General features: G+C 49.7%; 1 protein-coding gene and 1 long non-coding RNA gene across 3 annotated transcripts; one reads left to right on the top strand and one right to left on the bottom strand.

Moving 5' to 3' along the window:
• Positions 1 to 14,321: 14,321 nt before the first annotated feature.
• On the bottom strand, positions 14,322 to 116,024 carry SRL (sarcalumenin). 2 transcript variants are annotated; one of them, XM_039491793.1, is made up of 9 exons: positions 115,529 to 116,024; positions 114,652 to 114,762; positions 55,552 to 57,465; positions 51,743 to 51,841; positions 49,856 to 49,951; positions 43,737 to 43,772; positions 21,636 to 21,752; positions 20,086 to 20,319; positions 14,322 to 18,818 (listed from the first exon to the last, which is right to left on the bottom strand). In XM_039491793.1, the coding sequence occupies exons 2-9, from the start codon at positions 114,710 to 114,712 to the stop codon at positions 18,007 to 18,009; spliced, it is 3,369 nt and encodes a 1,122-aa protein (XP_039347727.1). In that variant the 5' UTR covers positions 114,713 to 114,762; positions 115,529 to 116,024; the 3' UTR covers positions 14,322 to 18,006. The 2 variants fall into 2 exon arrangements, with proteins under 2 accessions (XP_039347727.1, XP_039347728.1); XM_039491794.1 differs by lacking the exons at positions 43,737 to 43,772; positions 114,652 to 114,762; positions 115,529 to 116,024 and having other exon boundaries at positions 18,007 to 18,818; positions 55,552 to 55,932.
• On the top strand, positions 90,341 to 111,291 carry LOC120373397. The gene is made up of 3 exons (XR_005585524.1): positions 90,341 to 90,435; positions 92,834 to 92,897; positions 111,092 to 111,291. It is a non-coding gene; the product is annotated as an uncharacterized LOC120373397 (long non-coding RNA).
• Positions 116,025 to 135,758: the final 19,734 nt, after the last annotated feature.

Here is a 135,758-nt window from a genome sequence, read left to right as displayed (position 1 = left end):
AGATTTCCTGCAGCTTTCACCAGGGGGATGGATGCTGACTCTGCTGAGATCAAGGTGGAGGTTGTGAAATTCTAGGTGTGTTGTAGCAGGTGTGTGTGCGCAGAGCTGCCTGCTGAGGCAGGAGAGGAGCTGGAGTAAGGAAGAGCATGCTCAGAGAGCTGTCAGCAGTCTGTGCCTTCAGGCCCCTGCTGCAAAAGGGCTGGCCTCAGCTGCATGTGCACGGAATGTTCCAAATTGCTTATAATTAGAAGAGAATCTGAACAGCAGCTTGCTGTTAAATCCCAGGATCTATCTGTGGTAAACTTAACTTCCTGTCTACGGAGTCTTGTAAGCACATTTATGGCACATCATTGATCACATCCCCTTATGCACATTAATGGTCCTATTGAACTCAGTGAGATTACTCAGTGTGGATAACTGTTTGCAGGATTGGGGCCTAAACATGCAGATAAAACAGACAGGGCTGACTATGCAAAAATGTTTGCAATGTGTCCTAATAGCTACAAAAGAAAATAAGCAAAATGAGGCGAATAATTGATTATTTCATCTAATTTTCTCATTGTATCTTATCCTCAGGTTGGAATTTTCTCAAAGACACTTATCTAAACTATTAGCTCACTAAATTCTGCAGATCACTCTTACTCCCAAGTGTGTTCCTGAGCTGTTTGAGGAATTAATATTTTGCTTGGACCCATCGGTTACATGCATGGTTCTGTCCCAGTCAGAAGAGTGTACCTCTTCGGAGTCAGGTTCACAATTTTCATAATCTAAAAATTCACTTTCTGAGAATATTTGGCAATATTTGCCACTACTGCTGAGAACATTCCTGCTACTAAACTGGTGGCCAGCTCAGTCGCTGGTATATTCCTGGAAAGTGAACAGTCAAAGCAAAGGTGTTTAGAAACCTCTAATATTTGTGGGAATGTTTTAATTCATATGCCCACTAATAAATAACCAAATCTGAAGGACGCCCTAGGGTAAAACAAAGCCATAAAGGAGTTTGTGTGGTGTGGGTTTTCTGACAGCTCCTCTGATTCAAGTCAATAGACAGTTGTAATTTTCATGTAACTTCAGCGGGCTCTGAAGAAGACAGCCCGAGTTCTTGCTGCTTTTGAACATTCTCCCTTACTCTGGCATTGTCTACACTAAGGAAACTAATATCTGAGATCACCCCAGTGCAGGCCCTACAGGATGGCAGCAATGGTGAAAGTGCTGGTATAGACAGAGCTCCACAGAAGTCAATGACCAGGGCAAAACCCCACGGGGCCGGGATGTCACTTCAAGAATTTAACCCTGTCATTGGGGCTTGATGGCTTAGTTGAAAAAATATTAAGGCTGCCCATGTTGGAGCAGCCCCGAGAGATTATGAATTGTGGCCTAGAACTGTCAGAACCAGTGTGTTTCATTCCTGCAATTTCCTTCTGTCCTTGATGTCAAGGCAACAGCTTGTTGTGGGGGGGTGCATGGAGGTGGATTTTGCTGGGTGTTTCAAGGAATCGTTTACAGCCATCCTTCCTCAGGCAGTCTCCCAGCAGCAGTCCCTTTCTGCTCCTGCCCCAGGGGAGGCCAGCTGGCAAGACAACTCAGAAAGGTGATTCCTCCCCCCCCCATCCCTGTGTATAACTTGTACTTTAATCTCTCCCCCCCCCCTCCTCGCTCCCAACAACAAACCTTTGTGATGAGTCTATTGCCCAGCCACCTGCTGCATTTGGGGTCTTCCTCTTCAGCTAGTTTGGGTGAACAAAAAGGAGTCGCAGGCCTCAGTCACCCCCTCTGCCCCTCACCAAAGCACTCAGCCTGCAGTGCTGTGTAATACTTGCCCTCTACTCTGGGGCCCTGCAGAGGCCAAAGACAGCAGAAGGACGTCCAACCTACAGTCCTAAGCTTTCTGCCTTCCGCGCCCACCTCCACAGGAGACTGGGGAGGTGCACACTGGTAGGTCCATTGGCTACATCAGGGATCAGCAACCTTTCAGAAGTGCTGTGACAAATCTTCATTTATTCACTCTAATTTAAGGTTTCGCGTGCCAATAATACATTTTAACATTTTTAGAAGGTCTCTTTCTATAAGTCTATAATATGTAACTAAACTATTGTTGTATGTAAAGTAAATAAGGTTTTTAAAATACTTAAGTCGCTTCATTTAAAATTAAATTAAAATGCAGAGCCCCCCGGACCGATGGCCAGGACCCAGGCCGTGTGAGTGCCACTGAAAATCAGCTCACGTGCCGCCTTCGGCACCCGTGCCATAGGTTGCCTACCCCTGGGCTACATCCTCACTCTACTCCCACCTGTCTTGCAGGCTCCCCAAATTCTGCCTGCCACCATATGCACTTATGCTGTGAGCAGTGCAGCTGTGCTGATCTGTCGAATATGAGACAATGGCTGTGAAAATCTATTGCCCCGGATTTAGAAAGTGATTCTGGATGAGAGGTGCTTCCTGTCCGCAGCTGGGGAACAGGAAGCACTGGCACTGAGGTCAAGTCTACACTACAAAATTAAGTTGACTTAAGTTACGTCACCATACAAGCCACATCCACATCCTTGTGTCAGCAGTGCACGTCCTCACCAGGAGTGCTTGCACCGATTTAACAGCCAGTGTGGAGCATTGTGGGATAGTGTCTGAAAAGCAACAATGGTTGAGATGAGCAGTGCAGTGTCTACACTGACAGTGTGTCGACCTAACTACATCGACCTAAGCACTAGGCCTCTCACAGAGGTGGAGTTATTAAGTTGGTGTAGTGGGTGAGTTACAGGGGTGGGAGCTACATTTTAGTGTGGACGCTTCCAGAGTTAGGTAAACATAAACTGCCTTATGTTGATCTAACTCTGTAGTGTAAACCAGGCCTGAGACAAAGAAGTCACATGGGTGGAACACACACAAATGCACTTTGACTTCTAATAAAAATTATGTGTGTGTCTGTGATTTGAAACCCAATAGCTGAGGGTATCATATGGTGAGTGTCAGCAACTCAGTGTGGAAGCCTGCATGGGTCTAACTCCCATACATTAGTCATGATGACCCTTGCAGTCTGTGGTCATTTTCACATCATTGGCTTTGCTCTTGGAGTGCAGGATCTACCGGTAACACTGCAGAGACTATTGGGACAGAGGTGTGCTTCCCCCATCAGAGAGGGTGGATTATCCCTGGCTGCATGGGGAGAGCTGCTATGATCCAGTAGCCAATGTCCATAGAGGGTATTATCCTGCAAGATGTTGAACACTTACTTCTGTGTGGTGCTGAGCACCTCAACTCCCTCTGACTTCAGTGGGAAGTAAGGGCACTTAGCAGGAGAGAGTTCACAGTTAAGAGCTGATGTAAAGAGCAGACAGAGGAAGTCATCTGCAGTGCACAGCATTGAGTCATCAGGAGCAGGGATTGAACCTCTGACCTCTTGATCCTAAAGCTTGAGTCTCTACAGTCTTGAGCAGAAAGACCCAGCACTGTTAGCCAAGGCTGTAACAGGCTCATTGAGCACTGTGTCTTAGCCACCCCTTAGAGGGGAACAGAGCACTAAATGGGTGCCGATTACATCAACATCTATTGGTCCTGAAAACCCCCAGGAACTCTGCTGCATGTTCTTGACTGCCCCTACTGGCACCTCGTCTATTAACTAACAAGGTACATAGATGCACAGAGCAAGCTAACATTCAGCACACTGCAGGATTGAACCTAGACTGCCTGGTAAGTGTACAGTGCCAGGTATCATTGTTAAGTGTTTTTATTTATTATCTACTGGGTTACTGAGTAGGACACTAACAAATAATAAACCAAATGACATTACAATCATAAACAGTGGGGCTATAATGTTTGTTATAAAAAAGCCTCCATCGGGGCAGCCCTGCCTGCCCCTGCCATTCCATGTTTCAGGCCTCCTCTGCCTTCCACTTCCTCTCCTCTGCTAGCTCCACTCTGCTCAAGGCTTTCCATCCTTCCCAACCAGGTTTCCCTCTGCCCCCATCCACCTCCATATTTAAGGAGTGCCACTCCATAACTGGGCATCATGATGCCTTCTCTCCCCTGGGATTAAACACCTACTGCACCAGCACATGCTCTGGGCCAGGCTGCCAACGAGTGACCAGCCAACAGTAGGAACCAACCTAACACTAGGAACCAAACCCAGGTTTTCCTGCTTGGCAGCAACGTGTGCTCCAATGAGGTCTCATGTAGGTTGATTGGGAGGTAATCAAAGAGTCACAGCAAGGGCTGCAGCTCACATGACACAATTCTGTCGCTTTCCCTTTTCAACTCACATTTGGGGTGTGTTGGGATTATGTGAAAACAACATGCCTTGGCGAGTGTTATGTAAGGGATAACGCACAACAGGGTGTGTGGTGGTTGTGAGATGTAACTACATGTCCCTGGTCTATAGTGATGGCGCATGGCCAAACCTCCAGTGCCTGAAACCTGCTGTTATCCTGTGGCAATTGCTCTACCTCCTGTGAGTTATTCCACAAAGGAACACAGCTTTATTGTTTTAAACTAGAGTAAAGTAATATGGGCAACTGAAAACGATTTTAAAATACCCGGTGGGCCAAATCAAGCCCTGGTGTAAGTGGGGTAACTCTGCAGCCCTCCCTGGAGTTACCCCAGGGCTGGATCTAGGCTTATATGTTTTGGATTTTTATTTTGTATACCCAGTTGTGTACAGAGCGAAAGTGAAAGGCCAATGGATTGCATTGCATTGCATTGCAGCATCGGCTCCATGCATGAAATAAAGGCAGCAGGACCTGATTGGTCCAGGATGGAATGAAGCACATGCATGGTATTAGCGTAGTTAGTTCTCCCTGGGGGTACTTAGTGTGTGTGGGGGAGTGTCTCATTCTGCCCTCTCTGGGACTTCCCTATGTCCCTCCCACTTTCTCCATATCTCTCCCTCTTACTTGCCCTGCAAAATAGTTCTAGGAAGTGCAGGAGACTCTAGGGTGTAACCTGGAAAATGAATGGCAAATTTATGTTTCAGGCTCATTTCTTTGCTAATCTGCTTCTCTACATTTCCCCTGTTTCAACTGGCTCTAGGATTCTCCCTCACTGCCTGTCCTGACTTGGGGCTTGCTGCTGTCAGTCATGTAAATGAGCCCTTTAACAAGCAGTCCTCATTAGCACAGTTCCACTGACTTCCCTAGGATCTATTGCCTGGGGAAGAGCTTGCAAGATCAGGTCTCTGTTGTTTAGTGTGACTATGCATTGACATTGGCTTCTGCGGCTGACCCCCCCAAAAAGCTGTGATTTTGCTGTGAATGAAGTGACTCTAGTGTTTAGTTTATTGTAGGCACTTTTGCAATGAAAAACACGAATACGTTATTCACCTGCTAATGAAACCACATGGTTTTTATACATCACTTGAGGTGGAGCATGTATCTTTCATCAGGAAGCATTGACCTGATGTTTCCAGTGAGAAAACAAAAATCAATAATCCACTCCCACATTTTCCCTCCTCGTCCTGCTCCCTGCAGCACCTTCCTTGGCAGCCCTTGGCAGATTTGGATTCTATCTACAGCTTCAAAACAAGCTGCTGGGATATTTGTGCCCTTAGAAATTAGAGACATTGACAAGACCAGTAAGGCTACATATGTGACCTATTTTAACAGCTGTAATAAAAAGTTTGTCTTTAACTGGGTGAAACCCTAACTCCTAATTATCCCAGTTTCACAAGAGAATCTAACCTCATTGCATATTGGAATCAGGGCTCAGCAGAGCTGTTCAACACAAGGCCCATAGCACAGGATGTATTCCATAAAGGGGCATTTCCTGCAATCCACAGACTTCTCCCCACTTAGGACTGCAGACTCTTTGGGGCAAGGACCCTGGCTGCTATTATGCTTGAAAGTGCCTGCTGCAGTGAAGGTGCTGCTGGAAACAACGTGCTACCCACCAGCCAGAACTGTCTGTTCCATGCCCAGTAGGATTACTAGCCTTTGTAACCCCTTTGCTCTGGGTGGAAGAAAGCTGAGATTTCCAGTGTTGAACAACATAAGGATAAAACCTAATGTGGAATTATTCCTCTGCAGCCATATAATACTTCAGGGTGAGATCTCACTCGATTTCAAGGTTGTAACCAGTTAGAACCTGGCCAAGACGCAAGCATTATTAACTTCCAATGAAAAGTGCCAGGGCATCTTTAATGACCACAAGGGGTCAGTCCGTCAGTGTCACGTCTCTTCTGAAATATGGCACTCTCAGCTGCACAACACCATTGTCACCAAGTGGGGGCACTCGTTCAGTAATGACTCAGAGGAACAAATGCCACCTCTTGAGTTACCAGCTTCATTGCTTGTACCACCCAGGTCTTCCCTGGCGATTTCCCATCTAAGGAATGACCAGGTCTGCTGCTGCTGAGCTTGGGGTATAATGCGCTCTCAGCATAGATTGCAGGGGAGGCTGTCAGGACTGTTATCACACACAGAGCTGAGCAGTCAACACTTCTGTCCTGAACAGTTCATGGTTTTCTTGAATTTATTTCATATTTTAAATCATTCACCCAGTGAGGTCAGTGCTAACTCTTGGCCTGTGGGTTGCTCACCAGAAGTTCTTGGCGAAGGCCCAAACTGTAGCTTTCCCGCTAGGTGTGCTCAGTTATATCCCCAGAGGCCCAGCCTTGCCTTGGAGGTGGTGTGGAGCTGCACAAACCTTCCAGAGCTTTCAGATGCTCAGGACAATGACACCTAGGGTGACCAGATGTCCTGATTTTATAGAGACAGTCCTGATTTTTGGGTCTTTTTCTTATATAGGCTCCTATTACCCACCACTCCACCCCCTGTCCCAATTTTTCACATTTGCTGTTTGGTCACCCTAATGGCACCTGTTGGCCTCTCCCTTAGGGTAATGCTGCACTAAGGTTGTCATCTTTCTAATGGCTGGTAACCAGACCCCTGAGGCCCCGCCCCCTGCCCTACCACTTCTCCCAAGTCCCTGCCCCATGCTCCGCCTCTTCCCCCAAGATTTCCTCTCTGTTCCACCTCTTCCTGCTCAGATTTAAAAAAAAAAAACAGACATCAGGGCTTGTCAAATGGCACCTGGGCACATAAGCCGCCCGAAACCTGGACTGTCAGGATGAAAACCAGCCAGGTGGCACCCTAGTGGTGCCACACATCCTCTCTCTATGCAAAGCCAATGCACAGGGGTGGGGCTGTTGGCCTACCCTGCACATGTCACCTCTGGTGTGTCTTGCACTCTCAGAGGCACTAATGTTCTTGTTTTTCAGAGGCACCCGTCTCCGTCAGGCTGTCAGAACTCACTGTCGCTGCACTTGGGAGACGTCGGAGACCATGCCCAGCTGCTACAAGAGGCATGCATGGGCTAGAATGCTCACATCCGCTGCCCTCTTGGGCACCAATGCAGGGCCAGGTACAATCTGGTTCGAAGCCACTTGCACGAGGTCACACAGCAGCGTGCATAGCATGGGGTAAACTGGCTGAATGGCCACTGAGGCCACCAGGTCTGATTAGGAGGTGGGAGAAACTGATTTAAAAGAGAGGGAAAGGGAAGGAGCAAATCTCTCAGCCCCACTGTGGGTAACCAAAGTGAAATCCCATTCTGCACACAGGCGAGCTGCTATTGATTGATCTAACCAGCCCCCCGACTCTCTGCAGGGACTCTGAGTCATGACAGGCTGTCGTGCTTCCTGCAGAAGAATCTGTGGGCCTCTGGCAATGACTCAGCTTGAGTGAGATCGTTTGGGGTTACCAACCACCCGTGCTTTTCCCTGGAGTCTACCACCAGACCCTCAGTGTAGGGATCTGAACCGTCCGTGGTAGGGCCCTGACTCATGCTGGAACCCCAGGGAGGCAGCGGGAGAGTCTTCATCTTTCTCTCTCCATAGTCAGCATCTGTGGGAAGTTCTGTCCAATGGGATAGAGAAGGGGACTCATCTCTGTATCCTACCTAATGCACCAGACGGGCTTAAAGTAAATAGTGAAAACAGCGACTCACTGCCCTAGAGACTTGGGTATGCCTGAGAGGGAATTTGCTGGGCAGCTCCTGGGGGATTTTTCTTCCCAAGCATTTTTTCCTAACAGTAAGTACTGTACATAGAAGTGCTGCCCTCTGTTGGGGGAAGGCCTGAACTGCATAACTCTGCAGAATAAATTCCCATTTTTAATTTTATTCTTGTTTTTATTTCATTGTGTTATGGTAGTGCCTTGGAGCCCTCGTTATGGGCCCAGACCTCATTGCTCCAGGTGCTGTACAAACACAGGCCAGAAAGGCAGGCCTTGCCCCAAAGAGCTAACACACCCTCTGGGTAGAGGTGAGGCTGCGGAAGGAAAGGAGCCCAGAGGCCACTTGATTAGAAATGAATCTGAGAAACCTTGCAGTCCTCATTTGCTCATAAAGGAAGCCCCCAGCTTTATTTCCTATGGCCTGTCTTTAGCATCTGGACAGGCTTTGTGATCAACAGCCCCAACTGAGGCTGTGACGCTCAGGGAACTAGCTAATATTGGTCACTATTACCACATATTGTGGTTCCGCTGGGCTTCTGGGGAATTACTGAGGCATGTATGTTCATACAGCTACCTGTGCTAAGTGGGCAGACGCTGTAGCAGTGAGAGAGTCTCAGTCTGCCTGGGCTATCCTATCCTGCTCCAGAAGGAGGGCTTTGGGCAGTCTGTACCACTCCTCTCTCCATGGGTAAGGGTGAGACTGCGCCCAGTCTGTATTGGATGGGAGAAAACCCAGCTGGTGAAGGAAATGGTGCTAGCATCTCTGTAGGTGCTGCTTTTCTGCTGAGTCATACTGAAGTAATGAAGGGGGGGGGCGGTCTTTCAGAAGAAATGTAAAACTGAGGTCCTGGTGGCTAGGGGCACTTTAGGTCTCAGGGTACTTTTAGCAGGAGTCAGAAGTTAACCCGTGTGTCCTGGCCAAACTCCAGCATTGGTAATTACATTCTGCCTCCTTAAAATTTCCCCTGTAGCTTCTATTGGTTTCTGTATCCTTCATTTCCTGTCCTAAATGGTTGTGTGCTGTTCCCATGCACTGTTGAAGAGTTATTGCCTTCCATCCCAGAGGTGGCTGCATTTCGGTGGGAGGGGCATGTGAAGTGGTCTGTTCCTGTCACAGTGTGCTGGCATGCTGCCGGATAACTGAATTCTGATGTGTGTGCATTGTTCCTAGTGTTACTGAACCAATGATGCCGTTGTTCAAAGGATCCAGGCACAACTGCAGGGCTCACCTGCTTCCACAAGGCCAGCAAAAAGCCCAAGGAAAATTTGCATGACATTTATATAAGCAAATTTCATACAAAATTTACAGTGAACTCCACACCATGCAACCATCATTTCTCCCCAGATCCATTAATTATTCCTACACAAACACATCAGTTCCCTCACCTCTACCCTCCCTCAATTCTCCCCCGCCTCTCCCCTCCCCTTCATTTTCCACCTCCCCTGCTGGTTGTCTCTTTGGCGGAGAGGGAAGGAATTGAGGGCAGAGAGGGAGCCTGATTGGCTAGCAGAGAAGGAGGTGGGGGTAATGTGAGCAACCTGCCTCGCTCCCTTTGGCAGCTGGCCAAATGTCAAAGTCTCTGCAAGGATGGCTGGGAAGCTAGAGAAGGGGCCTGGAAGCTGATGGCACCAGACAAAAGCCAGTCAGGGCTGCAGAAGTGTGGATGGCTGGCTGCTTTCCTCAGCCATCTACTGTATTGAATGACATAGACAGCACCCGGGCGTGTGTAGCGTTTCTGTCAAGAAAAATTGCTTCTGAGCTCGGAGAGAAAAGTTCCCTATGACGCTGGACTTAAGTGCTACCATAGGGACCTACATCAAAGTTGCCCTTTGGGCTGAAAGGTGCTATGGAAACCTACGTTCCCGTTGTGACTTCTGACAGCACTGGTTGGGGTGGCACTTGCAGAAGCCGTGCGCCACGGCAGCAGTGAGCCGGCCTTGCCATCTGCAGAATGGCTCTGCCATCCATGAACAGAATAGTGCAAATTCACTCACACGTGGAAATGGAGACGGTGAAGGAACAACGTCCACAAAGCCCTGGGCATTTGTCTTTGAGATTCCCCACCCTCATCATGATAGGGATTCCTGCTCTAACGGAGGGGGAAATACCCAGGAGCCTTGACAATCTGCCCCAGGGGGGAGGGGGAATCCTTCCTGCCTCCTAATCTGGTGACCAGTTTAATCCTGTGCATGTGACTAAAAGTCACAGCCGTGATGCATCTAATCCTGCATAGATCCAGAGATACTACTAGGCTCTCAGCAATTGCTCACCACCTTACGTCAGGTCTTCGGTTGCAACTCTGGGCCCCATGTCCCTGCACCCTCAGGTATCAGGGCTTTCAGTCACCTTTATCCCCTTCTCGGGGCCTCATGCCCTCTTCCCCCATGGCTGGTAAGGACCCCAGACCCTCCCCCTCCACCAGGCTCCAAGCCAGGGACTCTACAGCCAGCAGCCACGATCTGCTCTGTGAGATACCTTGCTGCTACCTGCCTGGACTGCTTCCTACCACAGCCTTTTTTTCAGGCCTTCCCCACACGTTTTTTCTATGTTCACCCTTCCTTCAGGGCCAGGACATGATGCCCCCCCGGTGTCCCCCAACACAATTCCAAATCGAAAGTACAAACTGTCCCCCTCTGCTGCCCTCCTTACACCTAAACTTCCATCCTCTGAGGTGGGCCTCGCTCGGTTCTGCAGTGGAGCCCCCTCCTCCCCAGGCTCTCTCTCATTGGAAGTCCAGATCCTGCCCTTTTATCAAGGCTCCTCACCACCTGAGCTTGCTCCAGCCCAGAAGCAGCTCCGTGTCTCTCCTGGCCTCCTCCCAGACTCCTCTACCCAAGTGAGGATCCCAGGGCCAACTCTGGCCTGGGCTTCCTCCCTCACACTTCACCCTCTAGTACCAAGAGCAGAGATCTTCCCTCTCCCTGCCACCTCCTTCTGCGCCAGACTCCTATAGCACCACCTCTCTCCTCCTCCACCAGGCCTGGGTGTAACCAGAGGAGTTAATTGGCCTCTGAACCCTTCCTTAATCTTTCCCCACCTGTGTGACCATCACAGCCCCTTTCTAGGATTACAGCCTGACATTTCTCACGAGGAGGACTGTAGTAACAAGACTCATGCTCCAGACAAAGGGCCATTCACCTACACATCAGCTGGACGTCAAATGGGGTGCGGTCCAGTCTCACCCTGTCAGGCAGAACTGGTGCCTCTGATAGACGCACCCTGTGTCACATTTCCTACGTCCATGCCAGTGCCACAGTCCTCGTGACAAAGGGGCTTGCTGGGTTGCCACGGCGTGCCTGCGATTACCTTAGTGTGCTCTTTTAGGACCAGATGGATGGGGGACCAGCCCTTCCTTTTTGCAAAGGCAGATTTCTGTGTCTGCAGCAGCCCATACTCTGCCTGTGATAAGCACCTGAACCTGTTCAGTATCATGGCAGTGGGTGGAGAACTGCAGTGTGGCCTGCTTTTTGTGTGCTAACCACAGCCCCAAGCATAGTCAGACCTCTTCCTCCCCTCCCCCCAACCCCCAAGAGAGCTCAGAGGCACTGGTGGGTCTGTTTTGAGGCACAGATGTATTCTCAGACTAGGTGCCTCTGCTTTTCATGCAGGGTGTGATCCTCTTCTTACACAATGGGTATGTCTGTGCTTGGAGATGGCGCGGGGGCGAGTCCCAGCTCATGAAGACATACTCACGCTAGTTCTCATGGAGCTAATGTGCTAAAAATGCTAGTGTAGCCATGGTAGCACAGGCAGCAGTGGTATGGGCTAGCAGCTGATTCAAGTACAAACCTATCTGAACCCTGTGGGTAGTGCAGGGTTCCTCAGGCTCAGGTTCAGATGGAGGCTAATCTGTGTGTGTTGAGGTGTCAGGAAACAGTCAATTAGCCATCTATCCCTCTGGCGGGCAGAGCAGGGAGCAGACTTTTAGCCTAAGCCTCCTGACTAAGGCAGCCCACAAACACACAGTCTGGGCCCACAGTCTCCTGGCTGGCACAAGCCACAAACAAAGCAAAGACCTTTTGGCTTAGGGGTGATAGGCCGCCACTCCAGGGGTGGGGTTGGTGGCAGGAGGTAGGGTCCCAGCCTAGATCCCTAACAGTGGCAGATGATTTCACCACTGGGTCAGTGGGGATCCCTCCAAAACATGCTGACTTGGGCTCTAGTAACAAAACCGGACTAAAGTCTGGCTTGCCTGGGCTACTTCCTACCACAGTCCAAGTTGAGGGTTCCGTAGTCCAAGAGTCCTCCATCTTCTTGGGGTACACTGCGGACAGCAGTCCCAGCAGCTCCTCTCCCAGGTTGCTCTCCTCTGGGGGCAGGGCACTGCAGAGTTCTGCAGCCGTGGAAACATCTGTCTCCTTCCCTGGCTCCCACTCAACTGAGTTGCAGGGCCCTCCCTTTATACTTCCTGCCCTGCCCCATATTCCCGGCATGGGGAGCAAGGCTGGCCCAGCGCCACACACCAGGAGAGTGTAATGGTCCCTCAAGCTCAGGCTCAGAGGGAGGCCACTCTGCCTCACTACAGTACATATGCGGACAGCTAGCCTGTATCGCCACTCACTACTGCCTATGCAACCGCAACTACTACTATTGTTAGCACTCCAGTTCAATGTGAGCTAGTGTGAGTATGTCTACACAAGCTGAGAATCACACCCCTTGCTCCCAGTGTAGATGTAGCCAGAGTAGATTAGGAAGAATCCACGTAAAATTGGGATAAGCGAGAGGACAACTAGGCCCTCAATTTGGCAGCTAAATCTTTAGAGCAATATAGGACCAGTCAGGCTGGATCAGACCAGAGGGTCATCCACACCAGGAGCCTCTCTCCTACCATGGCCAGCATTTAAGGTGCAAGAGCCCCACAGTAGCAGATTGATAATCTGTGACCCACCCCAGCTGTGTCTCAACCTGGTCTCTGCTAGTTAGCGATTGACTGTCCTAAACCCTGCAGTGTGAGGTTTAATACCCCTTCCAGAATTTGTCATAATTAATTACAATAACTAGATATTCATGGCCTGCATATCAATATCCAGTCCCATTTACAATCTTGTTAAATTCTTGGTCTGAGTGACTTCCTGCGGCAGCGAGTGCTACAGTGTAATCACATGTTGTGTGGGAAAAGTATGTCCTTTTCTGGAGTTTGAATTTCTCACCTTTTAATCTCCTGACTGTCCCCTTGCTCTTGTGTTAGAGGACAGGGAGAACAGAAGTTCCTCATCTCCCTTGTCTAGCTCATTCATTATTTCATAGATTTTTTATGATGATGTGTCCCTTTTCTAAGGTAACAATCCCAGCCTTTCCAATCTCTCTTCATGAGAGTTTTTCCAGGCCCCTGGTCATTCTCATCGCCCTGCTCTGAACCCCTTTAGTTCTGCCCTGTCGTGTGAGAGATGGGGTGACCAGAGCTGCACAAAGCCACATCACTGATTGAAGGCATTTTCCATGTTATTGTCCATCCCATTCCTTATGCATCCTGATACCGTTCGCTGCTTTGATCGCAACTGCACACTGAGCAGAAGGTTCATTGAACTGCCTCCAGTGATGCCCATGGCCCTTCCTCTGCAGAATCTACGGCTCCCAGCAGCGTCCAGAGCAAATCTCAACTGTAAAAGTGTGGATTGAATTTGTCCTTAAAGAATGCCTCTTATTCCTAAGTGATGGGCCTGTACTGGAGCGGTACCAGGTGAGCCATGTCCTGCATGAGCCATTTTTTCTGTGAGGCCCCAAAAGGGAGGCGAGGCCTGGCAGTGGGTTCTTGGGTGAGGGAGAGTGAGAAGATGACGGGGGAGCTCTCCCCTGGTGAGTGTAGGGCACTGTGCAGGCTGGATTGTGTTTAGGTGAGATGCCCTTTTTAGCACATCCTGAGACGGTTGCAGGAGAGGTGAGGCAGTAGAAGCTGAGTTTGGAGGAGTGCCTCACCCCTAATGCCAAGACGCTCCACTATGCCATGTGTGGGGAACTATGAAGAGAGCTCTCCCCTTCTCTATGGCTCGCTGGGAGGGGGTGGGTCCCCAAACGTCCTTCTTTTGTAACACGGGATCATGGTATGGGAAAGGCTGAAAGCTGGGCATTGTGATGCTTCCCTATTCCACCATCATCTCCCCGTCTAGCTTGGGCACTGCTCTGTGCTTTCTGCTAACAGCATGGACATCAACCAGAGCCACCTGCAATGTTTCACTTCCCTTTGGAACTCAGGGGCGCAATCTGGGATTTTCTCCTTCCCTCCCCGGGTTTTGTATAAGCACCGCTCTCCTGCATGGGGCCCAATCCTGCTCCCTTTGAAGCCAATTGCAAAACTCCCATTGACTTCAATAGAAGCAAGCCCATGGTTTCAGCATCTCTGTGGACAAGCAAACAAAGCAAATGTAGCTGTGGAATGTGTTTGAAAAATACTGATTTTATTAGACGGGTTGATGTACAGGACCAACAATTTTATCCAAATGCACATTATCATGAACATCTAATTTGGAATATATTACAGCATGTAATTCCTTATATGCTGTCTGTCCAGATTCCTGTTAAAAAAGAAGCACACAACAGTGGGTTTAGGGATGTTGGGTTTTTTAGCAAAATTAAAAGATCTTCAGGCTCCCTGTTTTCATTCCCGATGCATTTCCTGTAACTCAGAGACACATCGCTCATGTCACACTTTATATTTTGTTTCTAATCAAGTTCATTTTGTTTCATAAAACAGAGACAGTCAGATTGATGGTAGGAGTCTGCTGTGTCATCAGAGTGTGACAGATGAGATGGGCTTTGAACTAGTCCTTCTTAGACTAACAATCATTTTCTGTGGCCATGCAAGTCATTTCAAGTGTCAAGGGGCTTGGGAAGAAAGGCCATCAGAAATGTGTCAGATTCCCGACAAGGGCTGTGGTAGCCAACCAGAGCTAAGAGTGGGCCCAGCTTAATGTGCAATTAACAAACAAATGCACTGTTTCTGAAGGGTCACCTGATATCAGGCCTCAGGGAGGTTAAACATGGAGTGCCAGGAGTGCTTTTAAGAAGAGAATCCTAGTGTAAATTTTCAGATGGGAAGGTGGGTTACGATCAATGCATGAGCCTCTACGCTGAGCTTTTGAGCCAGTAATATGCTTTTGTCAGTCACATGTTAAAAGGTGAACTCATCTGAGTACAGGAGACTTTCTTGAGTATATGCAGAGATCTTCATTGTCAATGAATGCTTACCCAACAGGACGTCAACCAACAGGCCCAGTACCTGTAGACAACCATGCTTTACATCTTCCATCCTCCTCAATGCTGCCAAAGTTCCTCAGTCTATATCGTGTTGGTAACACCAGCCACACCACAATCATCACCTACACCAACACCCAAAAGGAGAGCAGTAGCTTTATGACCAGCAGAATGCTAGTGAGCAAGAGGGAACTAGGAAGGAATGACCTGGGTATAGTGAAAAGAGGATGACAAGAAACGGAGGAAAGAAAAGGTAGGAGAAAGACTGAAGAAAAGGGGAAGAGAACATGAACAGGAGAAAGACAAAAAGAAGATGACAGCACAGCGAAGAGAAACAAAAAGGCAAAGAACGAGCAGGAAGAATAAGGCACAGAGAATTAGAAAAGTTTAACAGACTTATTTGCTTATGGTGACAATAAAACATAATGTGATGGCAGAAGCAGTGGCAAAATTAGCACAGTTCTGATAGTGTTTCTTTTCCATTCGCTCCTAAGAACACCATGCAAACTAGGCCAAGTGACAGGAGCAGCAGGTAAGCTTAATGGAGGACAATGAGAAGTGAGAAAGAGTGGGTGACCAAGACAAAGAAGGATGAGGAGGAGGAATGGGGTAACATAAAAGAAAGAGAGGAGAAGAACAGAAGTGAATGGAGGAAGCAGCTCCAAGGCAGTCTGAGACCTCACTCAGTATTGACTCACCAGCATGTCACTTCTCTTTGAGCTATTTCAGATGCCAGTTTCTCTGACGCCTCTTCTTGCCTTCATTAGCTGACCCTGTTCCTTTCAGCACTGTGCACAAAATCCCTCAGCATGTAACCTGCCCTCTTGCAGTACTCGTTGATGCACTTGTTTCTTCTCCGGCACCCAGCCTTTGGGGACTCATTACCCATCGGCTGTGTCCTCCAGGGTGACACATTTGGACCAAGTCAAGCACCCATGAAACAATGCCCACTAGAACTAACCCGGATTGCTTTAAAAGACCGTTTATTTTAAACTCAAGGTTTTGGCACCAAGGAAGCTGAATCCCAGACCAGTGCTAGATATGTTTGATTCTCCTGTAGCCACAGCTCCATCTCTATTCACACATGTGGATCAGAGATGTGCTGCCTTTCAGACCCAATGCCATGCTCCCAACAGGCTCTGGTCAGCACCTTCCACTTTCTCATCTGCTCAAATTTCTTCTTTAAAAAGCCAACATATGGCTTTCTATTTCCTTTTGTCTTTCGATCTTTGTCTTGCTTTGCTTGGCATTTCATTAAAAATTCTTGACCCTGAGCAGATAAGGCCCACAGGTAAGTTACAGTGAGTACTTCTACTCAGAAGGTTCTCTGAAGACCAGCCTCAGCTCTGGTCCATTTGACAGGGAGAATAATGAAGAAAGGCTATTTAGCAGGTCTCGTACACCATTCACCGTTCAGGGCAACATCCACCTTCTTCTTCAGTTAGTGCTTAGCTCAACCACCAGCCATGCTGGGTCATTGCAACCAAACAATGCCTGCTTAGTGAAGAGGACTCCCATATTTCCCCTGTTCTTTAGTTGCCATCTACAACGAACTATGTCCACAGAGAGGCTGGCACTGGTTCTGATGGCATCATTTCCTGCAACTCACAATTTTGGGTGTTGGTGTGTTGGGGCAGGTGAACAACATGGCAACGCCAACAAATAAATATGACTGCTTGGCTCAGCCCAAATAAGACAGGGCCCAGACACTTCCGACTTCCTAACCTACAGCAAAAAGATTGGAAGAGAAAACAGGCAACAGCTGTGAAACGGAGGGTGTTCCTGTCTTCCTCCAAACCACACAACAACGCAGGGATCTGACTTGGAGAAAACATGCAACACTGGCAAAAACAAGGTCAAAATGCAAATTGATTAACCCTCTGAGCCCTACCAAGGTTTGTGCTTGACTTGCCAACAACTGCGTGACGCTAACAGCAAATGCATACACTAAGCTCCCTGCTTCTTCTCAGACACAGGGACAGACTGACGCTTTCAAAGGCTTTCTTCTGAACTTTCTTGAGTTACAGCCACTGTCTCTCAAATATAACTTAAGAGCCTTTGCTCTTTCAACTCCAGTCCATTTCTCCTTATGAGCCAGACTTCCAAATCCCACCTGGGACATGCATTTGGTGCTAAAAATGCCATATGTTCCCAGAGATTGGACTGAATCCAGTCTAAACACAGACATGGGGTCTTTCTTTCCCTACCCCTGGGGATAGGAGAGGACTAATACCTGGGTGAATGCTAAAGATCCTGAGTTACAGTTCAACTGTCATCCAAATGGAGCTCACAAAGAACTGAACCTGATGGCCTACAAGTCTTGAAAAGAAAAAAACAGATTATTATTTATTTATAGGCATTTCTGTGGTCCTCGTGCCTATATACAGCCGCCAAAAGCTGACATTTACTCTGCTGGATCTCTCTCTCCCCAGAGGTGACCCTCTCCGGTTCTCCAGGTCAAGGCGTCGGAGCCTTCCTCCAGGTTATCATTCCAGAGTCTGCGTTTCCTACTCCCTGCCTGCTTAGTGTATGCAAAGGTTGAACTTCTTGTTCCACACTCATGAACTTCAGTACCAGTGAAAAAGCAGCTAAAGCTTTAGGTCACCATTTGTTGCTTTTACGTACAGCTTAAACATTGCTTTCTATTTGAAATAACAAAGATAATATGTCAGGAATTCACAGTTCTTTATTCTCTTTTCTATGCCCACCCCGCTTCCCCTGCCATTAATGTCAATGACTCAAAGTCCTCCTTGTACAGTAGCTCTTGCCAGTGTGGCACTCAAAGGGTTAATAAACCATGGCTTCTTGGACAGATAAGACATAAGCTCATTCACCAATAGGAACACATGAATGGTTATGTTAGTACATAGCATATTATGGTTTCCTATAGCGGTTCCTTGGGGTTTCACCACAGCCAGTTGTGTCACAGGAGAGAACACTGGGCTTCTTCCCCAAGCCAATACTCCCCAAGAGATCAGGAAGCTCATGAGTAATGGCCCTTTCGATCTTCTCCAGGTAACATCCTCCCATGTAGGAGCACTGCTGAGCTAGTAGCTTGAAGCTGCTGATGGGATTGATGCCGAAGAAGTCCTTATAAGCCTCGCGGTTGGGGAGATCAAACTTGCTGACATTGGTCTTTGCCAGGATGGACTTGAAGATGTAGAACTTGTCAGGGTCTTCCACAATGTCCTTGAATACCAGCTCCCCATCACTGAAGAAAGTCATTTTGTCCTTGTAGGTTTGCAGATAGCGGTCGACCAGGAGGGCGTGGATGCGAACCCGGATGGCATGTTGGCGGATGAAGGCAATCTTATTCTCCAGCCTGTTTTCAATCACCTGGTTAAGGTCTTCCAGGAGCGAGATCTCTTCTTTAAGGAACAGATCCTTGTGGGTTTCAGGGTGATATTCTGGGGGCCAGAAGGAACTGACATAGACCCTGGGAGGTTCAGTGACATTGATCAAAGGAGCTAAGCTCCAGAACAAGGCGCCATAGACTCTCATAAGCTCCTGGGTGGCAAGACTGTCTGCTTTGTTCAAGATTATTCTTATCTGAGACTCCCGGCCCTTCAGCTGGCGAAACAGCATCTCCAGCTCCAGCCCCACATCCAGCTTTGTAGGGTCAAAGACGACAAAGATGAGGTCAGCTCTGTCGATGAACCACTGGCACACGTCATTGAATGGGTAACCTTTGGGAGAGGAGAGAGAAAAATCAAACAGAAATGTCCCGCTCCCCACATCTAACACAGGACCAATCCATTCAGTCATCGGCATAGATATGACACAAGCCCATTATGTCTCAGACCCCTTCAGACTTAGACCTCATACAGTGGGAAATCTCGTTTCTCAGCTACTAAAGCCATCACAGAACATCTTGGCACTAATATCCACAATCAGTCTATATTCAGTTGGCACTAGTGCCTTAGCTGGTGTTCTCTGATAAAATCCTGGCCCCTGTAAAGTCAGCGGGAGTTTTGCCATTGGGCCAGGATTTCCCCCTGGATTTAAGGTAGATATTGGGAGAACCGAGGTGGGGATGCTGTGTAATGAATGCACTGATGAGCATATAGGTAAATAACAGATTTTAGTAGACAATTCGAACATTTTATTAATATGGTGGTACTGCCTTCTGCCTCTAGGCCCACTCTGACGTACACTCTGCTACCTCCTAGTGGTTAGGGGTGTGTTTTGCTTCTTCTGGAATTAAATTCCTTCCAAGTCACTTCCAAACTTTCCTTTTCTCTGTAGCCTGCTGTTGATTATCTGTGCTCTGATTGTTTTCTAAGGCCATGTTTTGGCCATTCCGATGCTGCCTAATGTATCTAGTATATGGGCTGACAAACCCTAGCAGTGCTACCCCAGTTGTGAGATATGTTATACTGGAAGTGCTGGTGTTCCAGCATTCCATCATGTCCTCCTCTAGCACAGAGACTTTGGCAGGGGCCTGCATCAAAGAACATGATAGAAACATGATAGAAAATGATCGGCAAAGTGCAGCCCATAGGCTAAATACAGCCCAAAGGCCACAAACACCCCCATCTTGCTTAAGTCTCTGAACATTGCCCCTCCATATGAAAGAGGAAGTGTGCTGTATCTGCTCTATTTTATTAATATTGTGTGTGTCCCTGAGACCCCTGCCAAGTGGCCATTACAAAGACAAGGCAGGCAAAATTTTGGTGCTTCTGCAATATAAAAATAAACACCCTGCAACACCTCCTCACTGGCCCTTCGTTGTGTGTGACCTAATGAATACAGCGCTCAACTGGGCCTCAGGAGATCTTGGTTCTCTTCCTGGATCAGCCACTGTCACTTTTTTTCCCATCTGTAAAACAGGGAAAATGCTACAGCGCTTTGAGATCTACTGATGAACAGCATTGTAGAAGAGAACATTTATCTCACATTTATAATGCTCCTTCTTTTCTGGTCTCTCTTACAATGAACAAAGCAGGTTACTACCTCGTTCCTGTTGCTTGCGGTTTTCAATGATGCCCGGTGTGTCTACAAAGGTGACCCGCTCTAAAAGCTTATGAGGCACCTCTATCCCGATCAGCTTCTCCAGGAAGTTCTGCCCAAACTTTTCGAGGGGCGAAAAGGAGCGTGCGCTGTCAGCAGCCATCACGATGCCCTCGATGGTCTTCAGCTTTGGGCCGTGCATGATGACCGTGAACTCAGAGGTGGTGGGTTCGGCCCCTGTCCAGTAACAAGAGAAGCAGAGCAGGTCAGCTGTAAAATCTAAGGTGTCCTGCTGGAAATGAGTCAGACTCTGTGTCTGAGACTATCTGCGGAGGATACTGCTTACTCATGAATATACAGAGGGTGATCCAAAGCAACAGGTATGGTCAGAGAGCATCTTGCAATATCATGTACCTTATGCCTGTAGAATGTCTTGAGGAAACGCAGGGCAAGTCTACACTACAAAATTAAGTCAACCTAAGTTAGTTCGATGTACAGCCACCACAGTAATTAAATTGCTTTGCATGTCCACACTACAGTCCTTGTGTCCTCACCGGGACTGTCAGTGTGGGGCATTGTGGGACGGCATCTGAAAGGCAGCAAGTGTCGATGTAAGTGACGTAGTGTCTACACTGACACTGCATCGACCTAACTACATCAACCTATGGGCTATGCCTCTCATGGAGGTGGAGTTATTAAGTCGGTGTAGTGGGCAGATTACACCGGTGGCATTTTGGTGTAGACACTTACAGAGTTAGGTTGATATAGGCTGCCTTATGTCGACCTAACTCTGTAGTGTAGAGCAGGTTGTAGCTATTCCATGGATGCACGAGTGCCGTTTTTCCTGCAGTGGTTAATCTACACTGAGACATCATGAATGTGAAAAGCACTATAAAGGACCAACTCCTGCTCTGCTTTCTAGTGCCTTGATTCTCCCTATGCCCAGAGCTCAGTACAGTTTTTAATTCAGCAGTGCTACGCTCAGCTGTGTTCAAGGATAAAAGGGAGTGGGAGCTGAGAAGAGGAGATGGGAAATGTCACGCCTGTTGTTAAAGTAAATTAATTGGCTCCATGCGTGGAGGGGAAGGATAGAAGAAAAGGGCAAGTTCCCCTTGTTAGAGGATTGTTACTCTGCTGGCCTAGAAGGTGACCTGCAGTGCGATGCCCTATCGGGTTGGAAGATCTCAGTCCTGAGCCTCTGGACTGCAGGAAGTGGGAATGCTGCGGAGGCAGATGCACAGCTTGATCCTGGGGGGTGAAGAGGGGAAGAGGAATCTCATCAGTCTCTCTCTGCACTAACTCCTCTGACTCTTACAGGAGCAGGGTTGCAAGGATTCAAGCCCTCCCTGACCAAAGAGATGGCTGTCACCTAACAGCCTGGGGGGTTGCAATGAATAAAAAGAGAGGTTCAAAGAGCAGCTGGGGACAATGTTTACCAGCCAAGCTCTGGCTGGAATTGACTTGAGAAGTGAATGTATGAGTGACAATGCCTGCTTGTACCCTTTGCACAGCACATTAAGCAGAAACAATGGGCAAGCCGGAGTGCATGTTACCTGTGTACAGCTGGTAGGGCGTGTCGTCCAGTCCTAGGAGGTAGTTTATCATGGTGGATTTGCCAACGCTCCATGGTCCCAAGAACAGCACCATTGGCTTGGACGTAATCTCCCCATCTGCAGAGAGGAAATAACAAAAGGAAGTGAACAAGCACTAGAATTTGAGCTCCCTGCTGTAACGAATGTCCCAGCTGAAGAGTGAACAAGAGCCGCCCCATCCCACACCCTTAGCTAAATGTTCCAAGCTCAGGGAAATGTTCTAAAGTTCCTTCAGCTGTTTGCAAGAGCAGGGCATAGCGACTGACTCGCGCGGGGCCAGGGTCACGGATACGCGGGTGCACACATGCTACTTATGCTGCTAGGGTTGTGCATAGCTTCAGAACCCTGGTACTGGGACTGAATATGTGGAACAAAACAGTCCAGTCTGTGACTGACCCAGGTGCCCAATGTTAGATAAGTCTGTGCTGGTGCTAGACAGTCAGGAGACTCCTTCAGTCTGATCATTCATCTGTGAGATGGAAGAAATGATACGAACTTGATTTCTGCCCTCCTGACTATATTCAGAGTGGAACGAGCCTCACCCTTTGGCTGTCTGATGATGTACAGCCCTACGGCTGGACCTCTGTCCACATGCTGCAGTGAGCAACCCCACCAAATGTGCATTGCTTGTGGTGCACAATAGGGTTAAAGTCCTGATCCAACTTCCACCAAAGTCAATGGAAAGATGCCCATTGACTACAGTAGGAGTTGGGGCAGACCTCACTGAACAGTGGTTCTGTAGGAGCTTCATATGTGGATGACCACACATGTCCCAATGGTTATTGTGCTTTAGAATTCTATTAAGTGGAGATGGACAAATTCGGGGTAATTCCAGGATCTCCTAGTACCTCCAATTCAAAGCACCACCCGACCCAGCCATAGGTATTTAACTGATTCCACCCCTCCTGGCCATCTTGGATTATTGCATAAAAGTCCCCTCAGGCTGACCCTACCCGAATTATGCAAGGTCTTGAAAGGAATGTTTTTCTACTCCATTTTTGAAGACGGATTTGCTTAGTGAATTTTGAGTTCGTTTTTGCAGGCATCTTTTTGCAGGCAGCAGTGCATTCCCAAAAATATGCATGCACCTTCAAAAACATGCCCTTGTGCACGCCAAGCAGGCCATTGTAACTGCAATTATTTCTTTTGTGGAAGCAAATTGGCAATTTGTGTGGACACAGGCATTTTTTGCACGGGGAATGGACATGCATGCATTTTTGCAGGTGCCCCTTTTACAGCTTCTTTTAGAACACAAATCAATTGGAGATTTTGCCATGATCCCCATGATACAAGAGGTGCAAGGCCAGGCGCAGAGGCTGGGCAGACTGACACAATGGGGCTGGCAGCCGGGGAACATTACATGCCCCAGCTGGTAGGGCCAGTAGGAAACTCATCAAGGGCCTGATCTTGCACCTTTACAATCAATGGGAGTTTTGCTGTGGACTTTCATGGGATCAGGGCATAAGGGCCTGATCCTGCAGCCCCTTACTCAGGTGAGGAGTACTTCAAGTGAGGCTACTCATGTAACTAGCCCTACTGAAGTCAATGGCAAGAATTACTGAGGTGAGGTTCTGCAGGATCAAACCTGGAGCCATCTGCTGAGAAGCATGCACAACTAACATCACCAAGGGGCCACAGGGAGTTGCTGTGTTCAGCACATCCAAGGATTCAGGCCTGATCCACCTGGCACTTAAAAAGAGACAAGCAAAGGAAGACTGCTGAGGATGCTGCAGAGGATGTTGCACAAAGAGCCCATGAAGAGACCCATGGAGAGTCTGGGCCTCAGCACAACCACAGCGAGGGAAAGAGATGTGTGAGAAACATCTCCGGACCAGCGATCAGGCACACTGCCAGCATAACCTACTCAGTGCAGTGCTCTGTCACCCTCCAGTGGTGGTTGGGCCACAAACACACAAAGGTTGATGAGCCTGCCATAGTCTGGTCCCTCATCGCTGTGTTTCGATTGCCAGAAGCTGGGACTGAACAACAGGAGATGGATCACTTGATGATTGCCCTGTGCTATTCATTCCCTCTCAAGCATCTGGCACCGCCACTGTCAGAAAACGGGAGACTGGGCTAGATGGACCATTGGCCTGATCCAATATGGCTGTTCTTATGTTAGCTCAGGCAGTAAAGGCTCATGTTTTGAGAGCTACCCGTCCCAAGTTCAGTTGTGGCTCCTGATGAGCTGCTCAGGGGGCGCAGTGTAACACTAACATTTAAAGAATTGTTTCCATGTTCTAAAACTGAAACCATTGCCTACGACGGGAAAGGGAGGGCATATGTTGAAAACAACCATGTAGTTTATAGCATTTACTCTGCATAATAATTTATTATACCTATTGCTTTACATTAACTTAAATCCTATATCATATACTGTATAATAAATGTCATTATAGAAATAAAGTAAAATGTATAATTGATACAAATATATAATACAGGCAATATGTTCATATGGAAATAATATATTATTGTATCTACAAATAATGTATTATCCATATATAAAGCAAAACATATCACCAGCAATATGGGTTATACTTTTGCACTAAGGTCTCAGAATGCTTTACAAATAAGAATGAATTAATCCCTGCAATCTCTCTGGCTCCGACTTAGGGCAGCACTTACCCATCTGCTTAAAATCAGTGGGGCTTAGAGCTGGGCAGGAAGTGATTTTCCCATTCTAGGAAGATATTTGAGATTTTTAAAAAAAATGGTTTGGATCAACTGAGACATTTTGCTTCAATTTCAACTATTTTTTAATTTTAAAAGTTGGGGGTTTGTTTTTTTACTATAATGAGCTCAAATTTGGAAACTAACATTTGTTTCAAACTGGGAAACCAGAATTTTTGGTTTCAAAACTTGTTTTTCAATATTTCTTCGAGTCGAGAATTTTGGCCAAACTGACCCTTTCCTGTTTTGATTTTGATGAATCAACATTTTCAACAAGAAAACAGTTACTAGGAAATTCCTGACCAGCTTGAGTGGGATTTAAGAAGGTGCTTGAGTACTTTCCTGGGTAGGACCCTTGTGAGGTAGTGAAATATTCTTCTTCTAATGTTATAGATGGGGAAACTGAGGCACAGGGAGGCGACAAGAATGGCACAAGGTTACCTAGAGACTCTGAAGCAGAATCATAGAATCATAGAATCTCAGGGTTGGAAGGGACCTCAGGAGGTCATCTAGTCCAACCCCGTGCTCAAAGCAGGACCAAACCCAACTAAATCATCCCAGCCAGGGCTTTGTCAAGCCTGACCTTAAAAACCTCTAAGGAAGGAGATTCCACTACCTCCCTAGGTAACCCATTCCAGTGCCTCACCACCCTACTAGTGAAAAAGTTTTTCCTAATATCCAACCTAAACCTCCCCCTCTGCAACTTGAGACCACTGCTCCTTGTTCTGTCATCTTCTACCACTGAGAACAGTCTAGATCCATCCTCTTTGGAACCCCCTTTCAGGTAGTTGAAAGCAGCTATCAAATCCCCCCTCATTCTTCTCTTCTGCAGACTAAACAATCCCAGTTCCCTCAGCCTCTCCTCATAAGTCATGTGCTCCAGCCCCCTAATCATTTTTGTTGCCCTCCGCTGGACTCTCTCCAATTTATCCACATCCTTCTTGTAGTGTGGGGCCCAAAACTGGACACAGTACTCCAGATGAGGCCTCACCAGTGCTGAGTAGAGGGGAATGATCACATCCCTTGATCTGCTGGAAATGCCCCTACTTATACAACCCAAAATGCCATTAGCCTTCTTGGCAACAAGGGCACACTGTTGACTCATATTCAGCTTTTCGTCCACCGTAACCCCTAGGTCCTTTTCTGCAGAACTGGAAGGCAATCCAGATCAACCAGTTCCCAACCCCTGGCCTTACCCCCACTCTGAGCTGAGAATTCTTATGGCTCCAGTCTGTACAAGACAGCTGAATATTGTATTAAATGGTGCCAATTGCATAATATTTCAAACATACTTTGCATGGGGAAATGGTGTTTGTTTGACAGAAATGGGGTGGGGGTCTGGGGGGGGGGAGCTTTGTGTGTGCTGCCAAGAGCCACAGGGATTTCTGCCATAGTGGGAGAGGCAATTTTACATCACACCCCTGCTGGGAGTCACGTTTTGTCTCTGGGCACCACCCCTGAATTGCCTCAGAGGGACTTTCCCCGGATATTTCCTCTTTTGGCCCCATCCCCCTTTCCAGCAGCTCACCCCTTTCTGAACTCTAGAGGTGAAATCATGCCCCATTGAACTCAATGGGAGCTTTGCCCTTGACTTCAGTGGGGCCATGATTTCACCTAGGTGGCCTTCACCCCCTTTTGCACAACCTAAAAACTCAACATTGGTACAACTTGGGGCACTTAGCCATGGAGCTCTGATTCCTGGCACCCTACGTGCAGCATTCACCGAGGACTGTGATGTTGGGTCTAGTGGTGTTCCTTGAAGTCAGTTGGAAGGGATGCTGGTGAGCGAAATGAGAAACTTCTTTCTCTCCCTCCAGCCCTGATGCTGAGCTCTCTGCCTGGACAGTGGTCCCAGCTCAGGGAGTGAGAGGTCAGAAATGGCATGTGGTCACCAATCACCAGGGGCAAGTTGTCAGTCCTCAGCGTTGTCCCTGTGCTTCTCTCTCCCCGTCTCTGCCCTCAAACCCTCACCTCTCCCTGCATGGGAGCTCAGACAAGAGCTTTAATCTGGAGTGAAGCTTTTCTCTCCTGGGGTTGTCAATGAGGAAAGAAAACAGCTCTGGTGGCAGTAAACATAAGAACAGCCATAATGAGTCAGACCAAAGGTCCATCGAGTCCAGTATCCTGTCATCCAACAGTGGTCAATGCCAAGTGCTCCAGAGGAATGAACAGAACAGGTAAGCACCCAGTGATCCATCCCCTGTCTCTCATTCCCAGCTTCTGGCAAACAGAGGCTAGGGCAGTGGTCACCAACCCATTGATCCTGGAGCCTCTGCCAGTTGATTGCAATCTCCGGGCCACTAAAAGTCTGGCAGCACAGCGGGGTTCAGGCAGATTGCCTGCATGCCCTGGCCCCACGCTGGTCCCGGACGCGGCTGGCTGGTGGCACGTCTCTGCGACCTCTGTGTGTGTGTGTGTGTGTGTGTGTGTGGTCTCTGCGCGCTGCCCCCACCCCCAGCACTGTCCCCACAGCTCCCATTGGCCAGTTTCTGACCAATGGGAGCTGCGGGGGCAGTGTTTGTGGGCGTGGGCAGCACATGGAGACCAGCTGCCCCCCTTCTTCCCAGGGGCTGCAGAAACATGCCAAAAGCCAGCCGCTTCCGGGAACGGCATGGGGCCAGGACAGGCAGGCAGCCTGCCTGAGCCCCACTGTGCTGCTGACTGAGAGCTGCCTGTGGTAAGCGCCTCCCTGTAGGAGCCTGCGCCTTGCCCTTCCTCCTGCACGCGAACCCCCTACCCCAGTCCGGAGTCACCTCCTGCACCCAAACTTCCTCCCAGACCCCTCACCTCCTCCTGTACTCCAATCCGCTGCACCAGCTCGGAGCCACCTCCTGCACCAAACTCCCTCCCAGAGCCTGCACCCCTCCCCCGCTCCTCCAGTGCCGGGTTTACAATGGCACCAGTGGCACCATGGAGCCAGGCCCATGCTCAGAAGGGGCCCAGGCCTGCCCTGCTTGCACTGCACCCCAAGATTTTGCCAGCCCACTGGATCCCCACTCCCATCACTTGCTCCTTTTGCCCCCCTGGTCCCACCCACTGTCTCCTCTCTGCCCCCTGGCCAGACCCCAGTGCACTTCCAGCTCCGGACAGTCTCTGCTTCCCACCGCCTGTGGCGCCCCACCTGTCTCCCTGGAGTTGAGCCACCTGGGACTAGTGCAGAAGCCTGGCCAGTCTTGGCCAGATGGGGCGGGGGACAGTATGGGGGGCTAGGCTGGGTCCCTCCAGGCAAGTGGGTTTTGAGGGAGCCTGACAGGGCAGGGTGTGGCCTGGCTGATCGTGCCACTCCCAAGGGGCTGGAGCAATTCCCCACCCCGGGACCAGCTCTGGCTGCACTGCTGGCTCAGCCCGGCAGACACAGTCACTGCCCAGCAGGGCCGGTGAGTGCGGCTGGGAGGCAGGGCATGGGGGAGTGGGTCTCTGGGAAGTCTGGGGGGGGAGTGCTGGGCTGTGAGGGGGTGGGGAAGATCTGTGTGTGTTGGGGCACTAGGGAGTGAGGGTTCTGTGTGGGGTGCTGGGCAGTTGTTGTGGGGCTCTGGGCAGGGGACACTGGGCAGGGGTGGTGTCGTGCAGGGTGCCGTGCATTTGTGGGAGGTCTGGGGGGGTATTGCAGAGGTGCTGACTTTCTGATTTCCCTGGGGGTGCTTGACCCTGCTCTGCCCCATGCCCTGCCTCCACTCCATCCTTTCCCCCAAGGTCCCATCTCCATGTTACCTCTTCTTGCCCCTGCTCCATCCCTGCCCCACCTCTTTCTGTCCCATTCTGCACTCTCCCCTGAGTGTCCCCAGCCCTCGCTCCCCGTGCCCCCCCCAGCACCTCCTGCCTGCTGCTGAACAGCTGATCAGCAGTGGGTGGGAGGTGCTGGGGGCAAGGAGGAGGAGCTGATTGGCAGGGCCGCCGGTGGGTGCTCAACACACACAATTTTTTTCTTGTGTGTGCTCCAGCCCCAAAGCACCCATGGAGTCGGTGCCTATGGAGTGTTGGGCATGGGGGCTGCATGGTATGGGCCCACCCCCGAGGGGAAGGGGCGTGCTGGCAGCATGTAAATAGAGCCCTCGCACTGGGCTGGGCAGAGTGGGGCTGCCCCTGCCATGCCACGCTCCATTGCCCCTGGCTGGCCCCTCACTCTAGGGACTGACCTCCCTTCGCCATGCTCCATTGTCTCCATGGGGGTCCACAAATATGTTTGGTGCCAGGCCAACAAAAGGTTACTCTGGCCCTGCCTCCTGTACCCCAATCCCCTGCCAGAGCCGCGCCTGCACCCAAACTCCCTTCCAAAGCCCACACCCTCTCCTGCACCCCAACCCCCTGCCCCAGCCTGGAGCCCCCTCCTGCACCCAAACTCCCTCCCAGAGCCCGCACCCCTCACCCTCTCCTGCACACCAACACTCTGCCACAACCCGGAGCCCCCTCCTGCACCCAAACTTCCTCCCAGAGCTTGCACCCCTCACTCCTACACCCCAAGCCCCTGCCCTAGGCTCAGCCAATGCACAGAATGTTACACTCATTTGTGACAATCCCTGAAGGATTTTGGATCTATAAACCACAAATGACACTAATAAAAAGTAAAATTCATGAAATGTCCAATGAATTCTATGAGATTAGGTACAGTATGACGAGACCCCTGCACCCAAACTCCCTCCCAGAGCTTGCACCCCTGACTCCTGCACCCCAACCCTCTGCCCCAGGCTCAGCCCAGAGCCCCCTCCTACACTTCAAACCCCTCAGCCCCAGCCCAACACCTGCACCCCCTCCTGCACCCCAACTGCCTGCCCCAGCCTGGTGAAAGTGAGTGAGAGTGGGGGAGAGCAAGCGATGGAGGGAGGGGGGAATGGAGTGAGTGGGGAGAGGCCTCAGGGAAGGGGCAAGATAGATCCTGGGTTGATCTTAAATTCAAAAAGTGATCTTGTGCATAAAAAGGTTGGAGACCACTGGGCTAGGGACACCATACCTGCTCATCCTGGCTTATAGCCAATGATGGACCTATCCTCCATGAATTTATCTAGGTTTTTTTTTTAACACTGTTATAGTCTTGGCCTTCATAACATTCTCTGGCAAGGAGTTCCACAGGTTGACTGTGTGTTGTGTGAAAAAAAACTTCCTTTTGTTTGTTTTAAACCTGCTGCCTATTAATTCCATTTGGTGACCCCTGGTTCTTGTGTTATGAGAAGGAGTAAATAAAAACCTCCTTATTTACTTTCTCCACACCACTCATGATTTTATAGACCTCTATCATATCCCCCCCTCCCTTAGTCATCTCTTTTCCAAGCTGAAAAGTCCAGGTTTTATTAATCTCTCCTCATATGGCAGCCATTTCATCCAATCATTTTTGTTGCCCATTTCTGACTCTGTTCCAATTCCAATATTTCTTTTTTGAGCTGGGGCGACCACATCTGCACACAATATTCAAGATGTGAGTTTACCATGGATTTATAGTGACGCAATGAGATATTTTCTGTTTTATTATCTATCCCTTTCTTAATGATTCCCAGCATTCTGTTCACTTTTTTGACTGCTGCTGAACATTGAGTGGATGTTTTCAGAGAACTATCCATAATGACTCCAAGATCTTTCTTGAGTGGTAACAGCTAATTTAGACCCCATCACTTTGTATGTATAGTTTGGATTATGTTTTCCCAATGTGCATTACTTTGCATTTATCAACATTGAATTTCATCTGCCATTTTGTTGCCCAGACACCCAGTTTTGAGGGATTCTTTTGTAGCTCTTTGCAGTCTGCCTGGGACTTAACTATCTTGAGCAATTTTGTATCATCTGCAAATTTTGCTACCCCACTGTTTGCCCCTTTTTCCAGATCATTTATGAATATATTGAACAGGACTGGGTCCAGTACAGACCCCCTAGGGGACACCACTATTTACCTCTCTCCTTCTGAAAACTGACCATTTATTCCTATCATTTGTTTCCTATTTTTTAAACAGTTACCAATCTATGAGAGGACCTTCCCTCTTATCCCATGACAGCTTACTTTGCTTAAGAACCTTTGGTGAGGGGCCTTGTCAAAGGCTTTCTGAAAATCTAAGTACATTATATCCACTGGATCCCCCTTGTCAATATGCTTGTTGACCCCCTTCAAAGAATTCTAGTAGATTGGTGAGGCATGATTTCCCTTTACAAAAACCATGTTGACTCTTCCCCAACAAATGGTGTTCATCAAGGCTTCTGACAATTTTGTTTCAACCAGTTTACCCGGTACTGAAGTCAGGCTTACTGGCCTGTAATTGCTGGGATCACCTCTGGAACCTTTTAAAAATTGGCATCATATTAGCTATCCTCCAGTCATTTGGTGACTGGTGTGCAGACAATGCACACGTGACAACGAGGAACCTTTAAACAGCAGATCTGAAGCTCCAGCACCAAGGGAGGGATCTTGTCCTTAACCCATTGCCACTGGGTTACAGGGAAACAACATTTCTCATGCCAAGGTGCGCAGCCAGGACATCTGTGGGGGTGCTCAGCTGGTGCTCCAGACCTGCTACTGCTCACCTGCAATTAGCACAGTAGGTGCACCCTGGGCCTTCCGTGGCACCGTGGGATTGCAGCTGGACAGACATTTTAGGCTCGGTTTTCAGAGGTGCTGAGTACCTGCAGCTCCATCTGAAGGCATGGGTGCCACAGAACATTGGGCAGTAAAACTCTCCTGCTTCCCAGTCTTACCTTTCTGCACTCCCTTCTCCATCTCCTAGCACAGCACAGCACTTCCCTCCCACCCCCCGCCTCTCTCTCACTGGTCTCTTTCCCTTTCCCCTTCCTTAGGGGATGTCTACACTGCCTCCCGGGGTGTGATTTGCAGTTCATATAGACATTCCTGTGCTCCAGCTCGCTCATTACAAAGAGCAGCGAGGACGCTGCAGTGCTGGCATCGGTATTGGCTGTAGAACGTACTGGGGGGGTCAGGTGGGCTTGTGAAACCCATGCTGAAGCCTACACGGCTGCCTTGTCACTGCTAGGTTTAGTGAGCTAGCTAGAGTACAGCTAGTGCGGGTACGTCTGCACCAGTGGCCAGTCACACCCTGCCCGCAGTGGAGACACGAGGAAGTGAGAGAAACAGCCAGTGTCACCTCTACTCGAGTAGCTGCAAATTCCTAGAAGGCACCAGCCACACATGGGGATTTTTACTTTTCACTAAACACAGCTGGTTAAACAAATCTTAGCAAACAAAGAACATTTCCAGTTTACAGGCCCCCCAAGCTGGTTCTCTGCTGATCACCATGTAGAGTTCAGGGCAACTCGTTTGGGGTCTGGCATTTCCTCTCTCTGTTGCCATGGTTTTGCGCTGTGGGCCTACCAAAGCTAGAGGTTTTCACAAGATGAACAGGGCACTAGAGCGTTGCTATTTTCTCTTCTCTTGCCAACACTTAACATAGCTAAACCTAAAGAATACAACAGTGGGATTCAGAGCCTCTCCAGTTACAGGTCCGACGTCAGCAAGCAAGAGAAATGAACCCTATCCAGCCAGAAGCAGGAACAGCAGGGGAGCAGACAGACCAACGGGTGCTCATAAGCAAAAATTGCCCCCTTTTCCACAGCAGAGCAATAAGACTTTTCAATTCAACCGAAAACCCTTTTCAAAAGTGCAGCATCACCAATCAGGAGTCCCCTGGTGTTTCATTTAGTTCAGTGCTGTAAATGTGCAACCCTCCGGCTAGTCTCTGTGCTGGCTTGTGCCATGGGAGCTTCAGCTCAAAGGCTTAGACATTGGAGCATTATGGTTCCCAGTGGATAACAATTTGTGGGAGGGGGCAGGGCCAGCTGGCCACAGATGACCTATATTGCATACATGTGAGAGAGATCTTTTACCCCTGGGCGACTGATTGGTGGACACTGAACTTTGGAGGCTGAGCCCTTGCCAACAAGAGGGATGTTGCATCTTATGAGAGAAAAGGTTCATTCCAGACTGAAGCGGCATTCATGAGCAACTGCACAGCACAGGCCCTGAGACCCGTTCACTGCCCTCACACCTTGCCAGAGGGCAGGGCGGACCGAGGCTAAAAGGGACCAGCAGGTGCAGGGTGTGATGTATGTTGTTTTAGTAACTGTGGTGTTTGCATGGAGGAGCGGTGAAACAGGAGTGCTCATTTCCAGAGCAGAAGGAGGGGGATGACTGGAGTGAGAACTTTCCTGGAGAAGGGAGAATGGGATTTTCTATGGTCATACCTTCTCATATGCAAAGGGGCAGCATTTCTCCCCCACCCTGTGGAGAGACCATAAGTGCTGCAGAAGCATCTCCCACAGCAGCATTCTTTGCGATGTTCTAGGACATGGGAAGGCGAGATCATACAAATGGAGGGGGACATGATTGTGTGATGGCAGCCAGATAGTCCCTCTCACTGCTTTCCTCACAGCCTCCCTAGCTTGGTGTTTTTCCTTACTTAAGAGATCCAGGTTAACAGTCCGGGTCTCAGGCCACGTCTCCCAGTCCAGCTGAGATATAAGTGTTTAACACACAGGCCAAGTTCTAGGATCCCACCACATGCTCATCTGAGGTCAGAATTTGGCCCTTGGATTAGAACCTTGAAATGGGAATTTTAAAGAAGGGGGCACATAAGAAGATAAGAACAGCTGTAGTGGGTCAGACCAACGGTTCATCTAGCCCAGTATCTTGTCTTCTGACAGTGGCCAGTGACTGAAACTTCAGAGGGAGTGTAGAGAACAGGGCAATTTTGAGTGACTGTCCATAGTTGTCTACTCCCAGATTCTGGCAGTTGGAGGTTTAGGGACACCCAAGCATGGGGTTGCATCCCAGACCATCTGGGCTAATAGCCATTAATGGATCTATCCACCAATAACTTAGTTAATTCTTTTTTTAACCCAATTATACTTTTGGCCTTGACAACATCCCCTGCCAATGAGTTCCACAGGTCGACGGTGTGTTGTGTGAACAAATACTTCCTTTTGTTTGTTTTAAACCTGCTGCCTATTAAGTTAATCGAGTGACCTATAGTTCTTGCATTATGTGAAGGGTAAATAACACTTCCCTATTCACTTTCTCCATACCATTCATGATTTCATAGACCTCTATCATAACCTGCCCCTCCCCCTTAGTCATCTCGTTTCGAAATTAAACAGTTCCAGTCTTTTTAATCTCTCCTCAGATGGAGAGATGTTCCATCCCCCTAATCATTTTTGTTTCCCTTCTCTGTACTTTTTCCAATTCTTATATATATATATGCGATAGGGTGACCAGAACTACACACAGTATTCAAGGTGTGGGCATGCCATGGGTTTATATAGAGGTGTTATGATGTTTTCTGTTTTATTATCTGTCCCTTTCCTAATGCTTGCTAACATTCTTAGCTTTTTTTTTTTTTGACTGCTGCTGCACATTGAGTGGACGTTTTCAGAGAACTATCTATGATGACTCCACACAAATGAAGTAGGTTCACTATTTGTCACTAGCAGCTCCCTTCCACAGACAGAAACAAACACCCACAATAACCCACACCAAAGGTAACTCAGCTCTGTAGGTAGTTCATCCATGGAGCTTGGGTGAGACTAAATTCATGTCCTGTAAGTGTCTCCTCACCCACACAGATCATGTGGCAAGAGTCTGTCCATCTCCAGGGTAACCTCTCCACCCTTAGCATCTCAGGATGGATCTCCAGGGGATTTAAGGTATGTGGTTATGATCCAAAAAGTGGCAAGAAGATACTGTGCCTGCTGCTGTTTCTCTCAGCCCATGAGATGTATTCACTGAGCTTACTGGTAAAATACAATTTTATTCCTGCCAGCCCTGCAGAGCCAATAAAGCTGCGGGAGAGCAAAGTGTGTTCCATTCTTCTCTGCCGCATGCATCATCAACAGAATCAAAAGCTCAGTGCCAAAAATTTCAGCTGAGAATTTCGCTTTGAGCAGGCATTTGGCGCTGAACTACAGCCACAAGTCTCATACTTGGGTTCAGGGGCAGCTCCAGGCACCAGCGCAGCAAACACGTGCCTGGGGCAGCAAGCCGCCGGGGGGAGGGGGGTGTGCTGGTCGCCGTGAGGGTGGGAGTCAGGCGGCCTTTGGCGGCATTTCTCCGGAAGGTCCACCGGTCTGCGGCTTCAGCAGTAATTCAGCGGCGGGTACGCCGAACGCGCAGGACTGTCAGATCACCCGCAGAAACACCGCCGAATCTGCGTGACCAGTGGACCGCCTGCAGGCATGCTGCCAAAGGCCGCCTGACTGCCGTGCTCAGGGCAGCAAAAAACAGAGCCGCCCCTGCTTGGGTTTGTCCAAATATTGTTTAAGTTGCTGCTTGAAGCTAAATAGCTCAAAGGAGACTGCAGCTCCCACACGATGGTGCCTGCAGCCAGGCTAGTTTGTAGCCTTCTCATCCTCAAGAGTCATGGCCCAGAATGGACCAGCAGACAGGAGAGAAGCGGAGGGTTTGAAGAGGTTCCATTGCATTCTGGTGGTTTCCTACAGCACTGGCTGCTTCTTGTCCTCTCATTATATCAGAGCCTGTCTCTGCTGATCTTTCCATCCCCTCCTGCTTGGGCATGAACTCAAAATCATGTCAGGATGCTGGTTTGAGGGCTGGGGAGAAGGGCTGTAGAGCTGGTTAAAAAAAAAATTCCCTGCACGGATGGATGCCTTTTGGGTGTGTTAGGCCTGAATAAAGATGTAGCACAAACCAGTTGTGCCAACCTGACTGGAGTCAAGCATCTAGAGGTTTCTGGGTAATCTCAGAGTGGAAAATACTGAGAAGCAGCATTGTCTCACAAAGAGTACAGAGCATCTCACAGTCCTGATAAACTTCTTGGTAGTCTGTGTGTTTGTTGTTTTTTTAACTTTTGTTTTCCTCCTCACATTCCTTTATATTGAGATATTAACAATTCAATGTTGTATCAGATATTATAAGACTAGGCATGTATTATTCTAATTTATACATGTCTGGGTTCTGGATGTTGAACAACGGATTGGGATCTAAATGATGAATGATATGTATATATATATATATACTAAGCTGTAAAGAGCTAATTGGTTTCTCTTTTCTTTTTTAGCTGTTCTTTTGCTGACACGTGCACTTGTCAATTTTTGTCACCTTGATTCTTTGCTGCTGTGTTGCTGTCTCTGCCTGTCAGACACTTGAATGTTGCTGTTCGAGTCCCCGACATGAGTCCTCTTTTGGCGACTCGACTGACTGACTGTTGTGGGATCAGGCGGGGGCTTGACTAGAGGCGCCGCGCCTCTGATTTAGACTGAGAGAGGCTGCCTGGTAATCTGATCTCTCTGCGAAGCGATAAGGGCTTAGTTCTGTGAACCAGCTGAAGCTCGTAGAAATCCAGCAACATCCACCTACCCGTTGAGTAGGGTCAAGGTTGCCTGGGTTAGAGTCCCAGTGCAGATTGTCGGGGTTCGAGTCCCCGACAGGTGGAAATTCAAAAGCCAAAAAATTTTGGCCAAAACTGACCAAACACACAGCACACCAGTTTGGAAATTCTGCAGTGCTTCATGGGAGTTGCAGTATGGGTGCCTCATGCTCCCATTCTCCTCTATAGGCTATGTTCCCTGGTCTGATTATAACCTCCATGATGCACCACACTCTTCCTGCTTGGGGAGGGGAGGCAATGCATCATGGGAGTGCCTTGCTGTGGTGGATCATGGGAGATGTAGTCTGGGCCGGAGACTGGCCCATAAAGGAGAATGGGGACTTGAGGTAACTGAACTACAAATCCCAGGAGCATTTCCAAATTGAAATATTTTGGTTTTCAAGTGTTTGGGTTTTTCAATGAAAAAATTTAAATTTTCCATGGAAAGCAGACACTTCTCATAAAAGATTCCATTGAGTCAAAATAAATTTCCATAAAAAAGCAATTTCTGTGAGAAATTTTTGTGCAGTGCTAGTTTATATTGTGTAGGGAAGCCATTTGTTTAATTTCTCACTTGTGAAATCTCAGCCAAATCCTCTGCTGGTATAACTCTACAGCCCGCTTGACTTAAACTGAGCTTAACCAATTTATACTAGTCATAGATCTGACCCCATATTCTTAAAACAACCATTTTGTCACTATTATCTGCCTCCTAAGCAAAGATTGCTATTACTTTGAACTCTCTACCATGTCAATAATATAAGAAAGAAGCATTCACAGTAAGGTCTTTAACTGTTCACGAATGTATCAGTCCCATTTATTTATTTATTTGAAAAAAATTAATAAATCTCTTTTGAAAACAAGTTAAAATAATTGTTTCCAGGATAGATTATTGCTAAAATGTCTTCCTAGGAAAAAAGAGACATCTCCACCTTTAAAAATGATCAGCACTGGAATTTTTGTATAGTAACTTTACAAGGGGTTATGGTGACAATAGCAAGTTATTAAAACATATAATCTGAAGAGTGTTCTATTCTAATGTGTTCTGGTTTTGTGGGGCTAAGTGTTTGATTAGCCAATGGTATTGGTTCTTATTCATAGCAATAAATGATCACATATAATACATGCAAATAGCTGAAATAGCAGCGCCTAAAGCCATCAGAGTAACTTCATCCTTCCTACATAAATTCTCCCTGGGATTTCAATAGGGCATAATTTACTTCTTCACTTCCTGTCCTAAACTACTGAGTAGTGTTACTGCACATTAATACACTGACATGTTCCTCTCCAGAAGTGGCTATTTAATAGCAGGGCCCAAGGTGATCCCTGTAGCTCTAGAGTTCATAAAGCACTTTGAGATTGTCAGGATGACAAGGGCCATATTTACTTCCAGTCACAGTCTCTGACTGTCATGTGACAGTGGTGAGAGTTCACATTTCCTTGCTCCCAGCTTCAGGGCCTCTGCAGACACAGTCACCGCCCACGGCTCTCAAGGGGATCCCTGCTCTTTGGCTCCAGAGTGCGTTCTGCCACACCAGACTCTCTCTGCTGTCTAGCTCTTCCCTTGCTCTGAGGAGCAGCGGGACTGGCACCTCAGGGCTGGTACTGAGCACCCAGGGCAGCAGGACCCTTACTGGTTCTTCATTAAGCAGGCTATTTTGCTTCCCTTGGGTGTTTCAGGAGGCCTATCTCACTGATATGACTCCAGCCAGGAGGCCCCATGCACACAGTCCTTACCTCTGTAGCCAGTGCAAGCTATGCATTCACCAGGTAATCTACCTGACCCTGCAGGGCTACTGAGCGCTATCCTGGGCTTCTCTAGCTTCGGGTGATGGCCTGTCTCCTTAAAAGCCTCTTTACAAACCGCAGTCACCTCTGCCCACAGTCCGAATCTGACCCTATTGCTAATGCTGAGATCAGTACCCCACAGTTGTGGCTAACACTGCTTGGCTCTCGCTTGAGCCCTGGGGCTATCACAGACTTGCCCCCAACATCCTTCCTCCTCACATTTCCTGCATGGGCTTCCAGACCCAGCAGACCTCAGCTGCCCTGTGTTCTCCCATGCCGCATCTGTAGGGCCCTACCAAATTCACAGCCTGAAAAAACACATCATGGACCATGAAGTCTGGTCTCCTCCCATGAGATCAGGTCTTTTGTGGGCTTTTATGTTATACTATATAGATTTCACAGGGAGGACCAGCATTTCTCAAATTGGAGGTCCTGACTCAAAAGGGAGTTGAAGGGGGGGCCACAAGGTTATTTTAGGGGGATTGCAGTATTGTCACCCTTACTTCTGCGCTGCCTTCAGATCTGGGTGGCTGGAGAGTGGCGGCTGCTGACTGAGGCCCCAGCTCTGAAGGCAGCAGTGCAGAAGTAGGGGTGGCAATACCGTACCATGCCACCTTTACTTCTGCGCTGCTGCTGGCGGGGGCTCTGCCTTCAGACCTGGGATCTCGACCAGCAGCCGCCGCTCTCTAGGGTGATCAAATGAGAGACGTGAAATATCAGGATGCGGGGGGAGGGGGGTGCCGGTGGAGCAACAACCCCCCCCCACCCAAAAAAAAAAAAACACAGCCCAGCAGCAGGAGGAAAAAACAAAAAGACAACCAACCACAAAAAACAACCAAGAGCTGCCAGAGCATAGAAAAAATTGGTGGGGGCTGAGCACCCACCGGCAGCTCCACACCCCACCCCCCTGCACCAGCTCGCCTTCGCTCTTCCTCTGCCTCCACCTCCCCTGATCTGGCGGCCGTGTCCTGCTTCTCCCCCCTCCCTCCAGCGCTTGCGCCGCCATACAGCTGATTAGCGCAAGCCTGGGAGGGAGGGGGGAGGAGGAGGAATGCGGTGTGCTTGGGGAAGAGGTGGGGCCAGGGCAGGGATTTGGGGACAGATCCAATAGGGCAGTGAGGGGGTGGGGCTGGGGGCGGGGATTTGGGGAAAGAGCCAGTGGGGGAGGGGGGCAGAGTCGGGGCAAGGCCAGGGTGGAGTTGGGGCGGGGGGGTGCGATCCCCCTCAGCCTGTGCGCTGGAGGGCAAAATATCGGGACAATTTGTGTCCCAACCGATGTTCGGTCGGGATGTGGGACAAACAAGTAAATATCGGGACAGTCCCAATAAAATCGGGACATCTGGTCACCCTACCGCTCTCTGGCAGGCAGTGCCATCTCCAGCAGCACAGAAGTAAGGGTAGCAGAACTGTAACCCCCCTACAATAACCTTGCAACCACCCCACAGCTCCTGTTTGGATCAGGACCCCTACAATTACAACACCATGAAATTTCAGATTTAAATAGCTGAAATAATGAAATTTATTATTTTTAAAATCCTATGGCTGTGAAATTGACCAAAATGGATCGTGAATTTGGTAGGGCCCTACTCATCTGCCACATCTGCCCACAGAACCCCAGGCTCCTAGGAGGGATTTTAATGGGGCTTCTCTGTTCTGTGGGGTGGGGAGATCTCCTTTACTGGCTCTTGCTCCAGCTCCCTTGCTGGGTGATTTCCATAGGCTCACTGTGTTGCTTGTCCCTTGCATTCCAGGGATGAAGCGATCATTCAGCAGTACCTTACTCAGGGTGTAGCCCATGTGTGGGGTAAGGCAGCATGAGTAAGGATGGCAGAGTGTGGCCCGTTGGCAACAGCATGCCCATGCCTGTGTTGCATCCCTGTTTGCAATGAAATGCTCCTCAGACACCACAGTTATCTGCTTCCTCTGCATGGGAAATGATTTATAAAGGTTTTCAGCTTTGCTCCCCACTGCAGGACTGTGCTGACCTGTCTTCGTGGCTGACTGTGTGATGGTTCATTGCTGTTCAGCATCTGGGGAGGGGGTCCTTCCACTCCGCCATCCCATGCCTCAGCAAGCTGAAAGGCTGCACTCTGGCATTTTCCTTGCCTCTTATTTCTGTGGGCTCAGAATGTGTCCACACCTGATGCCATGTGACAGTGGCAGCACCTCACAGAGAGAGTCACTTTCTTCTAGCCCTGCTCCAGAGACTTTTCTCCAGGCAGGGAAGCTGGGCTATCCATCCCCAGAGCAGAGCATCTGGCTAGGACCTTCCTACGGTCCCCCAAGTGGCTTCTTGCTACAGATTTAAAGCAGGAGAGGGGAAGTAACTTGCCCAAGGTCATCCAGCAGGCCAGTAGCAGAGCTGGAAATAGACCCCAGGTTTCCTGAGTGCTAGTTCAGTGCCCTAACCACTAGGCCATGCTGCCTCCTGAAGTATGTTTGTGTGTATTGTGTTGCATGTGGGACTTATACATACACCCATCAAAACGGGCAACAAGCTGAAAAATCTCTTACACTGTCATGCTGTGGAGCACACTTAGGCTGTAGTTTGGCAACAAGGTCTCCGCCTGCAACAGGGCCGTTGCCATGTGGCAGGATTCTAAGGCTATATGAATGGGCATGCTCACCCAGAGAGGTGCCCTTGTTGCACTGGGTTAACATGGGCCGTGACATTTTGCTTCTAACGTCAAAGCTCTCCTTAGAGGTTGCTTATCTCCAGAGCTTGCGCTAGCCGTTGGGTAGAGATGTTTGTGGTTAGGTCCATGGTGTATATGGTACATGCCAGGCCTGCCCCACAGCCGCTTGGGCTCCATTAATTGGAGACAAAAATTGCTTCGTTCAGTGTTTGATTTCAAAACGTGACTGTCTCCAAAACACACATTACAACCTGACGAGTGGGGGTAACAGCACAGCAAAGACCACAGATTGACTGTAATGGGGTGCACTCACCTCTTGCAAGTGACCCCGTCTCAGTGCATGTGCCTGTTCTCTCTCTCTCGGTTTGTGGTGGGGCCTGGTGACTCAGCCCTCTGGTTGAGTCACACACAGTCAGTATGTGAAATAAAAACAAAGCAAACGCTTTAGGGTACAAATCCAACAGGGGCCTTTCTCAGGGCCCTCTGTATCATTTCTCTTAAGCTGTCCCTGCTCTGGTATAGAGTGGTGCCCCAGGGCTCCCTCCCTGGGGGCTATGTCTTTGCCCTCTCAGGGCCTTTCTGGCTACAGCTCTTCAGCTATATATCTATAGCTACATGCACTGTATATGCATACACACATTTGTATTATATATATACATATGTTTATAAATCTACATCTGTAAACATACACATTTATATAGCTGGTGTGTATATGTACATAGGCTGTGTTTATAGATAAATACATGTAGCTATAGGTAACTCTAGCTAGCTGAATATGTATTGTGACAAAGTTCCTCCTCTACCTTGGTGGGTCCTGCACTTATTGGCAGATTTGCTCACCTCAGTGATCTTCCCCACAGTCTGGGTCAACTTCTCCTGTGTCTGATCAGGAGTTGGGAGGTTTGGGGGGAACCCAGGCCCACCCTCTACTCCAGGTTCCAGCCCAGAGCCCTGTGGATTGCAGCTGTCTATAGTGCCTCCTGTAACAGCTGCATGACAGCTACAACTCCCTGGGCTACTTCCCCATGGCCTCCTCCAAACACCTTCTTTATCCTCACCACAGGACCTTCCTCCTGGTGTCTGATAACACTTGTATTCCTTAGTCCTCCAGCAGCAGCAGCAGCAGCAGCAGCAGCCGCCCTCCCCCTCCCACTCCCACTCCCACTCCCACTCCCACTCCTTGCACCTCTTCCTCCCAGCTCCTCACACGCACTTCCTCTCCTCTGGCTCCCCCTCACCTGACTGAAGTGAGCTCCTTTTTAAACCTAGGTGCCCTGATTAGCCTGCCTTGATTGGCTGCAGGTGTTTCTAATCAGCCTGTCTGTCTTACTAGAGTAATCTGTTCCTGATTACTCTAGTGCAGCCCTGCTCTGGTCACTCAGGGAACACAAAACTACTCAGCCAGTGACCAGTATATTTGCTCTCTACCAGATTCCTGTACCCCACTGGCCTGGGTCTGTCACAGTATACAGCTATCTCCCCAGTTTCCAGAGGGTTAAATAAAATTCAGTTGGAAAGCCAGAATGTGTCTGGCAGGGGGGGGGCGGGGTGAGGTGCACAGTGCACTGGTGCTATGATGCCATTGTGCAGTCAGGAACCAGTGCCTCTGGAAGGACGGCTGCTCTTCCAGCAGCAGCCCCCTGTGCTTTGGGTGTGTTGCGAGGGACAGGCTTAAAGGAACGGCAGCAATTTTTTAACATTTTGCTGGCTGATCATGTGGCTGTGACCTTGCCAATGGCACCAACCCAGCCACCACTGCTGCTACCTGTATGGATTTTTCACCCGTACCTGTATGGCTGACCGGCTGGGAGAGACTCAGGAACCTCCAAGCACCAGGATTTCCTGCCAGCCCAACTGGGAGTGTGCTGTACTGGATAGCCACGCCCTTACCTTTCTCTGGGGCACCATCCTGGAGGGGCCCTATTTCAATTTAACTCCCATCACCCAAATATGGTCCTCATGGGAGTGACACAGGTACCCTGGCAACACCATTCGAAGCAGAATACATTAGGGCTAGAGCCGGTTCTGCCTCCTGAAGGGGCCGAGCAGGGCCGGTGCAACTATTTAGGCGACTGGGATTTGGGGGGCGCCATTTTCTTTGGCAGTAACCGCAGTGGCTGGATCTTCGGCTGCCCCAGTCGCCGCTGGCATTTAGGTGGAGGGAACTGGGGCAGGGGAGCGTGAGAAGGGCCGCCTGCCCTGCCTCCTCCCCGAGCACACCGTGGCCGCTTCACTTCTCCCGCCTCCCAGGCTTGCGGCGCCAATCAGCTTAGGCGCCACAAGCCTGGGAGGCGGGAGAAGTGAAGCAGCAACGGCGTGCTTGGGGTGCTTGTGCGTGGAGCAGGGGTGAGCTGGGGTGGGGGGGTTCCTCAGGGTGGAGGGGGGGAGCTGCTGCAGGGGGGCACCTCAGGGCGGAGGGGGGGAACTGCCGCGGGGGTGGCAGCTCAGGGCAGGGGCGCAGGGGAGGGAGGGCGCAAGATGGAAGTTTTGCCTAGGGCGCGAAACATCCTTGCACCGGCCCCGGGGCCGAGGGCACGCTGTGTTCCTGGGAGGGTGCTGCTGGGCACTGGAAGGGACAAAACCCACCCGTCTCCATCAAAGGAGGTGGAACTGTAGCTACCGTCACTCACACTGCTGCACCCTCAGATTTCATCGAAACGGGCAGCCTTGCAATGTTCACTCTGCAGGCCTGTGCAAGGTGGGGGACTGCAGACATCTGTGACTGAGCGGGGCCGATTCTCTTGTCACACAAGCTGTGCCTTTGCTGCAAAGCGGTGCTGTGATTGTAGTATAGGCACTGACTCCGTGGGCGCTCTGGGCAGGGGTGGAGTCAGGGTGGGGCCAGGGGCAGAGGGAGGTGGAGCACCCACTGGCACGAGTAGAAGTTGGCGCCTACGGATGTAGTGTGGGTCGGCTAGCGTTAACCTAGCACAGGCACCAACAGCAGTGACAACGTGGTGGCCCAGGATAGTCCTTGGGCTAGTGCCTGAGTACAAGCCAACTGTGGGCCTTGGGTATAGAGTGGTAGTTGTTATCCATTCTAGCTATATTGACCCCAGCACAGAAGTGCCTACCCATGCTGCAACCGCACCTTCACTTGCAGTGACGATGTACTGGAGACTACAGATGTTTATCTGAGGATGCCATGAACGTGTGGCCTGCTGGACAAAGCCAGCCACTGCAAAATAATAAAGACAACTACGTATATAACTAGCACTGGCTAGTGCACAGGGACACTGGGCGTAAGGCTGTGGCTAGTGCACGGTGGGACTGGGCGTATTTCTCTTGGTATTGCACAGGGGCACTGGGTATATGGCTGTGGGTAATGCACAGGGGGCACTGGGGGTATGGCTGTGGCTAGTGTACGGGGGCACTGGGCATATAGCTCTAGCTAGTGCACAGGAGGTACTGAGTGCGTGGCTGTGGCTACGACACAGGGGGCACTGGGCTTGTGGCTGTGGCTAGTGTACGGGGGCACTGGGAGTATTGCTGTGACTAGTGCCCAGGGGGCACTGGGAGTACTGTTCTGGCTAGTGGCTGTCTGGAAAGAGGAAGAATGCTGGGATTTTCAGTGCCTTTGACCAATGACAGCTGAGAGGCAGTGAAGTGGTTATCCGGCTGCTAGTAGCATGCAGATGGCAGGCAGCAATACCAACCTGTGGCTGAGGAGCCCAGGGTACGTCCATGGTAAGCTGTTAGCAGGGAGAGGGCAGGGGGAGAGAGAAAAGGCAACATGAGTAGAAGGAAGGAAAGGAGGTGATTGGTCGGGTAGGACCCACAGAGAGAGCTGATGGTCGGTTCAGCCTTCTCCGAGACAGAGAGCAGAACCAATGAGCAATGCAAACACTCCAGGAAGAATGACACAGTGAATGACCTGCAGGAACAGAGGGCGCATGCACTAAGAGAGTTATAATTACTGGTCTTAGATTAAAATCCCAGGTCTTGACCAGTCTTTTGGGAGTGGCCCAAGGACAGGTTTCCTCCTTCACTGACATCCTTCTGTGCCCCCAGGATACTGGAATTTTGCTCCAGCAGCAGGTCCAGTGAGGGCCAGCTGGGAGCCCCTTGAATAGTAACAACTTCACACTAAGGAATTGTTTTCTCCTACAGAGCAAATGAGTCGGCTGAATTGCCTGTAACAAGCCATATTAATTAGGGTCTGTTCAGTTGAACTGCAGGAACAGTCACAAACACAATGTCCCATACCCCTTCCATTGGGCTAGGATTACCTGTTTCCCCTCCTACAATGACAGATAGTGGAAGATACTTTGGTTACGAGCAAGGCAGTCCCCAGTGCAGGCATGTTAGTCTGCATGTACACATACATGGTTTAGGGTTGCCAGCATGTACCGCAATTTGGTGTGACATCTCTTCAGGCCCCTGTTGTTGGACCAGGACATTCCCCAACCAGGCAGAAGTTCTTCTGAGGATGGAACCAGGAGAACAATCCCAGCATGCTAGAGAGAAAACTGGCACCCCTAACTCAGAGAGAGCGCATACATATACCATGGACATATACACACCCACATGCATGGAGACATCCATTGCTCTGCAGCCTGCAGGCCTCCATATGGGATGTGTAAACACAGTATCTTTGTGTACACACCGGAGAGGTGTCCAGCATGGAGATGGCACAGCTCATACTGAAACATGAGCACATTTTAAAGAGAGGGTTTCTATCTGCAAACACATTCCAGAGAAGTCGTACACAGCCCAGATAAGGAGCCTCCAGACATTTTAGAAAGAGACTTCAGGCCGGCCAGTTGTAAATAAAATCTGCTATGTGCCAGGAGTTGCTGAGTGACCTAGGATCCTGGTGAGCTACAGTAGAGAGTGCTAATAATATTACAATACCCGAATGACCCTAGCATTGGTATTAGGCATAGCAATGCAGCTCAGCTCTGCTATCAATGTACATGGGCGCAAGCTGCAGCCATGTAACCAAGGGCAGAACTGGCCCATGGATACAAACCCCCCAGAGGGCTGCTGTATAATGGAGAGGGAAAGAAGCAGATTGCTAGGAACAGATAGAGAACTTACCATTGCATATTGGTTTGACCCTTGGAACATAATCCCTGTTTCTTGACACTCCTGTTGTTCCACATTTTCCCTAACCTGTATGATCCATCACGAGTCCTGTCAGACTGGGGCCCTGCCTGGGCCTGCTATTGAGCTAACGGCCACCAGGGGGGTCACAGACAACTCCATATATCCTCCCCACCCCTTTCTAGAGAAGAGCTGTGATGGCATTCAGGACACACCAGGGACGCATTCAGACCTTCCCTGCTCAGGGAAGTCACCATCAGGTTATTAATGTGGCAGAGGGAAATGGAACCAGTCGATGCAGCCTGTACCGTCCACAGCAGCAGCAGCAGCAGCAACTTGCCATGCAGAGAAACTCTGGCAGTGAAGCCAAAGTCGGAGGCAGGTGTGACCACTCACTCAACACTGCAGTGTGCTCACCTGGGCTGCTGAGTTACGGGGGCTCCCTGGCACATGGTGCTACACAGTCATCACCACCCCTCTAACTACTTGACAGATTGCTGTATTTACTCTTCCACCGGGCTTCCAATGGGCATGATGGGAGATGCCTTTGCTACAGGTATTCCAGGCAAACATCGCCCATTCTGCTCAGTCCAGGAGCCTGAAGGTGCACGGCGGAAGGAGCATTTGGCATCAGGTGTATTGGTTTAAGTGCTGGCATTGCTGAGTCAGGCATGGGAGAGAGCCGGCAGTCTGAGAAGTGGTGGCAGGTGGCAGCACTGGAGCCCGAGGAGTGACTACAAAGCAGCTACAGAAATGGCCCTTTGCCACGTGCTGTAGAAAAGGCAATGGTGGAGATGCTATTTTCCAAACGGAACAGGGTGTGGCCATGGACACATGACTCAGGAGACAGTGGTGCCAAATGGAACACTGAGATGACCCATTGTCAGTGCCAAGCCCTCCTGGGAATGGGGACTGTGTGCACAAGGCACCAGCTATCTGTTACGGCCCAGGCTATCAATGGAAGAGCGTCTGAACTTGTGGCACCGAGAACCAAGAGTGAGGTGGATAAACTGTCATTTTGACTGAGCGTGTCTGCACTGCCTGGATATCTAAAAAGCACGGGCTACACTCCCAGAGCCCTGACCCAGCATGCACTGGGGACGGTGTAAAACCTGGGTTGGTGTCTCTAGTCATTTCAGTTGGTCTATAGTCCAGGCTAGGAACTTGGAGGGGCTGTCCCCAGGACATTAAATCATCCACAAAGAAGTCCCTGAAGGGATGCCCTGATGCCAAGTTGAGCATTCAGGTTGGTTCCTGGGAAGCCATGTGGCTCCTATCCCCATCCTCCATGTCAGTGCCTGGGGGTGCCATTGCTCCATCGCGCTAGGACTATCACACACTCTGGCTAATAACCTCCATAGGGGTCACTGCCATGGCGCTGGTATGGCTGGGGGCAAAGGCCTCTGCAGAGACTGATGAAAGGTGCAGGGTGAGCATTTCACCGTTCTCCTTGGCAATATCAATTCTGTGGGTTCACGCACATGAGGCCAGAATGCTACCCAGTGGTGCAGTCTGGAGAGCAACCCCACAGGATGGAAAATGGTAACCCTCACAGGGCCAGCCCCCGATCCACTCCAGCCAGGTCAGGCCCTGGTACAGGTAACGCGCATTGCGGTCAGCCAGGTGGCAGGCTCGGCACTCCCCTCGGAAGAGAGAGGAGAAGAGGTAGGGCTGGATTTCTGTTCCCTCGCTTGCTGAACCCGACCAGTGATGGGTCTGCCTGGGGAGGGATTAGCTGTGTGTTTGGGAAGCAGGGGAGGGCAAAATCCCTGTTTGGCGAGTCTGAGGCCTAGTCTATGCCTAAAATGTAGGTTGATCTAGCTACATGACTCAGTGCTGTGAATAATTCCAGGCCCTGTGTGATCCGCCCCCGCCCCGCCACTGTAGATGCAGCTAGGTTGACGGAAGAATTCTTCTGTCAACGTAACTACTGCCTCTCAAGGGGGTGTCAAAATCCCCTCTGTTGCTGCACCATGTGTCTACACTACAGTGCCCAGCGGCTTAGCTGTGTAGACATTCCCTGAATAACACTCCCCACCCACCTTTGCTGTTCTGTGGCTCTTTTGGAATTTGTGTTAAATTTTCTGGCTTGGAAATGGCAGCCTGATCGTGTCAACAACAAAGAGACTTGTCTGTGCATAATCGAGCATGTTCCTCTACCTGCTAAACTGGAATGCCACTTCCCGCTCCCCTGGCCCCAGCTCCAGGCAATCCCAAAGTGAGGATCACATCGCTGTCACAAGCACCCTGCAATGCTGCGCGCCTTTCTACACCTTGTAAAGGACTGGCGTGCACAGGACCACAGCACCCACACGTGGGCGTGCACACAATCACATGCAGGCACACAGAGGCGAGGAGAAAAGTCAGAGAACAAAAGCTGGGAATTATTAAAGTTCAGTGATTTCAGAGCAAACCATCTGCAATGCCCAAATATTAATCAGAGCCGAGCACAAGCACCGGCTTCTGCAGCACTTACAAAAAGAAGCAGCTTTGAAGGAGCTGAAATGGTGTCACTGATTGGAGCCACCATGCTTCAGGGGGAGGAGTGGAGGAGGAATGGGGCATGGATGCAGGGAGTTCCTAGCATGTGGTTATGATGGGTAGAAGTGCGTCTTTCTGCTACAGCACACGGAGCACTGAGTATGCACTGAAGTGTTTTGTGGTTGGTCTTTTTTGCACTGGTGGTTTTGAAATATCAAAGATCCAACTGAGACTACCTCAAAGAGCATAAAGAGGAGATGCTGCCGAGAGGCTCTGTGTGTGTGTGTGTGTGTGTGTGTGGTTAAATATGGGAAGCTGAATGCTAGCCATGGGTTTTAGCGTGGGTCATAATCCCCTACAAGTCAGCCAGCCCACCCAAAATAATAGGATGGGAGTCAGAGCCTACATGAGCCACGGACAATCCTGACCAGGAGACGTGGCCCCGTTTGGAGGCAGGAGCTCTGGAAGGACCTGCTGGATGACGACCCTTTTCATCGCTTTGCAAAATTGAGTTATAAAAAAATAATGTTGCAGATTCAAGGTGCTGAGCTTGGTGTAGAGTCCTACCAGGCCCGTAAAGCTGTAGCTTCTGAGGGAACTGGCATGTCTTATTGGATCTCTAAGGGCAAAATATGGATCATGGGCTATTTAAATTGCTGGGCTATAGTAGCTCAGCTGAGAACAGCTGCAATGGCAGATATGTGTGGGATACAGAGTAATGCTGAACCAAGTGAGGGGAGGGTAGCACCAGGAGGGGCAGATGTACCATAGTAATGGGGGAACCTGCAATGTGGTGAGTGGAATTTGCATCTTGAGTGGGATTGAGGGTGTGCATGAGTGGAACTGTGGGGAGCAGAGATGGGAAGGCAGGGAGGGCGTAAGCCACAGATCAGCTCCTTGCAATAAGGATAAACTCCAGGACTCTGCTATGGAGTAATCTCCCCATCCCCAGAGGCTAATTATCTTTTTTGTAGCACGAGTAAAAAGCCCAGAGGGCAGGTGTAGCATGGGCAGCAGCAGGGCAAGCATCGCCGGCCCACCTCAACTGATGTGCCTCACCCCAGTCTACAGGGGTGGCTCTAGGATTTCCGCTGCCCCAAGCGGCACCGGTGGACCTCTCGCAGACGTGCCTGCGGAGGGTCCACTGGTCCCGTGGCTCCAGGATGCTCCACCGGCGCCGAGAGAGGAGCATTTCGTCTCCACGGTTCCATCCAGGCCCCAGTCCAGCAAGGTACATGTGCCTAACTTTGAGCATGTGAGTTTTCCCGTTGAATTGGGACCTCAGAACTTGGCTGCTCTGCTGAGGCTGCCAACAGGGTTTTGTGATGTTGACACTAACGCATTAGAAATGGAGCCATGCGGCTGCCGTGTCACGCAGATTGCAAGGGCCTCGTGTAGACTGCAAGCTCCTTGGAGCAGCGGCCATTCTTACCTCCTTTGGAGTGGACCAAGCGCACCATTAGGGCTTAGCAATTACTAGCAGGCCCTGGCACAGCCATCGGGGGACCAACCTTTGATCACGACTGGCCTAGGCGAATTGCCATTGCTAATGACCTGGAGCTAAAAAGCTCCATGTTCCATCACACCCGCTGAGTCATTCACTCCCCTGGAAAGAGAAGTTAGGCCAAAATCTTGCACCCAGAAGAAGAGCTGCAGGAGAAGCAGCTCACCCATCCGTGTCTGGTTCTTAACAGGGCGGAGTGTTACAGAATTATTACTCCTGAGAGGGTTCAGACACCCTAAGCCTCCTTGTGAGCCAGCTGTCCTGTGCCTTCTTGAGGGCTGGTTCTCTGGGCCTTGTGCAGTGATTCACACCCATGCAGCGTGGGCAGAAAGCACCCCTGTCAGGTGAGTGGAGGGTTCTAATCTGACAGCGTTTCACATGCACATGGCACAGGTGCCCCTGACTGCGCAGGTGCCGGCAGTGCAGAGCCAGGCCCTTGAGGCTCATCAGCTCAGTGCACTGACGCACTCCGCCAGGGAAAAGGAGGAATTGTTCCCACTGATTGAGGTGGCGTTATGCAGGGACCTAAAAAGCCAATGTGCATACACAGAATTCCCACACACTGAAACCCGCTGCGCTGGGCTGCATGGGACCCAGGTAACAACACTCTCTGGATCTCTTTGTCTGCTGCAAAGGAAGACTCGACATTTGAGGTCTTCCACGGATCCAGTGTCTGTACTCTGAACCTATGCACAGCAGAACACTGACTGTGCCCGATGCATCCCTACTGCCCCTCAGCTTTACCTGTGATCTCATGCTGCCTGAGCTCGTTGTATCTGTAGGACTGCTCCAGGGGTTTGATGGAGGAGTGGTAGATCTTCCTCAACCGCTGCAGTGTTGCTACAGGTTCAAGGAGTGATAAAATAGAAACAAATCAAACTCAAAGCTACTCCCAGATGCCTCTGGTGTTTTGACCATCTTTACCTCCCTGGCTCTCTTTCATGTACACACAGAGGCAGTGCAGATAAACAAGCAAACAGATCTCCATTTGGCTGTTGGAATAGGAGGCCTCTCATTGTGGGTAGAGATTTCTGGTTGGGACAGGTATTAAGAATGGGCACGGAATCTCATGATAGCAGGGGACTTGAGTCGATGACCAGGGAGATGCCCTAGTCCTATGTTCCCGTCTTTAGAAAATAAGGTACCACAGAATAAAACCCTTTGAGATGCTCCAGATTAAGTGTTGTAGTTAGAGAAGGGCTGGCAGATTCCAGGCCTGTCCCATGAGCTGTTCTGGTGGCATTAACCTCTGTTCAGTGGGAGGTAGCTGCTGCCTGGCTGTAGCTGTTGTTCAGTTTTGATTTCATAGAATCATAGATTATTAGGGTTGGAAGGGACCTCAGGAGATCATCTAGTCCAACCCCCTGCTCAAAGCAGGACCAATCCCCAAATGGCCCCCTCAAGGATTGAACTCACAACCCTGGGTTTAATAGGCCAATGCTCAAACCACTGAGCTATCCCTCCCCCCCACAACAAATTGCCTGTTAGTACCAGTCATAATTTGGGTCAGTAACACTGCATCTGTGGAAGCACCCATAAAAGACACAGAGGAAGCAATCCTGTGGCTCTGGCATGATTCCACTCCCACCTCCCACCCCTCTTAAGCCTTAGAACTTTCTCTAGTTTTCCATTAGTGATGGGAGAACGTCAATAGGTTTAAAGGGTTGGTTCAAATAAGTACCCAGAAGTACCCAGGTGAAATCCTGGCCTCATTAATCTCTTTGGCAAAAGTCTCACTGGCATCATTATGGCCAGGATTTCACTCCAGATGCTTTCCCCAGCCTTCTCCAAACCTGCAAATGTATCGGTACGTTGGGTAAGAAATCACAAGGTTCATTACTATTTAATATTCAAAACACAAATTCCTAAAGGGCCCTTCATTGTAGTGTCTGGGTGCCAGTGAGAACAGGCTTTCTGTGACATGCCCAGTACATCTTCATTTCTACAGGCCAGAAGAGTGGCAGGAACAGCTCTTCCCACAGTATTTTGGTGCTTCTTCATCTAGTCCCAGCAGACACTGGGGAGAGCAGCAGCAAACGATAAGTTTCAAAAACAAAAAATAAAACTTTAAAAGTTGCTCAAAACTTTTTTGCTCCTCAATAAATGTTCAGGGCTGGGCTGGATTGGGTTGGCTTTGAGGGGAGCTTATGTTTGTTCTTATTTTTGTGGCTCTCCAGACTTATCTGAACTTCCTTCTTACGCACACCATGTGTACATCTTAGAACTATCGGAATGATGGAAATCCAGGGGAAAGATAAGCATTTAAGAGGCAAGAAACTGAAGGAGAATGTGAAAAGTTACTAGCTTTGTAAGAAACAAGATTTAAGACAACAACAACAAAAAAGACATTGCCACTAGTGCTTTTTGTTTAACTACATGATTCTGTCTTTCAGAGGTGGGAGTATGGGCTCTTCTCCTCTTGTTATGCATGTGTAACAGGTCTGCGCTTAGACGCTGCTGGATAAATGGCCATCTCCCACGGCCTGGCCCCAGAAGCCACAGAATCTCCCCAAATCCCAGGCTCTATGTCTGCAATAGATTGGGACCCCCACTGCACCCAACCACCTACTTGCTTCCTGAGTGTATTTCCTACCCCGCCCCCTTTGTGCACGCCTGTTGCCACACTCGTACCTGAGTAGTCATCTGCAGGTTTAGCCTCACTCAGTTTAAGGGTGCTCTCTATATGGGACCGGTCCCTCTTGGCAGTCTCCCCAACATCTTCTGTCTCTTCTGGAGAAAAAGGAAAACAGCCTGTTAGGCATGGCTGAAAACAAGGCTAGGAAGAGCACGCAAACCACAGCACGACATGGTGAGTGACTCCACAGAGGGGGCTGAGAAGCATCTTTAACCCAGGGAAGAATCTTTGAATGGCTAAGTCATTAATGGGTTTGGCTCACCGCCATTTTTATTGCAGACACTCCTTTCCCCCTCCCTCCCCTCTCTCACTCTCTTGCAAAACTTTGCTGAGGCTCCCAACAGAGGTGTCTGTTGGTGCCAATTATGATTACGGCTTTGCAATGTGGTGATCTTTCTATTTGGTTCTGGAGAGAGACCAGCAACTGACCCACTTAGTCCTCTTGGCATGTTCCTCCTGATTTGGAAAGTCACAGATTCATAGATTCCAAGGCCAGAAAGGACCATCCTGATCATCTCGTCTGTATCACACCTGCCCAGAGAACTTTCCCAGAATAACTCCCTCTGAACTACAGCACAGCTTTAAAAACCATCCAATCTTGATATAAAAATGGCTAGTGATGGAAACTCCACCATGCCTGTGGGCAAACTAAGAAATAAGAGCTTGACATCAATACTATGAATGCAAAATATTCATCTGAAAGGGATGCTTGATAATACAGAAAACTATTAAGCAATATATTCAACTGATCAACTTCCACATGCCAGCTTGCTCGATAGCAGTCCCTGCCCTGGCACTGATATGGGCAGAAAGATTTCAATATGTCTTCACCTGCAGCTGGTCAGACCCGAACTACAACTCTTTCATAGCAATAGTGCTAACTCCTGGCTTTAGCCTGGCTACCCCCTCTGTCTCTCCACCCAGGCATCTATCTGCAGAAGAGTTAAACGCCTCCCACATCCACTCTTTACAAACCAAAAGTGAAAATGAAATGTGCTGAAATTGATCACAGAGGGTGCTGGATGAGGCAACGTGGCCCTGCTGGACAGCCCCGGCCTGCTACTTGCCATACCCAGGTTCAACTCCTGGCTGTGCCACAGAATCCGTGGGTGACCTTGGACAAGTCACTTCACATCATTTGGGCCTCAGTTTCTCCATCTCTCAAATAGGAAGAATACTCTTTTACTTCACCTACCGTTTGTGTGTTTTGGCCATTTAGACTATCAGCTCATTGGGAAAGGGTCTGGCCCTGCCTATGTGTTTGTACAGCACCTGGCATAATGGGGGCACTGCTTTTGATTGGAGCCTCGAGCTGCTACTGTAATAATAACAACACTACATCAGCCTAGGGGAAGAGGGCTGTAGCACGAGACAAACTGCTTGGAACAGAATAGGGCTATATAGCTAGACCTCCATTTAATGTCAATATGAACATTAGTGCTCAAAGGGTTTGCAGCAGGATGTATCACACAGGGGTGTGTGTCTGGCCTTGTAGGTATGTTGACCTCTATAGCTGCATTAGTTCCTATTAATGTCAGTGGCAAAGATCTCTTTGAAAGCAGCAAGTGCAAGATTGGGCCCTAGGCTCAAGAATGGTTTGCAAACAGCTCTGTGACCAAACATCTTCCCAGCCCATCCTGTTGGGTTGGGAATAGAGCCACCACTCACCACATGGGCAGCTCTCGTTCTCACGCTCCTCACGAGCCTGAGAACCTGAACTGAAGTGCACACGTCATGCAAAGAAAGGGCTTTTGGATTTGCCAAGAAAAGCCACAGAGACTCAGCTCTGGTTACATCTGGGCACCAGCAGCTTGCTCAGTAGGTCCGTATGTGACAGCGCAGCACTAAGCAAAGGGAGGGGAGGGGAGGGGAGGGGAGAGGAGCAGGGGGTGGAGTTTCTCCTCATCATGTAAGCTAATCAGTGACAAAGGCTGAAAAATGTATGTGACAGATTTCATGAGTAGGTCCAAAGAAAACATGAGACAGATTGTTCACCCACAAACTCACCTGTGACTGACTGGCGCGTGCGGTCTGTGCAATTTGGAAATTTACCAGATTTCTGCCGGCTTCTTGGGAAAATCTAGGGCCCCGATCCTGCACTATGTAGTGTGAGAGCGGGCGGCTGTGACCACACCAAGCGCCGCTGAAGTCAATGAGGTTCTGCCCGGGTTTGCATTCTGCCCATGAGCAGCACGTTGCAGGAGCAGGACCTAGGCCTCCTTTTTTCATGATCTGGCATTAATCTGAACGCCCAGTTCATCCATCCACCCAGTGCTCTGGGGAAAACAATCCCAGCACTGCTCAGAGAGCGCCTTCTGAAAGAATAATGCAATCTGGGAAGAACTGGGGACTGTGTTTAAGACTTATCTAAGACTTCCCTTGGAATTCACATCTTTGGAAGGGATTATCACTAAGGGGCATCATGAGTGACTCGCAAGCGAAGTATCAGGGGGTAGCCATGTCAGTCTGTATCCACAAAAACAACAAGGAGTCCGGTGGCACCTTAAAGACTAACAGATTTATTTGGGCATAAGCTCTCGTGGATAAAAAAACACTTTTTCAGATGCATGGCCATGCATCTGAAGAAGTGTTCTTTTACCCACAAAAGCTTATAACCAAATAAATCTGTTAGTCTTTAAAGTGCCATTGGACTCCTTGTTGTTTTTCCAGGTGAAAGCTCAAGGTTCTAACCTGCTATTCCCAGGATAGCTCATTCCCCTTAGTTTGATTCTGATAGCTTTGCAAACTGGTGTACACTGGATACATCACCCAGTCTAGATCCAATTCTCTTGTGTTGTCTGTGCTGACTCTTAAATTGCCTGGTTGTGTGAAAGGTGTGGAGTATTTCAGAGTGTTTGTATTCCTTGGACCTGGCTCTCTGCTGTCTCACGGCCTGTGTAATCATCTATGCCAGTGCAAAGCACTGGTGCATTAGGACCGGACTGCAGCGGAACAGTGTCCTGGTCCATTTGCTGCATGGAGCATGCCATTTTGTTCTGCGAGGTCACGCTGGTGGGGCATTCCGGTAGATGTCCATTCAGGACTACCCCACTGGTACAAAGTGGTGTCAATCACTATCACAGCAGAATGTTAGCACTCACTTTGCACTGGTATCAATGACTGCACAAAGCACGGAGCTGTGAAAAACCTTTGCCTTTAGAAGTATTAGGACATGAATCCAATGCTGGTGAAAGGGGCCATGTTGGCTCCTGGACATGGATTTCTGTTTTTATCCGTAGAACAGATCCAGGCCAACCTTTGCCCAGTTCACCCCCTGCCAATGTGCCCCATCCTGGAGGGACCACCTGTAGTGCTGAGAGAGGAGTTCAGTTGCCATGGCCCAGGAGTCCTTGGCATCTCTATTGAGGCTCCCAACAGGTGCTAACTGGGGTGGAGCTGGACAACCCATTCCTGGGACATGGGGAGGGAACATAACACTTCATTTCATGCAGGCCATGGCAGAGCTGTCAGATGGCAATGGATATTCGTCGCTGTTGACCTTGTACTAATTCAGCCTAATGCCCAAGGGGTGAAAGCCTTCATCTCCCATTACCAAGTACTAACCGCAGCCCATTACCACCCCATATCACCAATGCCACCCCTCCTGGCTGTGGCAGGACAGGGATTTCCGGTCTGAGCAGTTGGTTAGGGTCACACACTGAAAGCACAAGCGTTAGAACAAGGGCCGTGCACTGGGTGCATTTTAATGTCTGCCAAGCTCAGCGGCGCTCTGGGTTTGATACTAACCAATGCCCTTGCTGTTAGGCTATTACTACTGGCACACCTAGTAACAAAAAAGTCAGACCTATTTGTCTGGGGTCAGGCACAGCAGCAGCAGGAAGATGGTTGTTGCCAGGTGGGCTATCTGTCTCTGCCATTAACTGCACATCCACGGAAAGGCTTCCTGCTACAGCTGGGTTACTATTGTGAGAGTGAGCTTTGTCCTGCTCCATGTCTCTGTGGGGTGCATTCTTCTGGCCTGCAGATTCAGACTCAGCTTCCACTTCACTGATCTCTTCCTCTTTGACATGGCCGTGGTCTTCCATGTCACTAGCAGCCACTCGGATATCTGGGGCAATGACTTCTTCAGCCTCTTCCTCTGCCTCTGCCGGATCACCACCCTCTTCCTCTGCCGGGCCAGCCCTCTCTTCCTCTGCCGGATCACCACCCTCTTCCTCTGCCGGGCCAGCCCTCTCTGCCTCTGCCGGATCACCACCCTCTTCCTCTGCCGGATCACCACCATCTGCCTCTGCCGGGCCAGCCCTCTCTGCCTCATCACCACCCTCTGCCTCTGCCAGGCCAGCCCCCTCTGCCTCATCACCACCCTCTTCCTCTGCCAGGCCAGCCATCTCTTCCTCTGCCTCTGTCGGATCACCACCCTCTTCCTCTGCAGGGCCAGACTCCTCTGCCTCTGCAGAGTCACCACCCTCTTCCTCTGCCAAGCCAGCCGCCTCTTTCTCTTCCTCTGCCGAGTCATCACTCTCTTCCTCTGCTGAATCATCACCCTCTTCCTCAGACTCTTCCTGGTCATCATCCTCTTCCTCTGAACTTTCTTCAGACTCCTCTGCTTCCAAGTTAGGGTTTTCTCCCACTCCCTCAGCAGAGGCAGTGCCTGGTTCCTCTCGGTCCCTTTCCGCTGCCTGGCCATCAGTGGTGGTCTCCCTCACAGGACTGTCACCAGTTCTGTTGCCTGAATCAGGTTCCTTCTCTTTTGCAGCTAGTCCATTGCCCCCAAGAGGGTCCCCAGAGATATGACTGGTCTCTGAGCCAGAGACTTCTTTGTCTTGCTGGTTTGCATGATTCCCACCTTGCATGTGAGATTCGGCACCTTGGCTAGCATGTGGAATACGGCTCTTGTCTTCTTTAGAGCCTTCTTCCAGCTGTGTCCCCTCTTCCTCAAGAGTTCCTGGCTCTGCTAGAGCAGGTTCAGCCCTATGTGCATCTCCCTGAGGGGGCGATTCCCCGCTGGCTGGCGAGGGCGGCGTGCTCCTCTGGGAGGCCTCACTGACTTCGCTTTCCTTGTCAGCAGCATCTTTGCCATCGTCAGGCCCTGAGTGGTGCTCTGCTGCTGCTACCTCCTCTCTAGCCTTTGTACCACACTGGGAAACCTGCCTCTCCTCTGCAGGCAGGCGGGTGCTCTCTTCAAAACTCCCTGCTGTGGCGGGAGGAGAGTTTTGCCTGTCCTCTTCCCTCCCAGCCTCTTCCAGCCTGATTTCCACCCCTGCCGCATGGAGCTCCCCCTCCTCCTCTCTGTCCTTTGCAGCTTCACTCCTCCTGCCTCCGGGCTGTTCTTTGGCCAGCAGCTCTTCTATGTCTTCCCCTGGGAGAGGAGTCCCTTCTGCTGGCTCTGTCTCTCTCGCCACAATCTCGCTTCCATCAGCATTGCTGCCTGTGGCAGCGTCACATTCTGAAACCGATGAAGAAGCATTAGCAACGTTCATGTCATTGTCCTCCTCTTGGCTGTCATTGTTCAAGCCATCAACAGGGATATTTATATCAGCACCTGTCTTGGAACCAGAGTCATGTGGCATTCCGCTCCTTTCCTGGGCTGCTGCCTCATTGCTGTCTGCAGGCTGGAGGAGAACAGTCTTCTCAGGAGGTACAGAGTCTGGGCAAAGTACCCCTTCGTTCCCCTCTAGGCTCTGGTCTCCAGCTGATAAGTGATTCTCAACAAAGTTGGCAACATCTTCAGTGCCCCCCGAGGCAGAAACTTGCAATTCTAAATGATTAGAACATTAGCAGTCAGTTTTATCTGAGGCTGATTCTGTTCTTCTCCTCAAAAGAGCCTACATGTGCCTACACAATATGTGTATGTACTCACAGTCACACACGCATATGTGTGTGTGATGTGGGGGTAAAACTCAGTTGCTTACTAAAAGGATGCTGCATATGGAGTCCCAGCATGTTACAAAATCTCTATTTTGAGGCTATTATAAATGAATTTTAATGCTATCCCTGTTGATCCATGGGCATCAAAAACCATCTTTGGTGCCATCTTGCTTTTAATACTCCTGTCAATAAATCGGATACAAACAGGTATTTGTTGGGGAGAATATCTTATATTACATGGACAGTATTTAGGAGATTACTGCCGAGAAGCTCTTAGCCCCAGTAAGTCATACCAGCAATTGTTCCCTCTGGGTCTTGCCTTTTGCTAGAACCCTTCTGCCCCTTGTGGTCTACCCCAGCAGAAGCAGTGTTTGGAACAGAGGTGAACAGTAGAAAATTCTCAAGGAAAGTGACCTTTTATAAATATACTGGCTGGGATGGGGGGTGGGTGTAGGGAAGCTTAGCCCAGAACGTTTAGGCAAATTATAAAGGGTTATTTCCACGTTCTGTTTCTTGCATAGCAATTGGAGTTTAGCTGGATCAATAATAGAGGTGAGGGTGAGAGCTGAAGGAAGGGGGATGCAGAATGTACTGGCCACAAGAAGAGCGGACCCCTGTGAACAGATTTGAGGGTGCAGTCTGACCCAGAGTCCATGCTAGAGTGCTATTTATTGTGAGTGGCCTTTCATTAGGAAAACATTTGCCGCTCTTTGAAACTGACTGGAATGCAATGAATTCATTCTGCATTCCGGGAGATGTCACCTGCGTTTTCCATGGGCCCCCCTCTGTAATTCAACATTAGTCAACAGATACTTAAAATAAAGCATTACTGGCTATAGCGTCTCTGTCACAAACAGTTGCTACTAGTCTGAATAATCCCCTGAAAAGTCTAATGTCCACATACCAGGGACACATTTCAAAAGAGAATAATTCCTTTGTACTCCAGCTGGCAAGCAGATGCCAACCAGAAAGTACCATCCTCAGGGAGGAAAAAGGAGTAGCACTGTCAGGCTCTCTCAGATAGCAACCAGAGCTTGACATGGGCCATTCCTGTAGTCTTCTCCCGTGACCCTTCGATGGTCCTCCCACTGGCCATGTTCCTAAATGCTGTGTTGGAGAAAGTGTGGGAAGTGCCCCGCTGCCCTCCAGCCCAGCAGTGTCCAGTCTCACACAGCACAGTGCTTCACACTACTATTAACAGCAGTGCTTGCATGCTAGCACTTTGTATCCAAGGATCTCAAAGCACTGCCCTGCCCAGCCAGTCATGCCATACACAGAGCTCAGTTCAGCCCAGCAGACCTCATCCTGCAGGCACTAGCACCTGCACTTAGGGGAGCGCAGTCTCTGTTTATACTACTACCGGAGAGAGAAGCATAGTCAAACCTAGGACCTGAACGCTCCTGGCCTTTGTGATCATTCGGACCCAGATCCTGCACTGTGCGACTTGACCCTGACAGATCAGTTTCTTTCCCCAGGCCTCCCTGTTCAGGGGCTATGCTGCAGCTTCCCCTGAGCAGTAGGGATGGTTGCTCGGTGAGTGATTCCCTGTACGCTGAACCCTTGTAATGGGCACTCAGAGCAGCCAGGTGCTGGATTAGGAGAGCAAAGCACCAGAAAAAATAACCTGCTTTTAAAAGATTCCAATCCCTGCGTTTGGTTTGGCCTGTAGTGTAAATAACAGCAAGGGCGAGCCAGTCCTGCAACACTCCAGCACATGGACACGAGCAGCAGTGAGCTGGTCACAGCAACGGGACAGAACAGCTGCAGAGGGTCTGTCCACACTGCAGCGGGGAGGTGCAGTTTCCAGCTCAGGTGGATGTACACACACTAGCTTGGATCAATGCAGTATGATAAAAATAGCAGTGTAACCATGGTAGCCTGGGCAGTAGCTCAGGCTAGCTGCCCGCGTACAGTCCCATCTGCGTCCCTAAGTCCTCAGGTGGCTAGCCTGTGCTGCCCTGGGTGTGCTGCTATTTTTAGCGTGCTAGCTCAACCAAAGCTAGCCTGGGTATGTCTACCCAAACTGGGAATCACACCTCCTGCTGCAGTACAGACATATCCAAAGATGGTCAGACAGCGCGTGAGTCTGCAGGCTCTCTACAGGAGGGGTGCTGTGGGCTAGTGCCTCTGCTGTGGCTTGCTTGGCCACCTTCAGTAGCTCACCAAAGTCAGTCCCATGGGGAGAGCTGTGGTATCCACACTCTCACTCTTGCATGGGGTTTCAATTCAGAAGTGGGAAGGCTATGAAGTGGGAGGTGGCTGAGGGGGGTCCGGTGCAGAATGCACACAGAGCAATGGAGATGGGAAGTGGGGAGTGGCACGGGAGAGCTGGGAAGTTGGCGAGGAGAGATGGGACAGGACCCTGCAGATGGAACAGGTGAAGAAGAACAGAGCTGTGAGGGGGACGGTGGTGGGAGAGAAGGACCAAGAGAAACAGGCCAGAGGTGGGAGGGAGTCAGAGCAGTGGGTCAGAGAGTCCAAGGCCAGAAGGGCCATTTTGACCATCTAGTCTGACCTCTAGTAGAACACAGACCATAGGACTTCCCCAAAATAATTCCAAGAGCAGATCTTTTAGACAAACACGCAGTCTTGATTTAAAAATGGCCATTGATGGAGAATCCACCACGACCCTTGGTCAGTTGTTACAATGGTTAATGTCGCTCACCGTTAAACATTTGCATCTTCTTTCCAGGCTGAATTTGTCTAGTTTCAACTTCCAGCCATTGGGTCGTGTTAGACCTTTCTCTGCTAGATTGAAGAGCCCACCAACTATTCCTCATGTAGGTACTTACAGACTGTAATCAAGTCACCCCTTAACCGTCTCTTTGAAAGCTAAATAGATTGAGCTCCTTAACTCTGTCACTGTAAGGGAGGTTTTCTAATCCTTTAATCATTCTTGTGGCTCTTCTTGGACCTCTCTCCAATTTATCAACATCCTTCTTGAGTTGTGGCCACCAGAACTAAACCCAGTAGTCCAGCGGCGGTCACACCAGTGCCAAATACAGAGGCAAAATAATCTCTCTGCTCTTACTCGATATTCCCCCGTTAATGCACCCAGGATCACATTAGCCCTTTTGGCCAGTGTTGCACTAGGAGCTCATTATACACAGTGACCTCCAAATCTTTTTCAGTCACTGCTTCCTAGGATAGAGTTCCCCATCCTGTAAGTACGGCCTACATTTCCCCCCGAGATGTATACATTTACACTTAGCCATATTAAAATGCACATTATTTGCATGACCCCATGTTACAAAGCAATCCAGCTCGCTTGTATCAGTGACCTGTCTTCTTCAGTATTTACCATCATTCCCCCAATTTTTGTGTCTGCACTCTGTATCAGTGGTGATTTTATGTTTTCTTCCAGGTCATTAATAAAAATGTTAATTAGCATAGGGGCTAAGAACCGATCCCACCAGAAACAGACCAGTTTGATAATGATTCCCCTCTTACAGTTACATTTTGAGACATGTCAGTTAGCCAGTTTTTAATCCATTTAATGGGTACCACGCTAATTTTATATCTTTCTAGGGTTTTTTTTAATCAAAATGTCATACACTATTAAGTCAAATGCCTTACAGAAGTCTAAGTACCTTACACTAACACTATTACCTTTTGTGACCCTGGGAACCCCACAGTGCACACCATACCATAACTCACATCAGGCCTTCTATGCTCATTGCCCCAACACTGTGTTGTCATAATCTGTATCTAACAGGTGTCATCTAAGGAATCATATGCAGACTGGTACCATGTTGGTCATTAATACTATAGTGTCATGTATGTAAGAGTCAGGGCAGTGGGCAGAGGTGGGAGGGAGTTGGGGCAGTGGGTGGGAGGCAGGAGGGAGGCAGGGTGTCAGGGCAGGGAGTTGGGGCAGTGGGTGGGTGGGAGGAGGAAGGGAGGGTGATGGGCTGCAGGGCAGAGGTGGGAGGTAGTTGGGGGAGGAGGCAGGAGGGCAGCAGGCAGAGGTGGGAGGGAGGCAGGGCGGGAGGTGTGAGGGCATCAGGGCTGCACAGCAGTGGCGGGAGAGACTCAGGGCCGTGGGTCGGAGGCATGTAGGTGGGGAGGAGGAGCAGGGCTCGGGGAGGAGATGCAGCAGGGGAGCAAGGAGAGGCTGAGTAGCCTAGTGGTGACAGCCAGGTGGAGGGAGGGAAGGGTCAGGCTTGTGGGGGGACCCAGCTGGATGCCATGTGGGTGGGTGAGCCACGAGGGAGCTGAGCCCGGGCACTGGGGTATGCTGCAGTGGCTGCCAGACAGTGCAGGGAGGAGCTCATATAGCTGCCAGCCAGCGAGCTCGGAGGGGGGATGAGGAGAGGGAGGGGGTGACGCTGGTCCCCGGTGCTTCAGGGGTTCAGTGTTGCTGGGAGTCTCATTGCTCTTTGATCTCAGAGCTCGCCTGGGGACACTGGGGCTGGAGCAAAGGGGTCAGTCGCACAAACTGAGCATGAAGTTCATAGCGTCGCCGACCCAGGAGCTGGGGCCTGCCCTCCAAGAGCCCCTTCCCCTTTCACAGCAATTCCCAGACATTCCCGACTGAAGCCCAAAGCCTCCTTCTAATGGGAACATGGGGACACAGCGGAGACGAGCCATTGCCCTGCATTCACACAGCCAGTCAGTGGGACCTGGGAATGGCAACCTGCCGCCCTGACTCCAAATCTCCTGCTCTCCACCACCTGGCTCCCAGCTATGGAGCAGGTCCTGACCCAAAACCCAGGCCTGCCATTCAGGATTGCTCCTGCAGCATAGTTCAGTCCCCTCTAAAATGCCCTTTCCTTGGGGACGGTGTTTCATGGCCTAACAGATCTCACCCTCAGGGGATTTTTTCTGTGAGCCACCCTGACTGCTCAGTTCCACCTCATTGCTTCTAGTTATACTTGTTTGCACCACGCAAAACAGTCCCCACCCACCCCTCGGCATTCATACCCTCTGACCATGGCACACAGTCACTGCATCCCCAGGGACCCACCATCCTGACACTACAGAGCAGGCTAGAAGGCTGAAAGGTAAGTTTGCCCCAGTCTGTTCCCCAGCCCTGCCTCTCCTGAGCAAAGCCCCAACCAAGCGGCTGCATGTCAGAGCAGCCATGCTACTCACCTTGAGTCAAGTGACACAGACACACCCGGGGAGAAGACTGACATGGCAGCCTGAGTGAATTGCAAGAGAACTACTCTGCAGGGTTGACCCATGTCTCAATGTGGATTCTCACCCATTGGCCAGCGTGTCACTTGCAGCCAGCCCTCCCAGCACATCAGCTCTGAGTATGGCCCATGGGGCACCTTTGAGAGCGCAACTCGCCCACGCAGGGGCCAGAAACGCTTGTAGGAGAGACATAACTACCAGTAAAGCAGCCTCCACCCTCCTGCACCTCATGCTTCTTCCACACCAGCTGAGCCGCCCCGACCCTCCTGTCCACATCAGGGAGTGGTGTAAGCAGGCCTAAGGGAGCCTAATGTAAAGTGACACATCACCTCTAAAGGCAGGCGCTGCACGGACTGAGCATCTGGGTGGGAGCTAAACGTGCTGCTCCTGACCCACACAGCCCTAAATGGCCTGGCGCCAACCTACTTGAGAGATGCCTCAGCGCACGACACTGCTGCTGTTGAGATCAGTGCAGCTTCTCGGAGTTCCTGGCAGCGTGCTCTCCAGGACACCAGCACTTGGGAATTCACTCCCCCCGCTTTGGTCCAAAATAGCCGGGATCTAGCAACCTCAGCTTCAGGGCATGCTGTGAAGCTTGTCTCTTCTGCCAGGCATTTGAGGAGTGCTGCAGTGTGCGAGGAGGGGGAATTGGGCTGAAGGGCACACGGTGTGTTTTCAAGATGGGCTGGGCGCTGTGGGACCTGCTGCTGCTTCTCTTTTGTGTTTAATGCTTTGTCATGGCACCTGGAGCCTGTGCTTGTTGATTTTAATGCTAAATAAGCATGCAATATAAAGACCCGTATGCCAGTAACGTGCTACAGCTGCTTGAAATGTTGAGTGGCATTGGACCAGCCCATCCCAAAAGGTAGAGCCTAAAACATTCCTTGAACAGATCAAATCAGCCTCCATGCTTTGGACTCTTCTGCTGCTGTTTCAGATGTGTACGTGATTTCCCATGACCTTTGGGGTGTCATGTAAGGTTCCTGAGGTCCTCCATCTCCTTTTCCCTTTTCCCCCCTCCATGTTCTTTAAATACATCGAGTGTAAATTGTGCTGATCTGCAGACGGCCGACTGACAATCACTTGGCAGCCAAAGGGGCCAAGGTTATGGGTTTAGCGCCCTCTGGCCTTCCTCCTAAGGCTAAAAATATGTCCAGCAACTGGATGGTGGAAACTGAAGAAGTGGCTCCTTCAAACTCAAAAAAGAAAAGGAACTACCCAGGAAGACATTACCCGACCGACTAGCGTGTGTCTCCCTCCCAAAGGCCACAATTTCAATTATAGAATGTAACCAATGTGGGACATCAGATATGGGAAGAGTCCACCTCCTCCGGGTGGATGAGGTGGGGGGAGGAAGGGGCAGAGAGGGGAACAAGTAAAAGCATTTATCAAACATGTCCTATAAGTGCATTGTAAAATGACACTTGGTGCAGCCCAGGACTTGGAGCCCTGTGCTGTAGGTACCAGGCCAAGACAGCTGAGTGCAGTTACAGCAGTGGAAAGTTATGTAAGACAATATACCTTGCTCAGCGCGCCTTGGGGACTGGATTACAGCAGAAAGGAACGGGTGCCAGAGCACCATTATAGTTTCCACCCACGTCATCGGGCTATTCCCCAGAACCACAGCAGAGCCTGGGGCATTCCTCATCTCAGCATAGCTTTGGGCTCCAGGTCAGGGCTCCTCTTACACAGTTACTTTCCTCTTCGAGTGTGGAGGTGGGTCAGGGCCCTGTTCATTAGTATCTGTCTGTCTAATCTCTCAGCATTTATACTTCCCTCATCAGCATGATAGCTGAGCCCCTTGCCACATCACAGCCACACAGCAGTTAGATGGGGGTCATCTGACTTTTCCACAACCACCACAGAAACCATCAGGCATGACAGTCGCTATGGCAGACATTGCGCAGGGCACACTGGGAAATCAGAGTGGGAATTAGCTCGGAGGCTAAGCAGTAGGGGGACAGCTCTTTCTCCTCACTCCCAGGGATGGGGGGGGGTCTCTTTCCACATTCTGAGGAGGGCACACAGCTCAGGTCTGTCTCACCGGAGGGGCTGACCCAGTGTGGTGTCTCAGTGACAATGGCTGAGTGGCCTGTCATCTGCGTATAATTTCTAGAGCAGGCTTGGAATTTTCTACCTACCTATTTTTCCAGTGGGAAATGGGGTCTCTGCAAAATGGAAAATGTTCTGAGGAAAACGACAATTTTGCTGAAATTTTTCAATGTTTTGTCAGGAAAATCATGTTTCAGAGGGGGTCCGGTAATCTCTGTGTCTGCCTGATCTGCTGCGGTGCCTCATGGGAGTTGTAGATCAGGTGCCTCAGACTCCTAATTTCCCCTATGGACTCCACCTCCACTGACACACTGTTGTCATTACTCCATGCCTCAGTTTCCCCATCCATAAAGTGGGGAGAATGATACTTCTCTATGGTAGTTTGCAGATGGCTTTACCTCCTACAGCAACAGCACTGTGCGGAGATTATTTCTCCTTCTCTGGTGGTGGAAGAACACCATTCTCACAACAGATCATGCCAAACGGAGAATCTAGCCCTTGCAGCACATAGGCCCTAAAACCAGAGCAAGTAACCCTGCCATCTACGTATTTATTTCTAATGCCAATAGCTTTAAGGCTAGAGGGGGAGTTTTCCTTCAGATCCCAGCTGCAGCTTGAAAGCACTGAGGAAGGAGGGGGCACAATGGGACAGACTGGAACAGGTGGCTGGGCTGGAGAGGCACCCCCACCAAGAGAAATAGAAGCACGGAGCACAGGGCAGGGGATACACAGCAGAGAAGAGACAAAGGCTTTTGTGCCCTGCTTTGCTCGGCAGCAAACCGGGTGCCCTCGCTGCGACCAGAGAGATATTCCTGTCAACGGCAGCTGATTTAGGGATCAGCGTTCCTGCAATGCGTTGTCACTGGCACAAAATACCGGGGCGAGGAAGAAACTGTTATTTAATGTTGATAAAGGCATTCGCAGAGGCAGTACTGCGGTGGCTGGGCCAAACCACGCTGCTTTCTTCCTATGCCTAAGGAAAGGAAAGCTCTAGCAGGCTGCGAGCAGGGGTAGGCTGCAGGGAAACTGCCTTTGCTTCCACAAAACTTCATCAACTGGATTTAGTTTGGCAAATCCAAATCCAGGGTTGGGTCAGTGGTGAGGCCCATTGCATTTGATCTCCCAAAGCTAGGGCATTGGGGAGTTGGCACCAGTTTACATCTGTTTTTAGCTAGGGGCTATTATATTTCCCAATACTCACAAAGCAGCGGCAATTTGTTGTGGATTAAGGGAAGCAAACAAGAAAGAACAAAAGTCAAGTCTCCACGAGGGAGAGCAGCATGTGTGTCTCCTCTGCCATTGCACACCCAGCTACACCCAAAAGAACGGTCAGCAGAGACCTTAGAAATTTAAAGGTCCAGGACACGGAAAATTAAATGGATGGAAAGGAGTCTTAAAATGTCTAATCTACATCTGCCTTAAGGTGACTTTCCACTGCCAACCCTCACCTATGCTAAGAACACTGCAATGAAAAACAGTGTCTCAATTTGAGGTTTGCTCAGGTCCTGCTGTAGGGATACAGGCCAATCAGTGATGCCCCCTAAACATGAGAGGAAGCCTAAGACCTAATTCAGAGAGCAGCACAGAAGTCTTGGAGCAGAGATTAGCAGGACAAGAAGACAATATGAAAGAGACTGAGACAATGATGGTGGAATTGGCTTGGTTTACAAAAACACCTGCAGGCCAGATTGCTGTGCTGGTTACACAGAAATGCAGAGACAGGGAAGGAGGCAAAAGAGTGAGTTTCAGGAGTGCTTACTGGAATGGAGATATCCCAGTCAGTCGCTATGGTGGAGAAGAAACTGCTCCAACATTAGAGCCTACAGGCCAGATTCTGATCTGTTACATGACTGTAAATATGCAAAATTGAGCCATTCTGGATTTACACTGGTGTAAACGGGATCAGAAACTGGCCATTCAAACAGAGGAGACCTTTGTGGTGTTTAGATGTTGCTTGTAATTATTAGAACTGGGAGCACTGGCTGTTGGGAGTCTGAAAGGACAGAAAACAGGAAGGAGGTGGGAGGAGTTGAGGAGGCAGAGTGAGAGTTACAGAGGGTGCAGCAGCAGCCAGGTAAAGAGGTTTCCACTTTAAAAAATACAGTCCGGTTGAAGTTTGTTAGTACCTTGCCTGGTTGATACAACATTTTGGCGACGAGGATGGGATCTTCTGCCTCTGAACCCACCTGCACCCTTTCTGCAAAGCGCAGGTGAGCCTCCAATTACTTTTACTGCCTGGATCCATATGTTTGAGACGTATCTGCTTGCAATCAGTGCTACAGAGATTTCTGAAGTAAGAAAGCGTGCTCTGCTAATCCACTGCCTTGGAGCAGAAGGGCAGCGTATATTTTATACTTTTCCCCTTGCAGATGATTCATGCAGTGAGTGCAGTCTCATATTTAAGAACTTTTTTGTGCCAAAAGTGAATGTAGTAGCTAATCACTACAGATTTTGCCAGCGTGAGCAGAAACCAAGGGAGACTATAATGCAGTATATTGCTTCCCTGAGGAGTCTGATTGTAACTTGTGATTTGGGAATATGGCAGATGAGATGATTAGAGACCAGCTCATTGAGAAAACAACCATGCTTGGTATATGAGAACGCTTACTTCTAGAACTACAACTTACACTAGAAAAAGCAATAACCATTGCTACTCAGATTGAGTCAGCTACAGCTGAAGCCAAAATAATGAGCAGGGATACAGGAGGCACAGTCCAGGTTGTGACTCCTTTGCAGAAAAGTTCACTATCGCTGCAGACAAACAATTGCAGGAGGAAAACTAATGAAAAGCCACTGAATCAGCAAATTCAAAATACAGTAAAAGCTTTCGCTGTGGATCCCCACAACACCTTGCAAGCCACACAGGATGTGCAGCAAAAGTAGCTCAGTGCAATCATTGCAAAAAGATTGGGCATTTTGCTAAAGTATGTTGCAGTAGCCAGTTCAATCAACAGGTGCATGCAGTTACAATACCAGATGTTACTGTGCTGAGCGTGAACAAAGCCACTACTGCACATATTCCAGAACAGATAAAGTGCTCTGTAAACGCTTCTGCCATACCCTCATGCAAATCACACTCTATTCAGCTAATGTTGGACACTGGCTCAGCAATATCCATACTACCTGATTCCATCTATTTGCATTACTTTAAAGATGTGCCTCTTACTGAACCCAAACTTCAGTTGGTGTGCTATTTGAAAAACCATATTCCAGTACATGGCTGCCTGCCAGCAATAGTTACTTTTGGTGATTGCTGTGTAACTGCAGAGTTCTACCTTGTCCACAAAGGCACTCCTATCCTTGGCAGAGATTTGTTGGCAGCTTTAAATCTCAGGGTAGTTAATGGACGAATTGATCTTCCTCAGCAAAGCACTCTTGCGGTACACACACCAGTTTCAGCTGGGACCCAACACCAGGTTGAGGAGAAACTCAGCTGTGCTTATGGGTTTCACATAAAGTTAAAATGTGGAATAATGTGATGCCTGTATGACAGAAATTAGGGCGCTTACCATTTTCAGTCAGGGAAGCTGTTTCAGAGGAACTTAGAAAACTTGTTCAAAAGGACATGATTGAAGAGATTAACTCCTCGGAATGGATTTCACCTATAGTGGTGACACAGAAGAAGGGTGGAGGCATTTGCCTTTGTGTGGACTTATAGCCAAATAAAGCTATTGTGATTGACAGCCATCCTCTTCCTCACATAGAAGAAGTATTTGCAGAACTCAGTGGAGCAAAATGTTTTCTACTCTTGATTTGCAGAGCGCATACCACCAGGTTATGTTGCATGAAGATAGCAGAGGCTTCACAGCATTTATTACACATGAGGGACTATTTTGTTTTAAACGTGTTCCATACTGTCTCGCATCAGCCCCAAGTGCCTTCCAAAAAATGATGTCATTGATTCTGAAGAATCAACATGGAGTTCAGTGCTATTTGGATGATATTGTCGTGTTTGGAAATACTACTGAGGAGCATGACAATAACCTGCAGTCTGTACTAAACTACATCAGCAAAGCAGGCCTCAAGCTCAATAGGTCCAAATGCAAATTTAGACAAACTGAACTCTCCTTTCTGGGGCATACAATTTCACAGGCTGGACTAAACCCTGACCCAGATCATATCCTGGCAATTTCAAATGCTCCATCTCCAACAGATTTGCAAACCTTACGTTCTTTCTTGGGTCTTACCTCCTGGTATGCAAAATTAATTCCTAATTATGCTTCTGTCATTGAACCGTTACAAGAATTACTATGGAGAAATTCAACCTTAGTGTGGACAATGGATGCACAAGCTAGTTTTGAAACGGTGAAAGACTTGATTGTACATAGTCCAGTACTTGCACTATTCAGTCCTGCATTGCCCACAGTTGTAACTACTGATGCTTCTGATTATGGACTTGGGGCTGTCCTCACACAACTTCATGAGGACAACATGGAGAGGACGGTTGCATTTGCTTCAAGGACACTGTGTAATGCTGAGAGAAAATATTCTACAGTCAAAAAAGAAGCACTTGCTTGTGTCTGGGCCACTGAAAAATGGAGAACTTACCTGTGGGGCCGCACGTTCAAGTTGTGCACAGACTTTTGACGACATTGCTCACCATGAAAGGACAGGGAAGAGCAGGATATCGTATTGCTAGATGGTCTGTAAGACTACTCTCTTTCAATTATGAACTGGAATATAAGCCTGGAAACAAAAATGTGGTAGCTGATTGTCTTTCTCGCCTGCCTTTGCCTTCACCAGATGGTCCATCGGAGGATGAGGATGTAGTAGTTGCGCTTATTACAAGCACTCTTATTGCAGTTACAAGAGAACAATTTCAAGATGCTTGTTCAGTGTGTCCAATTCAACAAAAACTACAGGAATTTCTGACAAAGAGATGGCCCAGTAACCCTAAAAACCTTGACCCAGTTTTGCTGCCTTATTTTAGAGTTCGGGATGAACTTTCTTTGCTGGATGGCTGTGTGCTACGAGGTACACACCGGCTACTTGTGCCAGAAGAATTACAGTCAAAACTCATACACCTGGCACACGATACTCATCAAGGAATTGTCAGAACCAAACTACGACTACGGGATCTGTATTGGTGGCCAGGGATGGACTCTCAAACTGAAGCACTCATAAAATCCCATGTCACTTGCCAAATGCATGATAAGACAGCAGTGACATGTACCCCTCCATTAGAGCCTGTTCCTCTTCCTGAATCTGCATGGGAAAAAGTGGCGATTGACATTGTAGGACCCTTTGATACTGCTCCAATTGACTGTCGTTATGCCATCACTTTAATAGACTATTTCAGTAAATGACCTAAGATAGTGTTTACATCGCAAATCTCTTCTGCTGCAATAATTAAGTTCCTCTCTTTGGTTTTTAGCAGGGAAGGTAACCGCAAAGAACTGGTTTCAGACAATGGTCATCAATTTACTTCCCTGGAGTTTGAAACTTTTCTAGCAGAGAGGAACATTTTACACAGAAGGTCATCCCTATATTACCCTCAAGCCAATGGAGAAATTGAATGGTTTAACAGAAGTTTGAAAGAGAGTTTGCAAACGGCTAAACTGGAAGGACGATTGTGAATACCCTTCACTACTGATTTCTTGCAAGCATACCGGGCTACACGACATGCCACAACGCAAAGATCACCTGCAGAGTTACTGCATGGGAAACAGATGAATACTAAACTGAACATTGCTGGATTGTTAAAGGCACAACCTGAGGCCCCAACCGAGGATGATGTGAGAAAAACAGTTGAACAGAACCAAGCAAAGTATAAGGCTTTCACGGATAAGCAGCGGGGTGCTAGGGAACCAACGTTTGAGTGTGGTTCCTTCATTAGAATACGAAAACCTGGAATTTTATGCAAAAGGGACCATACATTCACAGCTCCTCTTAAAGTCATAGAGAAGTGACCTTACACCTATCGACTTTCTGATGGGCGGGTATGGAATGCTTCTCATCTTGCACCTGCCTATGCACCAAGAGGAGATTATGCCAACACCCAGTCTGCACTGGATGACTTCACCGTAGTATCAACACAACAAAACGTTGCATTGGAACCAGGACTTGAGAGACGGCCTGTCAGACCCAGATGACCACCTGTCTGAACTAGAGACTATGTTATGTAGTATCTACAGTGTTTTCAGTGTAATATTTCTGCCAATAGTATAGTGTCTTGTTTCCTATTTGTTCCTGTGGTTAGAACAACAATGTTTATTTTAATTGGGAGAGTTTCTTAAGAGAGGAGGGAATGTGGTGTTTAGATGTTGCTTGTAATTATTAGTACTGGGAACACTGGCTATTGGGAGTCTGAAAGGACAGGAAACAGGAAGGCGGGGAGGAGTTGAGGAGGCAGAGTGAGAGTTACAGAGGGTGCAGCAACAGTTAGGTAAAGAGGTTTTCACTTTAAAAATAAAGTCCTGTTGAAGTTTGTTAGTACCTTGCCTGGTTGATACAACAACCTTGCCCAAAAAGAACATGCCTCAAGTACTCCCACCTGCTGGGTGGGTCTGTGAGAATGCCGTTGTAGTACGGCCAGGCCAGTGAGATGGGAAAGCAGTGCTTCATGTGACACAATAGGTTAGAGATCTGCATAGAGTCACGCCAGCATCCTCAGGTCACTATCTCTGCTCCTGGCAGACCAACAAAGAAGAATGAATCGCAGGCCTGTTTAATGTGCTTTCATTGACCAAAATGTATCTCAATCTGAGTCCCAGGGAGCTTGTGGGATACGTATCAAGATACCTCTTAAACAGGTTAGCTCTCTGGGCTGCTCTAGTGGCACATAACATGGGTGCAGCAAGGACATTTTTACCGCCGTTTGCTTGATTTGTTAGAGCCAAGTTTAACACAAGCTGTCTGGACCTGTTCAAAGCAAAATGGAAGTAATGCTGATAGGAAGGGAGCATGCACTCTGGATGCCAGCAATTCCCCTTTTTCTGTTATTTTAGTTGCACCTGCTGGAAACAGACATCAAAGAAGGCAGACTGGCCTGAGGATCCTTTCGCAAATGTGTCAGGACCTGAACTGGTGCTTTGCGTCTAACCTTGCTTGATCTTGTCTTCCCTTGTTTGTAACATGGCATTGAGCCCTCTGGCACTGTATGAAAAATTGATAAGAGTTTGTGCTTGTTGCTTCTGTGCTGAGAAATATTGTTAACAAAAATAATTCCAATTTGGCCTTTGATGATAATTTAGGGTGTGGTTTTCTTGTTTCAAACCCCCTTGCTGCCTCCTGAGCTTGTGTTAGAATAAGAACTGCCTCATTTTCTTTCATATTAACCATTCTATGGGTAAGGCAAAATCCCTCCCACCCACCCACACACTACCCGCGGACGGCGAAACGTAAAAACCGCACTTATCGTTAATCCTGACTTTCACAGCAACCTTGCCAAGCAGTTAGAAGCACAGGCTCGCCATTAAATATCAGGAGCATGTTTTAAAATGGACAATTTTAGAAAGAAATAACTTCTCCTAAGGGAGTTTAGTTTTGTAAATGATTAAAATAATGGTGAATCTACCCCAAGATGGCTGGCTATGTTTTCTGTCTCTTACTTATAAGGGACTGTGTGTCCCTGTCTGTGTGTTGTATATGTGGACGTGCCTAATATATGGTGGGAGCTACTATATTACAAACATACTCATGAAGAAATAATAAAATCGAGATTGTGAATGATTCATAACACTGCAATCACAGGTCAATCTAGGGGACATGACCACCCCCTGACCTTTGATTCCTAAGTATCTCAGATGTGCTCAAGGCTCATGCAGTTTCACCCATGAGACTACATATGTGATATTGGTTTACTAAATGTTTAAACTGCTGGATATGTGCAAACTATTGCTTCACTCTCATACGCTAGTGCCGTGAGACATTCAGCAGTCTTTATTTGCAAGGGTCCGTGCAAATTTTGAGTCTAGTTTCACTCAACTCGGATTCACATCCCCTAGTTTGACTTGCGTTCAAAGAAACCCAAGAATTCAGGCTGAAAACCAAGCAGCACTGGAGACTGGCCTCGTTTCATGGTGAAATGATTAGATGTTACAGAGCTTTGCAAAATCATAAATCAACTGAAGTTCACTGGAAACTTGTCCCTTGATTGCTTGGACAATTAGCTCTGGGCTCATTGAGAAGATCACAAGCTCCACTGAACTTTCCAGCAACCATGTTTCAAAACTGGACTAGAGAGAAGTCTTGAGAACAGGTGCCCTGGTAGAGAAGTTTCTGTATGATTGGCCCAGATCCTTTCTGGCAATAATAATAATTTCTAATGCTTCATTGTATGGGATCCAAGCCTGCCCTCTTGGTACAGGGAAGCTGTTTCAGCTGACTCATAGAGCTCAGCAACTAAGATTTATGAGGACTCAAGGAGCACAAGGCCAAATCCCAGTTTGTCAGCAACAATGTATTAATTACTACTAGTATTTAGAACTGGTCAAAATGTTTTAATCAAAAAGGTTTTTGTTATGAAAAATGTCTGACATGCATTTGAAATTTTTCTGCAAAAATATTCATTTTTCATCAAAACAAAAATGTATCAAAACTAAACATTTTCTGTTTTCACTTTTTTAGAGTTTTTCCTTCCCCCTCCCCCTCCATTTCTGAAGAAGGGGGGAGGGAAGAACCATGGAATGAAGTCAAAATTTTTCTTTGCACTTTGACAATAAAGCAACAAAACTTCAAGATGTTTAAGAATTTTTTTTAAATTAACATTTTTCATTTTTCACCTAGATTTTTTTATGGAAAAGTTTCAGTTCATTGTTTCAACATTCTAATTTATTTTCATTATTATTAGAAGAATCAGGTACAGCTCATTACTCCAAACTGGGCTCCCTTCCTAGGCCGCTTACTGTGTGCCTACCTGAGACTGAGTGATCAGGGGACGGCAATTTATATTCTACAGATGGTTCCCAGCCTGCCTGGTTCTTAAGGGGACAGCACTTCATCAGAGAGATCCTATTTGTTTATTATGTTGTATGGAAACATCTCTTCCTCTCACCTTTGGGTACTTTTAATCCTAGATCTTATAACTACATTACAGGAGAATGCTACACGGTCATTGGATGTTCTGGTAGAAATCAAATATCTATAGCAGGAGCTGAGGAAGGTGGGCAATGGTCATGCCTATGGAGTAAGCCCATGCCCAGATGGGCACCACCTCAGCCTCTCTCTTTGGAAGAGAGAGGTCCTGGCCCAATGCACTCTGACTCCAGGCAGGAGGAAGATCCCTGCACTATTCGTCTGGCATTGGTTGCAACCACCCTCCCATTGCACTTGGCTTCCCATGCTCCTACTGATCAGCAGAGCAACCTGGAGAGCTGACTTAAATCCCCCAAGTCACCAGGTTTTTGATGCACCAGTCTATCCTCTCTCTGGTCTCGAGGCAGTCAGCAGCTCGGAAGGGTGGAGATGCTGAATAAGCATCTCACACTAGTGTAACCCACTGGTCAGTGTGAGCTAAAAAAGTCACCCTCAGTGACCAACCCACCAAGATTATGGATGCGGCACAGCTCTTAGCCACAGAGCCTGGCCCTTGAGCTCCAGCTGTAGAGATCCATGTTTTCAGGTCTCCTGGGCCCCAGATCAAGTCCTGCTATCAGCCAAGATGGCAGCCATCATACCAGGTCTCCACTTCCCTCTCCCCCTGTCCTTCAAGGGCCCCGTCCCCAGCCTACCACCTCAAGACCCACCTCAGTCCTGGGGCTGCTCCTCCTCCTAAACCTAGAGCCCAGCTGGAACAATGTGTTTTAAATGCATCAGGAGACCCTGGGTGAGAGGGTTAGGGCCAGAGGAATTGTTGGGTGCCTGTGAGCAAAGGCTCCCCCAGGCTGAAGAGCTGGTCAGTTTCATTCACAGGGCTCACAAGATACTTCAGGAGGTTGGGAAAAAAAAATCACCAGATGCAGCCAGGAGCTCCTGGCCCAGGATACACAGCACCCTTATGTTACACAGACGGGGTAAAGGGGTCACTTGGGTACAGGGCCGGCTCCAGAGTTTTTACTGCCCCAAGCGGTGAAAGAAAAAACAAACAAACAAAAGCTGCAATCGCGATTGGTGGCAGCTCCACCGCGCCGCTTTCTTCTTCGGCAGCAGATCCTTCCCCCCCGAGAGGGACCCGCCGCCAAATTGTCGCCGCAGAGCCCGACTTGCTGCCCCCTCCCCTTGGCCTCCCCAAGCACCTGCTTGCTGAGCTGGTGCCAGGAGCCGGCCCTGCTTGGGTAAAAGGAAGGTGACTGCCCAATGGTAGGTGGCTGAAAGGCAAAGAGATTTAGCAAAATCCAGCTTGGCTAATAGCCTGGGTCAGTCATGCCAGGGGCTGGTTTGGCATCTGCAAGGAGTTTATTACCAGGTCTCCTCCCTTCAGGGTTAGCTGGAGACACTTGCCTCTATTCTAACCGAGCTCCCTACAGCTTGCTTTTGGTGCTGCTTGGGCTCTAAACTGGAGGCCCAAACATGGCTTGCTGTGCTATGCATGCCAGCCAGGCTATTTTACTGGCCGCAGATTACAATAATCCAGGCTGCTGCCAGCCATCAATCTGGCTGTTGGAAAAAGTCAGTCAAGGAGGATTAGTCTTATGTTCCTGACCTTTCTGGAATATTGTAACTGTTCCCAGCAGGTCCTCTGGGGAACGGGTGTCATGAGCTGGCACGTGAAGATGGGAGGTGGGGAGAGCAGAGAAGGTGGAGTGGAGATGTACCAGTCACGCCTCAGTCAGCTGTGTGCCATGGAGCATCTCGGCATTGTTATACCACTTGGAACACCACGACTTTCCTTGGGCAGCAGCACCCCTCCAGGGCCCCCCAACACCGTCCAGGGACAACAGGGAAATACTAGTTGAGGCCGAAGCAAATGCAAGGTTTGAAGGATCCGTGGGGAGGGGAACAAGGGAAGGCTATTCTAGGACAGCCAACATGGCAAGCTAGTGAGCAGGGACTGAGCAGTGGCCAGGGTTGGGAGAGGGGAAGGGAGAGGAGGCCTGGGGAGTGGGTTGGAGCAAGCCCACAGGAGGTTGTGAAGAGGAGGGAGGTTTTGAACAGAAAGGCATGGGGAGCCAGTGAAATTGTGTGAGCAGGGGGGGCGCTCTGTTTCCCAGAGCAGTGCATGTGAAGAACCAGTGCGTGTGCAGATGGCAAGACGTGTGCACGATGCGGGTGGGCAGGGCTGCACCACGGAACAGGCGATCTGTTTGCATGTGCCGGGTGACATGCTGGCGCCATTGAAGTCAACCACAATTCTGCCATTCACTTCGGGGGAGCCAGGATCTCACCCTTAGGCCTTCACCAGGAAGAGGGGATGCTGTTTCTCACTGTTATTTCTACAAGTGACCCCTCCAGAAGCTGGTGCTCCACAGAATGACACCTCAGCCACAGTAACATCATTGCAGGAAGTCTGGCCTCTGAGTAGTTTGAGGATACCCCACATGCCTAGCTCCCTTCTAAGAGTGCCCCTCACGTCGGCACCAGAGTGTGGGGGACAAGGAAGGCACAGCACAGATCTCACCTTCACGCAGAACAAAGCCACAGCTCTGCTGGCACAGAGAGCAAGGAAAGAATCCCCCGGTGACCTTTCTAATGCTGGCAAGAATATCTGCAGCAATTACAGCTGGACATTGTGTTTCGCTGCCCTCCTCTGTAACCCTCCTCTGCACTTGAGCATGTGACAGGTGATATAAACCACCCAGGCTATCTCTGCGAGGTGAACTGAGCTCACTGCAGCTGCATGTCTGGAATGGGAGGACGTGCAGTCTGCAGTGAACAATCCAGGACATTTGTACTGGATAAAGCACTTCAATCCACTTTAGCTGCCATTATGAGTCAGGATTGTATTTGCCTTGCAATAGGGAGAGGCCAGCACTCAGATAGGTGCATGGAGACATTTGTCTAGTTTCCCCGTGGCTTCTGCCAGCACCTCTTGAGCCTGCTGAAACGCTAGTTGGTAATGGCTCACAGCAGCTCCTCTCATTGAAAATGGGCTGATATTCCTTAGCCTCAGCCAGCAATAGCCCAGTAGAGGTGATTATCAGCTGGAAGCAATAGTGGCCACGCTCAGAGGAGGAAGAATGATGGTGCTAAGCCAGGGGTCTCAAACTTAATTTACCTTAGGGCTAGTGCCAGTCCTCTCATCCTCCCAGTGGGCCAATAATGTCACTCAAGCTGCCTAGAACCCTCCTCCCAAAACTCCCCCTCCCCGAAAAAAAAACTCCATCCTCCACCTACCTAAGGCTCTTGGAGGGAGTTTGGGTGGGGGAGAAGGTCTGGGGTAGGGGTTTGGGGTGCAGGCTCTGAGATGGAGTTTGGGTGCTGGGTGCAGGCTCTGAGCTCAGACAGGAGGTGGGGGTGCAGGAGGAGGGGGTGGGGTTGCAGGTTCTGGGAGGGAGGAGAGGTGCAGGTTCTTGGAGAGAGTTTGGAAGTGGGAAGGGGGTGCAGGCTCTGGGAGGGAGTGTGGGGGTGTGGTGCTTACCTGGGGCTCCAAGGCAGGGCAGGCCGGGGCCCCTTTGCACACTGCTACCCCCAGGCACCGCCCCTGTAGCTTCCCATTGGCCACAGGGGTGCTTGGGGTGGGGGTAGCATGCGGAGGCACAACCCCGCCCCGGGGCCTCAGGGAGGAGCCAGTGGCTACGTGGAGCGAGCAGGCAGATGCCACTCAGCTCCAGTGTGCTGCCAGGGCCCCTGGCCATTGTAAATCATGCCAAGGGAGAGACCCGGCCCCAGAACTGCTGGACTCCCCATGGCCCACATTGGGGAGGTTCACAGGCCGCAGATGGCCCATGGGCCGGAAGTTTGAGACCCCTGTGCTAGGCAAAGAGCTGGCTCTCAGGCACAGGAAAGGGTGGCAGGAGATCAGGGATCTCTTTCCAGTTCTGCCACTGCCTTCCTGTGACTTCTCTGGCAACTCTTTCACCATGGCTTAGTTTCCTTCTCTGTACAATCATTACGATGCACAAAAATGAGGAAATTAAAAAGGTACAAATGCAAAAGTGAAATCCCTGCAAGCTGCATGGAAATGTTTTACAGACACCATAATAGAGGCCCAATGTAAATGTATACCCCAAATTTTAAAAAATAGTAAGAGGATCAAAAAAGTGCCACCGGGGCTAAACAACAAAGTAAAAAAAGCAGCTAGAGGTAAAAAGGCATCCTTTGAAAAGTGGAAGCTAAATCTTAGAGAAAATAGGAAGGAGCATAAACTCTGGCAAGTAAAAGGTAAAACTATAATTAGGCAGGCCAAAAAAGAATTTGAAGAACAGCTAGTCAAAGTCACAAAATAATAGCAACATTGGTTTTAAATATATCAGAAGCAAGAAGGCTGCTAAACAATCAGTGGAACCACAGGATGATCAAGATGCTAAAGGAGCACTTAAGGATGATAAGGCCATTGTGGAGAAACTAAATGAATTATTTGCATCAGTCATCACAGCTGAGGATATGAGGGAGATTCCCACACCTGAGCCATTCTTTTTAATCTGAGGAACTGTCCCAGATTGAGGTGTCAATAGAAGAGGTTTTGGAACAAATTGATAAATTAACAGTAATAAGTCACCAGGACCAGATGGCATTCACCCAAGAGCTCTGAAGGGATTCAAATGTGAAATTGCAGAACTACTAATGTGGTATGTAACCTATCACTTAAATCAGCTTCTGTACCAGGTGACTGGAGGATAGCTAATGTGATGCCAATTTTAAAAAAGGCTCCAGAGGCGATCCTGGCAATTGCAGGCTGGCAAGCCTAACTTCAGTACCAGGCAAATTGGTTGAACCTATACAGGGCTGGCCTTACCATGAAGCGAACTGAGGCAGCTGCCTCACGTGCCAGACGTGGGGGGGGGGCACCACTAAGACCCAGAGTGTAGAAAATTGTGTCTGCTCCTGGTGCATATGTATTCTCTCTGCTCTAGATGCACAGATGGCAGAGTGCTGTGCTGGAGGAAGGAGGGCACAAGAGACCTAAGATGCTGGCAGGAGAAAAGGTGAGAGGGAATAACAGAAAGCAGCAGGAACTGCAGGGAGCGAGAGGAGGTCTCTAGCACCTCCAGGAGCCTGGACTGATTAACACCAGCTTCTCAGGGAGCTTCCTGTTTTCTGCTGCTTCCCTGAACCTGCTTGAGGAGAACATGCAGTCAACTGAAGTATTAGGAGCCAGTTAGGCCCTTAAGACACTGATATCTTCCCTCACTCAGGCCCTGCTACCAGCCTGCTTATTTGTCCCCTTCAACTGAGTGTTGAGAGCCACTATAGCTGGTACAGAACAGCAGTCATGAGTGAAAGAAGAAAACGCCCTTCTTGGGCAGCAGTCAGAGAAAGAAAGAAAGCGAAGGAAGGAATCAGGAAGGAGCTCTCCTGAGATGCATAGACACAAATGTTCACAGTGAACCTTCCAACCCCAGTGAGGATGTGAGTGGTGAGGAGATGCCTGATCTTCCAGTTAGTCAGAGTGCAGCTACTGCAGCATCCATATCTCCATCTCAAATGGATGTAATCATGCACATTCCTGAAGAAAAGTGTAGATCAGAGAAGAGTGTGGTGGAGGGGCAAGAAACAGCTGCTGCTGAGTTATTTACTTAAGGTCTAGATGATCCAGGACTGTGGACCCACTTGAGCAGTAGCCTGAGGGACTTCCTTGTACTTCAAGGGCCACAGCAAGTGAAAAACTTCTATTTTCATTGTCCTTTAGGGAATATGAAGTTTCCATCCAACACATTACTGGTGTGAAATCCCCAATGATGACAAAGTGGAGATGCCATGGCTTATGTACTCAAAAATCCAGAATGCGGCATACTGTTTTTGTTGCAAATTCTTGCAGTCTAATGTTCCAGCCACATTGGGTTCTACAGGAACAAAGGACTGGAAAAATCTGGCTAGAAATCTGGCATGCCATGAGAAGGCAGTAAATCACCAGAGAGCATTCCATAGAGTTTGAGATGAGACTAAGGTTAAAGGCCATCATAGATGATCAGCATCAAGCAAAGATTGCATCAGAGTCTCTTTACTGGCAATATGTTCTGAAAAGGCTCACTGCCATTGTGAGAATGCTTGCTACCCAAAACCTAGACTGTGTGGCACTTCAGATCAGCTGTATGTGCCAAACAATGGAAGCTTCCTTAAAATTGTGAAGCTGATGGCTGAGTTTCATGCTGTACTCCAGGAGCATCTAAGAGTCACCACCCAAGAAATGTACACACATCACTACCATGGAAAAACAATTCAAAATGAGATCACACAGTTACTGGCAACAAAAGTCAAACAGAAGATTGTGGCAGATCTGAAGACAGCAAGATATTACTCTGTTATTCTGGACTGCACACCTGACATCACCCATATGGAACAAATGACTTTAATGGTGCATTTTGTAACAGAACCTAGTGAAAATACCCCTGCAATGGTGGCTGTCAGAGAGCATTTTCTAGAATTTATGGACATTGATGATACTACAGGAACTGGTATGACAAATGTCCTTCTTAAAAAGCTGGAAGATATGGGAATTGCGATAGCTGACATGAGAGGTCAGGGCTATAATAATGGTGACAACATGAGAGGAAAGAACAGAGGAACGCAGACACGGATCCAAGAGTTAAACCCTCAAGTGTTTTTTGTCCCATGCAGCTCTCATTCACTGAACTTGGTGGTCAGTGATGCAGCATCAGCTTCCAGTGAGGTTGCTGAATTTTTTAACATAATTCAAAGAATTTATGTATTTTTCTCTGCATCAACTCATCAATGGCAAATTTTGAAGGAACATCTGGGAACATCCTCTCTGACCCTGAAACCACTGAGTGCCACACGATGGGAAAGTCGAATGAAGGCGGTAAAGCCTATCAAACACCAAAGTGGGAAGGTAGATGATGCCATAGTTGCCATTATGGAGGATAATGCTATGACAGGAACTGTTTGTGGGAGAACAGTGGCAGAGGGAAACAGAATCACCAGAAACATACGTAACTTCACATTTTTGTGTGGCTTAGTGTTGTGGCATGACATACTGTTTGAAATAAATGTTGTAAGCAAGAGACTCCAAGGTGTTGACCTTGATATATCTGGAGCAATGGAACAACTGGACAAAGCAAAGTCATACCTGCAGTCTTACCAGTCAGATGAGGGATTTCAAAACCTTCTGAAGAGTGCACAGAAGTTGGCAGAGGAACTTCACACTGAAGCTATTTTCCCACCCATTCAAGAATACAAGAGTCACCGAAGAAGAAGACATTTTGATTACAAGGCATGAGATAATCCCATAAGAGACCCCCAAACAACAATTCAAAGTTGAATTCTTTAACCAGGTGCTAGATTGTGCAATACAGTCCGTTGAATGTTTCATACAGCTCAAGGAACACAGCAGTATATCTGGGATGTTATATGATATTCCAAAACTCCTCACTATACCTGAAGAAGACCTACACCAGCAATGCAGGGCACTACAGACAGTGTTGACACATGATGACATGCGCGACATTGATGCGAGTGATTTAGGTGATGAACCGAAAGCCCTTTCAAGGTACATTTCAGCAGGATCAACTTCAAAGGCTGTTCTGGAATATATGTGCACAAATAAGATGACCACCCTCTTTCCAAATGCTTTTGTTGTTCTGTGCATACTTCTAACACTTTCTGTAACAGTTACCAGTGGAGAACTCAGCTTCTCCAAGCTGAAGTTAATAAAAACACATCTACACTCCACAATGACACAAGAGAGGCTGGTCGGCCTTGCAACCATCTCAATAGAGCATAAGCTGGCCCCGACTGTGGACCTTCAGGAAGCAGTTCAAATCTTTGCAACCAAGAAGGCACAGGAAGCACCACTGTAATTATTCAAACAGATAAAAATTCCAGCGTTTACTATGAAGACAAGGAAAGTTACATTTGCTGTTCAGCCATTTGAAAGTTAAGTGTTACTTAACATTTTTGAACAAGGCATTTTAAGATGTTAGTTCTCCTTTATTGGGGTAGGTAGAAGAGCAGTACCATGAGAGGAGTAGAACAGGAAGAAGGCAGAATTGAGACCTTTCGAAATTTTGGCCCAAGCAAGGGGGTATGGGAGTGTCATTTGAGCTCCCCACCTCAGGTGCCAAAATGTAGTGGGCCGGCCCTGAACCTATAGTAAAGAACAGAATTATCAGACACATAGATGAACACAATTTGTTGGGGAAAAGTCAACATGTGTTTTTGTAAAGGCAAATCATGCCTCAATCTACTAGAATTTTTTGAGGAGGTCAACAAGCATGTAGACAAGAGTGATCCACTGAATATAGTGTACCTAGATTTTCAGAAAGCCTTTGACAAGGTCCCTCACCAAAGGCTTTTAAGCAAAGTAAGCTATTATGGGATAAGAGGGAAGGTTCTTTCATGGATCACGAACTGATTAAAAGACAGGAAACTAAGAATAGGAATAAATGGTCAGTTTTCAGAATGAAGAGAGGTAAATAGTGGTCCAAGGGTCTGTACTGGGACCAGTGCTGTTCAACATATTCATAAATGATCTGGAAAAAGGGGTAAACAGTCAGGTGGCAAAATTTGCAGACGATACAAAACTAGTTAAGTCCCAACCAGTCTGCGAAGAGTTACAAGGGGATCACACTAAACTCGGTGACTAGGCAACAAAATGGCAGATGAAATTCAATGTTGATACATGCAAAGTAATGCACATTGGGAAAACATAATCCAAACTATACATACAAAGTGATGGGGTCTAAATTAGCTGTTACCACTCAAAAAAAATCTTGGAGTCATTGTGGATAATTCTCTGTAAACATCCACTCAGTGTGCAATGGCAGTCAAAAAAGTGAACAGAATGTTGGAAATCATTAAGAAAGAGATAGATAATAAGACAGAAAATATCATATTGCCTCTACATAAATCCATGGTACGCCCACATCTTGAATACTGTGTTCAGATGGCTGCCCTATCTCAAAAAGATATATTGGAATTGGAAAAGGTACAGAAAAGGGCAACAAAAATGATTAGGACATTAGAGCAGCTTCTGTATGAGGAAAGATTAATAAGACTGGGACTTTTCAGCTTGGAAAAGAGGTGACTAAAGGGGGATATGATAGAGGTCTATAAAATCATGACTGGTGTATAGAAAGTAAATAAGGAAGTGTTATTTACTCCTTTTCATAACACAAGAACTAGGGGTCACCAAATGAAATTAATATGCAGCAGGTTTTAAACAAACAAAAGGAAGTATTTTTTCACACAACACACAGTCAACCTGTGGAACTCTTTACCAGAGGATGTTGAAGGCCAAGACTATAACAGGGTTAAAAAAAGAACTGGATAAATTCATGAAGGGTAGGTCCATCAATGGCTATTAACCAGGATGAGCAGGGATGGTGTCCCTAGCCTCTATTTGCCAGAAGTAGGGAATGGGTAACCAGGGATGGATCACTTGATCATTACCTGTTCTGTTCATTCCCTCTGAAGCACCTGACATTGTCCACTCTCAGAAGACATGATACTGGCCTAGATGGACAACTGATCTGACCTAGTATGGCCGTTGGCCGTTCTTAAGTGCTGAGAGTGTCCCTGGCTCTATCTGAGACACACAGCCCAGACAGCACATACTGTGTAAACACAACAGAGCCAGCAGACACGGCACACGCTGGGGAGCTCGGAGGAGACAATGGCTGTTTTTTTTTTAATGTACATTTATCATTATTATTGTTAAACTGATGGAAATGCCTGGTTCATTCCTTGTGGGCTTCTGGGGGAGCCGTGCGTCTGTAGCAAGGATTCAGAGCAAGAGAGGGCAGTGTCTCTGTGCAGCAGGCATGTTCCAAAATGGGGATTCTGAATCTAAATGCTGGGAGGCTCAGTTCATTAATGGCTGCAAAGCATGGTGAGAGCCTGGCGCAGAAGGCATTAAGGCTACGCACAATCGCTTTGGCAGTTCTGAAAAGACCAATGTTATTACAGAGGTGGCATTCAACAGTCACGCAGTTCACCCAGACCCAGCCCAGGCAAAGGGAATCAACTGGTAAATGTGCAAATGCATTTGTTGGCTTTTCTGATCACTAGCAGGGATGTAGATGGGGACGAGGGGCCAAGCTGATGGTGAGCAGGAGAGTTCTCTTGTGTCCCAGTGCGGTGGGAGGCTGTCTGCCATGTGTCTGGCCCATCAACGCATGAGAAAGGATGGTTTCTAGAGGGAGGAGGCAGTGGAATGGTGCCACAGGGGAAGGGGGAGAGGGATTGTCCCACTGTCCAGGGGTTCATGGCCCACAGCCCACCCTCCCCTGGAGCAGCCCCTCAGGAAATTCTGTTTCCACCCTCACCAGTGTTCACTGGCTGTTTTCATTTCTCTCTCCCATCTGATCCACAGGCTTTTTATACCTACGAAGATAGCTAACCACCCTGACCCAATACCCCATTTGGGGCAAGTGACCTGCACCCACACGCTGCAGGGGAAGGTGAGAAACTGCAGGTCAATACCAACCTAGCCTGGGGGAAAATTCCTTCCCAACTCCACATATGTGATCAGTTAGTGATACCAGTCAGCTCTGTGTTTTTAGGGAACCAGGGTGCAGTGTCTGGCCTGTCTGACTCGTGGGGGACACCCCCCCCCCCCCCCGCCGGTCTCTGCTTGAACCAAGACCGATCAGAGAATAGGCTTGCAGAGAGCAGTGAAGTGCATTGGGAGACACACTTAGACCCCTCCTGACAAGTGTGACAAGATTAAGACATCTCCATTTGCATACAGAAGGGAGAGCAGAGATAACTCCCCTAGCCTCATCTGCATGAAAGATGGGACAGGGACTAGCATACAGAATGAAGAACAGAGAACCGCACTGGGACCAGAAAAGCAGGAAAGCACTGCATCATGGGAATCTCTGCTCCAGATGTTAATGAACCTAGGCCTGCCCACACCCAGCTCAGCAGTTATCAGACCAATTCTAGTAATGAATCCTTGATTGTTATCCAAAACACTGAAGCAGCCTAGTTGCACTGTGAGCTCCCTGGAAGAAAACACCACCCCTAGCCAAGAGTGATCAGCTCCTATTGTCTAGCCTAAAGAAAACCCTTGAGTCATCAGTTTACCCATGCACAAATCTAGTGTTCTCTCTTGAACCATTGTTTTCTCTCTACAAAAACCCCTACGTATGTTCAGCTAAGTGCTCCGATGCTTAGATCCAAACTATGCCTCAGTTCCACTGGGACTCCATCTTCTCCTGACTGATCATGTTGGGGGCTCTGTCTGTCTCCAGCACTCAGGACCCTGAGCTACCATCATCACCCGAACCCCAACCAGTTCAAGCCTCATGGAGTGGGTGAGATCCCCCTCTTTCTCTCTGTTTTCCTTTCTACCTTAGGTATTAACCTTTAATAATTTATGTTATGTTGGTTTAGCCCTCCTTGTGTAGTTATCACTAGTATTCAAGAAATAACTTTTATGGCTAAGCTGGTCACTTCTCTCTCTCTTGCTAAACTTTACTCTTTTGTGGTTTTGCTTCCCCCATTTACTCTGCAGCAATGCTTCTTTTACCTAAGCTAAAGATCCCTGCAGTGCCCAAAATACTGTGGGGTTTGTTCATCAAGTAGGTTACTGCCAGTACAATTGTGATGTGAGAGTGGGGATAGGGACATGCTGAATCTGGGATGCATAAGGGTGGCAGCTTGAAAGTGCTGCTTGACCCAGTCCACTCAGACTTGTTGTGTGTGTGTTTTCATCTGGTTCTGGGGCTGGAGAAACCAAGCCCTAGAGAACCTAGGTCTTGCAGGATAGTTCCATTGGGAGGGGACTTGCATAAGGGAGAAGTAGAGCTCCATATGATAATACACATGACACAAGCAGTACATTGATAAAATTACAGAACTCCCCTCCTCCCCCAGAAGAGTAACCCAAATAAATGAGCATACACTGAAGTAACGGGCAGATCTGGTGACATTAGACCCTGAGCATATGAGCAAGAACCAGCTAGCCACGTACCTGAGAGAGAGAGAGAATGCTCAGTGCTACTGCAGAGCCCTGCCCCCAACCATCCAGTGTCCCATCTCCAGCCTTAGGCATCCCTGATGCTTCAGAGGAAGGAGATTAAAAAAACCCTCCAGAATACATTGAAGGTGGGCGGTGGGAATCCCTTCCTGATCCCTGCCAGTGGCTGGCTGAAATGCTGAAGCATGAGCTTCAGGAATATAGAACATAAGCTGGAAGTGAGTGCCAGGGCTGCTGAGTCTTGCTCTCCCCACCCAAAATCAAAACAACCCTATCATACAACTGCATGCATCAGTTTGTCCGGATCTTTCTCAAAGCTAAGTTATTGCCCCACAACTCCTGTTGGGAGGCTGCTCCAGAACCTTGCCCCTCTGGTGGTTAGAAACCTAATTTCCAGCCTGAATTTGTTCATGGCTAGTCTATATCCATTTGTTTTTGTGCCAACACTGTCCTTTAGCTTAAATAGGAATTCACCCTGGTATTTACCCCCTAGTGTATTTATAGAGAGCACCGTATGTATCCCCTCTCAGCCTTCTGTTTGCTAGACTAAACAAGCCAAGTTCTTCTAGTCTCCTCTCATAAGATAGGCCCTCCATTCACCTGACCTGCCTAGTAGCTCCCTCTGCACTGGTTCCAGTTTAAGTTAATCTTTCTTGCACATGGGTGACCAGAATTGCACACAGCGTTCCAAAAGAGGTCTTACCAGTGCCTTGTACAATGGCATTACTACATCTCTATCTCTACTGGAAATGCCTTGCCTGATACACCCTAGGATTGTGTTTGCCTTTTTCCCCAGTCAAATCACATCAGTGGCTTGGAGTCATCTTGTGATCGACACACACATCCAAGTCTCTCTCCTCCTCTGTTGCTTTCAACTGAGGACCCCTCCAGCTTGCAGCAGAAATTCTTGTTACTAGACTCTAAGTGCCTGACCTTGACTTTGTTCTACTGAATGTCATCTCATTTCTGTCACTCCCGTCTGCACAGCCATCCACGTCTTCCTGTGTCGTGTTCCAATCCTCTTCTGTACCGATGAGACCTTCCAACTTTGTGTCACCAAGAAATTTCATGAGCACAGTCCCACTGTTTGTAGGAAGGTCATTAATAATAATATTGAATAAGATGGGTCCAAAGTCTGAGGAACTCCACTAGTTACCTCCCTTCCAGTCTGATAATTCACTTTTCAGCACAACCCATTGCCTTCTTCCCTTTAGCCAATTCTTTATCCACCTTACCATAGGCGCTGACTTTCTAATGTATCGGGGGTGCTGGACCCCTGCTCTGCCCCAGGCCCTGCTCCCACTCCACCCCTTTCCCCAAGGCCCCAGCCCACCTCTTCCCAACCCTGCCCTTCCCACTCTTACCCTGGCCCTTCCAACCTCATTCTGCCCCCTCCCCTGAGTGTGCCCCACCCTCTCTCCTCCCCCACCCCTCAGCACCTCGTGGAACAGCCGAATGCAGCAGCTGGGAAGGGGGAGGAGCTGATCAGTGGGGCTGCCGGCGGGTGAGAGGTGCTGGGGGGAAAAGAGGGAAGAGCCGATTTGGGGGGCTACTGGTGACCATTTTTTTCCATATGGGTGCTCCAGCTCCGGAGCACCCTCAGCGTCAGCACCTATGCACCTTACAATGCTTATACTGATCACCATCTTCTCTAATGTAACTAATACTTGCCCATGTGGCACTGTATCAAATGTTTTGCTAAAGTCCAAGTAAGTTAGATCTACTGCACCTCCCTTATCTTAAAAAAAAAAAAAAAGAAGGAAATCAGGTTAATCTGGCATGATCAGTCTTTGGGAAACCAATGCTGCATTGCATCCTCTTTACCTCTATTCATTTAATTATTCTTTCCTTCCTTTTGTTCTAAAACCTTGCGTACTACTGAGGTCAGACTAGCAGGTCTGTAATTGCTTGGATCACTTTCCCCCACCCCCTTTCTTAAATATAAATACATCATTAGCTATTCTCCACTCATATGGTACTACCCCCGAATGGAGTGCTCATTAAGTAGCAAAGATTTTTAATAAATCAATCTCATGTGCCTATTCTTTCAATATTCTGGGGTGGAAGTTATCCAGTCCCCCTGATTTGAGCACATTAAGCACTTTAAGTTTTAATTCCACCGCATATTTGGTCATTTCCATTTCTAGATGCTCATTCCCTATCAGCTACACTGCCTTCATGTACATTTTCTATATTATCACCCGTAACTGAAAACCAAGGCAAACTATTCATTTAGTTTTGGGGCCATACCTAGATTATCTTTAATCTCCCTCCCATCCACTGCATAGCAGCCCAACCTCATCCTTCCTTACTCTTTTTATTATATAACTTAAAATAAATAATAAGAGGTTTTTTATTTCCTTGGCAAGAGCTAACTCAGCTTGACTTTTAACAAATCTCACTTTATTTGTACATTTTATAACCATCACAATGTAGGGTTTTTTGCTGATCACCCCCTTTTCCAACTCTCTGTAGGCTCTCTGCTTACTCCTAATAATCTTTTTGAGGTGGTTATTCATCTTGCTAGGTCTGGAACCTTTCCCTACAAGTTCCCCCCCTCCATTACTTGGGGTGCAAATTTCAGATAGATTGTACAGTTGATTTGAAGAAATCCCAAGCCTCCTCCACATTTAAGTCCTTGAGCTTTTCAGTCCAGCTGATTTTTGTAACTAATTCCCTTAATTTCCCGAAGTCTTCCCTTTTGAAATAAAAAACATAGTTGATGACCTGGTTTTGATTATCTTTCTATTTAATTTAATCTGAATCAATTCATGTAAGCAAGTATTGTAAGCAAGACGAGAAGTAATTCTTCCCCTCTACTCCATGCTGATTAGGCCTCAGCTGGAGTATTGTGTCCAGTTCTGGGTGCTACATTTCAGGAAAGATGTGGACAAATTGGAGAAAGTCCAGAGAAGAGCAACAAAAATGATTAAAGGTCTAGAAAACATGACCTATGAAGGAAGATTGAAAAAATTGGGTTTGTTTAGTCTGGAGAAGAGAAGACTGAGAGGGGACATGATAATAGGTTTCAAGTACATAATAGGTTGTTACAAGAAGGAGGGAGAAAAATTGTACTTCTTAACCTCTGAGGATAAAGACAAGAAGCAATAGTCTTAAATCGCAGCAAGGGCAGTTTAGGTTGGACATTAGGAAAAACTTCCTAACTGTCAGAGTGGTTAAGCACTGGAATAAATTGCCTAGGGAGGTTTTGGAATCTCCATCATTGGTGATTTTTAAGAGCAGGTTGGACAAACACCTGTCAGGGATTGTCTAGATAATACTTAGTCCTGCCTTGAGTGCTGGGGACTGGACTAGATGACCTCTCGAGGTCCCTTCAAGTTCTATGATCACGCGATCCAAGGTAATTTCCTACGATCAACTCTTCTGTGATGTCCTCACTACTTAGGAAAACCAAGTCTAAAATTGCATCACCTCTTGTTGGTTCAGTGATGATTTGATGAAGAAAACTTATTTATCACTGCCAGAAATAAGTGGACCCTACCAGTACTGGTAGCATTTATTCTCCAATCTATAGCCAGGAAGTTAAAGTATCCCATTATGACACAGTTCCACAAAGTGTTTCTCTCTCTAACAATATTAAAGAGATTACTGCCCATAACAGGGCTGCTAAAATCATCCTAACAGAACCTCTTTTACAACCCTTCCCCAAAGTGATTTTGACCCACCTATGCTTCAGTACCTGTATTCCAGCCATGAGTGCTATTCCACCAGTTTTGTACTCCCTATAATGGCTGGTTTAACTTCCCACACCAGTAGCTCCAGTTCCTCCATTTCATAGCCCAGACTCCTTGCATTAGTGTACAAGCATTTCATCTTTTTTTTCCTTGGACCTTATCCAGTTTTCTAGCTTGTGGTGTTCCATTATCCCTTACTATAGCTTCCTTTAGGTGCTTTCCTGCTCCTGATTATTGAAGCCAAGCAATACAGCTGCCTTTGGGTGCAAACAAATGAGTTTCCCACCAGTCTCTTTCCCCTGGGGGTTCCTTCCTGCAAGACAAGCTCTCATTATTATTACTGAACTTGTGAGGCTGCCCTGCTGTCCCAAGGACGTTGTGAGGCAGGTCACAAGTTCCTCAGAGCTAGGTGCATTACAGCACTAGCTGCTCATGATAGCAGCTTTGTGGTTAATCACTGTATTTTCTTTGCAGCTTCTGGCTAAGGTGAAGGTCTGGGGAGTAGAGGCTGTGGGGTCTGTTCCTGGCTCTGCTACAGACTCACTGAATGACTAAGAGCAATACAGCCACTTTTTAAAGGTGGCTACTGATTTGGGGTACCGTGCTTTTTAGGTATTCAACTCAGTCCCTTGGGGTTGAGGTGCTAAGCCCCCAAATCCCAGTGACTCCAGTAGGAGTCTCAGTCCCTCTGCAAATTAGACCCAGCAAGACTCAGTTTGGGAAGCCAAACACCGCGGTACCCAATCACAGCGGTCATTTTTGTGATGGGGGTCTTCACTTCGTCCTGCCTCAGCTCCCATTTGCACACAGGGCTGAGTCTTCCCTAGGGGTTGTGAGGCTCCGTTCATGCACCTTGATACCACATGAGGACAGCCAGGAGCAAAAGGGCTGGAGAAGTGCGAAGTGCCAGTACTGAGCAGCGTCTCTATGGAAACAAGCTGGTACATCACAATCCATGCCAAAGGGAACAGCACGAAGCAGACTCAGGGAGAGGGACTGCACGGCACAACTCCGGTGGGGAAACAGCCAACTCTGCCTCGGGACACAGGGACAGGTCTGCAGCTCCCCCCGCCCCACTGCATGGGACCCCAGTGACACTCATACAGTCCCCACCCTTGACACACATGCAACGCCGCTCCCCTCCCCATGTCATCAGTGACATGCATGCAGCGTAGCTCCTCCTCCCACCCTCAGTGACATGCAAGCAGCCCCCCAAGCCGTCAGTGACATGCACAGTGCTGCTCCCCTCCCGCCCCCCACTTCCTCCCGTCTCTCAGTGACATTGACGGGGTTGGGTTCACTTTGAGAGTGGCGAGGATACTCCCTAGAGGATTCCTGTCCCTTTGTTTATTTCCCCTCCATCTCAGCAACCTTCCTTTGGCAAAGAGAACCAAACCCTGCCCTTCTCTCTGCTGCCTGCCTCCACCACCTCTCCCCTTGGCAGTGCCCACTGGGTGCTGCAGGCAGAGATTCCCAGGTACAGTTTAGACAAAGTAAAACAATTTTGACTGGGCAAAGGTCAACAATCTTGCCTGAGCCAGGCAGAGCGTGGAGGGAACCACAGTACGAATCTCCAGCCTCACTCACTCCTGCCAGCCCCTGAACCTCCGGACCCCTTAATGCTGCCAGTTCGTTTGCTGACTCATTTTAGCAGAGGCTTAAGATAATCCGCCACCGTAGGCATAACTGCAGCATGCGCCTCTCCCTGGCCCACCTACAAACACACCCCACACCCTGGAGTGCACCAGACCGCAACGCCACCCAGTCCAACTCCCTTGTGGCAGATACGCTGAGTGGAAAGAAAGCCAGTTCAAATAATGATACATAAAACAGTGCTCCTAACAGGAGATTGTATTGGTCAGAAGTGGTCAAATGGATATTTTCATTCACTGGGTCTGCTGGAACAGATGTTGCTGAATCACTCATTTGAATGGCTTCAATCCATCCCATTTAAGAACCCAATATTACATAGATGATTATCAATGTTTTCTTGCAGTGCTTAGCTTATTTTAACCAACTTACAAACCATTACAAACTCTAGGGGGCAGCGGGCAGCGCCCGGCCGGCAGCCGGGCAGGGGGCGCATCCTGGGGATTGGGCTCCGGTGGAGCTTGCCCTGCCTGCGTGCTGCGGTCCACCGAGGGGACCTGAGCGGCGGACCTGCCTGCATGCGGTCCGTGCTGCGTCGGTCCCCCGGCTCGCCCCGGCTCGCTCCCCGGGCGCATGCGCGGCAGGTCCCCGCTCCCCCCCGCCGCCCGCCTGGCTGCCGGCGGCCGCGCTCCGAGCCAAATGCCGCCGCCCCCCCCTCCCAGGGAGCCGGCGGAAGAGGGGACCCGGGACCGGGGGGGGGGGGCGGGCGCGCGCGCGCAAGCTTGGGGGGCAGCTACTTTGTAGAGCCGCCCCTGATTACAAAATATGTACTCCACACACAGCAAAATTGGCACAGACACTAACAGATACATAGTCGGAATCTGTCTAGCTCACTTGTGGGTTAACGTTGATAAAACAGGTATTAGAATTCTCAGGGTACGTCTAGACTACCCGCTGTATCGATGGGTAGCGATCGATTTCTCGGGGATCGATATATCTCATCTAGGCGCGATATATCGATCCCCGAACGTGCTCCCGTCGACTCCGGAACTCCACCAGCATGAACGGCGGTAGCGGAGTCGACAGGGGGACCCGCGGACGTCAATCCCGCTCCGTGAGGACGAGAGGTAAATCGATCTAAGATACTTCGACTTCAGCTACGCTATTCACGTAGCTGAAGTTGCGTATCTTAGATCGATCCCCCTCCTAGTGTAGACCAGCTCTAAGTGTTCAGACTCTATCGAATGCTTCGGAGTTGCTGCATGAACTGATCTCACTTATAACATCTGTATTCCAAATTGTACTGTAAGATCTGAACAGGTGTATTGTGAGCCTCTGACTGTACGAATCACCATGCAGGAGAGGGACATTAATTAGTGTGACAAGCTGCTTCTCTACAGACGTTGTTCTGCCCCTGCCTCGAAAGAGGGGACCTGCTGATACCAGATGGGTGAGGGTTGGATCTTACAACTGGAAACTGGCTACATCAGGATTGCGAAACTGTCAGCAAAAGTACTAAAGACCCTTACTGTTGTTCTGCTCTCCTCCCAGTGAGGATGAGTCATGAAAGTGGATCCTCCCATCAGTGGAGTTCGCAACTCAGAGCACAGGAGTGGGATAAAAACCTCAAAGGATCTTTATGCTGCTCGGGGGAGGGTGAGAGGGGACAAGGTGTTCTAGGCATAAGCAAGAGATCCCCAGCTGGTTAGCCTGGGTTAGCCCTAAAGGTCAAATAGAGTTTGCTGAGTATAGAAGCCTGTTACCTTTTGAAACCTAATACTGCAACTTATTTGTGTGTCTATTTGCTTTAACCTTGTAAATATCTCTAATTTCCTTTTCCTATTTAATACATTTTCCTATAGTTTATTATAGGACTGGCTACAAGTGATGTCCTTGGTGTGAGACCTAAGGCGCAACTGACCTGGGGTAAGTGACTGGTTCTTTGGAACTAGGAGCAACCTGAATAGTGCTTTGATTCTTGGCATAAGGGGCCATCTACAACAGAGATATGTATCAGAGAGGTAGCTGTGTTAGTCTGGTTCTGTAAAAGCAGCAAAGAATCCTGTGGCATCTTATAGACTAACAGACGTTTTGCAGCATGAGCTTTCGTGGGTGAATACCCACTTCGTCGGATGGCTTTCGAGTGCCAGTAATACATTTTAACGTTTTTAGAAGGTCTCTTTCTATAAGTCTATAATATAGAACTAAACTATTGTTGTACGTAAAGTAAATAAGGTTTTTAAAATGTTTAAGAAGCTTCATTTAAAATTAAATTAAACTGCAGAGCCCCCCAGGCCGGTGGCCAGGACCTGGGCAGTGAGAGCGCCACTGAAAATCAGCTCGCGTGCCGCCTTTGGCACACGTGTCATAGGTTGCCGACCCCTGATTTAGGTTTACTTGGTCCTGCCTCAGTGCAGGGAGCTGGACTTGATGACCCCCAAAGGTCCCTTCCAACCCTGTCTTGCTGAGATCCTATGACTGAGCAAGGAAAACGAAATAAAATCGTAGCAGATTCAACATGCAGAGGCCAATTGGTTCATGTCACTTCCAAAACGGGGGCAGTACATAGTCTACATGAGACAGTTCTGTTGCTATTCTTACATGTGGAAAGTTCAAACATCCCTTTAATAATTTACTGTCTTTATTTTTATCTTCCTGACAGGTTTACAACTTCCATTTTCTTAAAAGGGTTTGTCTACTTTGTCTCCATAGCAATAAACTTCCATCTTATTATTTCATTATTTACTGTCTAGAGCACTGACCACGTGGGACTGCTTTGCAGACAAATAGGAGGTCCCTGATCTGAAAAGCTTATCCACAGACCCACGGCCCTACTGGTACATCGGACGTCCACTGCTGATTTCAGTGGGAGTTTGGGATGTGTCAGAGAAACATGTTCAGGCAACTGATCCAGAGCGTTGAAGACAAACCATAATCTCTTGCCAAGTTTGCACCACCCTGAGCCAACAACAGAAATTATTAGTTTCTCCATAACACCACAATGTAAATTCTGTCATTGCCTGTGTAGTGTGACGGGGCTCCACTCACCATGCTGGCAACTCCTGTTGGCCATCTTGGGGATTAGCTCCGCAGTGGGTACACCCACTCCCAGTGGTGCCTCGCCCACCATCACTTAGGGCAGGTCCATACTCACCGCGCGGGTCGACGCGGTGAGTTTGACTTCACGGAGTTCGAACTATCGCGTCTGATCTATACCTCTGAACTCCGGAAGCGCCGCGGTCGACTCCGGTACTCCACCACTGCAAACGGCGGTGGTGGAGTCGACGGGGGAGCTGCGGAGTTCGACCCCGCTGCGTCTGGACGGGTGAGTAGTTCGAATTAGGGTACTTCGAATTCAGCTACGCTATTCCCATAGCTGAATTTGCGTACCCTAATTCGAACCCCCTTTTTAGTGTGGACCAGGCCTTATGCTCCCGGACCACATCACTCCAAAGAACGTGGCATTCTCTTTGTGACACGGCCCTCTGTCCGTGCCATAATCTGCACTCCCCCCTTCCAGAGGCCAGTGCTGCAGTCCAACTGTCCAGCCACTTCCTCAGTGGCAACTGCAGCCAATTGTTCAGCCACTTCCCCAGCACCCTCTTTGCCCTTCCTTCAGCCTGCAAATCCCAGCAGCCAGCCAGGAGCTCTTCTCTATCACCCCTAGTCCCTGCTAGCAGCAGTGCTCTGTCCAGGATGCTAACTTCCTTCTGCCTGCCAGGCATCCAGTCCTCCCTCCTTGAGCTCCAGGGTATAACTGACTCTGTTCTGCCTTATATTGGGCTGCTGGGCCCTGATTGGCTGTTCCTTGCAGTCCCTTTCCTATTGGCTGCTTCCTGAGCAGCCTCCCTATTAACCCCTTGCATGCCAGTCACAGTCAGTCAGTCACTAATCTACCTCATCCAGTTCCTGTCAGGATGATGCAAATATTAATAGAGACAGGGGAACCATAGCAAGCAATGCATGAATTAAAGATAATAATGCATACTAGCTTTGCTGTATGCTCCCTACCCACATAGTATCACAGCAGCTACCCGCACATTGCATTGAAATAATATCTTTTATCCATGATTCTCACTGTGATTGACAAGGGCAGGGAGGTATTATTGTCACCATTTTACAGCTAGGGAAACTGAGGCAGAGATCAGTTAAGGCTGAAATATTCAAAAGTGTCCACACAGCAGGGGTGCCTTCTTTTCTGGAAACAGCTCAGGCCTGCTCTTGAAAGGCACTGAGTACGGGCAGCTCCCATGGATGTCAATTAACATGATGAGTGTTCAGCCCTTCTAAGAGTCCGACAAGAGGTGATCCAGGCCAAATTGAGGCCCCCCCGCTCTGAAATTAGTGGCCATTTGGGACATATTTGCCTGAACGGCTTGCTCAAGGTCACACAGTGAGTCAAGTGGGAGAACAGAACTCGATTGACCCAACTACTGAACCAGCCACTAAGCCATAATGTACCTCACTTACTCAAATACCTTCAAGAGTGCCTTGGTTTTCACTTTTACTATACAATATCTTCCCAGAACCACTCCCCACTGCCCCACCAGCCTGACCCTCCCAGAGCCCCTGCCTCCCTACCCCACCAGCTTGACCTTCCTGGAGGCCCTGCCTCCTCCTGCCTCCACCAGCTGGGCCCTCCAAGAGCCCCTGCCTCCCCTAGTTGAACCTCTTGGATCCCCCCGCTTCCCCAGCCTCCCCCATCTTCACCATACTGACCCTCCTGGAGCCCTCAAAGGAGCCCCTCCCAGCAGCCTGATCCTCCCAGAGCCCTTGCCTACCCACCCCACCAGCCCGACCCTCCCAGAGCCCCTGCCTCCCCTCCACCAGACTGACCTTCCCAGAGCCCTCAAGGGAGCCCCTCCCAGCAGCCTGACCCTCCCAGAGCCCCTGCCTTGTCCACCAGCCAACACCCCCTAGAGCCCCTGCCTCCCCCTGCACCAGCCTGACCTTTCTGAGCCCTTGATGGAGCCCCAGCCTGATCCTCTCGGAGTCCCTGTCTCCCTCCCTCCTTGCCGGCAAGCCCAAGACCTTGGGTGATAGGTCTGTCCTGCTGCCCAGACCCAGCGGGTGCCTAGCACCAAGAGGGCTCCAGGAAGAGGTGCTGCCCAACATGCTGCAGGTGACACAAGGCAGACTGGGACCCACAGCCTGGCCGGCACCAGAGTCCCACTCTGAATCATGCATCATGCCAGCCAGGCCACAGCGACACTCTCCCTCCCAGCCATAAACAGAATCTTCCTACTTCACCAAAATCAATAGGGTTCTCCCCACTGGTACCTAGAACAGTCCCTGAAATTTTGGAAGTGACTGGACGCTGTCTTCTGAAGTTATCACATTACAAGCAGAGACGTGCCAGCTAAGCTGAGTGTTAGGTCTTACTTCACTTGACCAATCACCCCTGTTTTACACCTAGAGAAATCAAGGCACACCGAGAAGTAACTTACCCATGAGTCACTCATGGAGCTGAAGCTAGGACCCAGGAATCCACTTTTGGCTCTAGCCATTAGCCCTGACTAGCAAAGTGAGGTGGGCCCTTAGGGAACCAGATACCACTGGTGCCATGAATCTCCATTGGACAAGTTACCAGTGACAAAGTGGGGGAAAGAGTGAACGAATAAGGTGACAGGGTGTTTGGTGCCAGGTCCTGAGCTAGTGATGCAGTCATTCCCCCCCAGAGCATCGGGGCATAGACGCCGACTCCAGGGGTGCTTCAGGGCTGGAGCACCCACAGGGGAAAATTGGTGGGTGAAGCTCTCCGCCCCAGCTCACCTCACCTCCGCCTCCTCCCCTAAGCATGGTGCATCCCCGATTCTCCTCCCAGCACGTGCCCTGCTGTTTCACGGCATAACAAGCTGTGGGAGGTGTGGGGGGGAGTAGCAGGAATGTGGTGCACTCAGGGGAGGAGGCAGGGAAGAGGCAGGGCTGGGGCAGGGATTTGGGGAAGGAACCCAATGGGACAGAGTCAGGGCAAGGCCTGGGGCGGGAAGGGGTCCAGCACCCCCCAGCACGAGGAGAAGCTGGCGCCTATGCATTGGGGTAGGCAGGCTGTGGTGGATTATGGGACAGCACCCCAGAGTCCCAGTTGAAAATGTGCACTTTGGTGTTGGGCTGGCTGGCTGGCCCATCTCTTTCCCCATGACAGTGACTAGTTTATCTAAACCCTTCCATGACACAAACTTTTCTCTCTGTGGCAATCTGACAGGCTGTGGGCCAAAGTCTAAGCCAAAGTCCATTGAAGTCATTGGGGGCCTCCCAGGCAGCAGAAGGAAGGGCTTCATTGCATTGAAGAGAAAGACCCAGTCAAGGCATTTCCATCATTCTAACAGGGCGATCCCACCTTCCTCCATTTCTAACCACTGCCAAGGAGCCAGGTGCTGAGGAAAACAAACCATTGTGCTTGGTTTTGAGATGCATGGACTGCAGTGATGCTGATGCACTAAAGCATTCAGGTCGGATCCCCATTAACATTTCCAGCACCTCTGAAGCTGGGATTGAGCCACTGCTGCTCATTCATGCCTCAGTGCACCTGCCAGTCTCATAATGGCAACAGCTGCTCTAAGAGAACCACAGCACTCTAGCGGAGTCCCTACACCAGCCCTGGGAGAGCTGCTCCACCTAACGCAACCTTCCACTCCCTACTGGCAAGGGGAGACTCACCCACCCAACAACTAAACAGCTCCTTCTCCAACCAACCGCCCAGCCCACCTCCAGACAGGACCCCCCCTCCACCCAGACAAGCACTCCACAGGCAGAGGCTGCAGGATGGCTCACATTGTGAGGAGGCGCTTCCGTGAGACACTGGGAAAGGAAACCCATGGGAGACTGAGAGGGATGAAGGTGAAGGATTGATGGGTCGGAGGGAAGAATAGGGAACCGAGCGGGGGGAAGGCAGAGTGTATCACTATCAGTGTCATTGATACAATTATGGTTGCACAGTGAGTAACTGCAACTTCCCCAGTGCAGCACCTGATGGGGAACACCCACCCGCTCCGCCCAAATGCCCTGCTGGAGGCTTTGCTTCCTCTGCACAGCATGCCAGAGCTATGTACAAACATGGGCAGACAAATGAGGTACTGATAGCTTGTGCTTGTTGGTGGTAGCCAGCAGGGCCGCCCAGAGGGGGGGGGCAAGAGGGGCAATTTGCCCCAGGCCCCAAGCCCCACAGGGGCCCCCACCAGAGTTTTTCGGGGCCCCTGGAGCGGGGTCCTTCACTCGCTCTGGGGGGCCCGGAAAACTCTTGCGGGGCCAGGCGCAGGAGCTTCTTCTGCTCCCGGTCTTTGGCGGCAGGGGGTCCTTCCGCTCCCGGGCGGAAGGACCCCCCGCTGGCGAATTACCGCCGAAGACGGAGCGGGACCCGCCGCCGAAGTTCAGCTCGGTCTTCGGCGGTAATTCGGCGGCGGGGGGGCCCTTCCGTTCTGGGACCCGCCGCCGAAGTGCCCCGCAGACCCGCGGTGGGGGCCCCCCCGCCGCAGAATTACTGCCGAAGACCGGGCTGCACTTCAGCGGCGGGTCCCGCTTCGGCGGTAATTTGGCAGCGGGGCGGGCCCCGCCGCGGGTCTTCAGGGCACTTCGGCGGCGGGTCCCGGAACGAAAGGGCCCCCCGCCGCCGAAGACCCCGGGCCCCCGGAATCCTCTGGGCGGCCCTGGTAGCCAGAGTCACAGTGCTGGGTCCCCCTCACCTGACTTTCATACTGCTGAAAGATGCCAGAGTGAGATGCTGACTATCACCAAGACTGGCACATTGGCTGATTACCACCAAGACTACTCCCCCATGGCACACCTCAGTGCTGGGTGGGAAGGGCAAGCTGCAGCTGGGGGGCGGGGGGGCCTCCAGTGGCTTCTTTGGCCTTTCTGCTGAGTGTGCCAGGGAAGGGGCCAGTTAAGGTAGTGTTCTGCAGTGTGGTCCCCTAGCCACAAGGAACAGAATGGAGGCAATCAATTCAGTTCACCTGGGCCCCCAAAGTGAGGTGCAGATGTCCCTGATGCAGTCAACACTATCTGGGCTGGATTTGAACCAGTTACATGAGCACAAAACACTCTGTAGTACAACAGCCCTTGAGATATCCAGCCCTAGGTCACAGCTGTTTCATGCCATAAAAGCCTTCTTGGTGTATTTTGCAATGAGATGCGATGAAGAAAAATGCAGCGGGAAGGAGGCACTTCAAGCCACTGGCAACGTCTCCTCTGCCCCGCTAAAGAGTGACACTGAGATACACGCTTAGGAAGCCTGGCCCCACTGAAGCTAGTGGGAGTTTTACTGTTGATGTCAATGGGGCCAGGCTTTCACCCACAGTCTGCAGTTCCCTCCAAAGTGGAGTTTGTTGTCCTCTGCTCAGTGAAGAGTTATTTGCTTCCTCTCAAACACGGTCATGCTCCTGTATCAGATATATGGCCTGTCTACAGAGCATACTTTTGAGCAATATACACACCAGATGTGTTCATCTCTGCTAGGTATGGCTGAAGTTAACTTTTATTTTAAGCTGTCATACACCTAGTGGCTAAACAGTATAATACAATTTAGCATCCATTACATCTCCCCATTTAAGTTCTACATTCCTACCATCTATGCAATACATACTATCACACAGCCTTTGAAGTTCAGTACATATCAATGTTAATTGTCTCTGAATCATACTGGTTTTCTAATTACACAACCAAAACAACTTGGTTCACAACAAGTAACAACTTGGTCACCTGACTGTCCATTAGTCGCAACATCTGGCTGTGGTTAGTCTAGAATTCTTTATTATTATTCTCCTCATTGTTCTGCATCTAACATCTGTAAAGTTTGCTCTTTGGGTTGTTCTTCCTGAGGAACAAACTGTAGATGTCAACTGTTGAACTCTCCACTGTCGGTCTCAATCACATATGATCTGGGCACTGAATTCTTTGTCTTTATGACAGCTGGAGGTGTCCATCCTTTCTCTCCCTCCAAGTTGACATGAACTTGGTCACCAGGCTCCAGAGCTGGCAGTTTTCTAACTGAGTGACATCTGTTGTAAAACAAGTCTTCATACGCTCTTTTAGCCTTTTTATCCGATTTGGCTACTCTGTTTCTGGCCACTTTGGAGATGGAATTATGGTTCCAACTCTGGAAATGAATCTGAGTTGTCTTCCCATCAGGAGTCGTGCTGAATTATATCCAGTAGCTGCTATTGGTATTCTGTAACTCAGAAGAGCAAGGAATGAATCTTCTTGCTGTAGGATTTTCTTGATTGTCTGGATAGGTCTCTTAGCCTCTCCATTTGCTTGTGGGTAATGTGGGCTGCTAATAATGTGATCAAAATCATATTTCATTCAGAATGACAAATTCTGCTGCAGTAAATTGTGGTCCGTAGCCCATCATTAGTTTTTCTGGAATATTAAAGTGAGCAAAAGTGCACTTCAGTTTTTTGATAACACTGCAACATCTCTTTCAAATACATGATTGCTGTATACCTGGAAAAATAATCCACTACGAACAGGTAATGATGGCCTCAGAATTCACACTGTATTGTCTCTTTAAGTTGATTTGTAGTGGAGCTCCTTTCAGAAGTCCAAAAACATCAAATCCTCCGTTAAGTTCTTCTGCCTGTCTCACTAGGCCCATCATGGCTGCCACACTGCAAATGAGAAGTCTGTTGGTCTGTGGTCCTTTGATCACATGCACTCTGAATGCAAAGCTTTTGTCTTTGTAAGTTGTTTCTGTGGTGAACGGGCCCATATAGTTCTGGATACCTCCAGGGCTAGTCAGAGCTGTGTCAGGCGGCTTCAGCTCTGGGTGGGGTTTATGGTGATTGTAAGTCCCATCTGAGATGAATGCAACATTATCTCCTGAGTCAATTTTAAAGTCAGTCTTGCTATGAATGTTCAATTTCACTCTCCAGGCAGGTTCTGTGTTGTTACAAGTGATAGATCCCAGAAACAATGGTTCTTGATTGTCTGTGATACAAGTCAACTCCCTGACTGCTTTGGTGCAGCAATTAGCTGCAAAATGTCCATATTTTGTGCATTTATTACACTTTTTTCCTCTGGCTGGTCATGCATTATCTTTTGGGATGTGACTTTTTCCACACCATGTGCACATAAGCTGGAATTTGTCCCTCTTATGAGGTCTTATGATAATGATTTTTAACAGACATGCTAAACCTATTTACAGCTTTTAAGCTAGTGTCTTGGTTTCCAAGTTGCTCTTAGTTTTGCTGTCTCACCAGTTCAGACTGCTTTGCAATCTGAATAGCCATGTGTAGACTTAAATCTGTTTTTAATTGTAGCTGCTGTGAAAGGTATTTATCTGTCAGCCCAATAACCAGTCTGTCTCTGGTATTTTCATGTCCCAAGATCTCAGTTTTCAGCCCAGGCATGCAGAGCTCTTATAAAACATTCAATATTTTCCCCTGGTTCTTGAATTCCTGATGGAAACAGGCTCTTTCATAAGTCACATTTCTCTGAGGTATAAAGTTATACATCAAGAAAGATGATTATGAAAGGATTCTCTCTGTTTTCAGCAAAGTCAAAGGATTTAAAGATGTACTCTGCTTGCTTCCCCATAGCATACAATTAAAGAAGATACCTTTACATCTCCAGTTTCTTGGTGGACCTTATTTTGCTCTTTGAAATCTTGCAAAATACTGCTTCCAGTCTGTCCATTGTGAAGGTTTGTCAAAGCTGAAGTTCTCTGGGGGCACTGAAGAGCAACAAGTTGATGAGATCTTTCAACCCTTATCTCTTTTTCCTTCTGTCTGCAACCTTTGTTATTTTCCTGCTGTTTCTGTTCTCCTTTGGCACTGTTTACTTCTAACATCATGTCATGCTTCTGTATCGGATATAGACTGGCTACAGAGCTACTTCTGAGCAAGATACACACCAGATGTGTTCCTCATAAAATTCTTTAATGCACTGCCAGGAATTGCTGTTAGCTTAAATAAAGGTATTTTATACACAGTGGCTGAACAGTGTAATACAGTTTAGCATTCCATTACAGACACCAATATGAGAAAACACCCATGCTCTAAACACTATTGCTAGGGAGCAGAATAAAAGCAGAGCTCCCTCACCCATGGAACAGGAATATCTCGTGCAAGGAGGTTACACTTCAGAAATTGAGTCCTACAAGATTGGAGTTTATTCTTGTAATTTAATATAATTTTAGCTTAGCTACCCAAATGTCATACATGTGCTTGCCTGAATATTACCACCCTGGAGTCAGGGCATCGGAGCTTCTTGAAAGCAAGGTCAGCCTGGAGGTCAAATAGAAGACCTTGTGACAAAACTACAGGAAATTATCTTTCCAGTGGCAGACAGCCAGATCTGCTGCTCTCAATAGTTCAGAGGAGTTCAACTCCAGTCATTCATTCAGAGCACTTACTTACAAGACACTACTAAAGCAGAGCCAGTCAGAAAATGGGATTCCTCCTACCCCCACAGAATATTTCATTGAAAATGGAAAAAGTATATTTTTGTTGAAACATTCAGCACAGAATATTGAGTTTTCATTGAGCCAAAAACTGAAAAAATTGGGGTTTTCAGACAAGGGGGAAAAAAATCAAAGTTTCAAGGGATGCAGACACTTTCTAAGAAAGTTTTCATTCAGTCTAGAACCCAATTTTCCATCAAAACTTTTTTTGATGGAAAAATTTCAACCAGTCCTACTGCTAAGGTACCTCCCAAAGACTTATTCGGCACTTTATAAAATCCACATAGAAAGATGCAGTTAGCCACTAATGAAATGCAGCCATCTCTGCAGTGAAAAACTGGGAACTACGTTCCAGACTAATAGGATATTACAAACATCACACACTTTGCACCTTAGCGAAAGTTCTTCCTGTGGTTAAATATATGGCTGGAGTGGATGACAGGGATGCATCAACTGGATTGTCATATGGAAAATCTGGCTCCCAATCCAGCCAAGATACAATGTTATGTGAATTGGACCTGGAGGTACCAGACAACACAAAATGACCATCCAACTTAGCACTTGGCAAACTGTACTTGGTAGAAAAAGGGGGCTGCAAGTCAAAGGTGAGATGCATTGGCAGAACTGTGGGAGCTCGTGACTGATATAGGAGGGGGAGCTGCTGATCAGGCCTGAAATGCACTGGCAGAGAATGGAGTAGGACAGTGGTACAATGATGCACAGGGCAGACCGGGTATGGGCCAGAGTTGTGGGAGGTTCCATCTCAATGAATATGCTCCCATGGTGACTAAAGCAGGCAGTTACAAACACAGATCCATTCTGGAAGGAAAGACCAGGTGGAAGGTGTTGAGCCAGTGTGAACTTTATCTCATGCTGAGCAGAGAAGGGGGGAAAATAGAACAAAACAAAAATTCCTATGGCCATGTCTTCACTGGACACGCTGCAGCTGCACTACTGTACGCTTCAGTGTAGACACTCACTACAGCGAGGCAAGGGTTAATCCACAAGTGCTGGGAGCTAGATTGATGGAAAAATTCTAGTGCGGTGTACTCCAAGGGTTACGTCAGTTTAACAATGTCACTCAAGGGTGCGGATTTTTCATATCCCTGAGCAAGGTAGCTGCGTCGATCCAGCTTTTCAGTGTAGACCTGGCCTCAGGCACATTTGCCTCTCTGTTTTCAGCACCACTTTGGGGAGGGATGACAGCTCCCTTCTCTTGGGCCTCTAAGATGAATGTAGGAAAGCACATGAAAAATCAGAGTCCATTCTTATTAAACTCTGCCCTCCACGAGCCATGACAGCAGGGCAGTGACTACAGGGATGCAGCAAGCCTCAGGAGAGGTACTATCTGCCTCCTGCTGCTGCTGCACTGCTCCTTTCTAGCTAATCCATCTTTATAGCGTAACATCTGCAAAGATCCTATCACCACAGTATCCTGGTGCTGTACCGTCAGGTTCTAAGCCCTTTCTGCCCACTCCTTTACGGAGGTGAGCCATGATGCACAAGGCTGAAGGCAGAGAGAGCAAAGCTTCGAGGGCTGAAGGGGTCCAAGCTAAGGTCTCATCAGATGCACTGGGAATTGGCAGATTCCAACTTAAATAAACCATCCGTTCCTCTGATCTGTCAGTGGCAGTGACGCCCTGCACAGTGATCAGAATGACAAACTCCCTCTCCAGAGCCAGAGCTCTACAAAAGGCCCTAGGGGAGCACAGAGGAATGTTTAGGGGTGGGGAGCTTGGCAGGGCCTGGGCCAGTCCCCACAGAGGGGTGGGGAGGGAGTGCCACCCAGCTCGGCTCCACCCATAGGCTCCACCCATAGGCCAGCTCTGCCTCTAGCCCCAGCTCCACCTCAGCCTTGGCTGTGCAGTAATTGAGGGAGCCACAGATTCCATTACTGGTAAGGGGCAGGTGTGACAGCAGAAATTTGGGCACCACAGTCCTGGAGTAACTGCCGGAGCAGAGAGAGCTCAGGGATTTGGAGTCAGACATACCAAGAATTCATGGAAAGCGTTCACTGTCTGCATGAGATTGGACGGGGAGGGAGCTCCCTCGGACTGGAATCCTGGAGCCTGTGCCGGGGTCAGATGGAGAGCGGCTCCTTTGGGCTGGGAGCAATCGTCTGCACTAGTACCCATTGGGAGAGGGGTCTCCCAGTCTGCAAACATGGCTTGAATTTGAGGAGGAGCATATGCGGTCTCAGGGCTTTCCTGAACTCTCTGCTGTCCAGGTTCCAGTTCGGAGGCGGATCAGGTGCTCAGGAGCATTCCTTCCCATCGGAATTTGCGATGCTGTCTCCAGTTAATACAAGTGTCAAGCTTAAGCCCTTTTGACTGATGGTGCCACGTGACGCAGCTGGGAGCTGCCCTCCAGTCAGCCAAGCCCCAATGTCCCATTCATCGTGCTCAAGGGGGGCTGCAGCTGGCCCCGACACACCCATGGGCTCCAGCAGCAAGTAAGGGCTTAAAATAAGGGGTGTAGAAGCAGAAAGCCCATGTGCGTGTCCCACTGCTGTCGTTTCCTGCCCTGCCGCAGGGAAGGGCCTGTCCAGGTGGCCAGCGGACTGGAAGGTGTGAATGATTTAAGGCTGGGCCCATCTCCCCAAAATAGCTCTTCATGCAGGCGTGAGGTTTGGGCGGTAAAAGCTCCATTTCGTGGCCTGGCACCCTCCCCCCCATGGATCCCAGCTGGCAGCTCCAGTTTCCGAATGGAGCCAGGAAACTCGGTGGCTAGGGCAAGTTCAGCACTTCAGACCCAGCCGCCCACCCTGCTGCTGAGGCCGTCGCTGGGGCTCTCCTCAAGCAGGGGCTTTCCCTGACTGACAAGCAAACCTGTTCTCCTCTACGGGGTCAGTGGGGTGTCCTACATGTCCAGAGCTGAGCCTGGGGGCAAAACCCCTGCACAAGGGGCCGTGCCACAGCTGGGGTAGTGAGCACAGACGGCCCAGCTCCCCCCTGCCCTCGCCACAGGGCGCAGCTGGCGGAAGCACAAGGGACAGTTCAGAGACGAGGTGCAGGCAGAGCATTCCATGCAGGTGCAGAGAAGAACTGGGGCAGACTGTGGGGGAGGGAGCCAAGGTCTAGTTGGGGATAGGAGGAGGGCAGGAAAGCCTGAAGCAGCCAGGGGAGAGGCAGGGATGGATCAGCCTCCACCATTCTGCCCTAGCTTCCCATTTGCCTCTCTCCGCCTGCTCCCCCCTGCAGCCCCTCGCCCCCAGCCAGCCGCTGCTGCCACCTCCTGCACCCTGGCTGGGCACCAGCAGGGGAAGCTGTGAGAGCGGAGGCTGGCAGCCTCCCTGCACTCACTGCAAGGCATTCCCTGCTCCACCCCTGCAGCCCAGCTAGAGCTGGGGGTGTCCTCGCTCCCAGAAGCCCTGGAGATGTGCCACCCTACAGGAGCCCATGTGCCACATTTGCCCTGCAGAGTGCAGGAAGGCAGCCCCACTGCAGCCACCACACTCTAGGAGGGGCGCCTCCTCCCCTCCAGGCCCCCAAGCCAGACTGCAGTAGGCCCACTCTGTATGGCCATTAACATTCCCAGGCCATTAACATTCCCCCCCAACGCCCCAGCTAGAGTGCCCACAGCTTGCTGTGCGGGAGCGAGCTGCCACCCTCCAGCCCAGAGACAGCTGCCCTGGGGTGGAGGATGCTGTCAGCATGCAGAATATTTTCCACATGGCAGCAGGCAGCGTGAACTGCTGCCTCTTGAATCTTGGTTTCCTGTTTCACTGGTGTGAAAGACAAGTGCAAAGCACTTCACTTAGGAAGGAAAAATCAAAGGCACAACTACAAAATGGGGAATCTCTGGCTAGGTGGTAGCACTGCTGAAAAGCATCTCAGGATTATAATGAATTGTAAGTTGAATATGAATCAGCAGTGTGATGCAGATGCAAAAGGCTAATAGTAGTTTGGGGTGTATTAACAGCAGCGTTGTATGTAAGACATGGGAGGTAACTGCCCCGCTCTACTCAGCGCTGGCAAGGCCTCAGCTGGAGTCCTGTGTCCTGTTCTGGGCACCACACTTTAGGAAAGATGTGGACAGACTAGAGACAGCCCAGAGGAGAGCAACAAAAATTATCAAAGGTTTTGAAAACCTGACCTATGAGGAAATATTATTGTAGATGAGCGGACTCACCCCGCCGCGCCTCCTGCTGGTGACTCCTGGGAATTAGCTCATTCCAGCTCCGGAGCACCCTCTGCACGCCAGTGATCCGCCTTCCAGCTACTGGCCCCCGTGTCCCTCCCAGGACCCCGGTGCCCTTTTACCTGGGGTGCTGCTCCCTAGCAGTAATGTCCTCAGTCTTAGGGTCTCCCCTCCCTGGGGAACCCACACCCACTATTCCCACCTTGCCTCAGTATAAGGCTACTGCCAGTCATCATCTAGCCCCACACCCTGGGGCAGACTGCAGTATCAGCCAACTCATCACTGGCAAGGAGAGTTTGGACCTGCTGCCTTGCCCTACCCCTGGGCTGCCCTCTGCAACCCCCAGTACCTGTTGGCCCAATACTAGGCCGCAGCCTGAGGCTTTCCAGGCTGGAGCTCCCCAGCTTCTCTGCCTTTCCCCAGCCCTGCTTCACTCAGGTACCCTGTCTCTAGCTCCCTGCAGCCAGGCCCTTCTCCCTCTACAGCTAGAGAGAGACTCTGTCTGCCCCTGGCTTCCCTGGCCTCTTTATACAGGCCAGCTGTGGCCTGATTAGGGTGTGGCCCAGCTGCGGCCACTTCCCAATCAGACCAGCTTAGTAGCTCCCAGCCACAACCCTCCCCCAGGGCTGTGCCGCACAACCTTGCCCCTTCAGGGCAGGAGCAGGGTAAGCACCCTGCTACAGTTATAAAAAAAACTGAGCATGTTTATTCTTGAGGAAAAAGAAAAGGGGGGATGTGACAGAGCAGCACTCACCTCTTGAGTGCTTCCTAGCGGCTGGGTGTGGTGCTGCAGTCTTTTTCCTGCCCCCGGCACTTCCTATAGCAATAGTTCTCAAACTTTTATACTGGTGACCCCTTTCACATAGCAAGCCTCTGAGTGCGACCTCCCCTTATAAATTAAAAACACTTTTTAAATATATTTAACACCATTATAAATGGTGGATGCAAAGCAAGGTTTGGGGAGGGGGCTGACAGCTTGCAACCCCCCATGTAATCAGGGTCGGCTCCAGGCACCGGCGCAGCAAGTAGGTGCTTGGGTTAGCCAATGGAAAGGGGCGGCATATCCGGCTCTTCGGCAGCAATTCAGTAGCAGGTCCCTCAGTCCCTATGTCTACAGCACAAGTGTTATGCTTATAGGTACCTGTCTCATCTTTAGAGTTGTCAATTTGCCCTGTTCTGACATTTCAATAGGGGCGCGTTGCAACCTCCTGGCAACCTTGCATCTGTTTTCAGCTCCTCCCTAGAACATTTGGTTCAGTGATGGCCTTCACACTTATCTCTTAACACACATTCCTTATTCACACACAACACAGAATTGATATACACAGAACATTTGAACAGAAACATCAAATTGCAACGCAAGAGAAAAACAACCATTGCATTCTTTTACTTATTTTAAAATGCTAAACCTACAACTAAGTGGTGACCCTAAAAGATCTGTCACTCCCTTGAATTCAGCACAGACACAGATTCCGGATGAGGCATCTCTACCAATGGCCCATTAGGCCATTCCTTTCTGCTTTCCGAAAGGGTGGCTGGCAGAATATGGTAAAATCATACACCAATACATTTAATACATGCTACATTATTATTCTTTGTCCTTCATTTTAAATTATACAAAACACTACCATAAAATCCTACTACTACACAAGTACAGACCACATTAGGCACAAAACACCCAGAAAAGCTGAGAGAGGTGGCCTCACACCCAAGGAGATCCCAAGAACCGAGCCCAGCAGCACCTGTGATCACAGCCACAGACAGGCCCGGCCCATGTATGGATTTGCATACTGTGGCGTTACTGTGTGATGTAATCTCACACCTGTTGGTCTATCCCAAGGAGATAAAATTACAACAGCTGCTGTACAATGATATCAGATCTGAACACGTGATTCTTAGGGATTATTAGCTGATGAATTTCATGTGTAGGGGGAGTAGGAGAGAGCAGGGGTTCTTTCTTGTTTGGCAACTGTGAACCAGCACTTTACAATTTTCCAACATCCATTTCCTCTGGAATCCCTCCCACCCCCGCCTCGGGTGAATAATTCTTGCTCTGTTGGGTGCAAGCAGCTCTTTTGCCAGTACTCCAGCATTCAACATTTGAGTTCGTTTTGATTGCACACATAGGTCTCATGGTATTATTTCCTTACCCTGATTGGAGGAGGAGCATAACCCTTGGAATCAGGTGTCTGGCACAAATACTCCCATTTACACCTTTGAAAGTTGGTCTCTGGGAATATTCTCTAAACGTCACTGTTGCCCTGAGTTTTCCTGCCTATGAGTCCGTTCATTGAAAGAGCATTACAGGGGTGCACAGCAGCTCCAATATGAAAATCTTTCCTCAGGTATAATATGGAGTGTTTCATCACAAGGTTTGGATACCAGTGGATCTGTGGTTTTCAACCTTTTTTCATTTGCGGACCCCTAAAACATTTCTAATGGAGGTGTGGACCCCTTTGGCAATCTTAGACATCGTTTGCGGAGCCCCAGGGGCCTGTGGACCACAGGTTGAAAACCACTGCAGTACAGTAACCCACTCAAAAATGGCACGGCTCTGTCCCCTCTAGTGGCAAGACCATATGGAGAAGTCTATGAGTCTGCTCCTGCCTCTGAACTAATGTACCTGGTACTTCAGCTCAAGCAAAAGACACTCGGGTTTCAGATCCAGTTAATTCATCGCAGATGACCCATCCAGGGGCTCTGCTGGATTCCCACTAGGTTTTCCAACAAAGCTCTACAGGTACCCAGTTCAGACTGCAACATGCATCAGCCAATATTTTACATGGTGTAAAATGTGACTTATGTTCTATAAATGTCTCCAGTCTTATGAATCAACAATCAATCTGTATCACTGAAGAATCAGACAACTGATTCTAATTTTAAAACACTAATAGTCTGCTGCTGCCCACACCCAGGCAATCTCGTTGGCATTAATGGGGCTGCAGGGGTGTAGCTGAGAGAAGAATTGGCTCTCAGCATTCTTAGTTTGACATCTGTCACAATGACATGGCACGTAATTGCCGTTTAATCAGAGACTCACAGAAGAAAAGACCATTTTGGTCATACCTGAATTGTACAGAATTCTTTCTCTTGCTTGCTAACACCTTATTCAGCCTGCTCTTAAACACTACCAGTGAAAGTGTCTCAACCCTTTTCCTTTGAGAGCAAAGCTGATGATAAAATAAAATAATAAATAAAAAAACTGAAAAACTAAGTTGACATTTTGACAGTCTTTCTATTTTGTAGGGTTCAAACATGACCTATTTTTCCTGATGTTTTGGTTTTTTTTTGCAAAATCTTTTAAATTGAATGTTTCATCAAAAAGGTGCTCAAAATGGAGACTGAAATTTTTCTGTTACTGACAAGTCAGTTTTTGGAAAAATAAAAACTAGCAATAAAAAATTCAGTGAAAATACAATGAAAATTCAGTGAAAATAGCACAATATTTTTTTTTGCAAATCAGTGGAAATTTTTGAAAAAACCAACCAACCACACAGGCAAACATTTCTGAAAAAAAAACTCAGCATTTTTCACAAACTCCCCTACACCTCTTTGTATAAAAAAATTGTTACCATCTTTATTTGCTGTCTGGGCCTTGCTATTAAAAACCCTGTCCCTGGTTTCTATCCTAGTTGTATCCTTCCTTAGATTCAAGTCATTGCTTCTTATGCTGCCATTGGTCAAGTCTGAACAACTCTCTTCTTTCATTTATACTGTTACCTCAGTGGTGTTTATTTTTAATCATAAATTATGTTATTCCTTAAATGCTTCATTACATGGTAAGAATCACAGGGAATAATCTTCCCTGGAAGCCAAAATACATAAAAAATATACAGTCGGTGATGTGATAGCAAGGAGAATATATTTCTACTATAAGCCATCAAATATAGACCTAAAACCTGGAGAATTAGACAAAATTCCCATAAACTAAAATTAGAAAAAGAAAGAAAACAGGAAAAACGTGATGTGAAAGACACCGAGAGATACAGGCTGAAAAGTGACTCACGGAATGCCTCTCTGATGGTGAAAGCACCATGAAGACACCTACGTAGCCTCTCATGTTACATCATGAACTCCTAACTGGACATGACCTGAACATAGGTTCATAGATTCGAAGGCCAGAAGGGACCATTTTGATCATCTAGTGTGACCTCCTTTAGACCATGGAACAGGGAACGTCCCCAAAATAATTCCTAGAGCAGATCTTTTAGAAAAACATCCACTCTTGATTTTAAAATTGTCACTGATGGAGAATCCATTCCTCCTCCCTTGGTAACTTATTCCAATAGTTTGTGGTGGATTCTGCTCTTTCTTCCACCCATGTAAATAAGGAGTAGCTGCATTGCACTCAGCAGGTCACACCACTGCCAGTGAGGCCAAAGGCAGAGCCAGAGAGCTTTTGCAATAAGTTATGTAAATGGCCCCACTGCATAATTCTCAGGTTGTCCTGCAATATCTAAGCCCTTGCAGGTATTTTTATAGGCTGGAACCCCGTGTCCCCTGAGCCGCCTTCTTTCCAGACTATATATTTTTAGCTGCCTTGCTCATTTCTCCTCATACATCTTTTCTTCCATTCCTGCAGGACACCAGCTTCTGGGTGGAGGTCATGTGAGAACACACCGTCTCCTGGGATGTCGCGGTTTTCTCTTGCTGCCAGAAGATGCATGTTTCTTTAAATCTATAGCAGGAACCTAACAGGGCTGGAGAGGGTTTGAGGCAGCAGCTCTGCAGAGGGGGTTCAGGAATGACACCGTTTCCTGTAGTCCATTAAAGTTCCTTGTTCCGTGCTAGAAGAAAGTGTCTCTCTCTTGTGATTTGTTACCACTGTCACATGACACAAAGCAAAATGAGGAAGTGCACAAAAGAGCAGCACAGAAATAGGTAGCTCCACAAAGCCCATCTGTGCCCCCCAGCAAGAGATGCTGCCCAGGTCTAGTCCCTGGCATCACAATGGCTCAGTCCTGTATATGCTACACGTACCTGGGAACCCTAAAAACAATGCATAGCCATGGAAAACCAGCAACAATGCCACCCGGGGCCCCTGATGAAAACTCTTATCACTGCAGAACAAGGCACAATTTCCAGCTGTGCTAGTGAGGCGCACACATAAGGGATGATACAATCTATAGTGACAGGACTGCAAAAGGCATTGATCTGATTATGGGCATTGACTGGTATGGGAAGGGTTTGCAGAGAGCGCACAAGACGCTTTTTGTAGCGTCTTTGTGACTTCCCCATGGTATTCCTGCCACACACACAGTTAGAGCAATGGGACAGGCAACCAACAAGGAACTCAGAGTTGAACAGGTGCATGCTGCACAGCAGAGGGTGTATATGTGTATTTGCATGGGAGGTGGGGTCATTTAGTTAAAAGGAGAAAACTGAACTGCTTTTTAAAAGTGGGTAAGGCAGATTATTTGAGGCCCCACGTGCAGAAGAAAGTAACTCCTCCCTTGCATAGCTGCTACAGTCACTAACACAAAGCGAGAAGTGCCGCTCCTGTTTGAGGGGTTGGTGGGCTCAGCAGTAGCTGCTGGAAAAACCAGCTGTCTTTCTAGATACTTGTGTGACTCCAGTGAGGGGAGCATCGGAGTGTCTCCTAAGTACATAAAAATAGAAATGCTAATCTCTCCACTTCCTTCCCAGGCCATCGGAGAAACCCTTCCCTGCATCTGTCGCTGCTAGGAGGAAGGGGAGGAGCAAAACACGCATCCCTGACCTCAAGTCTTGGTAGGTGCCATGGCTTTCCCATCCCTCTGTAAAGGCTACGGCCCAGGTGGCATGAGGGCAAACCTCCCCTGACTGACATTCGGTGTAAACTTTAATTCACGGTTGTGACATCATAATGATGAAACCAATAGGATTCCAGTATGCAAATGATTCAAATAGGACTGACCGTCTGTGTTGCGCGGCTCATTACCTCGGAATGGGAAATGGGCAAGGCATGAGGAGGCAGGTAGCTGGTGCGGTGGCAGCAAAGTATCAGTGTCTGGCCAAGGACGGGAGCTAGGGACACAGCTGAGCAGACTTGGCAGGGAGGAGGGAGGGTGTGGGGAGAGATGGGTAGATTTGTGTAGGCCGCAGCAGGGGATGGGTTCCAGGTGTCCCTGTGTTGGAATGTGAGGGAGGGCTGCCACCCAGCAGTCTGAACAGAGGAAGTGGCACATGCAGGGTGGTACCTGCACATGCAGTGTGTGGCGTAGTGAGGTACACAGGAGAGCTGGGCTCGGGGACAGCTCTGAGGTTACGGACCAGAGAAGCAGATGGGAGGTCAGAGCTGAGAAGGGATCCAGGATGTGTCTGACAGTTCCCAGACAGCTCCCTGCCAGTCCCCTTGGGGTGCCACTTGTGCCCTCCCCACCCATGGATTGTGAGGCAGTGGAACGCTGTGCTCTGTGCGTCCCACCATGACATGGTCCCAGTTTCTCTCTGGGCACCGATGCTGAGAACCTGGGTGACTCCTGCCATTCTGGCTCAGGCTCTGGTGGGCCCTGCCAGCGACAGTGTCACGTGGCTTGGGCATGCCCAAGCAGGCGCTGATGGCACCAAATCCCACCCAGATGGTCCGTATAGACGCGGCCTCCGGAAGGACCTTGACTGTCCGAATGCTGCTCTCCAATCCAGAGTGCAATGCAGCCAAGCTGATGTGATTCAGGACACCAGAAGCCTGTGCAGGGCTCCACCCCTCCTGAGCGTCAATGGGCACAGGGGAGGGGCTGTTGGACGCCCCAGCACATGGCTCCACGGGCCATTCTCCTTGCCCCAGCCCTGAGGCTGCAGTAGCAGCTACCGAACCATTCCACAGCCAAGGGGGGGCTGAATCCTCTCCTGGCTCTCCCGGTGCCAAGCCCTTCCACATTCATGCTCAGCTTGGGGAATAACCTTCGGAGCCCAGGACACACTGGAGGGAGAGTTGGGATCTGTCAGCCCCTCTCCCCTCTTGTTCTTGTGAATGATAAAGGATGTCCTTAAAAGGACAAAACTCCTGCTGCCAGTCCCTTGTGTGACAATGCGAGAAGGCAGCAGCTGGGCATGGCCTTGGTGGGAGAGGCTGGGGAAGCGGAGGAGGAGGAGGGGCGGGAGGGCTGTGGGGAGCTCAGCGTCCAGTTACAAGGCTGTTTCCATACTTAGCCACCTTGCAGCCGCCTGGGATACGCAGCCCCAGCCAGTGTAGCACAGAGACCAAATTAACTCAAGGGCAAGCAAGGGTAATGCTGATTTGCTTGCCCCACTCCTCCAACAGCATCCCAAAGGAGAGAAGCCTGCAGGAAGCAGCCACATACAGCCCAGGAATTCTTGGAGCTGGGCCCCATGGCAGCATGGGGTCACTGCCCTATGCATGGGGAGAAAGCGGGAGGCCGAGGGGAGGTCCTGGGGATGTGACTCAAAATACTGAACTACACCTACATTTTGCCTGGCACATCTGCAACATCAGGGCAAGGAAACAGAGAGGAACCCCACACAACACCGCCACCATGCCCCACGGTAAAATCCAGCCCAGCCTCCCCCAGTGCAGCACAGAAAAAAAAAATCAGGCATCAGATAGTTGCTGTGCTCCTGCGCTGCCTCCCACAGCTGGGACATCCACAGAGTCCCCGACTCCGGAGTGACTCCAGCGCATGGGCAGGCCCAACATAATGTCCAGATGCAGCGCAGAAATAACCCACCCACTGCATCAAAGTCTGCCCTTCTCATGCAACATGGACATAGCAAAAGAACACACACCCCCCCACATGCCTGCCTGCTGCAGGACAGCCTCACTGCATCATGGCAGCTGCCCCCAAAAGGCATGGGGGGCTGCCCGGGCCAGTTCAAGCCAAGATACCCCCGGGGGCCTCCGAGCTTGACAGCTTCCCACAGGGTTCTACTCATGCCATGCCCAGTGCTTTCTAGGCCTCCGCCCCAGACCTGCGTGGCTTGCACACCCCAGCTGCAGACTGGGGGTACAGTCACTGCCCTGGAGCAGGGGACAGGCCAGACAATCCCCCTGTTGTGTCCCCACAGAACAGGGGAGCTTGCAGAGAGGGGCACAGCTGAGGCAAGGGAAGGGCCCCGGAACTGCAGCACACACAATGCACAACCCCTGACAATGTCCGGAGGGCTCCAGCCCCCTAGGCGGTGGGGAGCAGAGCTGGGCCTTACCTGCAGCCCCGAGGAGCAGGAGAGACGCCACGCAGCAGCACAGCAGCCTCAGTCCCTGCATGGTGGCTGCCAGGAGCTCTCTGCTGCTCGGCACCTCTATTTATACAGCAGCTGGGAGAAGGGGACAGGCCACAGTCACTAGGGCAACTGGGCGGCAGCACAGCCCTGCACAGATAGAGTCTGCCCGATATGCACCCTCCCTGGTGTGGGTCTCGGGCCCTGCCCCCCCTCCCTGCCCTGAGTGTGCTGGAGGATTTTCACAGGGTTACACTCAGCTCTAACGGTCACAAACACCATGAAACAGGGGCTCCTGGCAGTGACAGCACAACTGCAGAGAGAGGGTTATGGGGGGGGGGCGCCTGGGGGACACTAGTCTGTTCCATACAGCTCCTTATACCATGCTCATCACTGTAATATCTGAGCCCCTTCAGCAGTGCATTACCCCGGGGGGCGGGGCATCCTCAGGGCAAGAGCACAGCCGGGGGGGTGGGGGCTGCGGGGCATTCCCGGGGCGAGAGCACGGCCGGGGGGGAGGGGGGGGAATGCAGGGTTTCCCTAGGGCAAGAGAATGGCTGGGGGGGAGGGATGCTGGGCAGGGTGTTCCCAGGGGTGAGAGCATGGCCACGGGTGTAGTGCATTAGTGCTCATTCCTCCCCCTCTGGCTCAGTGGGAGGCCACTTCGCCTCACTACGGCAGTGGGGCGCCAAGCAGTCTCAGGGAATTAGCACCAGAACTCCAGGCCCCTTTGGCAGGAAAGGGCGGAGTCCCACAGCAGGTGAACACAGGCCATTTGGCCTATGTTAGGGAGGTTACCATCACAGGGGTGGAGTTGGCAGCAGGATGACCAAAGTCTGGTTTCCCTGGGACGGCTTCTTACCACCATCTGGCCAAGGGGTTCCATAGTCCAAGGGTCCTCTGTCTCATTGAGGTATTGGGCCACCGGCAATCCTAGTCGCTCCGCTCCACTCTCTGCTTCCTCTGGGGTCAGGGTGCTCCATGGCTCGGTGCAGAGCCCAGGGCCTGCAGCAGGTTTGGGATATCCATCTCCTTCCCTGGCTCAGGCTAAACTGGGCTAGAGGTCCCACCTCTTATACTTCCTGTATTGCCCCTTAGCTTCCAGCATGTGGGGCAGGCCTGGCCTGGCTCTACCCACCAGGGAGCTCAGTGATCCCTACCCCTCTGGCTCAGTGGGAGGCCCCTCCGCCCCACTACAGGGAGCATTGAGGCAGGGGGCAGTGTGTTACTGGGGTCAGTGCACAGCAGAGGGGGTTATAGGTTGGGGGTGGAGTGTGTTTCTGGGGCAGTAGCACAGCAGGGGTTGGTTATAGGGCAGAGGTGGGGTGTTACTGGGGTCAGCACACAGCACGGGGAGTTACAGGTTGTGGGGGCAGGATGTTACTGGAGTAAGAGCACAATGGTGGAGCTATAGGGTGCAGTTGATGATATCACAGTATGTGGAGTGAAGGAACAGCTGAAGCTGCTGACATCGCCAGAAGAGGGGGAGGTTGTCAAGGGGACAGTGGGTGGGGATCTCGGGGAGGGAGCTCTGGGAATGGTGACGAGGGGGGGTCCCATGAACAGGTGGCTCGAGGGTCAGTCAGGAGGTCTGGCTGGCATTGCCTGGAGAGTAGGATGACTGAGGAAAGATTGTAGAGCCATGAGGAGGGAGGCTGAAGAGAGCTCAGCTTGGTGTCCCCAACCTCAGGAGCTCCCTGCATCGGCAGATCGTGGTGGGCTTGGGAGGGGAGAGATTTCTCAGTGTCTCCCAAAGGCATCCCAGCAGCAGGTGGTGACATCAGACAGACAGGTCACTTGCACGATATGTAAGTATATCTGTAAATAATTACGAAGCTCAAGGCAGACTGACAGAAGGGAAAGATGTTTTGGTGCATACAACTATTTCTTTAATGCTTCCAGTTCCATGTTAGATCAGATTTGTTCTTAGTATAATAAATAAAATACATTATTTTCATTAACTCTAAGACTAAGCCTGATATGTGCCACTAAGTTATTTAGACACTGGAACATTCCCCAGGGTACAATGTGGACTGATGGATGGTATGTCCCCTCAATTCTCCAAATTAGGGTGCCTTTTACACTGCTTCACTGTGAAAGCAACAACTCCTGGTCTGCTCAGACACAGCCTCTAGCATGTAAATTACTCCCAGCTTTATGTGTGAGTGCTTAGCCAGCCACCCATGAATTGAATTGCAGGGCCACACCAGCAAACTCCCAGTCCCAGACTTGTCCCCAAAAGAGTGTGTCTTGTTTTGCGAAGCTCTCTCCTGGACACTACAAACTCATAGAAAGTCTGACATTTTATTAATAGAAGATGATGTGCACAAACCCTACTATCTCAAATGGGAGTTCCCAAACACACTGGTTTAGATAAATCAATAAAAAACAGAATATTAACTATAGAAAGATAGATTTTAAATAATTACAAGTAATGAGGCATAAAAGTCAGAATTGGTTACAAAGAAATAAAAAGTAAAATGCAAACTAATACCTAACTTAACAAGCTAAGTGAACTTAAAGCAAAAGGGTCTCTCTCCCCACATATTCTTCTGCAGACTGGCTGGATCTTTCAGCCAGGATCTCTTCCCAGTCTAATGATGCTTCCTTTGCCTTTCAAGAGTTGTCAGTGCCATGAGTAGAGATGAAGAGAGAAATGATTTGTGTCCTCTGTTCCTCATTTTTATATCTTTTTCTGCTCTTTGAGAATCATTTCCAGCTGGGGTTCAGGAGACAGCAAATCTGTGAGACAGGAACTTCCAGCTGTTCCTTTGCCAGCATGTAACTTTCTTGCTAACACCATTGTTCCTGCCAAAGAATGGCTTAATCAGGTGATAGTTAATTTGATTATACTGACACCTGGCTGAGGTGCTGCCTAGCCTTTTATTTCTGGAGAATTGGTTTGAAACTGTTTCCCTAGACTTGGAACATGTCTTACACAGTAGAATTTTATAACGGCACATATGATGTTGCCACACATATTTTACCAGGACAATAATGTTCAGCAGATTATGAGTTTTCAAATGATACCTCACAAGACATACTTTGTACAAAAATAATCATAGTCTTGTAAAAAGGGTGAACATAAGGATACAGGCTATACGGACACCTGATTGCCACTTCTCAAAGTGACCCACATAATAATTACCACAAGCAAGTGTGTACTCGGTGCATTTGCTACTTTCATCTCCCTCTCCTCCTGGTCAGGGGCGGCTCTAGGCACCAGGGGCCAGCGCGCGCGGCGGGGGGGGCTGGGAGGGAGGGCGGGAGGCGCTCCCGCCCGCTGCATGCATGCATGCCGGGGCGACGACGGGGGGCCGGAGAGCGGACCGCCGCGCGCGGCGACTGCGGCGGCCCGTCTTTCCCCGGCTCCCGGCAGCTCCCGCGCAGGCGGGCCATGGCAGTCCCCCTCCCCCGGCCCCCCGCCGCCTGCCGCAGCGGCATGCGGGAGCTCCACGAGCCAAATGACGCCCCCCCCAGGGATGCCGCCGGCCGCGGGGAGGGGGGGGGGGGGGGCGGCGCGGGCGCGGCGCCGCGCTGCTTGGGGCAGCCTACTTTGTAGAGCCGCCCCTGCTCCTGGTGATATGGAAACAAAGTTCTTTGTTAATATCAATCCTAGAGGGAGTCAGAAATTTGTCATTAAAACTGTTTCTCATTGAAAAACAGTTTTCATCACAATGTTTTGAAAAACATGTGGCTTTCAATGACATTTCATTTGGGGGAAAAAGAAACCAAACCATTTTGATATTTTCAGAACAGAATGTTTTTGATTTTTTTGTTTCAAAATAACTTTTTGAAACAAATCTCTTTTTTTACATATAAACTTTTTTTCATGGCCAAAATTGGAACAGAATGTTTTGATTGTATTGAAATGAAATGTTTTGACCCAAAATAGATTTTTTTTTGGCTGTTCTCAGTGTTGGCAGATGACAGAATTAGGAGCAATGGTCTCAAGTTGCAGTGGCGGAGGTCTAGGTTGGATATTAGGAAACACTATTTCACTAGGAGGGTGGTGAAGCACTGGAATGGGTTACCTAGGGAGATGGTGGAATCTCCATCTTTAGATGTTTTTAAGGCCCAGTTTGACAAAGCCCTGGCTGGGATGATTTAGTTGGGTTTGTTCCTGCTTTGAGCAGGGGGTTGAACTAGATGACCTCCTGCGATCTCTTCCAACCCTAATCTTCTGTGATTCTATGAGTTGTATGCAGGAAACCAGACCAGAAAAAGCAGTGTAAGTGACCCTTTTGCTACAGGGAGTCACTGCCAGTGCAGTGCACACCAGTAACCTACATGGCTGATTGGGTGCAGGGAATGCCCTGAGCTAAGAGGAAAGTGCTGTCCGAACTAGGCTCTCCGGGCTTCCCATGAACGTTCCCAAAGTCTGAGTGACAGAGGAGTCTTTACTAGGGCTGCCAGAAACTGACAGATGTAAATCCCCTGGGAATGATGACCTGTAGGTCCTGTCCCAACCACTAGGGGCAGCCTGAGAGAGGTAACCACCCCCATGGGCTCCTGCGGTCACTGCCCTGTATCACCCTGCTGCTGAGCCTGCCAGTCCCCTGCCTGGCTTCAGTCCAAACTCCCAGGCTGCTGAAGGCCCAACGTACTGCCCTTTCAGAGTGCCACAGGCCTAGCTTGCTCAGATTCCCACGCAGCATCGGGCTGCTGGCTGGCAATGTGCCTTGCCTTCAGGTACCTGCCGTGTGCATCTCTGTGGGGTGGGGAATGAGTTCATACTACCTCTGCTGGCCAGCCTATCACATCTCCACCTCCCCTCAACTCACTCAGCACACCAGGGCCGAGGAACGTCACACACAAACACAGAGCGAGATTGGCTGCCCTTTAGTCCCCACCACCCACTTTCCAAGTGGCAGTCATGGCGGTGTTTGGCATGGACACATTCGAAAGCCCTTCTTTCCCCTCCCACTATCCCTGCAACGCAGCATCTCTGGCAGACGGTCAGCATGGATCCAGACCCATGGGTCAGGTTCTACCCTAAAGCTGGAAATGAAGGCTGGAGATCTGGGCCTGCACTGCATATGTGACTGCACCTCTTCAGACCCACATGGAGCTTAAGAATGCTTTGCAAACCAGGCTCCAAATGGTCTCTTCAAGCTGCCACCAGCCCCTGTTTGGATATAGAGCTTGGTAAGCACGAGTGCTTCCCGCCAGTGGACAGCACTGAGGATCCATGCACAAGACATTTTCAAACTGTGGTGTCCATTTACAGACACAACTTTGTGCACGTGGAGATTCGTGCACAATTCAAGCAGTATCTGCCGCGCACAGGGATGATAGGATCTACTATGTGATTCTGCAGAGGGCTGGGAGATAGGCACAGACCCCACTGCCGGCATGCATTATTATTAGGGCTGTCAATTAATCGCTGTTAACTCATGTGATTAACTCAAAAAAATTAATTGTGATTAAAAAAATTAATTGCAATTAATCGCACTGTTAAACAATAGAATACCAGTGTCATCTGAAAGTGAGAATGGGCGTTCACATGGCATTGTTGTAGTCGGCGCTGGAATATATTTACGTGCCAGATGCGCTAAAGATTCATATGTCCCTTCATGCTTCAACCACCCTTCCAGGGGACATGCATCCATGCTGATGACGGATTCTGCTCGATAACACTCCAAAGCAGAGCGGACCGATGCATGTTCGTTTTCATCATCTGAGTCAGATGATACCAGCAAAAGGTTGATTTTCTTTTTTGGTGGTTCAGATTCTGTAGTTTTCACGTCTGATTGTTGCTCTTCTAAATCTTCTGAAAGCCTGCTCCATACCTCGTCCCTCTCAGATTTTGGATGGCACTTCAGATTCTTAAACCTTGGGTCGAGTGCTGTAGCTATCTTTAGAAATGTCACATTGGTACCTTCTTTGTGTTTTGTCAAATCTGCTGCAAAAGTGTTCTTAAAACAAACATGTGCTGGGTCATCATCCGAGACTGCTATAACATGAAATATGTGGCAGAATGCAGGTAAAACAGAACAGGAGAGAGACAATTATCCCCAAAGAAGTTCAGTCACAAATGGAATTAATGCATTATTTTTTTAAATGAGCATCATCAGCAAGGAAGCATGTCCTCTGGAATGGTGGCCGAAGAATGAGGGGGCATACGAACATTTAGCACATCTGAAACATAAATACCTTGCAACACCGGCTACAAAAGTGCCATGCAAATGCCTGTTCTCACTTTCAGGTGAGAATGTAAACAAGATGCGAGCAGCATTATCTCCTGCAAATTTTAACCAAACTTGTTTGTCTGAAGGATTGGCTGAAGTAGGACTGAGTGGACATGTAGCCTCTAAAATTTTAGATTGCATTAAAAAATAAAACAGTTTTTTGTACATAATTCTACATTTGTAAGTTCAACTTTCATGATAAAAAGAACAGGAGTACTTGTGGCACCTTACAGACTAACAAATTTATTTGAGCATAAGCTTTTGTGGGCTACAGCCCACTTCCCACCAAAGCTTATGCTCAAATAAATTTGTTAGTCTCTAAGGTGCCACAAGTACTCCTGTTCTTTTTGCGGATGCAGACTAACACGGCTGCTACTCTGAAACCTTTCATGATAAAGAGGTTACACTACAGTACTTGTATTAGGTGAATTGAATAATACTATCTCTTTTGGTTTTTTTCCCAGTGCAAATACTTGTAATCAAAACTAAATATAAAGTGAGCACTGTACACTTTTTATTCTGTGTTGTAATTGAAATCAATAATTGAAAATGTAGAAAAACATCCCAAAATATTTAAATAAATGGTATTCTATTATTGTTTAACAGTGTGATTAATCACATGATTAATCGTGATTAATTTTTTTAATTGCTTGACAGCCCTAATTATTATTATTACTTGTATTGTGGTAGCGCCTACACAGCCCAGTCCTGGCCCAGGACCCCACTGTGCTAGGTGCTGTACAAATACAGAACAAAGAGACAGGCTCTGCCCCAGAGAGCTAACAAGCAAGACACGGTCACTGGCAGAGCTGGCGTGCACAAGTGATGGTGCTTGCAATGCAAAGCCTGGCTGAGGCCCTCTGAGGCGTGGGGCAGGGCACAATTGCAGGCATTGGGCACTAATGATGGAGGAGGCCACCTAAGAATGGAGATAGATAGAAGTGTTGAGAGCAGGAGTGGTAGAAGGTCCCTAAAAGTGGGGGGGGGCCCTAATGCCCAAACCGTGGCCCTGCCCCCTGCCCCAACCCATCAGCTGATGCCCCATCCCCACACCACCCCTTTTCCCCCAAGTCCCCACCCTCACACTGCCCCTTCTGCTGAGGCCCCACCCCCATGCTGCCTCTTCCCCCTAGACTCTGCCCCCCACTTGCTCCTCTCCTTCCCCCCCGCCCTGTCACTGTCCCTTACGGCTGGTAAACAGTGCGGGGGGGGGGGCGGGCACAGCCCTCTGGTCTTCCCTGTTCTGGGGCCCCTGGTTGAGAGCAGTGAGAGATAGCCTGACCTCAGCAGCTCCATGGAGCCGCCTGCAAGAAGCAAATAAGGAGGAAAGTCAGATGACATGGCCTCTGTCTCTCCGGAGTGTCACTGCTGCGTTAGTATCTTGATCTTCCCAGTTATTCTCTATTTCCACCTAGCATGTTCATTTGAGTTATGTATTCCACTGAGCAAGCGCAGACGCTGAAGCTCTGAACATTAACGATGCAGGCCTTGGGGCAGCGTGTTTGCTAGACTGTATCTGTGCCCAGCCCTCAGTGCAGGAGGCCATGTGGGCCAGTCACCAGAGCAGGCAACCAGAAGCCAAACCTCCCACGTGCTGTTTCTGGCACAGCCACTCGCTCCTTAGTTTGCAAAATGGGTGTCCTGAAGCCATGTGGGGACGCCGCATCACTTGTCTGGAAAGCACCGGGAGACCCTCAAGCGCCAACGAGCACCATGGAAAGGCAACGTGTGATCCCATCACAAGGGCAGAATCACTGGTGGCAGCAAAGAGAGTGACCCTTGTTCCACCTGGGCTACCTCCCTGCAGCTGCAGCTGGTGTGAGAGCAAGGAGGTAAACACAGCCCCGCCCTGTCCTTATCTCTGCCCCCCTCCCCCCCCCCAAGCAGTGTGAACAGTTAAATTGCAGCAAGGGGGGGGGTTAGGTTGGACATTAGGGGAAAATTCCTAACTGTTAGAAGAGTTAAGCACTGGAATAAATTGCCTAGGGAGGTTGTGGAATCTCCATCTCTGGAGATATTTAAGAGGAGGTTAGATAAATGTCTATCCGGGATGGTCTAGAACAGGGGTGGGCAAACTACGGCCCGCGGGCCACATCCGGCCCGCGGGACTGTCCTGCCCGGCCCCCGAGCTCCTGACCCAGGAGGCTCACCCTTGGCCCCTCCCTTGCTATCCCCCATCCCCCGCAGCCTCAGCTCGCTCGCTCCGCCGCTGGCGCAATGCTCTGGGCGGCGGGGCTGCGAGCTCCTGGGGCAGCGAGCTGCGGAGCCCGGCCTGACCCAGTCTCTGTGCTGCACGGTGGCGGCGGCTGTGTGGCTGTAGCGCCGTCAGCCAGCGGTGCTCCAGGCAGTGTGGTAAGGGGGCAGGGGGGGTTGGATAGAGGGCAGAGGAGTTTGGGGTGGTGGTCAGAGGGCGGGGGGGGTGATTAGGGCAGAGGTGGGCAAATTACGGACCGCGAGCCACATCTGGCCTGCGGGGCCATCCTGCCCAGCCCCTGAGCTCCCAGCTGTCCTCGGCCCCTCCCCGGCTGTCCTTCCTCCCCGCAGCCTCAGCTTGCTGTGCTGGCAGCGCGGCATTCTGGCTGGCTCCGGGGCTGGGCGGCGCGGTGCAGGGGCAGATTTACAAGTGAACACAGGGTGCCCTGGCAAAGGCCCCCCAACAACAGGGGGACCCAGGGCCGGGCACTCGGGCAACTCAACACTGGCTGCACTGAAATCATATGCAGGCGGGCGGTGCAGATGGCGGGAGCGCAGGAAACGCAGGCGGAGGACTCAGGGGGAGCACTGGGAGGCCACGCAGCCAGCCAGAGAGAAGCGGCCCTTTGAAGGGGAAACCGCCGCTTCTCTCTGGCTGTGCAGCTGCCCCTGCTCCTGTTGAGTCCTCCACCCATGTTTGCGGGGCCACATTCCGAAAGGGGCTGGTGGGGGGGGGAGATGGATAAGGGGTAGGGTCCTGGAAGGGGGCGGTCAGGGGCAGGGGTCCTGGAAGGGGTGATTAGGGGTGGGGGTGGATGGAGGGGATCAGTTGGGGACAAGGAGCAGAGGGGTTGGATGGGTTTGGAGGTTCTTAGGGGGGCAGTCAGGGGGCAGGAAGTGGGAGGGGGTGGATAAGGGGTGGGGGGCAGGCTGTTTGGGAGGGGGCACAGTCTTCCCTACCTGGCCCTCCATACTGTTATGCAACCCCAATGTGGCCCTTGGGCCAAAAAGTTTGCCCACCCCTGGTCTAGAGACAGTATTTGGTCCTGCCATGAGGGCAGGGGACTGGACTCAATGAACTCTCGAGGTCCCTTCCAGTCCTAGAATCTATAAACAATAGTGGAGCTATAGCTCCATCCCCCCCAAATCCCGATGCTAATGGGGCAGATTTCCCATCATACACCTGGGCATACCCAGGGGCGGCTCTGCTGCGCCAAGCTGCGCGCCGCGCGGCGCGCGCTCCCCGCGCCGCGCGCGGTCCCTTCTTTCTCCGCTTCCGGCTCCCCTCGCGGCGCGCTCGGGCGGCGCGGCGCGATGAACCCACGCACAGGCGCGCAGGGGCCACTGCGCGGGCGCCGCGTGCCCCGCGGCCGTTGCGACTGCCGCTGTGCATGCGCATGGAGTCCCCGCAGAGCAGCCGGCGCCCCCCCCTCCCTCTGCATGCCTGCGGCAGGTCCACACCGGCGGGCTCGCCCCCGACCTGCCGCAGCCGGCGGGGCGGCGGGTCCGCCCCCCAGACTCCCGCCTCCCCGGCAGGGGCGCACCTTCCGCCGCCCTAGGCACCAGCTTGTTTTGCTGGTGCCTAGAGCCGCCCCTGGGCATACCCCAGGCCTGCTCCCAAGGCATCAGATTGACCATAGCTTTGACCTGCCAGGGCTGCTGCAGCCTGGTGGTTGCTGGGTGGCAGACAACGGGCATTAATGATACTGCAGGGGAGCCAGGGGACGGGGCAGAGCAAACTGCTCTCCCCACTTTGCCAGCTGTGGCCACCAGGAGGCAGGCTCAGGATGTGAAGAGAAGAGTTTCTCCTCTGCAACTCTCAGCCCCTACAGCAAAGAGGCCACATGGGTAGGCGTGTGCCAGGGCTCAGGCCTCAACAGCCAGGAGGCATCCGTCCCTCCCCCACGCCGACCCTCCCCAGGGGCCTACTGAGGCAAGCACTAAACTAGCAGTGTGCAGCTTGCATGTGATCAGCTGGGGGCCGGGGAGGGGCGCAGAGGAAGTGTCTGGGATACTCCACTGGCTGGGAACAGCGCTTATGCTGAGCGGCTCCCCCTTGCGCCGTCGACACATTAGCTTCTGAGAAATGGATCGGCCAGTCTTCGCAAGGGAGCGACGCAGCTGCTGGACGGATCCTACAGGAAATGTGGGCAGAGTAGAGGGCGGGTTTACTCATCTTCCAGCCACGCAGGCCAGGCCAATTCCCTCGCCCCCTTTTCCCCAACACACACACACACACACACTGTAAATGGGTCCCTCACAGAGCAGGGGAGGGTAATGGGGCTGCAGGGCTAATGCAGTGGTTGTCACCCAGCCCCTGGCTCTGTACAGACTGCCCCCCACGTGGGCATGCTCCCTTTAAGAAGCTGAACGTCTCACTCCCGGCATAGCTGTCCTGTGAGATTTGTGGGGTCAGAAGGGTGATTCGAGGAGCCCATGAGTCACCAATGTCCCCCCCTCACAGGCCTGGCCCACCTCCAGACTGGCAGCTATTCAACACAAGGGGGGGATTGGGACCCGAGAGGTTAAACTCAGCAACTTTGTGCACAGACACCCTTTGATATCGGTTCAGCTTGACTGAAACCTGCAGGGGTGGCTTTCCACCATGGCCAAAGCCCCCATAAGGCAGTTCGTGTCACTTTAGCTTAAATCTGTTTAAAAACTGATCTCATTAATGAGTTCACTGGCAACCAGTTAACGAGTTAAATCCTCTAGTGTTGACAAATCCTAGGTGAGGATTCCTTGCCTGCAGCCAGCCCTACATCCTCACACTGGGCTCTCAGAATTCATTGCTTTCTGGCCGTGCCTCACCACCTGGCCCTTCTTAGTTCACCCTCTGCTACCCCTCTCTTCTGTCACCACATGGCCACCCTGCTCTGCCAGCAATCCCAGATGTTACTGTGTGCTCCTATGCTTGGTGCTATCTCCCATGCTGCTGAATCCACGCTGGGGCCGAGCTCCCCATACAATGTACCCCCAGAGGTGAAAGTAAGCCGGTGCAGTCCGGTACCGCATACCGGCAAGAGCCAGTACGCTGTGCTGGACCGCATCAACTTCCACAGTGGGGACTGAAAGGGCTCAGAGCTCCCTGCAGCTGCGGGCAGCCCAGAGCCCTTTAAATCCTGGCCGCGGCTGAGATTTAAAGGGCTCAGAGCTCCCCGCCACTGCGGGCAGCCCAGAGCCCTTTAAATTCCAGCCGTGGCTCTGGCAGCTGGGCTGGGGCCAGGAATTAAAGGGCTCCAGGCTTTCCTCAGCGGCAGGAGCTCTAGGCCCTTTAAATCTCTGCCCCAGCCCCGCAAAGCTCGGGGTTCCCCCTGGCAGCCAGAGCCCCAGGCCCTTTAATTTGCCCCTGAGCCCCGGGGGGCTCCCAGTCACCTCTGCAGATGGGAGCACCTGGTTGATTTAAAGGCTCTGGGTCTCCCAGCCACAGCTGGTTCCCCAGGGCCTTTAAATCTTGACAGGCCCCGCCTCTTCCGGATGAGGCCACGCCTCCCTCAGGACTCCGGCAGTACCCCTAAGTCCTGTAAATTACTTTCACCCCTGTGTACCCCACACAAACTCAGAGAGGGTTAATGTGGGCCTGAGAGGCCAAATATGCTACCCAGCTTCCCCTGGAGAGCGGGTCAAGCTTAGAGATGAAGCCCAGCTGGGTGCTGACTATACACAGAGGAAATGGAGAGCAGAAGGAGGCTGCAGGAAGGAGAAAAGGGACTTTGAAGTCCCTCTCTGGAGCTAGAGAGAGACACCAGGAGAAAACCCAGGGTAGAGTGACCAGATGTCCCATTTTTAAAGGGACAGTCCTGTTTGTTGGGACTTTTTCTTATATAGGCACCTATTACCCCCCACCCCCATCCCATTTTTCCCACAGTTGCTATCTGGTCACCCTAGCCCAGGGGAGAGTTGGCCCTGGGAACCTCCCCTGAATAGAGGGGCCAGGGGAGACAGGGAGCAGCCGCCAGAGCAGAGCAGACTGGAGTGGGGAGCCCTGACAGAAAAGCAGGAACTGGACCACCAGGAAGAGCACCCTGGGAGGCGTTCGGTCAGGAACAGAGCAGGGGGAAGTGAGAGGGACAGAAGGTCGAGCCCCAAGAGGACAGCAATGAGTTTGTTTGTAGTTTATGGCTTGGGAGTTTGGTGGGGGGTTGCAAGGGAGGGTCCGGAGAGTTCCAATCCTGGAGTAAGGGTGAACCTAGAACAGTGGCAGGGGAGAGGCAGAATAGGAAGAAATCCAGGGAGGCAGCAGCAAGGCATTGTATGGAGCAGCCCTTGGCTGCTTGTTATAGGGTCCCTGGACTGGAACCCAGTGTACTGAGAGGGCCTGTGTTCCCTACCCCCACTGGAGAAGGAGGTGTGAAGCCCCCCTGACATATGGGGATAAGAGAGACCAGGTCAGAGAGGTAATCTCTTTTATTGACCAACTGCTGTTGGGGAGACAGAGAAGCTCTCGAGCTACACAGAGCTCTGTTTCAGGCTGGGAAAGGCTCTCCGTGTCAGAGCTAAATACAAGATGGAACCTGTTCTCTAGCATAAGTAGTTAACACACGCTTCAAGGGACCATTCAAGGTGAAGTGGCCTGTTAACAACATTGCAGTCAAGGGGGGGAAAGGATGGGGAAAAAAAAGGGAGAGGGGAGATAAGGACATTCAAAGCCATGAGCCAAGATCACACAAGGACCACGGGGACCAGAGTCAGGGCCAAAAACTGATTGTAAGGGCATAGGACTGTAAGCAAAGTCAGGATGAGCTCTACCCTGACATCTGGTGGTGAATTGTGGTGAGTTGTGGAAAAGAGCTTCAGGGGCTGATCTTGTTTGCAGAGGCACACCCACCCCGCCTAGCATGAGCCCACAGCAGCCCAAATGGTCACTTTGGCTGCTGTGTGATCCCTAGTTTCTCTGTTATTGGGGCAGGAAGTGTTGTTACCCTGATGTGAATCAAGGCCAGTAGAACTGTTTTATGACAGAGGGATTTGCCATCAACTAAGTAGCACTTGCTAGACAAGGGACATGGGTTCCAAAACCCAATGAATTGAGAGAGGCTGGGGACAGGTATTTGTATGTGGTGGTGTGGGCCTTGAAACATCAATTGGACCTCCTTTTCTCTGCATTGTTGAATATCAGAACTAATTTTGATTCCTTTAGGAGTCTAGTTACAGGCTGCTGAGCTGAATTCACTTTGAGCCAATGGTGCACCAGCATTAGGGCTTCCCTAGTACAAGCTGAAACCACTGAGTGCTGTGTTAACTAGTGGGGGCTGGGACTGAAGAGTGGAGCAATTTGCGGGATGGCTAGAATGGCTCATGAGACAGCTGGCAGAGCAGAGCAGCTCACGGTGAAGGCTACAGCAGAACCCCACGGAGAGGCGGGGCAGTTGGCCTTGGACCATGTAAGGTGCTCCTTAACACCCTGTGCCCCCCCTTTCCACCCAGGATTGGGGTGGAAACTCTGCAGATAAACTTTTGAATTCTGGGGCTGCACTGACCAGGGACAGAGATTTTTGGGTTGTTGGACTCAAGAACCAAAGGGAGAGGACACGGCCCAATTTGCTGGGGTGGGTCTTTGCTCATGATTTGGTCTATGAACCCTAGTTGTGGTGTTTTCCCAATTTAATGCTGATGTCATTTACCTCATGTTATTAAAAATTTTCTGCTACACCGAGACTCTGTGCTTGCGAGAGGGGAAGTCTTGCCTCTTTGAGGCACCAAGGGGTGTGTGTAAGATTTTCCCAGGTCACTGGGTGGGGGCTCGAACTGGTTTTGCGTTATGTTGTTGGGAGGGGACCCCTATGTACTGAACCTGGCCCTTGCTGCTATCAACTCGGCCTGGCAGAAGGGTTACAGGACTATTTATTCTGTTACCCCAGAAGGCGTGGATTTAAACATGACCTGGCTGGAGGGCACATTACGGGAAGAGTGATCACCACAGGGCAACCATTGGCAAGGGGCACCCAGTGGGGAAAACAACCTGCTCTGCCATGCCCAGCTGCTAGGGGCACAACAGCAGTGAGTGTGCTCCTTCCAACCACCTTATCCTTTAAAGCCCTCTGTGAAGGGCTCACTCACCTCTCATGAATCCTTCCTGTCGGGCATGTGCGAACCTGCACTCTCTCTTGTTCTGCTCACGGTGCCTCCTCTCAGCAGTTACCCTTGTCAGGCAGGTCATGTGGCTCAGGCCTCCAGCTAGTCTCATGCATGAAGGAACAAAACCCCTTCCAGAGTAATAGGTGCAACGGGCCTATCCCAGTGCCCTTGTTCCTGTCTTTAGTCCTGTCTCTGGGCTCAGTTTTCAGCCCCTTCTGGGCTAGCTTTAACTCTGTCCCTGCACTGTTATGGAGCAGTGCCCCCAGGGCTTCTTCACTGGAGTCTTTGTCCTTAGCGCTTCTCACCAACCACCACTCCAGGTCCCAACCCAGGGACCCTACAAATAGCAGCCGCCTGCTGCTTCCTGTAATAGTTGTTTCTGCTGTTCCCCAGACCACTTCCCACGTAGCCCCTTCCTCTTTACCCTTCCCTCAGGGCTGACAGAATGTCAATGTCACCAGTACCTATCTTCTGGCTCTCCCTTGCACACCAACAAGGAGCACCTTCCTCGCTTATCTGGTCCCCACCAGCAACTGATCTGCTCAGCCCTTGCAGATCCTTTTAACTGGGCCTGCTGCACTTGGATTGGTTGCTTCCCTGCAGCCTTTCTAGGCAGGCCTGGAGGACCCACCTTTACTGCTCCTTTTCTGGGGCGGAGTTTAGTAGGACCATGAGGCCTCCAGCGGGGGCCTGCCACACCCTCCTTCAGTCTCACCTTAGCTTCAGAACTCTGCCATCTGGGAACAGCCAGGCAGGTGATTGGCTGAGGTTACTGCTGCTGATAGGCACATGTATGAACTGCGTGCACAGCTAGTCCATGCCAAACACGCTCAGGGGTTCACTGCCTACCCCATTGGCTTGACTGGCCCACCTGCCACTTCCCAATGTTAAGAGCACAAGTCTCTAGGACAGGGACTGGCTCTTCTGGTGAGTCCATGCAGTGCCAACCAAAATGGAGCCCTGTCCTCGTTGAGGCCAGCAGGTGCTACAAATAACACCACAGCTGAGATTTAATTAGTGACTCTGGCTATGGTGCCTGTTCCCAGAACAGCCTCCATCTCCCACTCCTGAAGCTGTGTTGGCTCTGCAAGGTGGCTGGGAGGAACAACATGCCATTGCCAGCAAAGCCAGCAGACTGGTCTCAAAGAACCAGGGAGGAGATGTTCTGAGGAAGAAAAGGTCCCTTTTACATTTGCTTTATGACCCTACTTTACAGATCCCACTGGCAGTCACCCACCACATTGACAACTAAGTGGTAATGGAGGGGGGGCGGGGTATTTGCCACACAGTGACTAAGATGAGGTAATGAATACAGCATTGTCAACCCCAAACGCAAGTGTCAGGCCTCAAAAAATCATGAGATTGACTTAAAAATAATGCGATTTTAAAAATAGAATAAAGGTGGGTTCTTTTGCTTGGCCTGCTGGTTTTTGAGTTTTTAGGATTCAGTTTTAGGCTTTTCAGACTTTGCTCTGTGGCCAGGGTGCTAGAAATGTCCTTTTTTTAAGGCAAGTTGAGATGCTTACATAATCACCTGACTCCAGGAGCTGGGAGTTTAAGGGAAAACACCAACTATCATGAGAGTTGGCAACACTGTATAGAACACAACTCACAGCCATATGCATATGTCCCCATTTTCAATGCATGCACAATTTCACAACAGAACAATGGGTGCTTTCCATTTCCTTTGTTCTTAATCAACAACAAGGTTAAAAAATGAGTGAATTTTGTACTGATGAAATGGAGGAAAGTGACAGTGCTGGAGACCAAGGCCTCTGCTTATTCACAGATCAGGTACAGCGGGCACAGCAACAGGGTGAGCTCCCCAGTGTACTGAACTCCTGCCCTCTCTACAGGAGAGGGGAATTTATTGTCCATTGCCTGCTTGTCTCTTAGTCCCTCTGCTGAGACATCCGACAATCAGTGCCAATAGTATTGGTGGCGCCTAATGTTAATATGTGTCCTCTGGGGCCTGGACTGAGACCATCAGCACCTTTTACCTGAGCCACCCAACAGCCATTAGATGGGAGGCCTTCTGATCGCTGCTAACCTAGGCTGGACTTGAACTGGTGCCAGAAGTAAAAAGCTAGAGCTGGCCCCTGAATAAACCAATGCTCCCTAGCATCATCCCACAGATTTTGAGCTGCAGGTTAGAAACGTAACATTAACATCATTATTATTTACTAATACAATCATCATTACAAGCTCATTTCTATCTTTCCATGGTACTTTTCTGGCCCCTGTCAAAACGGTACCTGAATGCTTCAACCCTCACACACCTCATTGCACAGATGGGGACTAACGCACAGACAGGCTATCTGACTTTCCCAAGGTCCCACAGACAGTCTGTGGCAGAGGAGAGAACTGAACCCAGACCTCTCAAGTTATGGGCTAACCACTAGGCCATCCTACCTCTTTCATCCCAACCTGTCTAAACTACCTCTTTTGGCTATTCCAAAGGTTCATTTCACCACAGTCATGGGTGGCAGGTATCAAAGGCCAGGGCAGGCCCCACCCATGTTCCCCCTGGAGACTCCGCCCTCCCTCCCCCTCTACCCTGAAGCTGGCCTGGCAGGGTCTCAGTTTCAGCTGGCAGCCTGGAGCTCAGGCCCGCCAGTGGCCCTGGGCAGCACTTGGGCTGGCTGGAGGGGTTGGGCCAGCGTCGTTTGGGGGGGCTGGCTGGTGAAGCCAGGTGCTGGGACTGGGCCAGCGCTTGTGCGGGGGACGGCCAGTGCAGTCAGCACTGGGACCGGCCCAGTGGTTGCGGGGGGCTGGCCAGCACAGCTGGGGAGGGAAGGCCAGGGTTCCTCTGGCCATGGGGGAAGGGAGGGCCTCAGGGCTCTGGCATGGGGTGGCGGGGCCTCCGGTGGAAGGGGCAGAGCCAGCAGGCTAGCCTCCCCAAGGGGGGATTCACCCACTGCCCATGACCACAGGCTATATATATATATATATGGGATATACTGCAAACGCTACATGTATAATAATGACTGGCAAAATTTACTTCTACATTGCCATGGACTAATGTGGTGCATTCATTCATCATGGGCTGCTGAGTACAAGAAACAAATCCCACATCTGAACATTGCCCTTTGACCTGTCAGAGGTCAGCCTCCTTTTTGTATTGGATTCAGACAGTTATGGTGCCCACCAGAGGCACAGAATAGTAATATCTGGCCAACTCACGCATTACGAGCCATTGCCTATGGACCTCATTTTGACCTTGGAATTTTCAGATGTCATTCACAGTTCTCCATCCATCCTCATCAGCTTTTAACCCTTCCATGGAAGATTTAGGATCTCAAACCAGAGGCCATTAGCAGCTACTGTCTTGAAATTCAATCACTTGGTCATTATGGGCCACAAATTGAAATCAAAATGTGACATATGGCATTTTGCTGGTAAGCCACCAGACAGGCATCAGCAATGGTGACCATGTGCGTTGGGCATCCACTTCTATTCAGTGGATTTTAGCCAAGAAAAGCACCAAAGGCCCAACCTCCCCAAGGGTGGAGGGCTGTCAGCTCAGAGCTAGATCGCTTTACAACCACCCACAGTCAGGAATCACTTCACCCAGCTCTGAAAAGTAGCCACCTCTGGGGTGGAATATAGCAGCTATTTAAAAACACAGAGCAATTCTACACAACAGTTCAGATCAGGACGCATCTCACCTCACTTCCTGATCTTTGTATAGAAATAAATCAGCAGGGGAAACTTAGGGAGGCGGAATGTATGACTGGAATTAGACTAGCACAGCAGAGCTAAGACCTACAAAGGGATCTTTAATGGTCATACGTGGATAGGACCTTTCCTTTACGTCCCATATGAAAAATCACAGCTCTGGCAGCACAATGTCTTGGCAGCATGCTGGGGCTTTAGTTCAGCGTTAACTCAGAAGGAAGAGGATTTCCCTCTGAAATCATCAGTGCTACTCCTTCCAGTATGACATGATCTGTGGTATTTATTTATTCATACAACATCTGTGGTCCAAAGAGTTGGGTTTCTCTGGAGGCTTTCCAGTTAAGCCTGGCCTAGGCCCTGCTTGGGAGCTCAGCCAAGATTCCATCAGAAAGCCTGCGGCATAACTGATGGTACCTGTGTCCCTTGTCAACACTTCTGCTGGGGAATGTCACGTTTCAGGATAATGGCCCTCACACACACAGTTCCGTTGTCTCCGGGAGAACGTTCTCACACATTGCCTGTTGCAATGTCACTTCATGGCTCAGAATTATTGTTCCTGTAAGAAACCACGCAAAGTGATCCCTCAATAGCTCAGCAAACAGCTTGTGAAAGAACAAAACAACCAGCCCCCAGAAGTGCTATGTCTGGCCTGGTGCTGAGGGAGGCTAAAATGAAACCTGTGACTTCGGCTACTACCACCAGGACTGAGGTTTTGGTGGGCCCAGGGACCTAAAGCAGGCACCAGGCTAGCAAGACAGCAACACTCTTGCTAATTGCTTTGGGGAAACTCCCTGAGCCAGGAGCAGTGGTGACCATGGGACCTCATGACCAATGAAGAAATAATTTGTAACTAAGGCAGAGTCTCACCTGGCTGCCCAAGGTGTGATCTGGGTGTGAAAAGTTTGCTGTGCCTAGACAGCTCCTTTTGTCACAAGAGAGCCAGGTAACCGAATGGAGGTAAGCCCCAGGGCCTGATGCTCTAGAGTAAGGAGCTCTCTGCTCCCTTCTGTTGGAAGAAAAGCCACAGAGCTAGTTTACCTGCATAAGCTGTTTACCCAGAACTCCAGATGGATGGACACTATGAATCAAGTACAGCCAGGGCCGCTCTAGGTTTTTTGCTGCCCCAAGCAAAAAAAAAAAAATTTTTTTTTGGCTGTCCCCCACCCCAGCCCTGGGCTCACCCTCACACTCCCCTGCTGCCCCTGCCCTGGGTTCTCCCCCCATCCACCCACACCCCCTGCTGCCCCAGCACTGGGCTCCCTCCTTTTCCCCCCACCAGTGCCCTCCCCCTACCCCCTGCCACCCCAGCCCTGGGCTCTCCCCCCAACCTGCACCCTCCTGCTGTCCCAGCCCTGGGTCACTGGTAACTCGCTCCCAGGGCGGGTCATTCAGCAGGAATTTTGGATGTGCACAGAACACAGACAGGATTGGTTCCCATATGGTTACAGAGCTGCAGTAAAGTGGAACAATTTTCAGCTTGTGTGATTGGAGGATATCTGGATGCATATTATAAGACTGTCCTACATAAATGAGGAAAAGTTGAGGTGCCTTTATTATTCTTTTGTTCCACTCCTTCTTTCTATGGGGAATTTGCCAATGCAATATCACTGTCTTCCTTTTAAACAAACAAACAAACAAATAAAAAAAAAGGCAATGGCTGTTGAAAATAGCAATTCCAATCCTAAAAAAACACTGGGAAGCATTTCTTGCTCAATTTTATCCTACTTTTTCTACAGCAAGTTACAGTGGATCAGTATATTTGATTTGGGAGAAATGAAGTAAGAGCTGCCCAAATTGAGCTTGAGCACTCCTGAATTTTGAGGGTGTTCAAATCTGGAAGGCAGGTGCTAAATTCCCTTTCTGAATACTAGCTAAATCTGGAAAGGAAAAGTCCATTTCTGCTTCCATGGTTCAGAAGTGGAAATCCTCCTAAGTGCCTGGTACTGTATCTAAAGCTGCCCAGGTCCAGAGCCTCTCCTTCCTTACTTTTCATTTTAAATTCTAGTGGGATCCACGTACCTCCATTGCTAGGCTTCAGATAGAGAAGGGCACTGTCCATTTAGTCCACCCAATTCCTTCTTTGGGGGCTGCAAGGTGAGGTCACACCAATATCCCTAATCCAGTCTGGGGAAGTCTTCTGAAGAGGATATCTGGGGCAAAGCCTTCTACTTCTTGGGCACACTTGTTCCCCATTCACAGTGCCACCTCTTTTGACTCACTGCAGCATGGCTCAGCTACCTCACTCCCTACTCACTCCCTTGATAGCTGCCAAGGGATTGCTGGGAAATGTGGTTCTTTCCCTGCTCCAGGGCTGGCTCTACAGGCAGGGAGCTAGGCAAGGAACTACAGCTCCCAGGGTCCTATGGGTTCTCAGCTCCCATGTGGATCCCCAGCTGCTCTATGGCTCTGCTTCTGCAGGGTTGTGAGAGGGGAGGAAGTGAGTTTAAAAAAAAAGAAAAGGATGGCCCGAATGCTGCCCCCTGCAAATGTGCTGCCCCAAGCACCTGCTTGTTTTGCTGGTGCCTAGAGCCGGCCCTGGCATTAGCATGAATATTCATGATAGTGTTCAGGCCCTACAGCTACAGATGAGGGTGGCCACTCGCACATTCCTGGAATATTGGGCATTCCGGTACTTCCGGGCAGAGGCGTAGCGAGCGCCCTCCGTACCCTCCGACCGGAGGGGGCCCTGCAAGGAAGGGGGCCCCTAAAAGTGGCAAAAAAATGTTTCTGCATTGTAAGGGGCCCCAGACATATGTTCGGAGGGGAGGCCCCGCAAGGAAGGGGGCCCCTAAAAGTGGCAAAAAAAATGTTTCTGCATTGTAAGGGGCCCCAGACATATGTTCGGAGGGGGCCACATTCTTTGTTGCTACGGCCCTGCTTCCGGGAATGGCATGGGCCCATTCCCAGTGGCATGTCCTCCCATGCACTGTGCATGGGAGGTCATGCTGCACA

The sequence above is a fragment of the Mauremys reevesii genome, linkage group 10 (assembly GCF_016161935.1).
Source record: "Mauremys reevesii isolate NIE-2019 linkage group 10, ASM1616193v1, whole genome shotgun sequence".
Taxonomy (NCBI): domain Eukaryota; kingdom Metazoa; phylum Chordata; order Testudines; family Geoemydidae; genus Mauremys; species Mauremys reevesii.
The sequence above is the reverse complement of the archived record's forward strand: the minus strand, read 5'-3'. Positions and strand labels throughout refer to the sequence as shown.

Coding starts and splice junctions, on each gene's coding strand:
- SRL (XM_039491793.1), bottom strand. CDS start 114,712: ATGCAGGGACTGAGGCTGCTGTGCTGCTGCGTGGCGTCTCTCCTGCTC. Junction 51,842..55,551: donor GCCTGACCCCAGACAAATAG/GTCTGACTTTTT, acceptor CTTTTTCTCCAG/AAGAGACAGAAGATGTTGGG. Junction 18,819..20,085: donor CCGCAAGCAACAGGAACGAG/GTAGTAACCTGC, acceptor CCTCTCCCAAAG/GTTACCCATTCAATGACGTG.